The following is a 144,179-nucleotide window of genomic DNA, read 5'->3' on the forward strand; positions in this document are numbered from 1 at the left end:
TTCTTGTCACAATACTCCACAAAACGTGTTAGTAGTCTATGGGTGGCGTTTTCTGTTCGTGCCATCAATACTGCATCATCTGCGTATAGTAGTAGTATTGACACCCTCTTCCCAGCTACAGTTGGAATATCTTTGGTGTCTACCATCAAGTGGTCAGCTGCATCATTTAAAAAGAGGCTAAATAGCATGGGAGTCAATACTTCTTTTGACCTGGAAGGGTGCGGTGCACTACCCCCCGTACCGTACTTTGGCTGTGTTATCAATATGCAGAGCCTGTATCGCCATTATTAGCGGGGAGTCAGCACCCAATTTCTCCAATGATCTCCACAGCTTCTCTCTATCTACTAAATGAAAAACTGCTTTCAAGTCCACAAATATTAGGTACAGCGATGTCATCCTCACCATCGTAAACTTATAAGAGATCATATACAACCGGAGAGCTTAATCAATGGTTCCAATGCCAGGCCTAAACCCAGCTTGCACTTCAGTCAAGATGTTATGAGCATCGACCCACCGCTGAAGGCGGTTGAGCACAACTTACCCCAGAATTGTTCCTTCGCCATCTAGAACGGAGAACTGACGGTAGTTGGATGAACTAGATCAATCGCCTTTCTTATCGATCAGCACAAGAACTGCTGAGCGCCATGAAGGGGTAACAGCATTTCCAGCAAGTGTCGAATTAAACACTTTAGTAAGGATGTTACCCCATAAGTTCGGCTCTTCGCAATATATATCAGTGGGCACCATATCAGGGCCTGGGACTTTGTGTTTCTTTATATCAGTCAGGACTCTCACCAGCGCTGGTACTAAAATATCAATGACCAGAGCAGATGTTCACTTGGGCTGTCAGGGGTTTTATGGGGTTGACACTATATAAATTACTAAAGTGACCAGACTAGACAGATGGCCCAATAGGAGTTTCACTGGTGTGCACTGAGCCCCTCTCAGCCCATGATAGCAATTGCCAGAATGTTTTGCTGTTTTTTTCCTGTGCCGCCTCCGTTAATGCTACCCAGAGAGTTAGTTGATACTGCAATTTCTTAGTTCTCAGGAGCCGTATATAATCGGCCCTACATTCTCTGAATAGTAATTTGCTGTGTAGGCTATGGTGTTGTTGTACTAAGGCAGAATTGCTCAAGGCAATAGATAACATTTAATACCATCTCATAAAGATAAAAAGATGGTCTAATGTTCTCGTGATATAATAACACAAGACAATGTCATCACTACATTTTAAAGAATGCCAAGATAGCATTTTATGATTATATCATTTACCATGTTATGAAAGTCTGATTAATACTTACACATTTTCAATTAGTTTTAGTCAAGAAACCATGCGAGAAATTATCTCCAAATGTGGTAATGGTATATTTCAGTACACAATGTACATTCTCTTTTACTTTATTTTGTGTGTTATGTGTGAACAGTTCCCACTCGACCAAAGTATTCATTCCACTATTACTGTCAAAAAGAAAGTGTATCTTCCAAGAAAAACAAAATGAAGGATGTGATATTCTACACAGTGAATTATAACTAGTGTAAGGATGGAGAATTGTATGTATGACTCTAAAAGGCAGCCAATGCCATCAACCTCAAGCTCTTGCCAATATCCTACTTGAGTGAATGTAGCTTTAAGTGATTACTATCTACATCTAAAACTGCATCTGGCAGCAGACAATTAAACTTTCTGAAGCTCACTGAACTTTTAATACAATAAGGTACTGATTCCAACCTTTCTCCAAGGATGATACTTGGGACCACATCTCCTCTAAAATATAAAGCACTCAAATGGGGATAAGGTGCTGCACGAGTAAGGGCAATTGGTTAAAAGTCCTATTGTACTATACATCTTTAGTGAATGAATATCTTGATTAATGAACACCAAGAAACTATGTTTATTTTCTCTCAGTGTCAATGTCAAGCAACTACAGACCAGGTTCACAAAACTAGTTTGTAAATCTGCAGTTGCAGGGTGCACCTTTGCACGGGGTCGATGTAAGAGTTCAGGTAATTCACAAAGGTTTCTCAGTGTATATTTTGAAGTCAACCAAAGCTGCATTGAGAAGGGCCTAGTTAAAGCATCACGTAATCTATGTTCTCATGCGTTGTTGAGCAGTCATGCATTCTCTATCTCCAGTACATGGCAGTTGGGGAATTAAATAAAATGTGTGTTTGTAAAGTGCTCATCTACGTGGGGATTTCTTAGACGTATAGGAGACGTTTTTGTTACTCAACTCAGTGCCACTCATATTTGCTCTGCCCTAGGATGAAAGGTTGAGGAGGCCAGTGAGGATATTTGCCTATGAATGTGGTGCTAAGTAAAGACAGATCACTGAAGTAGATAAGTTAGTCTAAAACCTGTAAACACAATGTGAAGATTATTGCTTACTTTTTCTTACCTTTAAGTTAATCATTTTAATGTTATATAGCAATGCTTTCCAAACTTCTTAGAACCACGACCCATTTTTTAGAAGGCAAATATTTGCAACACACAAGCTTTAATGGACATGAGGTGGTGTATTTTATTATAATTTATGCATCATGTGGTAGCGCACAGTCATTTACATAGACCAAAGTTTCCTTTGAAGTGCCCACTAATTTACACATGCATACAGTTTTACTGATAAAACTATATCCCACACTAATGATAATGTGTGGTTGGGTTTCAGGGAATATTTATCATTTGTGCATCACCAAGAAAATAGGCTATTGATTTTTTTTATCCTATAAAAATATTTGTTTCCGTCGCACTTCAGAATTACAAAATATGTGCTTTATTTTTGCTTTCCTAACTGCTGAATGTGTACAGTTCATTCACAGATATTTACATTTTGTTGTGTATTACAAATAAATGACATACTACAGCCTTTTTTCAAACGCCCCATACCCCAGCAAGATTTACAAATAATTTTATTTTTCTTTCTATTATGGGAAATTGGGAAGAATTTGTCAACACCAATCCCCATGTAAACAAAATTAGCAACAATTTGTCAGAAAAAATAGCCAAATATTTGAATTCTGTCTTTTGATGGACATCAAATGTGACAAAATTAATACAGAATTATAAGACATTTTTATTGCTTATACTTTTATGACCCACCAAACATTGGCTGGTGACCCAAAAGTGGGTCATGAACCACAGTTTGAGAATCACCGTTCTATATTGAAAATAGTATCACTGAAGAACATGTGTACATATTTGAGTATAACAGAGGAAATTAAATTATCATAAAGCATTAAAGGCCAAAACAATAAATCAATTTTTCCTCTTTCTTCATAATCTTTTATTCAAGAAAAATTGTGATGACGTAGAAATGGACGATGACAGTGACGAGGTAAATAAAAAACATTGCTTGGATGGCTCATTTATTAACTTTACACCTAAAGGCTATCAGCCAAAGATTGTTTTTTCCAGGTGGTTTTGAATGAATATCACATTAAAATCAACAGCAACATTCTAGTTGTATAACTATTTGGAGATAGTGCACACAGTTGACAACATTTAATGCATTCTCATAATGACAAAAACAGGGTCTGATGTTCTAGTGGTTTAGTAACACAAGACAATATCATCACTACATTTCTAAAGAATGCTAAAATAGCATTTTAAGATTAAAGCATTTACCTTGTTATGAGAGTCTGATTAATACGCACAAAGGCTCTTGATTTTTTTTTACCCTGTTAAAAAATGTGTTTCCATTGCACTGCAAAATGAAATACAATGTGCTTTATTTTCGTTTTCCAAACTGCTGAATGTGTACAATTCATTTACAGGTATTTACATTTTGTTGTTTATTACAAATAACGACATACTATAGCCTTTTCTTTCACACTCCCTATACCGCAGCAGGATTGTCAAATAACTCATTTTATTTTACTTTCTCTGATGGGAAATTGACAGGAGTTTGTAAACACCAATCCCATGTTAAGAAGACATATGTGACCTCTGTCTTTGATGCACAGCTAACGTGACAAAAGGAATACAGAATTTAAAGACATTTTCATTGAATGTGCTTTCATGACCCACCAAACATTAACTGGTGACCCACCAGTGGGCCACGAACCACAGTTTGCGAAACACTGTTCTGTAGTGAAAATTGTGTACATATTTGAGTATAACGAAAGAAAATACATTGTCTTAATCTATTATAGGCCCAAACTATAAATCTGTGGTTTCTTTTTCTCCATTAGTTTTTATTCCAGAGGTCAGATAAAAAAAATGGACATTGACGAGGTAAAGTAAAACCATTGCTTTGTCCGCTCATTTATTAACTCTACTAATAAAAGCATATCAGCGAAAGAGTGATTTTTCCAGGTGGTTTTAAATGAATGTCACTATTGGACACAATCGATAACATTTATTCGATCTCATAAAGCTAAAAAGAGGATGTGATGTTCTAGTGATATAATAACACAAGACTATGTCATCACTACATTTAAAAGAATGCTAAGACAGCTTTTTAATATTATAGCATTTACCATGTTATGAAAGTCTGATTAATACTACAAATTCTCAATTAGTTTTAATCAAGAAACCATGTGAGAAATGATTTCCAAGTGTGGTTAATGGTATATATCAGTACTCAAAGTATATTCTCTTTTACAATATTTTGTGTCATATGTGTGAACTGTTTCCAATTGACCAAAGTATCCATTCCACTATTCATGTCAAAAAGAAAGTGTATCTTCCAAGAAAAACAAACTGAAGGATGTGATATTCTACACAGTGAATTATAACTAGTGTAAGGATGGAGAATTGTATGTATGACTCTAAAAGGCAGCCAATGCCATCAACCTCAAGCTCTTGCCAATATCCTACTTGAGTGAATGTAGCTTTAAGTGATTACTATCTACATCTAAAACTGCATCTGGCAGCAGACAATTAAACTTTCTGAAGCTCACTGAACTTTTAATACAATAAGGTACTGATTCTAACCTTTCTCCAAGGATGATACTTGGGACCACATCTCCTCTAAAATATAAGGCACTCAAATGGGGATAAGGTGCTGCACGAGTAAGGGCAATTGGTTAAAAGTCCTATTGTACTATACATCTTTAGTGAATGAATATCTTGATTAATGAACACCGAGAAACTATGTTTATTTTCTCTCAGTGTCAATGTCAAGCAACTACAGACCAGGTTCACAAAACTAGTTTGTAAATCTGCAGTTGCAGGGTGCACCTTTGGACGGGGTCGATGTAAGAGTTCAGGTAATTCACAAAGGTTTCTCAGTGTATATTTTGAAGTCAACCAAAGCTGCATTGAGAAGGGCCTAGTTAAAGCATCACGTAATCTATGTTCTCATGCGTTGTTGAGCAGTCATGCATTCTCTATCTCCAGTACATGGCAGTTGGGGAATTAAATAAAATGTGTGTTTGTAAAGTGCTCATCTACGTGGGGATTTCTTAGACGTATAGGAGACGTTTTTGTTACTCAACTCAGTGCCACTCATATTTGCTCTGCCCTAGGATGAAAGGTTGAGGAGGCCAGTGAGGATATTTGCCTATGAATGTGGTGCTAAGTAAAGACAGATCACTGAAGTAGATAAGTTAGTCTAAAACCTGTAAACACAATGTGAAGATTATTGCTTACTTTTTCTTACCTTTAAGTTAATCATTTTAATGTTATATAGCAATGCTTTCCAAACTTCTTAGAACCACGACCCATTTTTTAGAAGGCAAATATTTTCAACACACAAGCTTTAATGGACATGAGGTGGTGTATTTTATTATGATTTATGCATCATGTGGTAGCGCACAGTCATTTACATAGACAAAAGTTTCCTTTGAAGTGCCCACTAATTTACACATGCATTCAGTTTTACTGATAAAACTATATCCCACACTAATGATAATGTGTGGTTGGGTTTCAGGGAATATTTATCATTTGTGCATCACCAAGAAAATAGGCTATTGATTTTTTTTATCCTATAAAAATATTTGTTTCCGTCGCACTTCAGAATGACAAAATATGTGCTTTATTTTTGCTTTCCTAACTGCTGAATGTGTACAGTTCATTCACAGATATTTACATTTTGTTGTGTATTACAAATAAATGACATACTACAGCCTTTTTTCAAACGCCCCAAACCCCAGCAAGATTTACAAATAATTAATTTTATTTTTCTTTCTCTTATGGGAAATTGGGAGGAATTTGTCAACACCAATCCCCATGTAAACAAAATTAGCAACAATTTGTCAGAAAAAATAGCCAAATATTTGAATTCTGTCTTTTGATGGACATCAAACGTGACAAAATTAATACAGAATTATAAGACATTTTTATTGCTTATACTTTTATGACCCACCAAACATCGGCTGGCGACCCAAAAGTGGGTCATGAACCACAGTTTGAGAATCACCGTTCTATATTGAAAATAGTATCACTGAAGAACATGTGTACATATTTGAGTATAACAGAGGAAATTAAATTATCATAAAGCATTAAAGGCCAAAACAATAAATCAATTTTTCCTCTTTCTTCATAATTTTTTATTCAAGAAAAATTGTGATGACGTAGAAATGGACGATGACAGTGACGAGGTAAATAAAAAACATTGCTTGGATGGCTCATTTATTAACTTTACACCTAAAGGCTATCAGCCAAATATTGTTTTTTCCAGGTGGTTTTGAATGAATATCACATTAAAATCAACAGCAACATTCTAGTTGTATAACTATTTGGAGATAGTGCACACAGTTGACAACATTTAATGCATTCTCATAATGACAAAAACAGGGTCTGATGTTCTAGTGGTTTAGTAACACAAGACAATATCATCACTACATTTCTAAAGAATGCTAAGATAGCATTTTAAGATGAAAGCATTTACCTTGTTATGAGAGTCTGATTAATACGCACAAAGGCTCTTGATTTTTTTTTACCCTGTTAAAAAATGTGTTTCCATTGCACTGCAAAATGAAATACAATGTGCTTTATTTTTGTTTTCCAAACTGCTGAATGTGTACAATTCATTTACAGGTATTTACATTTTGTTGTTTATTACAAATAACGACATACTATAGCCTTTTCTTTCACACTCCCTATACCGCAGCAGGATTGTCAAATAACTCATTTTATTTTACTTTCTCTGATGGGAAATTGACAGGAGTTTGTAAACACCAATCCCATGTTAAGAAGACATATGTGACCTCTGTCTTTGATGCACAGCTAACGTGACAAAAGGAATACAGAATTTAAAGACATTTTCATTGAATGTGCTTTCATGACCCACCAAACATTAACTGGTGACCCACCAGTGGGCCACGAACCACAGTTTGCGAAACACTGTTCTGTAGTGAAAATTGTGTACATATTTGAGTATAACGAAAGAAAATACATTGTCTTAATCCATTATAGGCCCAAACTATAAATCTGTGGTTTCTTTTTCTCCATTAGTTTTTATTCCAGAGGTCAGATAAAAAAAATGGACATTGACGAGGTAAAGTAAAACCATTGCTTTGTCCGCTCATTTATTAACTCTACTAATAAAAGCATATCAGCGAAAGAGTGATTTTTCCAGGTGGTTTTAAATGAATGTCACTATTGGACACAATAGCTAACATTTATTCGATCTCATAAAGCTAAAAAGAGGATGTGATGTTCTAGTGATATAATAACACAAGACTATGTCATCGAGAGGAGCCTAGCGCGCAACCAAGATGGCCGCGTAGGTGCGAGGCTCCCGAGGACCTCCGCGACCTCCTGAATTAATCCTGGCGATATCCTATCCTTTTTGAGGGGACTGTGTCGGTGAACCCGAGCTGAGGCGCCACCCGTTTTTCGGGCTCAAATCGGACCCCGGACATAGGTGGGAGCACCGATCGAAGGTTGCGGCCTTCTCCGCGCCGGCCCCCCGGACTTGAGTAGTGGGGCGATCCGGGGACAAAGTGAACAACAGCGGCGGGCAGGGCTGGGCGACTTGCATACCCCGCGCTTTCACTTTCGCTTTTGCGCCCTCCTTGCCCTCAAGCGAGGTGGGGTTGCGGAGCGGAGTGCGGTGGTGTGGCCCTGTCCAAATGCCCGGCTGACCCGCCGGCTGTGGGTCGTCCTGCGGATCGGTGGTCGCCCTCCCCCCCCCGGAACCCGTGAACTGGTTTATCGGCCCGTTCGAGGAGATTGGCACGACGGTGGGAGAGCAAACATGTCCACCAAACAAGATGGCGACCGGGCGAAGGTGAAGACGACCCGCCGTGGCCCGGCACACCAATCCAACAGTATGGACCGCTACACTCTCCAGAAGGGATCTCCGGAGACATCGCGCACATCCCCGGCGGGCCCGACGGAGGCATCTGCTCAACCGGTGGATCTGACCCTCCGGGACGTCATGGGCGCCATCGCAGAGATGAAGGCCTCGGTGGATCAGCGCTTCGACACCCTAGCGCAAAAAATAGACTCGGTCCTCGTGGACGTGAGTCTTGTGAGGGCTGACTTGTCCAAAACGAACGACCGGGTCGATTCCCTGGCCCACACCACAACGAGCCTCACGACGGATGTGGTGGCCCTCCAAAAGGAGGTGCGCCGGCTTGGCCAGGCGAGCGCCCTGATGGACCGGCGACTGGAGGAATCCGAGGGTCGGGCCCGGAGGAACAATGTCCGTATTGTGGGGGTGCCGGAGGGACGAGAGGCGGAGGCGGCAGATCTTTTTGTGGAAGAATTGATCCTTACCCATCTCCAGCCCCGGGGGCTGAGTAAGCTTTTTGCGGTGGAGCGTGCTCACCGGGTCCCTGGGGGCAGACCTAAGGCCGGTGCCCCGCCGCGTCCTCTCATTGCCCGGATTTTTAACTTTCGGGACAGAGACGCTATCCTGCAGACCTCCAGGCAACAGGGACCGGTCAAGCTTGATAACATGGATGTGCATTTCTACCCAGACTTTACTCCGGCGGTCCAAAAGCAGCGATTGAGTTTTCTTGGTGTTAAACGTCGCCTACGGGACCTGAATCTTAAGTACTCAATGCTTTTTCCGGCTAAGCTGAGGGTGGAGGTGGATGGTCGCACGCACTTCTTTGACCGGCCCGAGGCGGCTGGGGACTGGTTGGACGCTCTGCCTGGAGATCGGGGCCGGGGGGGTGGGGGGGGTGCGGTTGGCGGGGAGGGCCCGCCGGATCAGAATTGAGGGGTGAATAATAGGCCTTGCTCTGGACAACATTCCTTTACCATTTATTGATCGTATATGTTCCCCTCCTATGGAGGTCGTTCGGGGTCTGTTGGGGGCTTCCCTCCTCCTCTGGGGGACTAGTTAGTTTTCATCTATGGGGCGACAGGCACACTGCACTTTGGGGGGGCTGTCCGGGCTCATGCAGGGGTGCAGGGAGGGGGGAGTTCTGTTGGGATGGGGGGGTGGGGGGGTGTGTTGTTTGTTTGCACCGCAAGGCAAACCTGCTACTGTATTGTTGCTCTCGAGATGCTCTGTGGGGGACGACTGCTTGTTTCTACGTACGATGGGGGGTAGGGATTTGACTGTGTTGTCATGGAATGTTAACGGCCTGGGGGATAGGATTAAGCGTGGTGTGGTCCTGCAGTACTTGAAACGTATTTAGCCAGATGTTGTCTTCCTGCAGGAGACACACCTTATAGGTAACTCCTTTCATGCTATGAATCGGCGGGGCTATCGTTTGGTGGCCCATTCGGGCTTCACTTCGGGCTCGCGGGGGGTGGGTATCATGATCAAGAACTCGCTCCCGTTGGAGATTGATGAGGTGCGCCATGATGAGAGGGGACGCTACACTGTCCTGGTGGGTAGAATGGAGGGTAGAGTGTTTATTTTTGCATCAGTGTACGTCCCGCCTGGGTTACAAGCTACTACATTTGCGGACCTGGGACACCTCCTCCTGGACCTTCCGGGTGGCCTGCTGGTGGTTGGAGGGGACTTTAATGCGGTGGCTTCTGGGTCCATGGATCGTCATCCCCCTAGGGACCTCCCCCGGGCACAGGCGTGGCTGTCCGGTCTTTTAGACACGCTGGGCCTGGTGGATTGCTGGCGACTAAAGCATCCCGCACAGCTGCAATACACCTTCCACTCGGGTGCCCATGGTAGCCTCTCGCGGCTTGATTACATCCTTGTCCCGGCGGCCCATGCTGGGAGGGTGGGGGAGGTGTGCCATCTGGCGCGGGGTATTTCAGATCACTCCCCATTGCTGTTACACTTTGGTGTCTTCCCGAGGGGGGAGGGCAGGGTGGCTCCAATCAATGCATGGTATTTGCGCGACCCCACCATTCGTGCCGACTTGATCAAATCCTTACAGAGATATTTCGACGAGAATGTGGGGTCTGTCCCTTCGGCCCTCTCCCTGTGGGAGGCTTTTAAGGTAGTTCTCAGAGGGGAGGCCCTCTCCTGTATCTCCCATGCCCGGCGGCGCGAGCGGGAGGAGGTGACCCGGGTGGAGGCCGAGATTGCGGAACTGGAGGGTGACCTGGGGAGTGGGGTAACGGATGCCAAGCTGCATGTTCTACACCTCAAGCAGGCGGCCTATGGAGCCCTCGTCACGGAGGCGGCCAGGGGCCTCAGTAGAGAGCAGCAGGGGCGATTGTATGATGTGGGTGATAAGGCTGGCAAATTGATTGCGTGGTTGGATAAGAGAGAGAGAGCGAGTCGTGTGGTTCCTTTGATAGAGAGTATGGATGGTGCGTGTGTCACCGAGCCGGAAGCCATTGTCTCCTGCTTTGCGGATTATTTCCGCGAGGTCTACTCCCCGGTTTCCCCCTGCTCGGAGGAGGATTCCCGTGCCCTGCTTCGGGACATTGCGCTGCCCTCCCTCACGGCGGAGGACAGGGATCTGCTGGACGCCCCTCCCACCTCGGACGAAATTGCCCTGGCTATTCGCTCGGTTGCATCCGGCAAGGCCATGGGCCCCAATGGTATCCCCATCGAGCTATACAAGCTACGCCCGGATGTACTAGCGCCCCACCTGCGCGCGATGTTCCTGGCGGCCCACTCGCGGGGTTCCCTCCCGCCGGACCAGCGTCTGGCCACAATCGTGGTGATCCACAAGGAGGGGAGACCCCGTGAGCGGGTCACATCCTATAGGCCGATCTCGCTCTTGAACGCGGAGCCCAAGATCCTCGCCAAGGTGTTGGCCAACCGGTTGGTCGGCGTGGTGGGCGATTTGGTCCACCAAGACCAATCTGGCTTTATACCACACCGCAACACGGCGCTTAATCTGCGACGCTTGCACGGGGTGCTCGCGCGTGTCCCGTTTGTGCGGGAGCCGGCCATCTTGGCGTCCTTGGACGCCACCATGGCGTTTGACACGCTTGAGTGGCCATACATCTGGGCGATGCTGGCGAAATTTGGATTTGGGCCGGGTTTCATTAGCTGGGTCAAATTGTTGTATTCGGGCCCATTGGCGCAGGTGGTGGTGAATGGGCGAGTCTCGGCCCCATTCGCGCTGGGGCGGGGCACGCGACAGGGTTGCCCCCTGTCGCCTCTCCTGTTTGCACTGGCCCTGGAGCCCCTGGCGGAGTGGCTGCGGTGGCACCCTTCCATCCGTGGTCTCCGTTGGACCCCCGAGCATGAGGACCGCGTGTCCCTCTACGCTGACGATATCCTTCTGTATCTCGCCTCCCCGCGTAAATCACTGATCGTCCTGGTTGATGTTTTGCGCTCATTCGGTCGCAACTCAGGCCTCGTCATCAACTGGGCGAAATCCTGTGTATATGTGCTTTCCGGGGAGGCTCCGGTCCTGCCACGGGACTGTCCGATCCAGATTGCCTCCCAGGGGTTTCGGTACCTGGGCATATATATTACTCTGGACCCGGAGGCCCGCTACGAGCGGAATTTGCTGCCACCCCTCCAGCGCTTGAAGGAGGACGTTGTGCGTTGGCGGCGTCTGCCGCTTTCGCCGCTCGGCCGAGCGGCCTTGTTTAAGATGATGTCCTTGCCGCGCTTTCTGTACGCCCTCCAGAACACTATGGACTTGGTTCTGGCACGCTACTTCCGTGAGGTGGAGGGCCTCCAGCGGCGCCTGTTCTGGGACGGGAGGCCGCGTATTGCTCTGGCTAAATTGACGCTCCCGTGGTACGATGGGGGGTCGCCCTCCCGGATATTAAACGGTATTACTGGGCCTCCCAACTAGCTGCAATTAACCATGGCCTTTACGGGCCCGCCTTGAACCCGGCATTTGAAATGGACAAGATGCTCCTGCCCGGTGGCGACTACAATCGAGCGCTCTACTCTGGCGCGCCCGACTCCCGTCTGACGGGACCGACGCGTGTCATGGTGCGTGTCTGGCACGCGGCTAATGCAGCTATGGGGTGGAAGGACCGTTTGACCCGGGCGTCACCGCTATATGCGTCCGAGCGGTTGGGCTCCCTGTGGACGTCGAAGGGCTTCGAGAAGTGGGACACGATCGGAATCAGCACGGTAGGAGATCTCTGGACGAGGGGGGGATTCAAAACTTTTGAGACGCTGCAGACGGAGTTTCAGCTGCAAGGCAGTGAGTACTTTCGGTACCTCCAAGTCCGCCACGCGCTGGGCTCCGTCTTCCCGGATGTCGCGTCCATTCCGGAGTCTTCCCCCCTGGAGGACAGAGTGCTGGATGGCTATGTCCCAGACAGCACGATTTCCCTTATATATAAAAAGCTGATTAACGACAGGTCGTGCCTGCTGACTAGTCTCCGCGAGGCCTGGGTTGCCGACGGGCTGGAGCTGGACGACGAGGATTGGATTTCCGCGGTGGCCTCTCCGAAGGAGGTGGCCATCCCGGCTCGCCTTCGCTTCGTCCAGCTTAAGATCCTTCACCGGGTTTACGTGACGGGGCCAAGGCTTCTACGTATGGGCTTTGCTGGTGACGGGTTGTGTAAGCGTGGCTGTGGTGCTTTGGCAACTTTTATGCATATACTGTGGGAGTGCCCTAAGGTGGAGCGATTCTGGCGTGGTGTGCATGAGGTCCTGCGTGTGGTTACGCGTGTCGCGTTGTTGCCGGAAGCGAGGAGATGCTTGCTGAATGTGTGGGAGCCAAATGACTACTCGGTCCCGCAGACGCGGTGGGTGACTCTGGGATACATGATAGCTAAGCGCGACATTGCCCAATTGTGGGGATCCCAGAGGCCCCCGGCGGTGTTGGCCTGGAAAGAACATATGGATTGGTGTATGTTTCGTGAAAAGGTGGTGTATGTGGCGAGGGGCAAGCCTGGGGCATGGGTGAAAATCTGGGGCCCCTGGAACGCCTACCGCGGGGGTATTTGTGAGCCGCCACTGCTACCGGCTGCCTCGCCTGCCCCGTCTCCCTAGCTGACCCCCCCCCCTCAGCCGTGGGCACGCGGTTCCCCAGTCCCTGATCTACTCCCATTCCCCTCTTCAGAGTTTTGCTGCTGGTTGGGATCCCCCACTTACAGAGCTCGTGCCGTCATTTTGGATTGCGGGTTGCCTTGCGGGTGTGGTTTGTGTTGTTTTGTTTTGATAAAAGGAAACCGTATTGTGGGCTTAGAGTTATGCGGCCTGCGCTATTGATGTCTCCTGCTTCCCCAATCTGCACCGCCAAGAGACTCTTACTGTATGTATGTGATATGCTTTTGTCACTCTAGCGGCCGGCCGGGTGGTTGTAGGCCCATACCTGTAACTTTTTCAAACTGCAATAAACGGTTTCCAAAAAAAAAAAAAAAAAAGACTATGTCATCACTACATTTAAAAGAATGCTAAGACAGCTTTTTAATATTATAGCATTTACCATGTTATGAAAGTCTGATTAATACTACAAATTCTCAATTAGTTTTAATCAAGAAACCATGTGAGAAATGATTTCCAAGTGTGGTTAATGGTATATATCAGTACTCAAAGTATATTCTCTTTTACAATATTTTGTGTCATATGTGTGAACTGTTTCCAATTGACCAAAGTATCCATTCCACTATTCATGTCAATAAGAAACAAGAAAAACACACTGAAGGATGTGATATTTTACACAGTGAATTATAACTAATGCAAGGATGGAGCACTGCATGTATGACTCTAAGAGGCAGCCATTGCCATGAACCTCAAGCTCTTGCTAATATCCTACTTGTGTGAATGTAGTTTTAAGGAATTACTACCTCAAATCTAACACTGGCAGCAGACAATGAGACTTACTGAAGCTCACTTAACCAATGATAATGTAAGGTCGGGATTCAGTGAATATTTAAAATGTTTGCATCACCAACAAAAGGCCCTTGATTTGGATTATCCTATAAATTTGTTTCCATCTCACTTCAGAATAAAAAAAATGTGCTTCATTTTTGCTTTCCCAACTGCTGAATGTGTACAGTTCATTAACAAGCGTTTACATTTTGTTGTGTAATACAAATAAATGACATACTACAGCCTTTTTTTCAAACTCCCTATACCCCGGCAAGATTTACAAATAATACATTTTATCTTTCTTTCTCTGATGGGAAATTGACAGGAGTTTGTAACAAAATAAGCAGCATTTTATCAGAAGACATAGCCAAATATTTGAACTCATTCTTTGAAGGACAGCAAATGTGACAAAATGAATACATAATTAAATGGCATTTTTATTGCCTGTACTTTTATGACCGACCAAACATCGCCTGGGGACCCACCAGTGCGTCAAGATCCACAGTTTGGGAAACACCGTTCTAAAGTGAAAATGGTACGACTGAAGAACCTCTGTACATTTTTAAGTATAACGGAGGAAACTACATTATCATAAAGCATTAAAGGTCAAAACAATAAATCAATTTTTCCTGTTTCTTCATAATTTTTTATTTTAGAAATATTGTGATGATGTGGAAATGGAAGATCACAGTGTAATGGTGAGGAAAAAATATTGCTTGGACGGCTCATTTATTAACTTTACTACTAAAAGCATATCAGCCAAAGAGTGTTTTTTCCAGGTGGTTTTGAATGAATGTCACATTAAAATCAACAGCAACATTCTAGTTGTATAACTATTTGGAGATAGTGCACACAGTAGACAACATTTAATGCCATCTCATAATGACAAAAAGATGGTCTGATGTTCTAGTGATATAGTAACACAAAACAACATCATCACTACATTTTTAAGGATGCTAAGATAGCATTTTAAGATTATAGCATTTACCTTGTTATGAAAGTCTGATTAATCAACACACATTCTTAATTACTTTTAGTCAAGAACCCATGTGAGATAAGATTTCCAAATGTTGTTAGTGATATATTCCAGTACTCAAAGTACATTCTCTTTTACTTTATTCTGTGTCATATGTGTGAACAATTTCCAGTTGACAAAGCACCCATTTCTGGATTGTTGTCAATAATCAATCAATCAATCAATCATAGTACTTATAGAGCGCACTACTTACCCGTGAGGGTCTCAAGGCGCTGTGGGGGTGGGGTGCTGCTACTGCTCGAAGAGCCAGGTCTTGAGCAGTCTTCTGAAGATGAGAAGGTCCTGGGTCAGTCGTAGGTGGGTGGGGAGGGTGTTCCAGGTCTTGGAGGCGAGGAAGGAGAAGGATCTGCCGCCGGAGGTTGTACGTTGGATGTGGGGGACAGCGGCGAGGGCGAGGCTGGTGGAGCGGAGCTGTCGGGTGGGGGTGTAGAAGCTGAGACGGCCATTGAGGTAGGCTGGTCCGGTGTTGTGGAGGGCTTTGTGTGCGTCGGTGAGTAGCTTGAAGGTGATCCTCTGTTTGACGGGGAGCCAGTGTAGGTTTTTCAGGTGGGGGGTGATGTGGCTGTGGCGAGGTACGTTGAGGATCAGTCGGGCGGATGCGTTTTGAATGCGTTGCAATCGTCGTAAGTGTTTGGCCAGGATACCTGCGTAGAGTGCATTGCCGTAGTCCAGCCTGCTGCTGACGAGGACCTGGGTTACCGTTTTTCTTGTTTCGGTGGGGATCCACTTGTAGATTCTGCGGAGCATGCGGAGGGTGTTGTAGAAGGAGGAGGAGACGGCGTTGACCTGCTTCTACATGGAGAGGGAGGAGTCGAGGATGATTCCCAGGTTGCGTGCGTGGTCGGTGGGTGTCGGTGCCGTTCCCAGTGCGGTTGGCCACCAGGAGTCTTCCCAGGCTGAGGGGGTGGATCCGAGGATGAGGACGTCCGTTTTGTCCGAGTTCAGCTTCAGTCGGCTGTTCTTCATCCATTCGGCGACGGCCTTCATTCCCTCGTGGAGGTTGGTTTTGGCGGTGTGCGGGTCTTTGGTGAGGGAGAGGATCAGCTGGGTGTCGTCGGCGTATGATATGATGTTGAGATGGTGCTGGCGGGCGACGTGGGCGAGGGGGGCCATGTAGACATTGAACAGTGTTTGGCTGAGGGATGAGCCCTGGGGAACATTGCAGATGATGTCCGTGGCTTTGGAGCTGAAGGGGGGGAAGGGGGACGCTCTGGGTTCCGTCGGAGAGGAAGGAGGTGGTCCAGTCCAGGGCCTTCTCTTGGATTCCGGCTTCTTGGAGGTGCGTCTTTAGTGTGCGGTGGCAGACCGTGTCGAAGGCGGCTGACAGGTCCAGGAGGATGAGGGCTGATGTTTCACCGTTGTCTAGTTGGATTCTGATGTCTCCGTGGTGGCGATGAGGGCTGTCTCGGTGCTGTGGTTTCTTCGGAATCCGGACTGGGATGAGTCAAGGATGTTGTTGTCCTCGAGGTAGCGGGTCAGTTGCGTGTTGACGACTTTCTCTATGACCTTCACCGGGAACGGGAGCAGGGAGATGGCCCGGACGTTCTTGAGGTCCTTGGGGTCCGCCTTGGGTTTCTTGAGAAGGGCGTTGATCTCGGCGTGCTTCCAGCTGTCCGGGAATGTGGCTGTCTCGAGGGAGACGTTGATTACTTTCCGTAGTTGGGGTGCGATGGCTGCATCTACTTTGTTGAGTATGTGGTGTGGGCAGGGGTCTGATGGAGATCCTGAGTGGATGGAGTTCACGATCTTGCGTGTTTCGTCGTCGTTGACGTTGGCCCAGGAGGTCAGGCGGTTGGTGCGGGAGGTGTTAGCAGGGTTGGAGGAGTCTGGTGTTGTTTCGGCGGTCGTGGTGTTGAAGCTGTCGTGGATGTCAGCGATGTTGATGTGGAAGAAGGTGGCCAGCGAGTCGCACAGTTCTTGTGAGGAAGGTATGTCGTTGGTGTTGGCACTGGGGTTGGATAGTTCATTCGCGATGGTGAATCGAAATCGAATAGAATAAGAAAGTTTATCTTCCAAGAAAAACACACTGAAGTAAGTCATATTCAACACAGTGAGCTATAACTTTAGTGTGAGACTGGAGCATTGTATGTCTCCAGAAGGCAGTCACTGCCATCAACCTCAAGCTGGCGCTGATATCCTACTTCACTGAAGTGTAGTTTTAAGGTATAACTACCTCAAATCTAAAACTGCTTCTGGCAGCCCACAATGAGACTTGCTGAAGCTCACTGTACTGTTAATACAACATTGTACTGATTTTGATATTTCTCTGAGGACAATACTTGGGACTACGACTCCTCTGAAGTATGAAGGGATAATGTGCTGCATAAATAAGGATAGTTAATTAAAAGTCCTATTTTAATAAATCTTATGTGAATGAATATCTTGATTAATGAACACCGAGAAATTATGTCTCTTTTCACTCAGTATCAATGTCAAACAGCTACAGACCCAGATTCACAAAACTAGTTTATAAATCTCCACTTGCAGGGCATACCTTTGCACGGGGTTTACGTAAGATTTTAGGTAATTCAGAAAGGTTTCTCAGTGTATATTTTGAAGTCAACAAAAGCTGCATGGAGAAGGGCCCAGTTAATGCATCAAGCATTCTATACTCTCATGTATTCTCTCTCTCCAGCACATGGTAGTTTGGGTGTTAAATAACATGCGTGTTTGTAAAGCGCACATTTACCTGTGAAGTTTTTTGGACTTATAGGAGATATTTTTTGTTGCTCAACTCAGTGGCACTCATTTTTACACTGCCTGTGGATGAAAGGTTGAGTGTATCAGTGAGCATATTTGTCTATGAATTAGGTGCTAAGTAAGGACAGATCAATGCAGTAGATAAGTTAGAACAATGCGAAGAGGATCACCTACTTCGTCTTTCCTTTAAGTTAGTAATTTTAATGTTATATAGCAGTGCTTTCCAAACTTTTTAGAACCACAACCCAATTTTCAGAGGGCAAATATTAACAACCCACCTAGCTTTAATGGACATGAGATGCTGTATATCAATATAATAGAAGCATTGTGTGGTTGCATACTGTCATTTACAGAAAGCACATTTTCCTTTGAAGTGGCCACTAATTTACTCATGCATACAGCTTTACTGATAAAACTATATCGCACACAATTAATAATGTGTGGGCGGGTTTTCAGTGCGTATTTATCATTCGTACATCACCAAGTAAAGGCTGGTGATTTGTTTTTATCCCATTAAAGTATTTGTTTCTGTCGCACTTCAGAATGACAAACAATTTGCTTTATTTTTGCTTTCCTAACTGCTCAATGCGTACAGTTCATTTACAGGTATTTACATTTTGTTGTGTACAAATATATGACATACAACAGCCTTTTCTTTCAAACTCCCTTCTATGCCAGCAAAACTGTCAAATAATTAATTTTACTTTTCTCTCTCTGGCGGGAAATATAGAGATGTCTGTAAACACCAATCCCCATGTTAACAAATGAGCAGCAATTTGTCAGAAGACATAGCCAAATATTTGACATCTGTCTGTGATGCACAGCAAATGTGACAAAATGAATGCAGAATTTAAAGGTATTTTTATAGCTTTTACTTTTATGACCCACCAAACACAAGGTGGCGAATCACCAGTGGGTCACGAACCACAGTTTGTGAAACACCTTTCTCCAGGGAAAATGGTGCTACTGCAGTACCTGAGTACATATTTGAGTGTAACAACGGAAATGAAATTATCATAATCCATTATAGGCCCAAACAATAAATCCGTGTTTTCTGTTTCTCCATTATTTTTTATTTCAGACTACTGAAGAGGACATGGACATCGACGAGGTAAAGCAAAACAATTGCTTAGATGGTTCGTTTATTAACTCTACTACTAAAAGCACATCAGCAAAAGAGTGATTTTTCCAGGTGGTTTTAAATGAATATCACACTAAAATCAACAGCAGCTTTATAGTTTTATATCTATTTGGGCATAGTGCACACAATACAATTCTTCTTCTTATTATTATTTTATAGATTGTTTTGGCTGACAGCCTTACAATATATTAAAAAAGAAAAACATGCCATATAGGGACAATTAAAACAAACATGCGCACATCAATCTATCAATGAATTCATAAAAAAATGTAAAATACAGAAGACAGAAAAGTGACTTTTCACTGAGGGCACACGTCCTGAGAAGAAGAGAATGGTTGAATTCTTCAACCACAGAAAAGTGCAAGTGCAATGGGAAAGGGTACATATTACCGTCAGAGGCTACCTACTAAATATAAAAATATACATCACTCTTGGCTAAAAACATAAAAAGTTAAGAATTGACTTTTCTTCCAGTTGTGAGCAGTTTTTTCCCCCACCTAAGAAGTAAAAGTGCAATGCAAAGAAATAGTGCAAAATCATTCGACTTATACATAAAATGATGGTATGTTCCCTGAGTTCTTCTGGCATAATAAGGTACAATTGCATTGGGGAAGGTAAATAGTACAGTCGACGGTCACCTGATAAATGTAAATGATATACAACACTGTTAGTTATGGAAACATAGGGAGTTAAGGATTGTCTTTTTCCAGTTGTAAACAGTTTGTCCATCCACCTAGGAAGTAAGAGTGTGGTACTTTAAAGTAGTACAAAGTTATTCTACTCATAGATACAATTATAATGTGTTCCATGATAGAAATAACCAAGTTCATAAAACTTACCTACTTAAGCATAATCCTAGAGTGAAGGGCAACTCTTTCAAGCATGGCCATGTAACCCATAAATATGACGCTAAAGAGGTAACCACATTCACATCATCTGATTTGATACATACAGCCTTTGCTGGTTTCACACATCTGACCCTATAGTGTTTGATAAGGGGAAGAAGCCATCTCCGCCAGGCGGCTACATATTTTGGCAAAGCAGCATAAAATGGGTTAGATTATCCAGACCACCAACACTCATAGCAATCAAATCGGCCATCAAACATATGTCTACCTATCAGGAAATCCCTAGTTGGGATGATACCTAGCCGGAATGTTAAATACAGTGTTCGATTTAATTCAGGTTATACCATGTCCAGGTACTCTGGGCATGAAAGACCATAAGTGTTATTGAAGTAAATACTCGTCAAAGATCCCGGCTTTAGCTCCCAGAATTTTTTATCTGCATATAATCATGGTACCGTTCTTTAATCATAGCTGCAGTATCCTGTCTAACACTTCCAGAAGCATCTAACAGAGATATCAACTGTAATTTCTTCAACATTTTTTGAACATGTGATGACCATGTATATCCTCGACAGGGCAACTGGCTGAGACTTCCTCAAGAGTTTCTAAAAAGACTGTGATCTTAGGGTTTCTTACCAATCTCACCCAGTAGAGAATTTGCCTAAGAGCAATAGTTTCTGATATCGGGATAAAATTAAGCTCTGCGTACAGTTCCGCTAGAGGGGTACCAGGCCCAAACCCCAGAAATTATGTAGGAAATTATTCTCAGCAACTTGGAGTGGGCAGACATTCCAGAATCCCCATAATGCTGCACCATACAGTGTGGCTACCACTGCCCTTTGCTTATATATTTGTAAAATAACACTTATACTTCTGGCACCAGCCTGGTCCCTAAACATTAAAACTGCTCCAGCCAATTGCCTCAGCACTAGCGTGGCCTTCTATATTTCGTTATCCCACCGCAAATTCTCTGTAAATCAAATACTCAAATAGCCAAACTGCTTGACAATATCCAATGGGATACCTTCGACCAAAGGCTTTTGCTTGAAGCAAGAGGAGGGCCTCAATACCATACAGTTTGTTTTACTACCATTTATGGTTAATGACTTCTTGTCACAATACTCCACAAAACGTGTTAGTAGTCTAGGGTGGCGTTTTCTGTTCGTGCCATCAATACTGCATCATCTGCGTATAGTAGTAGTATTGACACCCTCTTCCCAGCTACAGTTGGAATATCTTTGGTGTCTACCATCAAGTGGTCAGCTGCATCATTTAAAAAGAGGCTAAATAGCATGGGAGTCAATACTTCTTTTGACCTGGAAGGGTGCGGTGCACTACCCCCCGTACCGTACTTTGGCTGTGTTATCAATATGCAGAGCCTGTATCGCCATTATTAGCGGGGAGTCAGCACCCAATTTCTCCAATGATCTCCACAGCTTCTCTCTATCTACTAAATGAAAAACTGCTTTCAAGTCCACAAATATTAGGTACAGCGATGTCATCCTCACCATCGTAAACTTATAAGAGATCATATACAACCGGAGAGCTTAATCAATGGTTCCAATGCCAGGCCTAAACCCAGCTTGCACTTCAGTCAAGATGTTATGAGCATCGACCCACCGCTGAAGGCGGTTGAGCACAACTTACCCCAGAATTGTTCCTTCGCCATCTAGAACGGAGAACTGACGGTAGTTGGATGAACTAGATCAATCGCCTTTCTTATCGATCAGCACAAGAACTGCTGAGCTCCATGAAGGGGTAACAGCATTTCCAGCAAGTGTCGAATTAAACACTTTAGTAAGGATGTCACCCCATAAGTTCGGCTCTTCGCAATATATATCAGTGGGCACCATATCAGGGCCTGGGGCTTTGTGTTTATTTACATCAGTCAGGACTCTCACCAGCGCTGGTACTAAAATATCAATGACCAGAGCAGATGTTCACTTGGGCTGTCAGAGGTTTTATGGGGTTGACACTATATAAATTACTAAAGTGACCAGACTAGACAGATGGCCCAATAGGAGTTTCACTGGTGTGCACTGAGCCCCTCTCAGCCCATGATAGCAATTGCCAGAATGTTTTGCTGTTTTTTTCCTGTGCCGCCTCCGTTAATGCTACCCAGAGAGTTAGTTGATACTGCAATTTCTTAGTTCTCAGGAGCCGTATATAATCGGCCCTACATTCTCTGAATAGTAATTTGCTGTGTAGGCTATGGGGTTGTTGTACTAAGGCAGAATTGCTCAAGGCAATGGATAACATTTAATACCATCTCATAAAGATAAAAAGATGGTCTAATGTTCTTGTGATATAATAACACAAGACAATGTCATCACTACATTTTAAAGAATGCCAAGATAGCATTTTATGATTATAGCATTTACCATGTTATGAAAGTCTGATTAATACTTACACATTTTCAATTAGTTTTAGTCAAGAAACCATGTGAGAAATTATCTCCAAATGTGGTAATGGTATATTTCAGTACACAATGTACATTCTCTTTTACTTTAAGGGCAATTGGTTAAAAGTCCTATTGTACTATACATCTTTAGTGAATGAATATCTTGATTAATGATCACCGAGAAACTATGTTTATTTTCTCTCAGTGTCAATGTCAAGCAACTACAGACCAGGTTCACAAAACTAGTTTGTAAATCTGCAGTTGCAGGGCGCACCTTTGCACGGGGTCGATGTAAGAGTTCAGGTAATTCACAAAGGTTTCTCAGTGTATATTTTGAAGTCAACCAAAGCTGCATTGAGAAGGGCCTAGTTAAAGCATCAAGTAATCTATGTTCTCATGCGTTGTTGAGCAGTCATGCATTCTCTATCTCCAGTACATGGCAGTTTGGGAATTAAATAAAATGTGTGTTTGTAAAGTGCTCATCTACGTGGGGATTTCTTAGACGTATAGGAGACGTTTTTGTTACTCAACTCAGTGGCACTCATATTTGCTCTGCCCTAGGATGAAAGGTTGAGGAGGCCAGTGAGGATATTTGCCTATGAATGTGGTGCTAAGTAAAGACAGATCAATGAAGTAGATAAGTTAGTCTAAAACCTGTAAACACAATGTGAAGATTATTGCTTACTTTTTCTTACCTTTAAGTTAATCATTTTAATGTTATATAGCAATGCTTTCCAAACTTCTTAGAACCACGACTCATTTTTTAGAAGGCAAATATTTGCAACACACAAGCTTTAATAGACATGAGGTGGTGTATTTTATTATAATTTATGCATCATGTGGTAGCGCACAGTCATTTACATAGACCAAAGTTTCCTTTGAAGTGCCCACTAATTTACACATACATACAGTTTTACTGATAAAACTATATCTCACACTAATGATAATGTATGGTTGGGTTTCAGGGAATATTTATCATTTGTGCATCACTAAGAAAATAGGCTATTGATTTTTTTTATCCTATAAAAATATTTGTTTCCGTCGCACTTCACAATGTCAAAATATGTGCTTTATTTTTCCTTTCCTAACTGCTGAATGTGTACAGTTCATTCACAGATATTTACATTTTGTTGTGTATTACAAATAAACGACATACTACAGCCTTTTTTCAAACGCCCCCATACCCCAGCAAGATTTACAAATAATTCATTTTCTTTTTCTTTCTATTATGGGAAATTGGGAGGAATTTGTCAACACCAATCCCCATGTAAATAAAATTAGCAGCAATTTGTCAGAAAAAATAGCCAAATATTTGAATTCTGTCTTTTGATGGACATCAAATGTGACAAAATGAATACAGAATTATAAGACATTTTTATTGCTTATACTTTTATGACCCACCAAACATCGGCTAGCGACCCAAAAGTGGGTCATGAACCACAGTTTGAGAATCACCGTTCTATATTGAAAATAGTATCACTGAAGAACATGTGTACATATTTGAGTATAACAGAGGAAATTAAATTATCATAAAGCATTAAAGGCCAAAACAATAAATCAATTTTTCCTCTTTCTTCATAATTTTTTATTCAAGAAAAATTGTGATGACGTAGAAATGGACGATGACAGTGACGAGGTAAATAAAAAACATTGCTTGGATGGCTCATTTATTAACTTTACACCTAAAGGCTATCAGCCAAAGATTGTTTTTTCCAGGTGGTTTTGAATGAATATCAAATTAAAATCAACAGCAACATTCTAGTTGTATAACTATTTGGAGATAGTGCACACAGTTGACAACATTTAATGCATTCTCATAATGACAAAAACAGGGTCTGATGTTCTAGTGGTTTAGTAACACAAGACAATATCATCACTACATTTCTAAAGAATGCTAAGATAGCATTTTAAGATTAAAGCATTTACCTTGTTATGAGAGTCTGATTAATGCGCACAAAGGCTCTTTATTTTTTTTACCCTGTTAAAAAATGTGTTTACATTGCACTGCAAAATGAAATACAATGTGCTTTATTTTTGTTTTCCAAACTGCTGAATGTGTACAATTCATTTACAGGTATTTACATTTTGTTGTTTATTAAAATAATGACATACTATAGCCTTTTCTTTCACACTCCCTATACCGCAGCAGGATTGTCAAATAACTCATTTTATTTTACTTTCTCTGATGGGAAATTGACAGGAGTTTGTAAACACCAATCCCATGTTAAGAAGACATATGTGACCTCTGTCTTTGATGCACAGCTAACGTGACAAAAGGAATACAGAATTTAAAGACATTTTCATTGAATGTGCTTTCATGACCCACCAAACATTAGCTGGTGACCCACCAGTGGGCCACGAACCACAGTTTGCGAAACACTGTTCTGTAGTGAAAATTGTGTACATATTTGAGTATAACGAAAGAAAATACATTGTCTTAATCCATTATAGGCCAAAACTATAAATCTGTGGTTTCTTTTCCTCCATTAGTTTTTATTCCAGAGGTCAGACGAAAAAATGGACATTGACGAGGTAAAGTAAAACCATTGCTTTGTCCGCTCATTTATTAACTCTACTAATAAAAGCATATCAGCGAAAGAGTGATTTTTCCAGGTGGTTTTAAATGAATGTCACTATTGGACACAATAGATAACATTTATTCGATCTCATAAAGCTAAAAAGAGGATGTGATGTTCTAGTGATATAATAACACAAGACTATGTCATCACTACATTTAAAAGAATGCTAAGACAGGTTTTTAAAATTATAGCATTTACCATGTTATGAAAGTCTGATTAATACTACAAATTCTCAATTAGTTTTAATCAAGAAACCATGTGAGAAATGATTTCCAAGTGTGGTTAATGGTATATATCAGTTCTCAAAGTATATTCTCTTTTACAATATTTTGTGTCATATGTGTGAACTGTTTCCAATTGACCAAAGTATCCATTCCACTATTCATGTCAATAAGAAACTGCATCCTCCAAGAAAAACACACTGAAGGATGTGATATTTTACACAGTGAATTATAACTAATGCAAGGATGGAGCACTGCATGTATGACTCTAAGAGGCAGCCATTGCCATGAACCTCAAGCTCTTGCTAATATCCTACTTGTGTGAATGTAGTTTTAAGGAATTACTACCTCAAATCTAACACTGGCAGCAGACAATGAGACTTACTGAAGCTCACTGAACCAATGATAATGTAAGGTCGGGATTCAGTGAATATTTAAAATGTTTGCATCACCAACAAAAGGCCCTTGATTTGGTTTATCCTATAAATTTGTTTCCATCTCACTTCAGAATAAAAAAAAATGTGCTTTATTTTTGCTTTCCCAACTGCTGAATGTGTACAGTTCATTAACAAGCGTTTACATTTTGTTGTGTAATACAAATAAATGACATACTACAGCCTTTTTTTCAAACTCCCTATACCCCGGCAAAATTTACAAATAATGGATTTTATCTTTCTTTCTCTTATGGGAAATTGACAGGCGTTTGTAACAAAATAAGCAGCATTTTATCAGAAGACCTAGCCAAATATTTGAACTCATTCTTTGAAGGACAGCAAATGTGACAAAATGAATACATAATTAAATGGCATTTTTATTGCCTGTACTTTTATGACAGACCAAACATCGCCTGGGGACCCACCACTGCGTCAAGATCCACAGTTTGAGAAACACCGTTCTAAAGTGAAAATGGTACGACTGAAGAACCTCTGTACATTTTTTAGTATAACGGAGGAAACTACATTATCATAAAGCATTAAAGGTCAAAACAATAAATCAATTTTTCCTGTTTCTTCATATTTATTTATTTTAGAAATATTGTGATGATGTGGAAATGGAAGATCACAGTGTAATGGTGAGGAAAAAATATTGCTTGGACGGCTCATTTATTAACTTTACTACTAAAAGCATATCAGCCAAAGAGTGTTTTTTTCAGGTGGTTTTGAATGAATGTCACATTAAAATCAACAGCAACATTCTAGTTGTATAACTATTTGGAGATAGTGCACACAGTAGACAACATTTAATGCCATCTCATAATAACAAAAAGAGGGTCTGATGTTCTAGTGATATAGTAACACAAGACAACACCATCACTACATTTTGAAGGATGCTAAGATAGCATTTTAAGATTATAGCATTTACCTTGTTATGAAAGTCTGATTAATCAACACAAATTCTCAATTACTTTTAGTCAAGAACCCATGTGAGATAAGATTTCCAAATGTTGTTAGTGATATATTCCAGTACTCAAAGTACATTCTCTTTTACTTTATTCTGTGTCATGTGTGTGAACAATTTCCAGTTGACAAAGCACCCATTTCTGTATTGTTGCGAATAATCAATCAATCAATCAATGAATCATAGTACTTATAGAGCACACTACTTACCCGTGAGGATCTCAAGGTGCTGTGGGGGTGGGGTGCTGCTACTGCTCGAAGAGCCAGGTCTTGAGCAGTCTTCGGAAGATGAGCAGGTCCTGGGTCAGTCGTAGGTGGGTGGGGAGGGTGTTCCAGGTCTTGGAGGCGAGGAAGGAGAAGGATTTGCCGCCGGAGGTTGTACGTTGGATGTGGGGGACAGCGGCGAGGGCGAGGCTGGTGGAGCGGAGCTGTCGGGTGGGGGTGTAGAAGCTGAGACGGCTGTTGAGGTAGGCTGGTCAGGTGTTGTGGAGGGCTTTGTGTGGGTGGGTGAGTAGCTTGAAGGTGATCCTCTTTTCGACGGGGAGCCAGTGTAGGTTTTTCAGGTGGGGGTGATGTGGCTGTGGCGAGGTACGTTGAGGATCAGTCGGGCGGATGCGTTTTGAATGCGTTGCAATCGTCGTAAGTGTTTGGCCAGGATACCTGCGTAGAGTGCATTGCCGTAGTCCAGGCTGCTGCTGACGAGGACCTGGGTTTTCTTGTTTCGGTGGGTATCCACTTGTAGATTCTGCGGAGCATGCGGAGGGTGTTGTTGAAGGAGGAGGAGACGGCGTTGACCTGCTTCTACATGGAGAGGGAGGAGTCGAGGATGATTCCCAGGTTGCGTGCGTGGTTGGTGGGTGTCGGTGCTGTTCCCAGTGCGGTTGGCCACCAGGAGTCTTCCCAGGCTGAGGGGGTGGATCCGAGGATGAGGACCTCCGTTTTGTCCGAGTTCAGCTTCAGTCGGCTATTCTTCATCCATTCGGCGACAGCCTTCATTCCCTCGTGGAGGTTGGTTTTGGCGGTGTGCGGGTCTTTGGTTAGGGAGAGGATCAGCTGGGTGTTGTCGGCGTATGATATGATGTTGAGATGGTGCTGGCGGGCGACGTGGGCGTGGGGGGCCATGTAGACATTGAACAGTGTTTGGCTGAGGGATGAGCCCTGGGGAACATTGCAGATGATGTCCGTGGCTTTGGAGCTGAAGGCGGGGGAAGGGGGACGCTCTGGGTTCCGCCGGAGAGGAAGGAGGTGGTCCAGTCCAGGGCCTTTTCGTGGATTCCGGCTTCTTGGAGGTGCGTCTTTAGTGTGCGGTGGCAGACCGTGTCGAAGGCGGCTGACAGGTCCAGGAGGATGAGGGCTAATGTTTCACCGTTGTCTAGTTGGATTCTGATGTCGTCCGTGGCGGCGATGAGGGCTGTCTCGGTGCTGTGGTTTCTTCGGAATCCGGACTGGGATGAGTCAAGGATGTTGTTGTCCTCGAGGTAGCGGGTCAGTTGCGTGTTGACGACATTCTCTATGACCTTCACCGGGAACGGGAGCAGGGAGATGGGCCGGACGTTCTTGAGGTCCTTGGGGTCCGCCTTGGGTTTCTTGAGAAGGGCGTTGATCTCGGCGTGCTTCCAGCTGTCCGGGAATGTGGCTGTCTCGAGGGAGATGTTGATTACTTTCCGTAGTTAGGGTGCGATGGCTGCATCTCCTTTGTTGAGTATGTGGTGTGGGCAGGGGTCTGATGGAGATCCTGAGTGGATGGAGTTCATGATCTTGCGTGTTTCGTCATCGTTGACGTTGGCCCAGGAGGTCAGGCGGTTGGTGCGGGAGGTGTTCGCAGGGTTGGAGGAGTCTGGTGTTGTTGCGGCGGTCGTGGTGTTGAAGGTGTCGTGGATGTCAGCGATGTTGCGGTGGAAGAAGGTGGCTAGCGAGTCGCACAGTTCTTGTGAGGGAGGTATGTCGTTGGTGTTGGCACTGGGGTTGGAGAGTTCATTCACGCTGGTGAATCGAAATCGAATCGAATAAGAAAGTTTATCTTCCAAGAAAAACACACCGAAGGAAGTCATATTCAAAGCAGTGAGCTATAACTTTAGTGTGAGACTGAAGCATTGTATGTCTCCAGAAGGCAGTCACTGCCATCAACCTCAAGCTGGCGCTGATATCCTACTTCACTAAAGTGTAGTTTTAAGGTATAACTACCTCAAATCTAAAACTGCTTCTGGCAGCCCACAATGAGACTTGCTGAAGCTCACTGTACTGTTAATACAACATTGTACTGATTTTGATATTTCTCTGAGGACAATACTTGGGACTACGACTCCTCTGAAGTATGAAGCACTCAGATAGGGATAATGTGCTGCATAAATAAGGATAATTAATTAAAAGTCCTATTTTAATAAATCTTATGTGAATGAATATCTTGATTAATGAACACCGAAAAATTATGTCTCTTTTCACTCAGTATCAATGTCAAACAGCTACAGACCCAGATTCACAAAACTAGTTTGTAAATCTCCACTTGCAGAGCATACCTTTGCACGGGGTTTACGTAAGATTTTAGGTAATTCAGAAAGGTTTCTCAGTGTATATTTTGAAGTCAACAAAAGCTGCATGGAAAAGGGCCTAGTTAATGCATCAAGCATTCTATACTCTCATGTATTCTCTCTCTCCAGCACATAGTAGTTTGGGTGTTAAATAACATGCGTGTTTGTATACGCGCACATTTACCTGTGAAGTTTTTTGGACTTATAGGAGATATTTTTTGTTGCTCAACTCAGTGGCACTCATTTTTACACTGCCTGTGGATGAAAGGTTGAGTGTATCAGTGAGCATATTTGTCTATGAATTAGGTGCTAAGTAAGGACAGATCAATGCAGTAGATAAGTTAGAACAATGCGAAGAGGATCACCTACTTCGTCTTTCCTTTAAGTTAGTAATTTTAATGTTATATAGCAGTGCTTTCCAAACTTTTTAGAACCACAACCCAATTTTTAGAGGGCAAATATTGACAACCCACCTAGCTTTAATGGACATGAGATGCTGTATATCAATATAATAGAAGCATTGTGTGGTTGCATACTGTCATTTACAGATAGCACATTTTCCTTTGAAGTGGCCACTAATTTACACATGCATACAGCTTTACTGATAAAACTATATCGCACACAATTAATAATGTGTGGGCGGGTTTCAGTGCGTATTTATCATTCGTACATCACCAAGTAAAGGCTGGTGATTCTTTTTTATCCCATTAAAGTATTTGTTTCTGTCGCACTTCAGAATGACAAACAATTTGCTTTATTTTTGCTTTCCTAACTGCTCAATGCGTACAGTTCATTTACAGGTATTTACATTTTGTTGTGTACAAATATATGACATACAACAGCCTTTTCTTTCAAACTCCCTTCTACGCCAGCAAAACTGTCAAATAATTAATTTTACTTTTCTCTCTCTGGCGGGAAATATAGAGATGTCTGTAAACACCAATCCCCATGTTAACAAATGAGCAGCAATTTGTCAGAAGACATAGCCAAATATTTGACATCTGTCTGTGATGCACAGCAAGTGTGACAAAATGAATGCAGAATTTAAAGGTATTTTTATAGCTTTTACTTTTATGACCCACCAAACACAAGGTGGCGAATCACCAGTGGGTCACAAACCACAGTTTGTGAAACACCTTTCTCCAGGGAAAATGGCGCTACTGCAGTACCTGAGTACATATTTGAGTGTAACAACGGAAATGAAATTATCATAATCCATTATAGGCCCAAACAATAAATCTGTGTTTTCTGTTTCTCCATTATTTTTTATTTCAGACTACTGAAGAGGACATGGACATCGACGAGGTAAAGCAAAACAATTGCTTGGATGGTTCGTTTATTAACTCTACTACTAAAAGCACATCAGCAAAAGAGTGATTTTTCCAGGTGGTTTTAAATGAATATCACACTAAAATCAACAGCAGCTTTATAGTTTTATATCTATTTGGGCATAGTGCACACAATACAATTCTTCTTATTCTTCTTCTTATTATTTTATATATTGTTTTGGCTGACAGCCTTACAATATATTAAAAAAGAAAAACATGCCATATAGGGACAATTAAAACAAACATGCGCACATCAATCTATCAATGAATTCATAAAAAAATTTAAAATACAGAAGACAGAAAAGTGACTTTTCACTGAGGGCCCACATCCTGAGAAGAAGAGAATGGTTTAATTCTTCAACCACAGAAAAGTGCAAGTGCAATGGGAAAGGGTACATATTACCGTCAGAGGCTACCTCCTAAATATAAAAATATACATCACTCTTGGCTAAAAACATAAAAAGTTAAGAATTGACTTTTCTTCCAGTTGTGAGCAGTTTGTTCCCCCACCTAAGAAGTAAAAGTGCAATGCAAAGAAATAGTGCAAAATTATTCGACTTATACGTAAAATGATGGTATGTTCCCGGAGTTCTTCTGGCATAATAAGGTACAATTGCATTGTGGAAGGTAAATATTACATTCGACGGTCACCTCCTAAATATAAATGATATACAACACTGTTAGTTATGGAAACATAGGGAGTTAAGGATTGTCTTTTTCCAGTTGTAAACAGTTTGTCCATCCACCTAGGAAGTAAGAGTGTGGTACTTTAAAGTAGTACAAAGTTATTCTACTCATAGATACAATTATAATGTGTTCCATGGTAGAAATAACCAAGTTCATAAAACTTACCTACTTAAGCATAATCCTAGAGTGAAGGGCAACTCTTTCAAGCATGGCCATGTAACCCATAAATATGACGCTAAAGAGGTAACCACATTCACATCATCTGATTTGATACATACAGCCTTTGCTGGTTTCACACATCTGACCCTATAGTGTTTGATAAGGGGAAGAAGCCATCTCCGCCAGGCGGCTACATATTTTTTGCAAAGCAGCATAAAATGGGTTAGATTATCCAGACCACCAACACTCATAGCAATCAAATCGGCCATCAAACATATGTCTACCCATCAGGAAATCCCTAGTTGGGATGATACCTAGCCGGAATGTTAAATACAGTGTTCGATTTAATTCAGGTTATACCATGTCCAGGTATTCTGGGCATGAAAGACCATAAGTGTTATTGAAGTAAATACTCGTCAAAGATCCCGGATTTAGCTCCCAGAATTTTTTATCTGCATATAATCATGGTACCGTTCTTTAATCATAGCTGCAGTATCCTGTCTCACACTTCCAGAAGCATCCCACAGAGATATCAACTGTAATTTCTTCAGCCTTTTTTGAACATGTGATGACCATGTATATCCTCGACAGGGCAACTGGCTGAGAGTTCCTCAAGAGTTTCTAAAAAGACTGTGATCTTAGGGTTTCTTACCAATCTCACCCAGTAGAGAATTTGCCTAAGAGCAATAGTTTCTGATATCGGGATCAAATTAAGCTCTGCGTACAGTTCCCCTAGAGGGGTACCAGGCCCAAACCCCAGAAATTATGTAGGAAATTAATTATTCTCAGAAACTTGGAGTGGGCAGACATTCCAGAATCCCCATAATGCTGCACCATACAGTGCGGCTACCACTGCCCTTTGCTTATATATTTGTAAAATAACACTTATACTTCTGGCACCAGCCTGGTCTCTAAACTTTAAAACTGCTCCAGCCAATTGCCTCAACACTAGCGTGGCCTTCTATATTTCGCTATCCCACCGCAAATTCTCTGTAAATCAAAAACTCAAATAGCCAAACTGCTTGACAATATCCAATGGGATACCTTCGACCAAAGGCTTTCGCTTGAAGCAAGAGGAGGGCCTCAATACCATACAGTTTGTTTTACTACCATTTATGGTTAATGACTTCTTGTCACAATACTCCACAAAACGTGTTAGTAGTCTATGGGTGGCGTTTTCTGTTCGTGCCATCAATACTGCATCATCTGCGTATATTAGTAGTATTGACACCCTCTTCCCAGCTACAGTTGGAATATCTTTGGTGTCTACCATCAAGTGGTCAGCTGCATCATTTAAAAAGAGGCTAAATAGCATGGGAGTCAATACTTCTTTTGACCTGGAAGGGTGCGGTGCACTACCCCCCGTACCGTACTTTGGCTGTGTTATCAATATGCAGAGCCTGTATGGCCATTATCAGCGAGGAGTCAGCACCCAATTTCTCCAATGATCTCCACAGCTTCTCTATATCTACTAAATGAAAAGCTGCTTTCAAGTCCACAAATATTAGATACAGCGATGTCATCCTCACCATCGTAAACTTATAAGAGATCATATACAACCGGTGAGCTTAATCAATGGTTCCAATGCCAGGCCTAAACCCAGCTTGCACTTCAGTCAAGATGTTATGAGCATCGACCCACCCCTGAAGGCGGTTGAGCACAACTTACCCCAGAATTGTTCCTTCGCCATCTAGAACGGAGAACTGACGGTAGTTGGATGAACTAGATCAATCGCCTTTCTTATCGATCAGCACAAGAACTGCTGAGCGCCATGAAGGGGTAACAGCATTTCCAGCAAGTGTTGAATTAAACACTTTAGTAAGGATGTTACCCCATAAGTTCGGCTCTTCGCAATATATATCAGTGGGCACCATATCAGGGCCTGGGGCTTTGTGTTTCTTTACATCAGTCAGGACTCTCACCAGCGCTGGTACTAAAATATCAATGACCAGAGCAGATGTTCACTTGGGCTGTCAGAGGTTTTATGGGGTTGACACTATATAAATTACTAAAGTGACCAGACTAGACAGATGGCCCAATAGGAGTTTCACTGGTATGCACTGAGCCCCTCTCAGCCCATGATAGCAATTGCCAGAATGTTTTGCTGGTTTTTTCCTGTGCCGCCTCCGTTAATGCTACCCAGAGAGTTAGTTGATACTGCAATTTCTTAGTTCTCAGGAGCCGTATATAATCGGCCCTACATTCTCTGAATAGTAATTTGCTGTGTAGGCTATGGTGTTGTTGTACTAAGGCAGATAATAGAACTCCCTTCATTCTATAGCATTCCTCATCATGCCAAGTAACCCATGTGCCCCTTTTCCCACCAACCAAAAAGGCGTCTGCAGGCCCAATGGGCATTGACCAAAGGGCCTTCAGCTCCTCTGACATCTTTTTGTAGGTTACTAGTGTTACACCATTATCACCACATAGAAAATCCAGAATGACACAGCCATACTTAATCACTATACTCTCCAGCAATGGCAGTATTTGTAGATATTTCTCCCTGTACCATCGTATCTTTTTCTACAGTTCGATGCCACACTTCCAATAGGCTGTTTTTGTCAACTCCCTCCTGCACAATTCTAGTACCACAGGATCATGATCACTGTCCACTCTCGCGACAACTGTCATATCGCGCACGTATTCCAAGCACTCTATACTGATTGAGATATAGCATATTATAGAAGCGCTTCTCCCATTGTTAACGGTTACTCTAGCAGCACTATCTGAGGGGGTGCGACCATTAATAAAATGCAGGTTGCAGTTTATCCGAAGCTCATACAATACACCTCCCTTCTTAGTGGATTAAGAATTGCTCAAGGCAATAGATAACATTTAATACCATCTCATAAAGATAAAAAGATGGTCTAATGTTCTCGTGATATAATAACACAAGAAAATGTCATCACTACATTTTAAAGAATGCCAAGATAGCATTTTATGATTATAGCATTTACCATGTTATGAAAGTCTGATTAATACTTACACATTTTCAATTAGTTTTAGTCAAGAAACCATGTGAGAAATTATCTCCAAATGTGGTAATGGTATATTTCAGTACACAATGTACATTCTCTTTTACTTTATTTTGTGTGTTATGTGTGAACAGTTCCCACTCGACCAAAGTATTCATTCCACTATTACTGTCAAAAAGAAAGTGTATCTTCCAAGAAAAACAAACTGAAGGATGTGATATTCTACACAGTGAATTATAACTAGTGTAAGGATGGAGAATTGTATGTATGACTCTAAAAGGCAGCCAATGCCATTAACCTCAAGCTCTTGCCAATATCCTACTTGAGTGAATGTAGCTTTAAGTGATTACTATCTACATCTAAAACTGCATCTGGCAGCAGACAATTAAACTTTCTGAAGCTCACTGAACTTTTAATACAATAAGGTACTGATTCTAACCTTTCTCCAAGGATGATACTTGGGACCACATCTCCTCTAAAATATAAGGCACTCAAATGGGGATAAGGTGCTGCACGAGTAAGGGCAATTGGTTAAAAGTCCTATTGTACTATACATCTTTAGTGAATGATTATCTTGATTAATGAACACCGAGAAATTATGTTTATTTTCTCTCAGTGTCAATGTCAAGCAACTACAGACCAGGTTCACAAAACTAGTTTGTAAATCTGCAGTTGCAGGGCGCACCTTTGCACGGGGTCGATGTAAGAGTTCAGGTAATTCACAAAGGTTTCTCAGTGTATATTTTGAAGTCAACCAAAGCTGCATTGAGAAGGGCCTAGTTAAATCATCAAGTAATCTATGTTCTCATGCGTTGTTGAGCAGTCATGCATTCTCTATCTCCAGTACATGGCAGTTGGGGAATTAAATAAAATGTGTGTTTGTAAAGTGCTCATCTACGTGGGGATTTCTTAGACGTATAGGAGACATTTTTGTTATTCAACTCAGAGGCACTCATATTTGCTCTGCCCTAGGATGAAAGGTTGAGGAGGCCAGTGAGGATATTTGCCTATGAATGTGGTGCTAAGTAAAGACAGATCACTGAAGTAGATAAGTTAGTCTAAAACCTATAAACACAATGTGAAGATTATTGCTTACTTTTTCTTACCTTTAAGCTAATCATTTTAATGTTATATAGCAATGCTTTCCAAACTTCTTAGAACCACGACTCATTTTTTAGAAGGCAAATATTTGCAACACACAAGCTTTAATGGACATGAGGTGGTGTATTTTATTATAATTTATGCATCATGTGGTAGCGCACAGTCAATTACATAGACCAAAGTTTCCTTTGAAGTGCCCACTAATTTACACATGCATACAGTTTTACTGATAAAACTATATCCCACACTAATGATAATGTGTGGTTAGGTTTTAGGGAATATTTATCATTTGTGCATCACCAAGAAAATAGGCTATTGATTTTTTTTATCCTATAAAAATATTTGTTTCCGTCGCACTTCAGAATGACAAAATATGTGCTTTATTTTTGCTTTCCTAACTGCTGAATGTGTACAGTTCATTCACAGATATTTACGTTTTGTTGTGTATTACAAATAAATGACATACTACAGCCTTTTTTCAAACGCCCCGTACCCCAGCAAGATTTACAAATAATTCATTTTCTTTTTCTTTCTCTTATGGGAAATTGGGAGGAATTTGTCAACACCAATCCCCATGTAAACAAAATTAGCAACAATTTGTCAGAAAAAATAGCCAAATATTTGAATTCTGTCTTTTGATGGACATCAAATGTGACAAAATTAATACAGAATTATAAGACATTTTTATTGCTTATACTTTTATGACCCACCAAACATCGGCTGGCAAACCAAAAGTGGGTCATGAACCACAGTTTGAGAATCACCGTTCTATATTGAAAATAGTATCACTGAAGAACATGTGTACATATTTTAGTATAACAGAGGAACTTAAATTATCATAAAGCATTAAAGGCCAAAACAATAAATCAATTTTTCCTCTTTCTTCATAATTTTTTATTCAAGAAAAATTGTGATGACGTAGAAATGGACGATGACAGTGACGAGGTAAATAAAAAACATTGCTTGGATGGCTCATTTATTAACTTTACACCTAAAGGCTATCAGCCAAAGATTGTTTTTTCCAGGTGGTTTTGAATGAATATCACATTAAAATCAACAGCAACATTCTAGTTGTATAACTATTTGGAGATAGTGCACACAGTTGACAACATTTAATGCATTCTCATAATGACAAAAACAGGGTCTGATGTTCTAGTGGTTTAGTAACACAAGACAATATCATCACTACATTTCTAAAGAATGCTAAGATAGCATTTTAAGATTAAAGCATTTACCTTGTTATGAGAGTCTGATTAATACGCACAAAGGCTCTTGATTTTTTTTTACCCTGTTAAAAAATGTGTTTCCATTGCACTGCAAAATGAAATACAATGTGCTTCATTTTTGTTTTCCAAACTGCTGAATGTGTACAATTCATTTACAGGTATTTACATTTTGTTGTTTATTACAAATAACGACATACTATAGCCTTTTCTTTCACACTCCCTGTACCGCAGCAGGATTGTCAATTAACTCATTTTATTTTACTTTCTCTGATGGGAAATTGACAGGTGTTTGTAAACACCAATCCCATGTTAAGAAGACATATGTGACCTCTGTCTTTGATGCACAGCTAACGTGACAAAAGGAATATAGAATTTAAAGACATTTTCATTGAATGTGCTTTCATGACCCACCAAACATTAGCTGGTGACCCACCAGTGGGCCACGAACCACTGTTTGCGAAACACTGTTCTGTAGTGAAAATTGTGTACATATTTGAGTATAACGAAAGAAAATACATTGTCTTAATCCATTATAGGCCAAAACTATAAATCTGTGGTTTCGTTTCCTCCATTAGTTTTTATTCCAGAGGTCAGACGAAAAAATGGACATTGACGAGGTAAAGTAAAACCATTGCTTTGTCCGCTCATTTATTAACTCTACTAATAAAAGCATATCAGCGAAAGAGTGATTTTTCCAGGTGGTTTTAAATGAATGTCACTATTGGACACAATAGATAACATTTATACGATCTCATAAAGCTAAAAAGAGGATGTGATGTTCTAGTGATATAATAACACAAGACTATGTCATCACTACATTTAAAAGAATGCTAAGACAGCTTTTTAAAATTATAGCATTTACCATGTTATGAAAGTCTGATTAATACTACAAATTCTCAATTAGTTTTAATCAAGAAACCATGTGAGAAATGATTTCCAAGTGTGGTTAATGGTATATATCAGTACTCAAAGTATATTCTCTTTTACAAAATTTTGTGTCATATGTGAGAACTGTTTCCAATTGACCAAAGTATCCATTCCACTATTCATGTCAATAAGAAACTGCATCCTCCAAGAAAAACACACTGAAGGATGTGATATTTTACACAGTGAATTATAACTAATGCAAGGATGGAGCACTGCATGTATGACTCTAAGAGGCAGCCATTGCCATGAACCTAAAGCTCTTGCTAATATCCTACTTGTGTGAATGTAGTTTTAAGGAATTACTACCTCAAATCTAACACTGGCAGCAGACAATGAGACTTACTGAAGCTCACTGAACCAATGATAATGTAAGGTCGGGATTCAGTGAATATTTAAAATGTTTGCATCACCAACAAAAGGCCCTTGATTTGGTTTATCCTATAAATTTGTTTCCCTCTCACTTCAGAATAAAAAAAATGTGCTTTATTTTTGCTTTCCCAACTGTTGTATGTGTACAGTTCATTAACAAGCGTTTACATTTTGTTGTGTAATACAAATAAATGACATACTACAGCCTTTTTTTCAAACTCCCTATACCCCGGCAAGATTTACAAATAATACATTTTATCTTTCTTTCTCTTATGGGAAATTGACAGGAGTTTGTAACAAAATAAACAGCATTTTATCAGAAGACATAGCCAAATATTTGAACTCATTCTTTGAAGGACAGCAAATGTGACAAAATGAATACATAATTAAATGGCATTTTTATTGCCTGTACTTTTATGACAGACCAAACATCGCCTGGGGACCCACCAGTGGGTCAAGATCCACAGTTTGAGAAACACCGTTCTAAAGTGAAAATGGTACGACTGAAGAACCTCTGTACATTTTTTAGTATAACGGAGGAAACTACATTATCATAAAGCATTAAAGGTCAAAACAATAAATCAATTTTTCCTGTTTCTTCATAATTTTTTATTTTAGAAATATTGTGATGATGTGGAAATGGAAGATCACAGTGTAATGGGGAGGAAAAAATATTGCTTGGACGGCTCATTTATTAACTTTACTACTAAAAGCATATCAGCCAAAGAGTGTTTTTTTCAGGTGGTTTTGAATGAATGCCACATTAATATCAACATCAACATTCTAGTTGTATAACTATTTGGAGATAGTGCACACAGTAGACAACATTTAATGCCATCTCATAATAACAAAACGAGGGTCTGATGTTCTAGTGATATAGTAACACAAGACAACACCATCACTACATTTTGAAGGATGCTAAGATAGCATTTTAAGATTATAGCATTTACCTTGTTATGAAAGTCTGATTAATCAACACAAATTCTCAATTACTTTTAGTCAAGAACCCATGTGAGATAAGATTTCCAAATGTTGTTAGGGATATATTCCAGTACTCAAAGTACATTCTCTTTTACTTTATTCTGTGTCATATGTGTGAACAATTTCCAGTTGACAAAGCACCCATTTCTGTATTGTTGTCAATAATCAATCAATGAATCATAGTACTTATAGAGCACACTACTTACCCGTGAGGGTCTCAAGGCGCTGTGGGGGTGGGGTGCTGCTACTGCTCGAAGAGCCAGGTCTTGAGCAGTCTTCTGAAGATGAGCAGGTCCTGGGTCAGTCGTAGGTGGGTGGGGAGGGTGTTCCAGGTCTTGGAGGCGAGGAAGGAGAAGGATCTGCCGCCAGAGGTTGTACGTTGGATGTGGGGGACAGCGGCGAGGGCGAGGCTGGTGGAGCGGAGCTGTTGGGTGGGGGTGTAGAAGCTGAGATGGCCATTGAGGTAGGCTGGTCAGGTGTTGTGGGGGGCTTTGTGTGCGTGGGTGAGTAGCTTGAAGGTGATCCTCTTTTCGACGGGGAGCCAGTGTAGGTTTTTCAGGTGGGGGGTGATGTGGCTGTGGCGAGGGACGTTGAGGATCAGTCGGGAGGATGCGTTTTGAATGCGTTGCAATCGTCGTAAGTGTTTGGCCAGGATACCTGCATAGAGTGCATTGCCGTAGTCCAGCCTGCTGCTGACGAGGACCTGGGTTTTCTTGTTTCGGTGGGTATCCACTTGTAGATTCTGTGGAGCATGCGGAGGGTGTTGTTGAAGGAGGAGGAGACGGCGTTGACCTGCTTCTACATGGAGAGGGAGGAGTCGAGGATGATTCCCAGGTTGCGTGCGTGGTCGGTGGGTGTCGGTGCTGTTCCCAGTGCGGTTGGCCACCAGGAGTCTTCCCAGGCTGAGGGGGTGGATCCGAGGATGAGGACGTCTGTTTTGTCCGAGTTCAGCTTCAGTCGGCTGTTCTTCATCCATTCGGCGACGGCCTTCATTCCCTCGTGGAGGTTGGTTTTGGCGGTGTGCGGGTTTTGGTGAGGGAGAGGATCAGCTGGGTGTCGGCGGCGTATGATCTGATGTTGAGATGGTGCTGGCGGGCGACGTGGGTGAGGGGGGCCATGTAGACATTGAACAGTGTTTGGCTGAGGGATGAGCCCTGGGGAACATTGCAGATGATGTCCGTGGCTTTGGAGCTGAAGGGGGGGAAGGGGGACGCTCTGGGTTCCGCCGGAGAGGAAGGAGGTGGTCCAGTCCAGGGCCTTCTCTTGGATTCCGGCTTCTTGGAGGTGCGTCTTTAGTGTGCAGTGTCAGACCGTGTCAAAGGCGGCTGACAGGTCCAGGAGGATGAGGGCTGATGTTTCACCGTTGTCTAGTTGGATTCTGATGTCGTCCGTGGAGGCGATGAGGGCTGTCTTGGTGCTGTGGTTTCTTCGGAATCCGGACTGGGATGAGTCAAGGATGTTGTTGTCCTCGAGGTAGCGGGTCAGTTGCATGTTGACGACTTTCTCTATGACCTTCACCGGGAACGGGAGCAGGGAGATGGGCCGGACGTTCTTGAGGTCCTTGGGGTCCGCCTTGGGTTTCTTGAGAAGGGCGTTGATCTCGGCGTGCTTCCAGCTGTCCGGGAATGTGGCTGTCTCGAGGGAGATGTTGATTACTTTCCGTAGTTGGGGTGCGATGGCTGCATCTGCTTTGTTGAGTATGTGGTGTGGGCAGGGGTCTGATGGAGATCCTGAGTGGATGGAGTTCATGATCTTGCGTGTTTCGTCGTCGTTGACGTTGGCCCAGGAGGTCAGGCGGTTGGTGCCGGAGGTGTTCGCAGGGTTGGAGGAGTCTGGTGTTGTTGCGGCGGTCGTGGTGTTGAAGGTGTCGTGGATGTCAGCGATGTTGCGGTGGAAGAAGGTAGACAGCGAGTCGCACAGTTCTTGTGAGGGAGGTATGTCGTTGGTGTTGGCACTGGGGTTGGAGAGTTCATTCACGATGGTGAATCGAAATCGAATCGAATAAGAAAGTTTATCTTCCAAGAAAAACACACTGAAGGAAGTCATATTCAACGCAGTGAGCTATAACTTTAGTGTGAGACTGGAGCATTGTATGTCTCCAGAAGGCAGTCACTGCCATCAACCTTAAGCTGGCGCTGATATCCTACTTCACTGAAGTGTAGTTTTAAGGTATAACTACCTCAAATCTAAAACTGCTTCTGGCAGCCCACAATGAGACTTGCTGAAGCTCACAGTACGGTTAATACAACATTGTACTGATTTTGATATTTCTCTGAGGACAATACTTGGGACTACGACTCCTCTGAAGTATGAAGCACTCAGATAGGGATAATGTGCTGCATAAATAAGGATAATTAATTAAAAGTCCTATTTTAATAAATCTTATGTGAATGAATATCTTGATTAATGAACACTGAGAAATTATGTCTCTTTTCACTCAGTATCAATGTCAAACAGCTACAGACCCAGATTCACAAAACTAGTTTGCAAATCTCCACTTGCAGGGCATACCTTTGCACGGGGTTTACGTAAGATTTTAGGTAATTCAGAAAGGTTTCTCAGTGTATATTTTGAAGTCAACAAAAGCTGCATGGAGAAGGGCCTAGTTAATGCATCAAGCATTCTATACTCTCATGTATTCTCTCTCTCCAGCACATGGTAGTTTGGGTGTTAAATAACATGCATGTTTGTATACACGCACATTTACCTGTGAAGTTTTTTGGACTTATAGGAGATATTTTTTGTTGCTCAACTCAGTGGCACTCATTTTTACACTGCCTGTGGATGAAAGGTTGAGTGTATCAGTGAGCATATTTGTCTATGAATTAGGTGCTAAGTAAGGACAGATCAATGCAGTAGATAAGTTAGAACAATGCGAAGAGGATCACCTACTTCGTCTTTCCTTTAAGTTAGTAATTTTAATGTTATATAGCAGTGCTTTCCAAACTTTTTAGAACCACAACCCAATTTTTAGAGGGCAAATATTGACAACCCACCTAGCTTTAATGGACATGAGATGCTGTATATCAATATAATAGAAGCATTGTGTGGTTGCATACTGTCATTTACAGAAAGCACATTTTCCTTTGAAGTGGCCACTAATTTACACATGCATACAGCTTTACTGATAAAACTATATCGCACACAATTAATAATGTGTGGGCGGGTTTCAGTGCGTATTTATCATTTGTACATCACCAAGTAAAGGCTGGTGATTTGTTTTCATCCCATTAAAGTATTTGTTTCTGTCGCACTTCAGAATGACAAACACTTTGCTTTATTTTTGCTTTCCTAACTGCTCAATGCGTACAGTTCATTTACAGGTATTTACATGTTGTTGTGTACAAATATATGACATACAACAGCCTTTTCTTTCAAACTCCCTTCTAAGCCAGCAAAACTGTCAAATAATTAATTTTACTTTTCTCTCTCTGGCGGGAAATATAGAGATGTCTGTAAACACCAATCCCCATGTTAACAAATGAGCAGCAATTTGTCAGAAGACATAGCCAAATATTTGACATCTGTCTGTGATGCACAGCAAATGTGACAAAATGAATGCAGAATTTATAGGTATTTTTATAGCTTTTACTTTTATGACCCACCAAATACAAGGTGGCGAATCACCAGTGGGTCACGAACCACAGTTTGTGAAACACCTTTCTCCAGGGAAAATGGCGCTACTGCAGTACCTGAGTACATATTTGAGTGTAACAACGGAAATGAAATTATCATAATCCATTATAGGCCCAAACAATAAATCTGTGTTTTCTGTTTCTCCATTATTTTTTATTTCAGACTACTGAAGAGGACATGGACATCGACGAGGTAAAGCAAAACAATTGCTTGGATGGTTCGTTTATTAACTCTACTACTAAAAGCACATCAGCAAAAGAGTGATTTTTCCAGGTGGTTTTAAATGAATATCACACTAAAATCAACAGCAGCTTTATAGTTTTATATCTATTTGGACATAGTGCACACAATACAATTCTTCTTCTTATTCTTCTTATTATTTTATATATTGTTTTGGCTGACAGCCTTACAAATATATTAAAAAAGAAAAACATGCCATATAGGGACAATTAAAACAAACATGCGCACATCAATCTATCAATGAATTCATAAATAAATGTAAAATACAGAAGACAGAAAAGTGACTTTTCACTGAGGGCACACGTCCTGAGAAGAAGAGAATGGTTGAATACTTCAACCACAGAAAAGTGCAAGTGCAATGGGAAAGGGTACATATTACCGTCAGAGGCTACCTCCTAAATATAAAAATATACATCACTCTTGGCTAAAAACATAAAAAGTTAAGAATTGACTTTTCTTCCAGTTGTGAGCAGTTTTTTCCCCCACCTAAGAAGTAAAAGTGCAATGCAAAGAAATAGTGCAAAATTATTCGACTTATACGTAAAATGATGGTATGTTCCCTGAGTTCTTCTGGCATAATAAGGTACAATTGCATTGGGGAAGGTAAATATTACATTCGACGGTCACCTCCTAAATATAAATGATATACAACACTGTTAGTTATGGAAACATAGGGAGTTAAGGATTGTCTTTTTGCAGTTGTAAACAGTTTGTCCATCCACCTAGGAAGTAAGAGTGTGGTACTTTAAAGTAGTACAAAGTTATTCTACTCATAGATACAATTATAATGTGTTCCATGGTAGAAATAACCAAGTTCATAAAGCTTACCTACTTAAGCATAATCCTAGAGTTAAGGGCAACTCTTTCAAGCATGGCCATGTAACCCATAAATATGACGCTAAAGAGGAAACCACATTCACATCATCTGATTTGATACATACAGCCTTTGCTGGTTTCACACATCTGACCCTATAGTGTTTGATAAGGGGAAGAAGCCATCTCCGCCAGGCGGCTACATATTTTTTGCAAGGCAGCATAAAATGGGTTAGATTATCCAGACCACCAACACTCATAGCAATCAAATCGGCCATCAAACATATGTCTACCCATCAGGAAATCCCTAGTTGGAATGATACCTAGCCGGAATGTTAAATACAGTGTTCGATTTAATTCAGGTTATACTATGTCCAGGTATTCTGGGCATGAAAGACCATAAGTGTTATTGAAGTAAATACTCGTCAAAGATCCCGGCTTTAGCTCCCAGAATTTTTAATCTGCATATAATCATGGTACCGTACTTTAATCATAGCTGCAGTATCCTGTCTAACACTTCCAGAAGCATCCCACAGAGATATCAACTGTAATTTCTTCAACCTTTTTTGAACATGTGATGACCATGTATATCCTCGACAGGGCAACTGGCTGAGACTTCCTCAAGAGTTTCTAAAAAGACTGTGATCTTAGGGTTTCTTACCAATCTCACCCAGTAGAGAATTTGCCTAAGAGCAATAGTTTCTGATATCGGGATCAAATTAAGCTCTGCGTACAGTTCCGCTAAAGGGGTACCAGGCCCAAACCCCAGAAATTATGTAGGAAATTAATTATTCTCAGAAACTTGGAGTGGGCAGACATTCCAGAATCCCCATAATGCTGCACCATACAGTGCGGCTACCACTGCCCTTTGCTTATATATTTGTAAAATAACACTTATACTTCTGGCACCAGCCTGGTCTCTAAACTTTAAAACTGCTCCAGCCAATTGCCTCAACACTAGCGTGGCCTTCTATATTTCGCTATCCCACCGCAAATTCTCTGTAAATCAAATACTCAAATAGCCAAACTGCTTGACAATATCCAATGGGATACCTTCGACCAAAGGCTTTCGCTTGAAGCAAGAGGAGGGCCTCAATACCATACAGTTTGTTTTACTACCATTTATGGTTAATGACTTCTTGTCACAATACTCCACAAAACGTGTTAGTAGTCTATGGGTGGCGTTTTCTGTTCGTGCCATCAATACTGCATCATCTGCGTATAGTAGTAGTATTGACACCCTCTTCCCAGCTACAGTTGGAATATCTTTGGTGTCTACCATCAAGTGCTGCATCATTTAAAAAGAGGCTAAATAGCATGGGAGTCAATACTTCTTTTGACATGGAAGGGTGCGGTGCACTGCCCCCCGTACCGTACTTTGGCTGTGTTATCAATATGCAGAGCCTGTATGGCCATTATTAGCGAGGAGTCAGCACCCAATTGCTCCAATGATCTCCACAGCTTCTCTCTATCTACTAAATGAAAAGCTGCTTTCAAGTCCACAAATATTAGGTACAGCGATGTCATCCTCACCATCGTAAACTTATAAGAGATCATATACAACCGGAGAGCTTAATCAATGGTTCCAATGCCAGGCCTAAACCCAGCTTGCACTTCAGTCAAGATGTTATGAGCATCGACCCACCCCTGAAGGCGGTTGAGCACAACTTACCCCAGAATTGTTCCTTCGCAATCTAGAACGGAGAACTGATGGTAGTTGGATGAACTAGATCAATGGCCTTTCTTATCGATCAGCACAAGAACTGCTGAGCGCCATGAAGGGGTAACAGCATTTCCAGCAAGTGTCGAATTAAACACTTTAGTAAGGATGTTACCCCATAAGTTCGGCTCTTCGCAATATATATCAGTGGGCACCATATCAGGGCCTGGGGCTTTGTGTTTCTTTAAATCAGTCAGGACTCTCACCAGCGCTGGTACTAAAATATCAATGACCAGAGCAGATGTTCACTTGGGCTGTCAGAGGTTTTATGGGGTTGACACTATATAAATTACTAAAGTGACCAGACTAGACAGATGGCCCAATAGGAGTTTCACTGGTGTGCACTGAGCCCCTCTCAGCCCATGATAGCAATTGCCAGAATGTTTTGCTGTTTTTTTCCTGTGCCGCCTCCGTTAATACTACCCTGAGAGTTAGTTGATACTCCAATTTCTTAGTTCTCAGGAGCCGTATATAATCGGCCCTACATACTCTGAATAGTAATTTGCTGTGTAGGCTATGGTGTTGTTGTACTAAGGCAGATAATAGAACTCCCTTCATTCTATAGCATTCCTCATCATGCCAAGTAACCCATGTGCCCCTTTTCCCACCAACCAAAAAGGCGTCTGCATGCCCAATGGACATTGACCAAAGGGCCTTCAGCTCCTCTGACATCTTTTTGTAGGTTACTAGGGTTACACCATTATCACCACATAGAAAATCCAGAATTACACAGCCATACTTAATCACTATACTCTCCAGCAATGGCAGTATTTGTAGATATTTCTCCCTGCTCCATCGTATCTTTTTCTACAGTTCGATGCCACACTTCCAATAGGCTGTTTTTGTCAACTCCCTCCTGCACAATTCTATTACCACAGGATCATGATCACTGTCCACTCTCGCGACAACTGTCATATCGCGCACGTATTCCAAGCACTCTATACTGATTGAGATATAGTCCATTATAGAAGCGCTTCTCCCATTGTTAACGGTTACTCTAGCAGCACTATCTGAGGGGGTGCGACCATTAATAAAATGCAGGTTGCAGTTTATCAGAAGCGCATAGAATACACCTCCCTTCTTAGTGGATTAAGAATTGCTCAAGGCAATATATAACATTTAATACCATCTCATAAAGATAAAAAGATGGTCTAATGTTCTCGTGATATAATAACACAAGACAATGTCATCACTACATTTTAAAGAATGCCAAGATAGCATTTTATGTTTATAGCATTTACCATGTTATGAAAGTCTGATTAATACTTACACATTTTCAATTAGTTTTAGTCAAGAAACCATGTGAGAAATTATCTCCAAATGTGGTAATGGTATATTTCAGTACACAATGTACATTCTCTTTTACTTTATTTTGTGTGTTATGTGTGAACAGTTCCCACTCGACCAAAGTATTCATTCCACTATTACTGTCAAAAAGAAAGTGTATCTTCCAAGAAAAACAAACTGAAGGATGTGATATTCTACACAGTGAATTATAATTAGTGTAAGGATGGAGAATTGTATGTATGACTCTAAAAGGCAGCCAATGCCATCAACCTCAAGCTCTTGCCAATATCCTACTTGAGTGAATGTAGCTTTAAGTGATTACTATCTACATCTAAAACTGCATCTGGCAGCAGACAATTAAACTTTCTGAAGCTCACTGAACTTTTAATACAATAAGGTACTGATTCTAACCTTTCTCCAAGGATGATACTTGGGACCACATCTCCTCTAAAATATAAGGCACTCAAATGGGGATAAGGTGCTGCACGGGTAAGGGCAATTGTTTAAAAGTCCTATTGTACTATACATCTTTAGTGAATGAATATCTTGATTAATGAACACCGAGAAACTATGTTTATTTTCTCTCAGTGTCAATGTCAAGCAACTACAGACCAGGTTCACAAAACTAGTTTGTAAATCTGCAGTTGCAGGGCGCACCTTTGCATGGGGTCGATGTAAGAGTTCAGGTAATTCACAAAGGTTTCTCAGTGTATATTTTGAAGTCAACCAAAGCTGCATTGAGAAGGGCCTAGTTAAAGCATCAAGTAATCTATGTTCTCATGCGTTGTTGAGCAGTCATGCATTCTCTATCTCCAGTACATGGCAGTTGGGGAATTAAATAAAATGTGTGTTTGTAAAGTGCTCATCTACGTGGGGATTTCTTAGACGTATAGGAGACGTTTTTGTTACTCAACTCAGTGGCACTCATATTTGCTCTGCCCTAGGATGAAAGGTTGAGGAGGCCAGTGAGGATATTTGCCTATGAATGTGGTGCTAAGTAAAGACAGATCACTGAAGTAGATAAGTTAGTCTAAAACCTGTAAACACAATGTGAAGATTATTGCTTACTTTTTCTTACCTTTAAGTTAATCATTTTAATGTTATATAGCAATGCTTTCCAAACTTCTTAGAACCACGACCCATTTTTTAGAAGGCAAATATTTGCAACACACAAGCTTTAATGGACATGAGGTGGTGTATTTTATTATAATTTATGCATCATGTGGTAGCGCACAGTCATTTACATAGACCAAAGTTTCCTTTGAAGTGCCCACTAATTTACACATGCATACAGTTTTACTGATAAAACTATATCCCACACTAATGATAATGTGTGGTTGGGTTTCAGGGAATATTTATCATTTGTGCATCACCAAGAAAATAGGCTATTGATTTTTTTTATCCTATAAAAATATTTGTTTCCGTCGCACTTCAGAATTACAAAATATGTGCTTTATTTTTGCTTACCTAACTGCTGAATGTGTACAGTTCATTCACAGATATTTACATTTTGTTGTGTATTACAAATAAAGGACATACTACAGCCTTTTTTCAAACGCCCCATACCCCAGCAAGATTTACAAATAATTTTATTTTTCTTTCTATTATGGGAAATTGGGAAGAATTTGTCAACACCAATCCCCATGTAAACAAAATTAGCAACAATTTGTCAGAAAAAATAGCCAAATATTTGAATTCTGTCTTTTGATGGACATCAAATGTGACAAAATTAATACAGAATTATAAGACATTTTTATTGCTTATACTTTTATGACCCACCAAACATCGCCTGGCGACCCACAGTGGGTCATGAACCACAGTTTGAGAATCACCGTTCTATAATGAAAATAGTATCACTGAAGAACATGTGTACATATTTGAGTATAACAGAGGAAATTAAATTATCATAAAGCATTAAAGGCCAAAACAATAAATCAATTTTTCCTCTTTCTTCATAATTTTTTATTCAAGAAAAATTGTGATGACGTAGAAATGGACGATGACAGTGACGAGGTAAATAAAAAACATTGCTTGGATGGCTCATTTATTAACTTTACACCTAAAGGCTATCAGCCAAAGATTGTTTTTTCCAGGTGGTTTTGAATGAATATCACATTAAAATCAACAGCAACATTCTAGTTGTATAACTATTTGGAGATAGTGCACACAGTTGACAACATTTAATGCATTCTCATAATGACAAAAACAGGGTCTGATGTTCTAGTGGTTTAGTAACACAAGACAATATCATCTCTACATTTCTAAAGAATGCTAAGATAGCATTTTAAGATTAAAGCATTTACCTTGTTATGAGAGTCTGATTAATACGCACAAAGGCTCTTGATTTTTTTTTACCCTGTTAAAAAATGTGTTTCCATTGCACTGCAAAATGAAATACAATGTGCTTTATTTTTGTTTTCCAAACTGCTGAATGTGTACAATTCATTTACAGGTATTTACATTTTGTTGTTTATTACAAATAACGACATACTAAAGCCTTTTCTTTCACACTCCCTATACCGCAGCAGGATTGTCAAATAACTCATTTTATTTTACTTTCTCTGATGGGAAATTGACAGGAGTTTGTAAACACCAATCCCATGTTAAGAAGACATATGTGACCTCTGTCTTTGATGCACAGCTAACGTGACAAAAGGAATACAGAATTTAAAGACATTTTCATTGAATGTGCTTTCATGACCCACCAAACATTAGCTGGTGACCCACCAGTGGGCCACGAACCACAGTTTGCGAAACACTGTTCTGTAGTGAAAATTGTTTACATATTTGAGTATAACGAAAGAAAATACATTGTCTTAATCCATTATAGGCCAAAACTATAAATCTGTGGTTTCTTTTTCTCCATTAGTTTTTATTCCAGAGGTCAGACGAAAAAATGGACATTGACGAGGTAAAGTAAAACCATTGCTTTGTCCGCTCATTTATTAACTCTACTAATAAAAGCATATCAGCGAAAGAGTGATTTTTCCAGGTGGTTTTAAATGAATGTCACTATTGGACACAATAGATAACATTTATTCGATCTCATAAAGCTAAAAAGAGGATGTGATGTTCTAGTGATATAATAACACAAGACTATGTCATCACAACATTTAAAAGAATGCTAAGACAGCTTTTTAAAATTATAGCATTTACCATGTTATGACAGTCTGATTAATACTACAAATTCTCAATTAGTTTTAATCAAGAAACCATGTGAGAAATGATTTCCAAGTGTGGTTAATGGTATATATCAGTACTCAAAGTATAATCTCTTTTACAATATTTTGTGTCATATGTGTGAACTGTTTCCAATTGACCAAAGTATCCATTCCACTATTCATGTCAATAAGAAACTGCATCCTCCAAGAAAAACACACTGATGGATGTGATATTTTACACAGTGAATTATAACTAATGCAAGGATGGAGCACTGCATGAATGACTCTAAGAGGCAGCCATTGCCATGAACCTCAAGCTCTTGCTAATATCCTACTTGTGTGAATGTAGTTTTAAGGAATTACTACCTCAAATCTAACACTGGCAGCAGACAATGCGACTTACTGAGGCTCACTGAACCAATGATAATATAAGGTCGGGATTCAGTGAATATTTAAAATGTTTGCATCACCAACAAAAGGCCCTTGATTTGGTTTATCCTATACATTTGTTTCCATATCACTTCAGAATAAAAAAAATGTGCTTCAGTTTTGCCTTCCCAACTGCTGAATTTGTACAGTTCATTAACAAGCGTTTACATTTTGTTGTGTAATACAAATAAATGACATACTACAGCCTTTTTTTCAAACTCCCTATATCCCGGCAAGATTTACAAATAATACATTTTATCTTTCTTTCTCTTGTGGGAAATTGACAGGAGTTTGTAACAAAATAAGCAGCATTTTATCAGAAGACATAGCCAAATATTTGAACTCATTCTTTGAAGGACAGCAAATGTGACAAAATGAATACATAATTAAATGGCATTTTTATTGCCTGTACTTTTATGACCGACCAAACATCGCCTGGGGACCCACCAGTGCGTCAAGATCCACAGTTTGAGAAACACCGTTCTAAAGTGAAAATGGTACGACTGAAGAACCTCTGTACATTTTTTAGTATAACGGAGGAAACTACATTATCATAAAGCATTAAAGGTCAAAACAATAATCAATTTTTCCTGTTTCTTCATAATTTTTTATTTTAGAAATATTGTGATGATGTGGAAATGGAAGATCACAGTGTAATGGTGAGGAAAAAATATTGCTTGGACGGCTCATTTATTAAGTTTACTGCTAAAAGCATATCAGCCAAAGAGTGTTTTTTCCAGGTGGTTTTGAATGAATGTCACATTAAAATCAACATCAACATTCTAGTTGTATAACTATTTGGAGATAGTGCACACAGTAGACAACATTTAATGCCATCTCATAATGACAAAAAGAGGGTCTGATGTTCTAGTGATATAGTAACACAAGACAACATTATCACTACATTTTTAAGGATGCTAAGATAGCATTTTAAGATTATAGCATTTACCTTGTTATAAAGTCTGATTAATCAACACAAATTCTTAATTACTTTTAGTCAAGAACCCATGTGAGATAAGATTTCCAAATGTTGTTAGTGATATATTCCAGTACTCAAAGTATAATCTCTTTTACAATATTTTGTGTCATATGTGTGAACTGTTTCCAATTGACCAAAGTATCCATTCCACTATTCATGTCAATAAGAAACTGCATCCTCCAAGAAAAACACACTGATGGATGTGATATTTTACACAGTGAATTATAACTAATGCAAGGATGGAGCACTGCATGAATGACTCTAAGAGGCAGCCATTGCCATGAACCTCAAGCTCTTGCTAATATCCTACTTGTGTGAATGTAGTTTTAAGGAATTACTACCTCAAATCTAACACTGGCAGCAGACAATGCGACTTACTGAGGCTCACTGAACCAATGATAATATAAGGTCGGGATTCAGTGAATATTTAAAATGTTTGCATCACCAACAAAAGGCCCTTGATTTGGTTTATCCTATACATTTGTTTCCATATCACTTCAGAATAAAAAAAATGTGCTTCAGTTTTGCCTTCCCAACTGCTGAATTTGTACAGTTCATTAACAAGCGTTTACATTTTGTTGTGTAATACAAATAAATGACATACTACAGCCTTTTTTTCAAACTCCCTATATCCCGGCAAGATTTACAAATAATACATTTTATCTTTCTTTCTCTTGTGGGAAATTGACAGGAGTTTGTAACAAAATAAGCAGCATTTTATCAGAAGACATAGCCAAATATTTGAACTCATTCTTTGAAGGACAGCAAATGTGACAAAATGAATACATAATTAAATGGCATTTTTATTGCCTGTACTTTTATGACCGACCAAACATCGCCTGGGGACCCACCAGTGCGTCAAGATCCACAGTTTGAGAAACACCGTTCTAAAGTGAAAATGGTACGACTGAAGAACCTCTGTACATTTTTTAGTATAACGGAGGAAACTACATTATCATAAAGCATTAAAGGTCAAAACAATAATCAATTTTTCCTGTTTCTTCATAATTTTTTATTTTAGAAATATTGTGATGATGTGGAAATGGAAGATCACAGTGTAATGGTGAGGAAAAAATATTGCTTGGACGGCTCATTTATTAAGTTTACTGCTAAAAGCATATCAGCCAAAGAGTGTTTTTTCCAGGTGGTTTTGAATGAATGTCACATTAAAATCAACATCAACATTCTAGTTGTATAACTATTTGGAGATAGTGCACACAGTAGACAACATTTAATGCCATCTCATAATGACAAAAAGAGGGTCTGATGTTCTAGTGATATAGTAACACAAGACAACATTATCACTACATTTTTAAGGATGCTAAGATAGCATTTTAAGATTATAGCATTTACCTTGTTATAAAGTCTGATTAATCAACACAAATTCTTAATTACTTTTAGTCAAGAACCCATGTGAGATAAGATTTCCAAATGTTGTTAGTGATATATTCCAGTACTCAAAGTACATTCTCTTTTACTTTATTCTGTGTCATATGTGTGAACAATTTCCAGATGACAAAGCACCCATTTCTGTATTGTTGTCAATAATCAATCAATCAATCAATAAATCATAGTACTTATAGATCGCACTACTTACCCGTGAGGGTCTCAAGGCGCTGTGGGGGTGGGGTGCTGCTACTGCTCGAAGAGCCAGGTCTTGAGCAGTCTTCTGAAGATGAGCAGGTCCTGGGTCAGTCGTAGGTGGGTGGGGAGGGTGTTCCAGGTCTTGGAGGCGAGGAAGGAGAAGGATCTGCCGCCGGAGGTTGTACGTTGGATGTGGGGGACAGCGGCGAGGGCGAGGCTGGTGGAGCGGAGCTGTCGGGTGGGGGTTTAGAAGCTGAGACGGCCGTTGAGGTAGGCTGGTCCGGTGTTGTGGAGGGTGTGTGGATCCGAGGATGAGGACGTCCGTTTTGTCCGAGTTCAGCTTCAGTCGGCTGTTCTTCATCCATTCGGCGACGGCCTTCATTCCCTCGTGGAGGTTGGTTTTGGCGGTGTGCGGGTCTTTGGTGAGGGAGAGGATCAGCTGGGTGTCGTCGGCGTATGATATGATGTTGAGATGGTGCTGGCGGGCGACGTGGGCGAGGGGGGCCATGTAGACATTGAACAGTGTTTGGCTGAGGGATGAGCCCTGGGGAACATTGCAGATGATGTCCGTGGCTTTGGAGCTGAAGGGGGGGAAGGGGGACGCTCTGGGTTCCGCCGGAGAGGAAGGAGGTGGTCCAGTCCAGGGCCTTCGCTTGGATTCCGGCTTCTTGGAGGTGCGACTTTAGTGTGCGGTGGCAGACCGTGTCGAAGGCGGCTGACAGGTCCAGGAGGATGAGGGCTGATGTTTCACCGTTGTCTAGTTGGATTCTGATGTCGTCCGTGGTGGCCATGAGGGCTGTCTCGGTGCTGTGGTTTCTTCGGAATACGGACTGGGATGAGTCAAGGATGTTGTTGTCCTCGAGGTAGCGGGTCAGTTGCGTGTTGACGACTTTCTCTATGACCTTCACCGGGAACGGGAGCAGGGAGATGGGCCGGACGTTCTTGAGGTCCTTGGGGTCCGCCTTGGGTTTCTTGAGAAGGGCGTTGATCTCGGCGTGCTTCCAGCTGTCCGGGAATGTGGCTGTCTCGAGGGAGATGTTGATTACTTTCCGTAGTTGGGGTGCGATGGCTGCATCTGCTTTGTTGAGTATGTGGTGTGGGCAGGGGTCTGATGGAGATCCTGAGTGGATGGAGTCCATGATCTTGCGTGTTTCGTCGTCGTTGACGTTGGCCCAGGAGGTCAGGCGGTTGGTGCGGGAGGTGTTCGCAGGGTTGGAGGAGTCTGGTGTTGTTGCGGCGGTCGTGGTGTTGAAGCTGTCGTGGATGTCAGCGATGTTGCGGTGGAAGAAGTTGGCCAGCGAGTCGCACAGTTCTTGTGAGGGAGGTATGTCGTTGGTGTTGGCACTGGGGTTGGAGAGTTCATTCACGATGGTGAATCGAAATCGAATCGAATAAGAAAGTTTATCTTCCAAGAAAAACACACTGAAGGAAGTCATATTCAACGCAGTGAGCTATAACTTTAGTGTGAGACTGGAGCATTGTATGTCTCCAGAAGGCAGTCACTGCCATCAATCTCAAGCTGGCGCTGATTTCCTACTTCACTGAAGTGTAGTTTTAAGGTATAACTACCTCAAATCTAAAACTGCTTCTGGCAGCCCACAATGAAACTTGCTGAAGCTCACTGTACTGTTAATACATTTCATTTCATTAGTCTTTATTATCGATATATTTCATCAAGAAAGACAGTTACAGAATAAAAATGCAAACATACTAGGTAATACAATAAATCCAGTTTACACAATTAAAATAAATTCGTAAATAACACAAAGATCTAATGACTCCTGTTTCTAATAAACCATACCCAGGCCAGAAATTTAGCCACAGCAACTACAACACATTCACCAGTATCGAATCTCAGAATTTGTAGGGCTACAAACCCCTGTCTAGTTCCCAATGTGCGACATAAGGGTTTAAGCCACTTAGCCCGGGGAGCAGCATAGGCCGGGCAAACAAAAAATATGTGCCCAACTGAGTCGACACAATCAGTACACCAGCTACAAGAATCACAGGTTGCACCCTTCCATTTTTTTGTAAATGATTTAGTCGGTAAGGTGCCAACTCTAAATTGGTGGTATAGTTTCCTGTCTCTGGGCCTGGTAATAATGTCCCAGTAGGCTTCTAGCAGAGGGGTGTCTTTATGCTCTAGAAACCTACCTGACAAGGACTCAGCTGAAACTAAGGATAAATGTTTTTGTAGCACCATTGACCAATAAAGGCTTTTAAAATGTTTCTTGGGGGGAAAAGGGTTAGTAGCCAGGTTGGTCCATAAGATTCCCAGACCCATAGATTCCAAAAGTTGACTAACTTGCCTGAACCAAGTAATGTTACCAGCTCCCATAATGGACCGGACATCGAGAAATGCCTTAGCATAGGGGCCTAACTCCGGGACCGCCCATAGTCTCCTCCAATAGGCCAGTGGTTTAAACCTAGCAATGTCGTCAAAGGAATGACAGCCAAGGTCCAGCAGGAGTGGTTTCACTGGAGTGGAGCAGGGGAGGCCCGTAAGCATTCTGAAAAATTTACGTTGTGCCTTAACCAAGGGAGAAAGATCAGCAAAACCCCAAAGTTCAGTGCCGTATAGAATCGCTGAATTAACCCTTGCATTATAGATTTTAATAGGAGGGCCTATCATTTTCGACTGGGATTGCTTTTGTTCTTTAATCAGGCACCCAGAAAGCTGGACAAATTTAAGAGTTAAAACATCTATTTGCGGCCTCCAGTCCAACTTATTTGCAAAAACAACCCCAAATAAGTCATGACATTAGTTCGTTTGAGTAAATTGTTATTCATGGACACATGGCCTTTCACACGTCTCCCTTTATTAAAGACCATGTATTTGGTTTTTGAAACATTTACTGACAGGTCAAAGTCGGAGCAGAAGTTGACAAAAACATTCAAAGCCAGCTGTAACCCAGACAAAGTCTGGGATAGGAGTAGGGTGTCATCGGCAAACATGAGGAGTGGGATTTTAATACCTCCCAACATGGGGGCGTCCATAGGTGTAGATGAAAAGTACTGCACAGCTCTATTTATGAATAACAGAAATAGAGTAGGCGCAAGGACGCACCCTTGCCTGACACCCCTACTAACTTTGAATCTGTCTGTAACCTGCCCCTGTTTCCCCCATCGAACTTGCGCAAAGTTGTTTTCATGCAGCCTGATGACGATGTTCAAGAGATCTGTCGGCATCCTTAGCTCCTCTAATGCACCCCAAAGTTTAGTCCTATTGACTAAGTCAAATGCTGACCGCAGATCTACAAAGGCAGCATATAGTGTACCACCACATAAGTAAACCGTTTTCCAAACGATCAGTTGAAACTTGAACGCCTGGTCGATGGTACTTGTGCAAGATCTGAAACCGGCCTGCAGGGACGAGATGATGTCCTCCTGCTCGATCCAGAGCTGGATTCTTGCCAGGATCATTCTTGCAATAATTTTTTGAACAGAGTCAATTAGACTAATTGGGCGGTAGTTCCCCGGGCAGGAGCGGTCACCTTTTTTAAAGATGGGCAAAATCTCAGCACCCCTCCAAGAATCCGGAATGGCAGCCCCCTTAGCAACAGCATTTTCTACGAGTGTGATGTAAGGTACCCAGTTGCCAAGGTCGGATTTGAAGAGGTCCGCGGGAACACAATCTATGCCTGGTGCCTTACCACTAGGTACCCTACTTAAAGCTGACACAACCTCTTCACAATCAAATTTGAAAGTCGGGGAGGTGGACAAATCCCTGGATAATGGGGGGACGATCCCCTCAGCCAAGTTGGTATCCGAAAACTGAGATTCAAAGTGCGACACCCAGGTGTCCGGGAGTACATGATTTGTAGGGACCTGGGTGCTCAGGGAATTGCCCCACTTAACAATATGCCAAAACAGGGTTAAATTCCTATGTTTACTAGCAGCCAAAAGGTCATTCCAATGGTCATTGTCCCAGTCTTGTTTGGCCATGACTTTAGCCTTGCTGTAGTCTTTTCTGGCTAGTCTAATGGCAAGCTGATTTCTAGTAGTGATAGCAGATCTCAGTTTGCCATAAGACTCACGGCAAGCTTTATTATACCAAGAAGTTGGTTTTAAGGTAAGTGATTTCTTGGCCTTACAAGGTTTAGAGAAGAGAGACTTGAGGCCATAGAATAGATTTTCATGTATTTGGGTAGACTCACCGACAACATCCTCTGGGCTCCGAAGAGCCTTTAAGTCCATCAATGCACAAGAAACCTTAGAGCTGATCTCAGATAGTACAACACTGTCGATGGCGACCTTGTCCCAGCGCACTCTCCGTTGGTTGTTAGTAAGGAGTGCGTCGGCAGTCACTATCTCTGAGGGTTTATTTCTATGGGCTAGGGAAAATATGAAACTCAAAACTAATGGGTTATGGTCACTCTCTGGGCGGTCTAAAACCACCATGTCACAAAGTGTGGGCCAAAACTCCACTTTGATTAGGGCATAATCGATTCTGCTACTACAACGTCGACCATCGGAAAAAGTCGACTTGCCATTTTTATCGGACGGAGTCCGTCCGTTGGCAGCCCTATAGCCACGCTCCATACATAAGCTCATCCACTGGATAGCTGATTCGGTCCACCTCCTGATAGGGGGAGATCAAGAGGAGGAATGTTCAAGATTGCATCCACTTCCAATGTGAGTGAATCCCGAGCAGTATGCAGAGGCTCAAAACAGCAGTTTAGGTCACCCAGTATTACCACATTAGTACATATGTTGACGGTGTCCAAAAACCCATCCAATTGCAAGAAGGTGTTTGTACCACGCCCACCAGGGAGGCCCCTATTATATACATTTATAATCAAGATTTCTGGGTCATCATTGATTTGCAATGAGATAATCTGTATATCAGGGCTGTCAATGACCAGTTCACTAAGACTACACTTGAGGGTTTGCCTTACCCATATACAGAGACCGCCCGAAGGGCGGCCCCTTGTTCCACTGGAAGCCCCCTTATAAAAGTTTACATATCCTAAGAAATAAATAGGGTCCACGGCCCAGGTTTCCTGGAAGACAAGGATATCTTGGGTGATTACCCAGGCGGACCAGTCTTCGTTAGTTATTTTACTACGGAGACCAGCAATATTCCAAGAGGCCAAAGTGAGTAGGGGAGAGCTAGAAGAGTCAGTCAGCAGAGGAACAGGTAAAGAACCCAGAACGGCTGGATGGGTAACGGTAATGCCAGGGCCCTTATACTCAAGCACAGGGGCGCTGGGAACAGTGTAAGTAGTCAATGAGCTGTCACTGTTTGACGTACGAGTACGGAATACCGTCTCAATTCTCGGTTGATTTGGAATAACAGGACTGGTGGCCTTCATATCTAGACACTCCAGAACTGGTAATAAGGGATCGGAATTAGTAAGGGGGGCTATTTGAGGAACACGAGCATAATTGGGGAATATAATGCCCGTGTCCATATATACCCCCCTGAACCCGCCTCTGCTTACTAACCCGGAACTTTCAGGGCCAACAAGAGCCTCATAAACACAACCCATATTTTTTTTTATTAGATTTGAAGGCAGTCAATCTACCCCTTCTAGTGTGTTCAGTGGTGCAAAGAAATTAGACAGTGGGAGATGGAAATCGAATCTTGGCTGGCGACGGAAACTCCTATTGACCCTTTCCCAGCCAGTAGACATGTCAGTGGATATAGCACAGGGGTTGTGAGGATAAAAATATGACAAATCCAGAGTGGATATTCCAGTGTCGCTCAAAATATTGGGGTAGGAACATATATGTCTCACTACCCTTGGGTCTCGAAAATGTATTATCACACAATCTCCCTCCACTTTCTTAGCCCTGTTTCCCACCCAACTCACCCTACGAACAGTCAGAATCTCGGCACTTAATCTAGCCGGTAATGGCCTATTTCCATTTAACCAATGTATTACTTTATTCTTCAGCTCGCTATGAGACTCAGGCTTAGCCTGGGAGAGCCGTGGAACACCTGCCGTGATGATAGTGTATGGCTGCGACTCAGGAGGAAGGTTAATACATGGAGGTTTATAGAGATGACCATCACCCTCTGTTATAGGCTGGCAGATTATGGTATTACTCTTATCAGAAGTAGCATAACAAGCTGGATCCTTTGACATAACAGTACTAACATGAGGTTGAGAAACCTCCACAGCATGATCTTTGTGAACAAGGGATTTGGAGGATGCGCTGGCCAAAGCGGTATTACCATTAAGAACAATCCCCGTTTTAACGGCAACATCGGAGGTTGGTGGAATCTTTAGGCCAGTTGGGGTCACTAAAATCTTCTCCAATAGAGACGTATTGGTAAACACCATACTCTCAATTTTCCCTATGGAAGTAGAGAGTCTGTTGACTCTTTCATATAAGGGTAGGAAAAAGGATTTAAGTAATTGCTCTACAAGCTCAAAAAGGCCAGAGGGCATGGGATTGGCAGTAGGCAGAGTAGTGGGAGGATGAGAGGACCTGGGACTCCCATTAACGGGAATTGAACTATGGGGCGGATAAGTGTTAGGAGCGTCACATTGAGTTACAGATTTGGGCAATTTAGACACTTTAGACACTTTAGCGCGTCTGCCCTTAGAGAACACTCTCATGTGTTTTCTTTTCGCAGGAATGGGCTTGGACTTACTGCCCAGACTCAGAGTATCAATACAAGGCTGCACAGTAATGGGCTGTGAAGGGATCACACTAGTATTTAGGGGTAGACCGCTTGATTCAGAAATGTTTATAGTATCGGGTAAGTTATCCAGCGGACTCAGTGCTAATATGTCTGGCGACCCTTGCGAGTCATTAAGTGGTCTATCTAAAATTGGTTGAGGCTGCCTACCATCAGGAAAAATGGCTGCCAAAATATTGCCAAGAGACGATCTCTTAGCAGAAATTTCTAGGGACAGTCTTTTTTCAGTTAATATAATTTCTTGTTCAAGGACCCGGGTTGCTCTTGTAATAAAATTGTCAAGGGTCCCTGTTACACCACTCCCATTACTACTCTGAGCAATCTTCCTACCGGACCTTAGGGAAGTCATACTCAAAAATAAGGAGCAAGCAGTAGGGGGATAGCCAGACGAAGTAACAAAGGACCAAAGAATACAGGATAATACACCTAAGAACACATAAAGATTAAAACACTAAAATGCTGAAAAAGGGTAGCAGCTACAACATAAGGCTATCAACCCGATAGCGATAAAACTTAAACTCACAAATGCGCAAATGTTTGATTCACAGGTTCAGAGTCACACTTAGGGGGGTGGCCCGTCCCGTCCTCGGCCGTCCACGAACGGCCACAAACGGCCCGCTCTTTGCCCGGTCTTCGCCCCGGGCTACGACCCGCGTGCGTTCCGCTAGCGCGTTAGGGAAGAATAATTTCAATGGTAGCGAGGGCAAGAGGGGGCGGGGTCGGGAAGAGGAGCCAGGTGAGGCGATTTGATTTGGCGCTGAGCACCGTGGTCCTCGCAGTCCCGAGACTGGGCGATTCAGCAGCTTTCCCCCTGATGCAGCTTGGCATCCTTGAGGGTCCTTTCGCTTCGTAAGTCACTACAAAAGTGAAGTCCCAGCAGGTGATTTATACTGTCTGCGCCTGCGAGCGGTGGCCGCGAGGCGTTGGATCAAAGGTTGATGGAGGCGGGGTCGGGAAGAGGAGCCAGGTGAGGCGATTTGATTTGGCGCTGAGCACCGTGGTCCTCGCAGTCCCGAGACTGGGCGATTCAGCAGCTTTCCCCCTAATGCAGCTTGGCGTCCTTGAGGGTCCTTTCGCTTCGTAAGTCACAACAAAAGTGAAGTCCCAGCCGGTGATTTATACTGTCTGCGCCTGCGAACGGCTCCCGCGAAGCGGGGGCTGCGAGGCGTTGGATCAAAGGTTGATGGAGGCGGGGTCGGGAAGAGGAGCCAGGTGAGGCGATTTGATTTGGCGCTGAGCACCGTGGTCCTCGCAGTCCCGAGACTGGGCGATTCAGCAGCTTTCCCCCTGATGCAGCTTGGCGTCCTTGAGGGTCCTTTCGCTTCGTAAGTAATCTAAAACTGCGTCTGGCAGCCCACAATGAGACTTGCTGAAGCTCACTGTACTGTTAATACAACATTGTACTGATTTTGATATTTCTCTGAGGACAATACTTGGGACTACGACTCCTCTGAAGTATGAAGCACTCAGATAGGGATAATGTGCTGCCTAAATAAGGATAATTAATTAAAAGTCCTATTTTAATAAATCTTATGTGAATTAATATCTTGATTAATGAACAGCGAGAAATTATATCTCTTTTCACTCAGTATCAAAGTCAAACAGCTACAGACCCAGATTCACAAAACTAGTTTGTAAATCTCCACTTGCAGGGCATACCTTTGCACGGGGTTTACGTAAGATTTTAGGTAATTCAGAAAGGTTTCTCAGGGTATATTTTGAAGTCAACAAAAGCTGCATGGAGAAGGGCCTAGTTAATGCATCAAACATTCTATACTCTCATGTATTCTCTCTCTCCAGCACATGGTAGTTTGGGTGTTAAATAACATGCATGTTTGTAAAGCGCACATTTACCTGTGAAGTTTTTTGGACTTATAGGAGATATTTTTTGTTGCTCAACTCAGTGGCACTCACTTTTACACTGCCTGTGGATGAAAGGTTGAGTGTATCAGTGAGTATATTTGTCTATGAATTAGGTGCTAAGTAAGGACAGATCAATGCAGTAGATAAGTTAGAACAGTGCGAAGAGGATCACCTACTTCGTCTTTCCTTTAAGTTAGTAATTTTAATGTTATATAGCAGTGCTTTCCAAATTTTTTAGAACCACAACCCAATTTTTAGAGGGCAAATATTGACAACCCACCTAGCTTTAATGGACATGAGATGTTGTATATCAATATAATAGAAGCATTGGGTGGTTTCATACTGTCATTTACTGTCATTTACAGAAAGCACATGTTCCTTTGAAGTGGCCACTAATTTACACATGCATACAGCTTTACTGATAAAACTATATCGCACAAAATTAATGTGTGGGCGGGTTTCAGTGCGTATTTATCATTCATACATCACCAAGTAAAGGCTGGTGATTTGTTTTTATCCCATTAAAGTATTTGTTTCTGTCGCACTTCAGAATGACAAACAATTTGCTTTGTTTTTGCTTTCCTAACTGCTCAATGCGTACAGTTCATTTACAGGTATTTACATTTTGTTGTGTACAAATATATGACATACAACAGCCTTTTCTTTCAAACTCACTTCTACGCCAGCAAAACAGTCAAATAATTAATTTTACTTTTCTCTCTCTGGCGGGAAATCTAGAGATGTCTGTAAACACCAATCCCCATGTTAACAAATGAGCAGCAATATGTCAGAAGACATAGCCAAATATTTGACATCTGTCTGTGATGCACAGCAAATGTGACAATATGAATGCAGAATTTAAAGGTATTTTTGTAGCTTTTGCTTTTATGACCCACCAAACACAAGGTGGCGAATAACCAGTGGGTCACAAACCACAGTTTGTGAAACACCTTTCTCCAGGGAAAATGGTGCTACTGCAGTACCTGAGTACATATTTGAGTGTAACAACGGAAATGAAATTATCATAATCCATTATAGGCCCAAACAATAAATCTGTGTTTTCTGTTTCTCCATTATTTTTTATTTCAGACTACTGAAGAGGACATGGACATCGACGAGGTAAAGCAAAACAATTGCTTGGATGGTTCGTTTATTAACTCTACTACTAAAAGCACATCAGCAAAAGAGTGATTTTTCCAGGTGGTTTTAAATGAATATCACACTAAAATCAACGGCAGCTTTATAGTTTTATATCTATTTGGGCATAGTGCACACAATACAATTCTTCTTATTATTCTTCTTAGTATTTTATATATTGTTTTGGCTGACAGCCTTACAATATATTAAAAAAGAAAAACATGCCATATAGGGACAATTAAAACAAACATACGCACATCAATCTATCAATGAATTCATAAAAAAATTTAAAATACAGAAGACAGAAAAGTGACTTTTCACTGAGGGCACACGTCCTGAGAAGAAGAGAATGGTTGAATTCTTCAACCACAGAAAAGTGCAAGTGCAATGGGAAAGGGCACATATTACCGTCAGAGGCTACCTCCTAAATATAAAAATATACATCACTCTTGGCTAAAAACATAAAAAGTTAAGAATTGACTTTTCTTCCAGTTGTGAGCAGTTTTTGGCCCCACCTAAGAAGTAAAAGTGCAATGCAAAGAAATAGTGCAAAATTATTCGACTTATACGTAAAATGATGGTATGTTCCCTGAGTTCTTCTGGCATAATAAGGTACAATTGCATTGGGGAAGGTAAATATTACATTCGACGGTCACCTCCTAAATATAAATGATATACAACACTGTTAGTTATGGAAACATGGGGAGTTAAGGATTTTCTTTTTCCAGTTGTAAACAGTTTGTCCATCCACCTAGGAAGTAAGAGTGTGGTACTTTAAAGTAGTACACAGTTATTCTACTCATAGATACAATTATAATGTGTTCCATGGTAGAAATAACCAAGTTCATAAAGCTTACCTTCTTAAGCATAATCCTAGAGTGAAGGGCAACTCTTTCAAGCATGGCCATGTAACCCATAAATATGACGCTAAAGAGGTAACCACATTCACATCATCTGATTTGATACATACAGCCTTTGCTGGTTTCACACATCAGACCCTATAGTGTTTGATAAGGGGAAGAAGCCATCTCCGCCAGGCGGCTACATATTTTTTGCAAAGCAGCATAAAATGGGTTAGATTATCCAGACCACCAACACTCATAGCAATCAAATCGGCCATCAAACATATGTCTACCCATCAGGAAATCCCTAGTTGGGATGATACCTAGCCAGAATGTTAAATACAGTGTTCGATTTAATTCAGGTTATACCATGTCCAGGTATTCTGGGCATGAAAGACCATAAGTGTTATTGAAGTAAATACTCGTCAAAGATCCCGGCTTTAGCTCCCAGAATTTTTTATCTACATATAATCATGGAACCGTTCTTTAATCATAGCTGCAGTATCCTGTCTAACACTTCCAGAAGCATCCCACAGAGATATCAACTGTAATTTCTTCAGCCTTTTTTGAAAATGTGATGACCATGTATATCCTCGACAGGGCAACTGGCTGAGACTTCCTCAAGAGTTTCTAAAAAGACTGTGATCTTAGGGTTTCTTACCAATCTCACCCAGTAGAGAATTTGCCTAAGAGCAATAGTTTCTGATATCGGGATAAAATTAAGCTCAGCGTACAGTTCCGCTAGAGGGGTACCAGGCCCAAACCCCAGAAATTATGTAGGAAATTATTCTCAGCAACTTGGAGTGGGCAGACATTCCAGAATCCCCATAATGCTGCACCATACAGTGCGGCTACCACTGCCCTTTGCTTATATATTTGTAAAATAACACTTATACTTCTGGCACCAGCCTGGTCTCTAAACTTTAAAACTGCTCCAGCCAATTGCCTCAGCACTAGCGTGGCCTTCTATATTTCGCTATCCCACCGCAAATTCTCTGTAAATCAAATACTCAAATAGCCAAACTGCTTGACAATATCCAATGGGATACCTTCGACCAAAGGCTTTCGCTTGAAGCAAGAGGAGGGCCTCGATACCATACAGTTTGTTTTACTACCATTTATGGTTAATGACTTCTTGTCACAATACTCCACAAAACGTGTTAGTAGTCTATGGGTGGCGTTTTCATTTCGTGCCATCAATACTGCATCATCTGCGTATAGTAGTAGTATTGACACCCTCTTCCCAGCTACAGTTGGAATATCTTTGGTGTCTACCATCAAGTGGTCAGCTGCATCATTTAAAAAGAGGCTAAATAGCATGGGAGTCAATACTTCTGGAAGGGTGCGGTGCACTACCCCCCGTACCGTACTTTGGCTGTGTTATCAATATGCAGAGCCTGTATGGCCATTATTAGCGAGGAGTCAGCACCCAATTTCTCCAATGATCTCCACAGCTTCTCTCTATCTACTAAATGAAAAGCTGCTTTCAAGTCCACAAATATTAGGTACGGCGATGTCATCCTCACCATCGTAAACTTTTAAGAGATCATATACAACCGGAGAGCTTAATCAATGGTTCCAATGCCAGGCCTAAACCCAGCTTGCACTTCAGTCAAGATGTTATGAGCATCGACCCACCCCTGAAGGCGGTTGAGCACAACTTACCCCAGAATTGTTCCTTCGCCATCTAGAACGGAGAACTGACGGTAGCTGGATGAACTAGATCAATCGCCTTTCTAATCGATCAGCACAAGAACTGCTGAGCGCCATGAAGGGGTAACAGCATTTCCAGCAAGTGTCGAATTAAACACTTTAGTAAGGATGTTACCCCATAAGTTCGGCTCTTCGCAATATATATCAGTGGGCACCATATCAGGGCCTGGGGCTTTGTGTTTCTTTACATCAGTCAGGACTCTCACCAGCGCTGGTACTAAAATATCAATGACCAGAGCAGATGTTCACTTGGGCTGTCAGAGGTTTTATGGGGTTGACACTATATAAATTACTAAAGTGACCAGACTAGACAGATGGCCCAATAGGAGTTTCACTGGTGTGCACTGAGCCCCTCTCAGCCCATGACAGCAATTGCCAGAATGTTTTGCTGTTTTTTTCCTGTGCCGCCTCCGTTAATGCTACCCAGAGAGTTAGTTGATACTGCAATTTCTTAGTTCTCAGGAGCCGTATATAATCGGCCCTACATTCTCTGAATAATAATTTGCTGTGTAGGCTATGGTGTTGTTGTACTAAGGCAGATAATAGAACTCCCTTCATTCTATAGCATTCCTCATCATGCCAAGTAACCCATGTGCCCCTTTTCCCACCAACCAAAAAGGCGTCTGCAGGCCCAATGGGCATTGACCAAAGGGCCTTCAGCTCCTCTGACATCTTTTTGTAGGTTACTAGGGTTACACCATTATCACCACATAGAAAATCCAGAATTACACAGCCATACTTAATCACTATACTCTCCAGCAATGGCAGTATTTGTAGATATTTCTCCCTGCTCCATCGTATCTTTTTCTACAGTTCGATGCCACACTTCCAATAGGCTGTTTTTGTCAACTCCCTCCTGCACAATTCTAGTACCACAGGATCATGATCACTGTCCACTCTCGCGACAACTGTCATATCGCGCACGTATTCCAAGCACTCTATACTGATTGAGATATAGTCTATTATAGAAGCGCTTCTCCCATTGTTAACGGTTACTCTAGCAGCACTCTCTGAGGGGGTGCGACCATTAATAAAATGCAGGTTGCAGTTTATCAGAAGCTCATAGAATACACCTCCCTTCTTAGTGGATTAAGAATTGCTCAAGGCAATAGATAACATTTAATACCATCTCATAAAGATAAAAAGATGGTCTAATGTTCTCGTGATATAATAACACAAGACAATGTCATCACTACATTTTAAAGAATGCCAAGATAGCATTTTATGATTATAGCGTTTACCATGTTATGAAAGTCTGATTAATACTTACACATTTTCAATTATTTTTATTCAAGAAACCATGTGAGAAATTATCTCCAAATGTGGTAATGGTATATTTCAGTACACAATGTACATTCTCTTTTACTTTATTTTGTGTGTTATGTGTGAACAGTTCCCACTCGACCAAAGTATTAATTCCACTATTACTGTCAAAAAGAAAGTGTATCTTCCAAGAAAAACAAACTGAAGGATGTGATATTCTACACAGTGAAGTATAACTAGTGTAAGGATGGAGAATTGTATGTATGACTCTAAAAGGCAGCCAATGCCATCAACCTCAAGCTCTTGCCAATATCCTACTTGAGTGAATGTAGCTTTAAGTGATTACTATCTACATCTAAAACTGCATCTGGCAGCAGACAATTAAACTTTCTGAAGCTCACTGAACTTTTAATACAATAAGGTACTGATTCTAACCTTTCTCCAAGGATGATACTTGGGACCACATCTCCTCTAAAATATAAGGCACTCAAATGGGGATAATGTGCTGCACGGGTAAGGGCAATTGGTTAAAAGTCCTATTGTACTATACATCTTTAGTGAATGAATATCTTGATTAATGAACACCGAGAAACTATGTTTATTTTCTCTCATTGTCAATGTCAAGCAACTGCAGACCAGCTTCACAAAACTAGTTTGTAAATCTGCAGTTGCAGGGCGCACATTTGCACGGGGTCGATGTAAGAGTTCAGGTAATTCACAAAGGTTTCTCAGTGTATATTTTGAAGTCAACCAAAGCTGCATTGAGAAGGGCCTAGTTAAAGCATCAAGTAATCTATGTTCTCATGCGTTGTTGAGTAGTCATGCATTCTCTATCTCCAGTACATGGTAGTTGGGGAATTAAATAAAATGTGTGTTTGTAAAGTGCTCATCTACGTGGGGATTTCTTAGACGTATAGGAGACGTTTTTGTTACTCAACTCAGTGGCACTCATATTTGCTCTGCCCTAGGATGAAAGGTTGAGGAGGCCAGTGAGGATATTTGCCTATGAATGTGGTGCTAAGTAAAGACAGATCACTGAAGTAGATAAGTTAGTCTAAAACCTGTAAACACAATGTGAAGATTTTTGCTTACTTTTTCTTACCTTTAAGTTAATCATTTTAATGTTATATAGGAATGCTTTCCAAACTTCTTAGAACCACGACCCAGTTTTTAGAAGGCAAATATTTGCAACACACAAGCTTTAATGGACATGAGGTGGTGTATTTTATTATAATTTATGCATCATGTTGTAGCGCACAGTCATTTACATAGACCAAAGTTTCCGTTGAAGTGCCCACTAATTTACACATGCATACAGTTTTACTGATAAAACTATATCCCACACTAATGATAATGTGTGGTTGGGTTTCAGGGAATATTTATCATTTTTGCATCACCAAGAAAATAGGCTATTGATTTTTTTTATCCTATAAAAATATTTGTTTCCGTCGCACTTCAGAATTACAAAATATGTGCTTTATTTTTGCTTTCCTAACTGCTGAATGTGTACAGTTCATTCACATATATTTACATTTTGTTGTGTATTACAAATAAATGACATACTACAGCCTTTTTTCAAACGCCCCATACCCCAGCAAGATTTACAAATAATTTTATTTTTCTTTCTATTATGGGAAATTGGGAAGAATTTGTCAACACCAATCCCCATGTAAACAAAATTAGCAACAATTTGTCAGAAAAAATAGCCAAATATTTGAATTCTGTCTTTTGATGGACATCAAATGTGACAAAATTAATACAGAATTATAAGACATTTTTATTGCTTATACTTTTATGACCCACCAAACATCGGCTGGCGACCCACAGTGGGTCATGAACCACAGTTTGAGAATCACCGTTCTATATTGAAAATAGTATCACTGAAGAACATGTGTACATATTTGAGTATAACAGAGGAAATTAAATTATCATAAAGCATTAAAGGCCAAAACAATAAATCAATTTTTCCTCTTTCTTCATAATTTTTTATTCAAGAAAAATTGTGATGACGTAGAAATGGACGATGACAGTGACGAGGTAAATAAAAAACATTGCTTGGATGGCTCATTTATTAACTTTACACCTAAAGGCTATCAGCCAAAGATTGTTTTTTTCAGGTGGTTTTGAATGAATATCACATTAAAATCAACAGCAACATTCTAGTTGTATAACTATTTGGAGATAGTGCACACAGTTTACAACATTTAATGCATTCTCATAACGACAAAAACAGGGTCTGATGTTCTAGTGGTTTAGTAACACAAGACAATATCATCACTACATTTCTAAAGAATGCTAAAATAGCATTTTAAGATTAAAGCATTTACCTTGTTATGAGAGTCTGATTAACCCCTTCGACGCTCATGACGGAACGGTTCCGTCATGAGCGTCGGTTGAGCTGTGCTCATGACGGAACCGTTCCGTCATGACCACGCCCGCGCAAGCAACGGTCAGCACCGCGGGGGAATCCGCCCCGCGTGGAAGGGGTTAATACGCACAAAGGCTCTTGATTTTTTTTTACCCTGTTAAAAAATGTGTTTCCATTGCACTGCAAAATGAAATACAATGTGCTTTATTTTTGTTTTCCAAACTGCTGAATGTGTACAATTCATTTACAGGTATTTACATTTTGTTGTTTATTACAAATAACGACATACTAAAGCCTTTTCTTTCACACTCCCTATACCGCAGCAGGATTGTCAAATAACTCATTTTATTTTACTTTCTCTGATGGGAAATTGACAGGAGTTTGTAAACACCAATCCCATGTTAAGAAGACATATGTGACCTCTGTCTTTGATGCACAGCTAACGTGACAAAAGGAATACAGAATTTAAAGACATTTTCATTGAATGTGCTTTCATGACCCACCAAACATTAGCTGGTGACCCACCAGTGGGCCACGAACCACAGTTTGCGAAACACTGTTCTGTAGTGAAAATTGTGTACATATTTGAGTATAACGAAAGAAAATACATTGTCTTAATCCATTATAGGCCAAAACTATAAATCAGTGGTTTCTTTTTCTCCATTAGTTTTTATTCCAGAGGTCAGACGAAAAAATGGACATTGACGAGGTAAAGTAAAACCATTGCTTTGTCCGCTCATTTATTAACTCTACTAATAAAAGCATATCAGCGAAAGAGTGATTTTTCCAGGTGGTTTTAAATGAATGTCACTATTGGACACAATAGATAACATTTATTCGATCTCATAAAGCTAAAAAGAGGATGTGATGTTCTAGTGATATAATAACACAAGACTATGTCATCACAACATTTAAAAGAATGCTAAGACAGCTTTTTAAAATTATAGCATTTACCATGTTATCAAGAAACCATGTGAGAAATGATTTCCAAGTGTGGTTAATGGTATATATCAGTACTCAAAGTATAATCTCTTTTACAATATTTTGTGTCATATGTGTGAACTGTTTCCAATTGACCAAAGTATCCATTCCACTATTCATGTCAATAAGAAACTGCATCCTCCAAGAAAAACACACTGATGGATGTGATATTTTACACAGTGAATTATAACTAATGCAAGGATGGAGCACTGCATGAATGACTCTAAGAGGCAGCCATTGCCATGAACCTCAAGCTCTTGCTAATATCCTACTTGTGTGAATGTAGTTTTAAGGAATTACTACCTCAAATCTAACACTGGCAGCAGACAATGAGACTTACTGAAGCTCACTGAACCAATGATAATGTAAGGTCGGGATTCAAATGTTTGCATCACCAACAAAAGGCCCTTGATTTGGTTTATCCTATAAATTTGTTTCCATCTCACTTCAGAATAAAAAAAATGTGCTTCATTTTTGCCTTCCCAACTGCTGAATGTGTACAGTTCATTAACAAGCGTTTACATTTTGTTGTGTAATACAAATAAATGACATACTACAGCCTTTTTTTCAAACTCCCTATACCCCGGCAAGATTTACAAATAATACATTTTATCTTTCTTTCTCTTATGGGAAATTGACAGGAGTTTGAAACAAAATAAGCAGCATTTTATCAGAAGACATAGCCAAATATTTGAACTCATTCTTTGAAGGACAGCAAATGTGACAAGATGAATACATAATTAAATGGCATTTTTATTGCCTGTACTTTTATGACCGACCAAACATCGCCTGGGGACCCACCAGTGCGTCAAGATCCACAGTTTGAGAAACACCGTTCTAAAGTGAAAATGGTACGACTGAAGAACCTCTGTACATTTTTTAGTATACCGGAGGAAACTACATTATCATAAAGCATTAAAGGTCAAAACAATAAATCAATTTTTCCTGTTTCTTCATAATTTTTTATTTTAGAAATATTGTGATGATGTGGAAATGGAAGATCACAGTGTAATGGTGAGGAAAAACAATTGCTTGGACGGCTCATTTATTAACTTTACTACTAAAAGCATATCATCCAAAGAGTGTTTTTTCCAGGTGGTTTTGAATGAATGTCACATCAAAATCAACAGCAACATTCTAGTTCTATAACTATTTGGAGATAGTGCACACAGTAGACAACATTTATGCCATCTCATAATGACAAAAAGAGGGTCTGATGTTCTAGTGATGTAGTAACACAAGACAACATCATCACTACATTTTGAAGGATGCTAAGATAGCATTTTAAGATTATAGCATTTACCTTGTTATGAAAGTCTGATTAATCAACACAAATTCTCAATTACTTTTAGTCAAGAACCCATGTGAGATAAGATTTCCAAATGTTGTTAGTGATATATTCCAGTACTCAAAGTACATTCTCTTTTACTTTATTCTGTGTCATATGTGTGAACAATTTCCAGTTGACAAAGCACCCATTTCTGTATTGTTGTCAATAATCAATCAATCAATCAATCAATGAATCATAGTACTTATAGAGCGCACTACTTACCCGTGAGGGTCTCAAGGCGCTGTGGGGGTGGGGTGCTGCTACTGCTCGAATAGCCAGGTCTTGAGCAGTCTTCTGAAGATGAGCAGGTCCTGGGTCAGTCGTAGGTGGGTGGGGAGGGTGTTCCAGGTCTTGGAGGCGAGGAAGGAGAAGGATCTGCCGCCGGAGGTTGTACGTTGGATGTGGGGGACAGCGGCGAGGGCGAGGCTGGTGGAGCGGAGCTGTCGGGTGGGGGTGTAGAAGCTGAGACGGCCGTTGAGGTAGGCTGGTCCGGTGTTGTGGAGGGCTTTGTGTGCGTGGGTGAGTAGCTTGAAGGTAATCCTCTTTTCGACGGGGAGCCAGTGTAGGTTTTTCAGGTGGGGGTGATGTGGCTGTGGCGAGGGACGTTGAGGATCAGTCGGGCGGATGCGTTTTGAATGCGTTGCAATCGTCGTAAGTGTTTGGCCAGGATACCTGCGTAGAGTGCATTGCCGTAGTCCAGCCTGCTGCTGACGAGGACCTGGGTTACCGTTTTTCTTGTTTCGGTGGGGATCCACTTGTAGATTCTGCGGAGCATGCGGAGGATGTTGTAGAAGGAGGAGGAGACGGCGTTGACCTGCTTCTACACGGAGAGGGAGGAGTTGAGGATGATTCCCAGGTTGCGTGAGTGGTCGGTGGGTGTCGGTGCTGTTCCCAGTGCGGTTGGCCACCAGGAGTCTTCCCAGGCTGAGGGGGTGGATCCGAGGATGAGGACGTCCGTTTTGTCCGAGTTCAGCTTCAGTCGGCTGTTCTTCATCCATTGGGCGACGGCCTTCATTCCCTCGTGGAGGTTGGTTTTGGCGGTGAGCGGGTCTTTGGTGAGGGAGAGGATCAGCTGGGTGTCGTCGGCGTATAATATGATGTTGAGATGGTGCTGGCGGGCGACGTGGGCGAGGGGGGCCATGTAGACATTGAACAGTGTTTGACTGAGGGATGAGCCCTGGGGAACATTGCAGATGATGTCCGTGGCTTTGGAGCTGAAGGGGGGGAAGGGGACGCTCTGGGTTCCGCCGGAGAGGAAGGAGGTGGTCCAGTCCAGGGCCTTCTCTTGGATTCCGGCTTCTTGGAGGTGCGTCTTTAGTGTGCGGTGGCAGACCGTGTCGAAGGCGGCTGACAGGTCCAGGAGGATGAGGGCTCATGTTTCACCGTTGTCTAGTTGGATTCTGATGTCGTCCGTGGCGGCGATGAGGGCTGTCTCGGTGCTGTGGTTTCTTCGGAATCCGGACTGGGATGAGTCAAGCATGTTGTTGTCCTCGAGGTAGCGGGTCAGTTGCGTGTTTGCGACTTTTTCTATGACCTTCACCGGGAACGGGAGCAGGGAGATGGGCCGGACGTTCTTGAGGTCCTTGGGGTCCGCCTTGGGTTTCTTGAGAAGGGCGTTGATCTCGGCGTGCTTCCAGCTGTCCGGGAATGTGGCTGTCTCGAGGGAGATGTTGATTAATTTCCGTAGTTGGGGTGCGATGGCTGCATCTGCTTTGTTGAGTATGTGGTGTGGGCAGCGGTCGGATGGAGTTCATGATCTTGCGTGTTTCGTCGTCATTGACGTTGGCCCAGGAGGTCAGGCGGTTGGTGCGGGAGGTGTTCGCAGGGTTGGAGGAGTCTGGTGTTGTTGCGGCAGTCGTGGTGTTGAAGGTGTCGTGGATGTCAGTGATGTTGCGGTGGAAGAAGGTGGTCAGTGAGTCGCACAGTTCTTGTGAAGGAGGTATGTCGTTGGTGTTGGCACTGGGGTTGGAGAGTTCATTCACGATGGTGAATCGAAATAGAATCGAATAAGAAAGTTTATCTTCCAAGAAAAACACACTGAAGGAAGTCATATTCAACGCAGTGAGCTATAACTTTAGTGTGAGACTGGAGCATTGTATGTCTCCAGAAGGCAGTCACTGCCATCAACCTCAAGCTGGCGCTGATATCCTACTTCACTGAAGTGTAGTTTTAAGGTATAACTACCTCAAATCGAAAACTGCTTCTGGCAGCCCACAATGAGACTTGCTGAAGCTCACTGTACTGTTAATACAACATTGTAGTGATTTTGATATTTCTCTGAGGACAATACTTGGGACTACGGCTCCTCTGAAGTATGAAGCACTCAGATAGGGATAATGTGCTGTATAAATAAGGATAATTAATTAAAAGTCCTATTTTAATAAATCTTATGTGAATGAATATCTTGATTAATGAACAGCGAGAAATTATGTCTCTTTTCACTCAGTATCAATGTCAAACAGCTAAAGACCCAGATTCACAAAACTAGTTTGTAAATCTCCACTTGCAGGGCATACCTTTGCATGGGGTTTATGTAAGATTTTAGGTAATTCAGAAAGGTTTCTCAGTGTATATTTTGAAGTCAAAAAAAGCTGCATGGAGAAGGGCCTAGTTAATGCATCAAGCATTCTATACTCTCATGTATTCTCTCTCTCCAGCACATGGTAGTTTGGGTGTTAAATAACATGTGTGTTTGTAAAGTGCACATTTACCTGTGAAGTTTTTTGGACTTATAGGAGATATTTTTTGTTGCTCAACTCAGTGGCACTCATTTTTACACTGCCTGTGGATGAAAGGTTGAGTGTATCAGTGAGCATATTTGCCTATGAATTAGGTGCTAAGTAAGGACAGCTCAATGCAGTAGATAAGTTAGAACAATGCGAAGAGGATCACCTACTTCGTCTTTCCTTTAAGTTATTAATTTTAATGTTATATAGCAGTGCTTTCCAAACTTTTTAGAACCACAACCCAATTTTTAGAGGGCAAATATTGACAACCCACCTAGCTTTAATGGACATGAGATGCTGTATATCAATATAATAGAAGCATTGTGTGGTTGCATACTGTCATTTACAGAAAGCACATTTTCCATTGAAGTGGCCACTAATTTACACATGCATACAGCTTTACTGATAAAACTATATCGCACACAATTAATAATGTGTGGGCGGGTTTCAGTGCGTATTTATCATTCGTACATCACCAAGTAAAGGCTGGTGATTTGTTTTAATCCCATTAAAGTATTTGTTTCTGTCGCACTTCAGAATGACAAACAATTTGCTTTATTTTTGCTTTCCTAACTGCTCAATGCGTACAGTTCATTTACAGGTATTTACATTTTGTTGTGTACAAATATATGACATACAACAGCCTTTTCTTTCAAACTCCCTTCTACGCCAGCAAAACTGTCAAATAATTAATTTTACTTTTCTCTCTCTGGCGGGAAATATAGAGATGTCTGTAAACACCAATCCCAATGTTAACAAATGAGCAGCAATTTGTCAGAAGACATAGCCAAATATTTGACATCTGTCTGTGATGCACAGCAAATGTGACAACATGAATGCAGAATTTTAAGGTATTTTTATAGCTTTTACTTTTATGACCCACCAAACACAAGGTGGTGAATCACCAGTGGGTCACGAACCACAGTTTGTGAAACACCTTTCTCCAGGGAAAATGGTGCTACTGCAGTACCTGTGTACATATTTGAGTGTAACAACGGAAATGAAATTATCATAATCCATTATAGGCCCAAACAATAGGTCCGTGTTTTCTGTTTCTCCATTATTTTTTATTTCAGACTACTGAAGAGGACATGGACATCGACGAGATAAAGCAAAACAATTGCTTGGATGGTTCGTTTATTAACTCTACTACTAAAAGCACATCAGCATAAGAGTGATTTTTCCAGGTGGTTTTAAATGAATATCACACTAAAATCAACAGCAGCTTTATAGTTTTATATCTATTTGGGCATAGTGCACACAATACCATTCTTCTTCTTATTCTTCTTCTTATTTTATATATTGTTTTGGCTGACAGCCTTACAATATATTAAAAAAGAAAAACATGCCATATAGGGACAATTAAAACAAACATGCGCACATCAATCTATCAATGAATTCATAAAAAAATGTAAAATACAGAAGACAGAAAAGTGACTTTTCACTGAGGGCACACGTCCTGAGAAGAAGAGAATGGTTGAATTCTTCAACCACAGAAAAGTGCAAGTGCAATGGGAAAGGGTACATACTACCGTCAGAGGCTACCTACTAAATATAAAAATATACATCACTCTTGGCTAAAAACATAAAAAGTTAAGAATTGACTTTTCTTCCAGTTGTGAGCAATTTTTTCCCCCCACCTAAGAAGTAAAAGTGCAATGCAAAGAAATAGTGCAAAATTATTCGACTTATACGTAAAATGATGGTATGTTCCCTGAGTTCTTCTGGCATAATAAGGTACAATTGCATTGGGGAAGGTAAATATTACATTCGACGGTCACCTCCTAAATATAAATGATATACAACACTGTTAGTTATGGAAACATAGGGAGTTAAGGATTGTCTTTTTGCAGTTGTAAACAGTTTGTCCATCCACCTAGGAAGTAAGAGTGTGGTACTTTAAAGTAGTACAAAGTTATTCTACTCATAGATACAATTATAATGTGTTCCATGATAGAAATAACCAAGTTCATAAAGCTTACCTACTTAAGCATAATCCTAGAGTGAATGGCAACTCTTTCAAGCATGGCCATGTAACCCATAAATATGACGCTAAAGAGGTAACCACATTCACATCATCTGATTTGATACATACAGCCTTTGCTGGTTTTACACATCTGACCCTATAGTGTTTGATAAGGGGAAGAAGCCATCTCCGCCAGGCGGCTACATATTTTTTGCAAAGCAGCATAAAATGGGTTAGATTATCCAGACCACCAACACTCATAGCAATCAAATCGGCCATCAAACATATGTCAGGAAATCCCTAGTTGGGATGATACCTAGCCGGAATGTTAAATACAGTGTTCGATTTAATTCAGGTTATACCATGTCCAGGTATTCTGGGCATGAAACACCATAAGTGTTATTGAAGTAAACACTCGTCAAAGATCCCTGCTTTAGCTCCCAGAATTTTATATCTGCATATAATCATGGTACCGTTCTTTAATCATAGCTGCAGTATCCTGTCTAACACTTCCAAAAGCATCCCACAGAGATATCAACTGTAATTTCTTCAGCCTTTTTTGAACATGTGATGACCATGTATATCCTCGACAGGGCAACTGGCTGAGACTTCCTCAAGAGTTTCTAAAAAGACTGTGATCTTAGGGTTTCTTACCAATCTCACCCTGTAGAGAATTTGCCTAAGAGCAATAGTTTCTGATCTCGGGATAAAATTAAGCTCTGCGTACAGTTCCGCTAGAGGGGTACCAGGCCCAAACCCCAGAAATTATGTAGGAAATTATTCTCAGCAACTTGGAGTGGGCAGACATTCCAGAATCCCCATAATGCTGCACCATACAGTGCGGCTACCACTGCCCTTTGCTTATATATTTGTAAAATAACACTTATACTTCTGGCACCAGCCTGGTCTCTAAACTTTAAAACTGCTCCAGCCAATTGCCTCAGCACTAGCGTGGCCTTCTATATTTCGCTATCCCACCGCAAATCTCTGTAAATCAAATACTCAAATAGCCAAACTGCTTGACAATATCAAATGGGATACCTTCGACCAAAGGCTTTCGCTTGAAGCAAGAGGAGGGCCTCAATACCATACAGTTTGTTTTACTACCATTTATGGTTAATGACTTCTTGTCACAATACTCCACAAAACGTGTTAGTAGTCTATGGGTGGCGTTTTATGTTCGTGCCATCAATACTGCATCATCTGCGTATGGTAGTAGTATTGACACCCTCTTCCCAGCTACAGTTAGAATATCTTTGGTGTCTACCATCAATTGGTCAGCTGCATCATGGGAGTCAATACTTCTTTTGACCTGGAAGGGTGCGGTGCACTACCCCCCGTACAGTACTTTGGCTGTGTTATCAATATGCAGAGCCTGTATGGCCATTATCAGCGAGGAGTCAGCACCCAATTTCTCCAAATGATCTCCACAGCTTCTCTCTATCTACTAAATGAAAAGCTGCTTTCAAGTCCACAAATATTAGGTACAGCAATGTCATCCTCACCCTCGTAAACTTATAAGAGATCATATACAACCGGAGAGCTTAATCAATGGTTCCAATTCCAGGCCTAAACCCAGCTTGCACTTCGGTCAAAATGTTATGAGCATCGACCCACCCCTGAAGGCGGTTGAGCACAACTTACCCCAGAATTGTTCCTTCGCCATCTAGAATGGAGAACTGACGGTAGTTAGATGAACTAGATCAATCGCCTTTCTTATCGATCAGCACAAGAACTGCTGAGTGCCATGAAGCGGTAACAGCATTTCCAGCAAGTGTCGAATTAAACACTTTAGTAAGGATGTTACCCCATAAGTTCGGCTCTTCGCAATATATATCAGTGGCCACCATATCAGGGCCTGGGGCTTTGTGTTTCTTTACCTCAGTCAGGACTCTCACCAGCGCTGGTACTAAAATATCAATGACCAGAGCAGATGTTCACTTGGGCTGTCAGAGGTTTTATGGGGTTGACACTATATAAATTACTAAAGTGACCAGACTAGACAGATGGCCCAATAGGAGTTTCACTGGTGTGCACTGAGCCCCTCTCAGCCCATGATAGCAATTGCCAGAATGTTTTGCTGTTTTTTTCTTGTGCCGCCTCCGTTAATGCTACCCAGAGAGTTAGTTGATACTGCAATTTCTTAGTTCTCAGGAGCCGTATATAATCGGCCCTACATTCTCTGAATAGTAATTTGCTGTGTAGGCTATGGTGTTGTTGTACTAAGGCAGATAATAGAACTCCCTTCATTCTATAGCATTCCTCATCATGCCAAGTAACCCATGTGCCCCTTTTCCCACCAACCAAAAAGGCGTCTTCAGGCCCAATGGGCATTGACCAAAGGGCCTTCAGCTCCTCTGACATCTTTTTGTAGGTTACTAGGGTTACACCATTATCACCACATAGAAAATCCAGAATTACACAGCCATACTTAATCACTATACTCTCCAGCAATGGCAGTATTTGTAGATATTTCTCCCTGGTCCATCGTATCTTTTTCTACAGTTCGATGCCACACTTCCAATAGACTGTTTTTGTCAACTCCCTCCTGCACAATTCTAGTACCACAGGATCATGATCACTGTCCACTCTCGCGACAACTGTCATATCGCGCACGTATTCCAAGCACTCTATACTGATTGAGATATAGTCTATTATAGAAGCGCTTCTCCCATTGTTAACGGTTACTCTAGCAGCACTATCTGAGGGGGTGCGACCATTAATAAAATGCAGGTTGCAGTTTATCAGAAGCTCATAGAATACACCTCCCTTCTTAGTGGATTAAGAATTGCTCAAGGCAATAGATAACATTTAATACCATCGCATAAAGATAAAAAGATGGTCTAATGTTCTCGTGATATAATAACACAAGACAATGTCATCACTACATTTTAAAGAATGCCAAGATAGCATTTTATGATTATAGCATTTACCATGTTATGAAAGTCTGATTAATACTTACACATTTTCAATTAGTTTTAGTCAAGAAACCATGTGAGAAATTATCTCCAAATGTGGTAATGGTATATTTCAGTACACAATGTACATTCTCTTTTACTTTATTTTGTGTGTTATGTGTGAACAGTTCCCACTCGACCAAAGTATTCATTCCACTATTACTGTCAAAAAGAAAGTGTATCTTCCAAGAAAAACAAATTGAAGGATGTGATATTCTACACAGTGAATTATAACTAGTGTAAGGATGGAGAATTGTATGTATGACTCTAAAAGGCATCCAATGCCATCAACCTCAAGCTCTTGCCAATATCCTACTTGAGTGAATGTAGCTTTAAGTGATTACTATCTACATCTAAAACTGCATCTGGCAGCAGACAATTAAACTTTCTGAAGCTCACTGAACTTTTAATACAATAAGGTACTGATTCTAACCTTTCTCCAAGGATGATACTTGGGACCACATCTCCTCTAAAATATAAGGCACTCAAATGGGGATAAGGTGCTGCACGAGTAAGGGCAATTGGTTAAAAGTCCTATTGTACTATACATCTTTAGTGAATGAATATCTTGATTAATGAACACCGAGAAACTATGTTTATTTTCTCTCAGTGTCAATGTCAAGCAACTACAGACCAGGTTCACAAAACTAGTTTGTAAATCTGCAGTTGCAGGGCGCACCTTTGCACGGGGTCGATGTAAGAGTTCAGGTAATTCACAAAGGTTTCTCAGTGTAAATTTTGAAGTCAATCAAAGCTGCATTGAGAAGGGCCTAGTTAAAGCATCAAGTAATCTATGTTCTCATGCGTTGTTGAGCAGTCATGCATTCTCTATCTCCAGTACATGGCAGTTGGGGAATTAAATAAAATGTGTATTTGTAAAGTGCTCATCTACGTGGGGATTTCTTAGACGTATAGGAGACGTTTTTGTTACTCAACTCAGTGGCACTCATATTTGCTCTGCCCTAGGATGAAAGGTTGAGGAGGCCAGTGAGGATATTTGCCTATGAATGTGGTGCTAAGTAAAGACAGATAACTGAAGTAGATAAGTTAGTCTAAAACCTGTAAACACAATGTAAAGATTATTGCTTACTTTTTCTTACCTTTAAGTTAATCATTTTAATGTTATATAGCAATGCTTTCCAAACTTCTTAGAACCACGACCCATTTTTTAGAAGGCAAATATTTGCAACACACAAGCTTTAATGGACATGAGGTGGTGTATTTTATTATAATTTATGCATCATGTGGTAGCGCACGGTCATTTACATAGACCAAAGTTTCCTTTGAAGTGCCCACTAATTTACACATGCATACAGTTTTACTGATAAAACTATATCCCACACTAATGATAATGTGTGGTTGGGTTTCAGGGAATATTTATCATTTGTGCATCACCAAGAAAATAGGCTATTGATTTTTTTTATCCTATAAAAATATTTGTTTCCGTCGCACTTCAGAATGACAAAATATGTGCTTTATTTTTGCTTTCCTAACTGCTGAATGTGTACAGTTCATTCACAGATATTTACGTTTTGTTGTGTATTACAAATAAATGACATACTACAGCCTTTTTTCAAACGCCCCATACCCCAGCAAGATTTACAAATAATTCATATTTTTTTTCTTTCTCTTATGGGAAATTGGGAGGAATTTGTCAACACCAATCCCCATGTAAACAAAATTAGCAGCAATTTGTCAGAAAAAATAGCCAAATATTTGAATTCTGTCTTTTGATGGACATCAAATGTGACAAAATTAATACAGAATTAAAAGACATTTTTATTGCTTATACTTTTATGACCCACCAAACATCGGCTGGCGACCCAAAAGTGGGTCATGAACCACAGTTTGAGAATCACCGTTCTATATTGAAAATAGTATCACTGAAGAACATGTGTACATATTTGAGCATAACAGAGGAAATTAAATTATCATAAAGCATTAAAGGCCAAAGTAATAAATCAATTTTTCCTCTTTCTTCATAATTTTTTATTCAAGAAAAATTGTGATGACGTAGAAATGGACGATGACAGTGACGAGGTAAATAAAAAACATTGCTTGGATGGCTCATTTATTAACTTTACACCTAAAGGCTATCAGCCAAAGATTGTTTTTTCCAGGTGGTTTTGAATGAATATCACATTAAAATCAACAGCAACATTCTAGTTGTATAACTGTTTGGAGATAGTGCACACAGTTGACAACATTTAATGCATTCTCATAATGACAAAAACAGGGTCTGATGTTCTAGTGGTTTAGTAACACAAGACAATATCATCACTACATTTCTAAAGAATGCTAAGATAGCATTTTAAGATTAAAGCATTTACCTTGTTATGAGAGTCTGATTAATACGCACAAAGGCTCATGATTTTTTTTTACCCTGTTAAAAAATGTGTTTCCATTGCACTGCAAAATGAAATACAATGTGCTTTATTTTTGTTTTCCAAACTGCTGAATGTGTACAATTCATTTACAGGTATTTACATTTTGTTGTTTATTACAAATAACGACATACTATAGCCTTTTCTTTCACACTCCCTATACCGCAGCAGGATTGTCAAATAACTCATTTTATTTTACTTTCTCTGATGGGAAATTGACAGGAGTTTGTAAACACCAATCCCATGTTAAGAAGACATATGTGACCTCTGTCTTTGATGCACAGCTAACGTGACAAAAGGAATACAGAATTTAAAGACATTTTCATTGAATGTGCTTTCATGACACACCAAACATTAGCTGGTGACCCACCAGTGGGCCACGAACCACAGTTTGCGAAACACTGTTCTGTAGTGAAAATTGTGTACATATTTGAGTATAACGAAAGAAAATACATTGTCTTAATCCATTATAGGCCAAAACTATAAATCTGTGGTTTCTTTTTCTCCATTAGTTTTTATTCCAGAGGTCAGACGAAAAAATGGACATTGACGAGGTAAAGTAAAACCATTGCTTTGTCCGCTCATTTATTAACTCTACTAATAAAAGCATATCAGCGAAACAGTGATTTTTCCAGGTGGTTTTAAATGAATGTCACTATTGGACACAATAGATAACATTTATTCGATCTCATTAAGCTAAAAAGAGGATGTGATGTTCTAGTAATATAATAACACAAGACTATGTCATCACTACATTTAAACGAATGCTAAGACAGCTTTTTAAAATTATAGCATTTACCATGTTATGAAAGTCTGATTAATACTACAAATTCTCAATTAGTTTTAATCAAGAAACCATGTGAGAAATGATTTCCAAGTGTGGTTAATGGTATATATCAGTACTCAAAGTATCTTCTCTTTTACAATATTTTGTGTCATATGTGTGAACTGTTTCCAATTGACCAAAGTATCCATTCCACTATTCATGTCAATAAGAAACTGCATCCTCCAAGAAAAACACACTGAAGGATGTGATATTTTACACAGTGAATTATAACTAATGCAAGGATGGAGCACTGCATGTATGACTCTAAGAGGCAGCCATTGCCATGAACCTCAAGCTCTTGCTAATATCCTACTTGTGTGAATGTAGTTTTAAGGAATTACTACCTCAAATCTAACACTGGCAGCAGACAATGAGACTTACTGAAGCTCACTGAACCAATGATAATGTAAGGTCGGGATTCAGTGAATATTTAAAATGTTTGCATTACCAACAAAAGGCCCTTGATTTGGTTTATCCTATAAATTTGTTTCCATCTCACTTCAGAATAAAAAAAATGTGCTTCATTTTTGCTTTCCCAACTGCTGAATGTGTACAGTTCATTAACAAGCGTTTACATTTTGTTGTGTAATACAAATAAATGACATACTACAGCCTTTTTTTCAAACTCCCTATACCCCGGCAAGATTTACAAATAATACATTTTATCTTTCTTTCTCTTATGGGAAATTGACAGGAGTTTGTAACAAAATAAGCAGCATTTTATCAGAAGACATAGCCAAATATTTGAACTCATTCTTTCAAGGACAGCAAATGTGACAAAATGAATACATAATTGAATGGCATTTATTGCCTGTACTTTTATGACCGACCAAACATCGCCTGGGGACCCACCAGTGCGTCAAGATCCACAGTTTGAGAAACACCGTTCTAAAGTGAAAATGGTACGCCTGAAGAACCTCTGTACATTTTTTAGTATAACGGAGGAAACTACATTATCATAAAGCATTAAAGGTCAAAACAATAAATCAATTTTTCCTGTTTCTTCATAATTTTTTATTTTAGAAATATTGTGATGATGTGGAAATGGAAGATCACAGTGTAATGGTGAGGAAAAAATATTGCTTGGACGGCTCATTTATTAACTTTACTACTAAAAGCATATCATCCAAAGAGTGTTTTTTCCAGGTGGTTTTGAATGAATGTCACATTAAAATCAACAGCAACATTCTAGTTGTATAACTATTTGGAGATAGTGCACACAGTAGACAACATTTAATGCCATCTCATAATGACAAAAAGAGGGTCTGATGTTCTAGTGATATAGTAACACAAGACAACATCATCACTACATTTTGAAGGATGCTAAGATAGCATTTTAAGATTATAGCATTTACCTTGTTATGAAAGTCTGATTAATCAACACAAATTCTCAATTACTTTTAGTCAAGAACCCATGTGAGATAAGATTTCCAAATGTTGTTAGTGATATATTCCAGTACTCAAAGTACATTCTCTTTTACTTTATTCTGTGTCATATGTGTGAACAATTTCCAGTTGACAAAGCACCCATTTCTGTATTGTTGTCAATAATCAATCAATCAATCAATGAATCATAGTACTTATAGAGCGCACTACTTACCCGTGAGGGTCTCAAGGCGCTGTGGGGGTGGGGTGCTGCTACTGCTCGAAGAGCCAGGTCTTGAGCAGTCTTCTGAAGATGAGCAGGTCCTGGGTCAGTCGTAGGTGGGTGGGGAGGGTGTTCCAGGTCTTGGAGGCGAGGAAGGAGAAGGATCTGCTGCCGGAGGTTGTACGTTGGATGTGGGGGACAGCGGCGAGGGCGAGGCTGGTGGAGCGGAGCTGTCGGGTGGGGGTGTAGAAGCTGAGACGGCCGTTGAGGTAGGCTGGTCCGGTGTTGTGGAGGGCTTTGTGTGCGTGGGTGAGTAGCTTGAAGGTGATCCTCTTTTCGACGGGGAGCCAGTGTAGGTTTTTCAGGTGGGGGTGATGTGGCTGTGGCGAGGGACGTTGAGGATCAGTCGGGCGGATGCGTTTTGAATGCGTTGCAATCGTCGTAAGTGTTTGGCCAGGATACCTGCGTAGAGTGCATTGCCGTAGTCCAGCCTGCTGCTGACGAGGACCTGGGTTACCGTTTTTCTTGTTTCGGTGGGGATCCACTTGTAGATTCTGCGGAGCATGCAGAGGGTGTTGTAGAAGGAGGAGGAGACGGCGTTGACCTGCTTCTACATGGAGAGGGAGGAGTTGAGGATGATTCCCAGGTTGCGTGCGTGGTCGGTGGGTGTCGGTGCTGTTCCCAGTGCGGTTGGCCACCAGGAGTCTTCCCAGGCTGAGGGGGTGGATCCGAGGATGAGGACGTCCGTTTTGTCCGAGTTCAGCTTCAGTCGGCTGTTCTTCATCCATTCGGCGACGGCCTTCATTCCCTCGTGGAGGTTGGTTTTGGCGGTGTGCGGGTCTTTGGTGAGGGAGAGGATCAGCTGGGTGTCGTCGGCGTATAATATGATGTTGAGATGGTGCTGGCGGACGACGTGGGTGAGGGCGGCCATGTAGACATTGAACAGTGTTAGACTGAGGGATGAGCCCTGGGGAACATTGCAGATGATGTCCGTGGCTTTGGAGCTGAAGGTGGGGAAGGGGGACGCTCTGGGTTCCGCCGGAGAGGAAGGAGGTGGTCCAGTCCAGGACCTTCTCTTGGATTCCGGCTTCTTGGAGGTGCGTCTTTAGTGTGCGGTGGCAGACCGTGTCGAAGGCGGCTGACAGGTCCAGGAGGATGAGGGCTCATGTTTCACCGTTGTCTAGTTGGATTCTGATGTCGTCTGTGGCGGCGATGAGGGCTGTCTCGGTGCTGTGGTTTCTTCGGAATCCGGACTGGGATGAGTCAAGGATGTTGTTGTCCTCGAGGTAGCGGGTCAGTTGCGTGTTGCCGACTTTTTCTATGACCTTCACCGGGAACGGGAGCAGGGAGATGGGCCGGACGTTCTTGAGGTCCTTGGGGTCCGCCTTGGGTTTCTTGAGAAGGGCGTTGATCTCGGCGTGCTTCCAGCTGTCCGGGAATGTGGCTGTCTCGAGGGAGATTTTGATTAATTTCCGTAGTTGGGGTGCGATGGCTGCATCTGCTTTGTTGAGTATGTGGTGTGAGCAGGGGTCGGATGGAGTTCATGATCTTGCGTGTTTCGTCGTCGTTGACGTTGGCCCAGGAGGTCAGGCGGTTGGTGCGGGAGGTGTTCGCAGGGTTGGAGGAGTCTGGTGTTGTTGCGGCGGTCGTGGTGTTGAAGGTGTCGTGGATGTCAGTGATGTTGCGGTGGAAGAAGGTGGTCAGCGAGTCGCACAGTTCTTGTGAGGGAGGTATGTCATTGGTGTTGGCACTGGGGTTGGAGAGTTCATTCACGATGGTGAATCGAAATAGAATCGAATAAGAAAGTTTATCTTCCAAGAAAAACACACTGAAGGAAGTCATATTCAACGCAGTGAGCTATAACTTTAGTGTGAGACTGGAGCATTGTATGTCTCCAGAAGGCAGTCACTGCCATCAACCTCAAGCTGGCGCTGATATCCTACTTCACTGAAGTGTAGTTTTAAGGTATAACTACCTCAAATCGAAAACTGCTTCTGGCAGCCCACAATGAGACTTGCTGAAGCTCACTGTACTGTTAATACAACATTGTAGTGATTTTGATATTTCTCTGAGGACAATACTTGGGACTACGGCTCCTCTGAAGTATGAAGCACTCAGATAGGGATAATGTGCTGTATAAATAAGGATAATTAATTAAAAGTCCTATTTTAATAAATCTTATGTGAATGAATATCTTGATTAATGAACACCGAGAAATTATGTCTCTTTTCACTCAGTATCAATGTCAAACAGCTACAGACCCAGATTCACAAAACTAGTTTGTAAATCTCCACTTGCAGGGCATACCTTTGCACGGGGTTTATGTAAGATTTTAGGTAATTCAGAAAGGTTTCTCAGTGTATATTTTGAAGTCAAAAAAAGCTGCATGGAGAAGGGCCTAGTTAATGCATCAAGCATTCTATACTCTCATGTATTCTCTCTCTCCAGCACATGGTAGTTTGGGTGTTTTGTGTTTGTAAAGCGCACATTTACCTGTGAAGTTTTTTGGACTTATAGGAGATATTTTTTGTTGCTCAACTCAGTGGCACTCATTTTTACACTGCCTGTGGATGAAAGGTTGAGTGTATCAGTGAGCATATTTGCCTATGAAATAGGTGCTAAGTAAGGACAGCTCAATGCAGTAGATAAGTTAGAACAATGCGAAGAGGATCACCTACTTCGTCTTTCCTTTAAGTTATTAATTTTAATGTTATATAGCAGTGCTTTCCAAACTTTTTAGAACCACAACCCAATTTTTAGAGGGCAAATATTGACAACCCACCTAGCTTTAATGGACATGAGATGCTGTATATCAATATAATAGAAGCATTGTGTGGTTGCATACTGTCATTTACAGAAAGCACATTTTCCTTTGAAGTGGCCACTAATTTACACATGCATACAGCTTTACTGATAAAACTATATCGCACACAATTAATAATGTGTGGGCGGGTTTCAGTGCGTATTTATCATTCGTACATCACCAAGTAAAGGCTGGTGATTTGTTTTAATCCCATTAAAGTATTTGTTTCTGTCGCACTTCAGAATGACAAACAATTTGCTTTATTTTTGCTTTCCTAACTGCTCAATGCGTACAGTTCATTTACAGGTATTTACATTTTGTTGTGTACAAATATATGACATACAACAGCCTTTTCTTTCAAACTCCCTTCTACGCCAGCAAAACTGCCAAATAATTAATTTTACTTTTCTCTCTCTGGCGGGAAATATAGAGATGTCTGTAAACACCAATCCCCATGTTAACAAATGAGCAGCAATTTGTCAGAAGACATAGCCAAATATTTGACATCTGTCTGTGATGCACAGCAAATGTGACAAAATGAATGCAGAATTTAAAGGTATTTTTATAGCTTTTACTTTTATGACCCACCAAACACAAGGTGGCGAATCACCAGTGGGTCACGAACCACAGTTTGTGAAACACCTTTCTCCAGGGAAAATGGTGCTACTGCAGTACCTGAGTACATATTTGAGTGTAACAATGGAAATGAAATTATCATAATCCATTATAGGCCCAAACAATAAGTCCGTGTTTTCTGTTTCTCCATTATTTTTTATTTCAGACTACTGAAGAGGACATGGACATCGACGAGATAAAGCAAAACAATTGCTTGGATGGTTCGTTTATTAACACTACTACTAAAAGCACATCAGCAAAAGAGTGATTTTTCCAGGTGGTTTTAAATGAATATCACACTAAAATCAACAGCAGCTTTATAGTTTTATATCTATTTGGGCATAGTGCACACAATACCATTCTTCTTCTTCTTCTTCTTCTTATTTTATATATTGTTTTGGCTGACAGCCTTACAATATATTAAAAAATAAAAACATGCCATATAGGGACAATTAAAACAAACATGCGCACATCAATCTATCAATGAATTCATAAAAAAATGTAAAATACAGAAGACAGAAAAGTGACTTTTCACTGAGGGCACACGTCCTGAGAAGAAGAGAATGGTTGAATTCTTCAACCACAGAAAAGTGCAAGTGCAATGGGAAAGGGTACATACTACCGTCAGAGGCTACCTACTAAATATAAAAATATACATCACTCTTGGCTAAAAACATAAAAAGTTAAGAATTGACTTTTCTTCCAGTTGGGAGCAGTTTTTTCCCCCACCTAAGAAGTAAAAGTGCAATGCAAAGAAATAGTGCAAAATTATTCGACTTATACGTAAAATGATGGTATGTTCCCTGAGTTCTTCTGGAATAATAAGGTACAATTGCATTGGGGAAGGTAAATATTACAGTCGACGGTCACCTCCTAAATATAAATGATATACAACACTGTTAGTTATGGAAACATAGGGAGTTAAGGATTGTCTTTTTGCAGTTGTAAACAGTTTGTCCATCCACCTAGGAAGTAAGAGTGTGGTACTTTAAAGTAGTACAAAGTTATTCTACTCATAGATACAATTATAATGTGTTCCATGGTAGAAATAACCAAGTTCATAAAGCTTACCTACTTAAGCATAATCCTAGAGTGAAGGGCAACTCTTTCAAGCATGGCCATGTAACCCATAAATATGACGCTAAAGAGGTAACCACATTCACATCATCTGATTTGATACATACAGCCTTTGCTGGTTTCACACATCTGACACTATAGTGTTTGATAAGGGGAAGAAGCCATCTCCGCCAGGCGGCTACATATTTTTTGCAAAGCAGCATAAAATGGGTTAGATTATCCAGACCACCAACACTCATAGCAATCAAATCGGCCATCAAACAGATGTCAGGAAATCCCTAGTTGGGATGATACCTAGCCGGAATGTTAAATACAGTGTTCGATTTAATTCAGGTTATACCATGTCCAGGTATTCTGGGCATGAAAGACCATAAGTGTTATTGAAGTAAATACTCGTCAAAGATCCCGGCTTTAGCTCCCAGAATTTTTTATCTGCATATAATCATGGAACCATTCTTTAATCATAGCTGCAGTATCCTGTCTAACACTTCCAGAAGCATCCCACAGAGATATCAACTGTAATTTCTTCAGCCTTTTTTGACCATGTGATGACCATGTATATCCTCGACAGGGCACCTGGCTGAGACTTCCTCAAGAGTTTCTAAAAAGACTGTGATCTTAGGGTTTCTTACCAATCTCAACCAGTAGAGAATTTGCCTAAGAGCAATAGTTTCTGATATCGGGATAAAATTAAGCTCTGCGTACAGTTCCGCTAGAGGGGTACCAGGCCCAAACTCCAGAAATTATGTAGGAAATTATTCTCAGCAACTTGGAGTGGGCAGACATTCCAGAATCCCCATAATGCTGCACCATACAGTGCGGCTACCACTGCCCTTTGCTTATATATTTGTAAAATAACACTTATACTTCTGGCACCAGCCTGGTCTCTAAACTTTAAAACTGCTCCAGCCAATTGCCTCAGCACTAGCGTGGCCTTCTATATTTCGCTATCCCACCGCAAATTCTCTGTAAATCAAATACTCAAATAGCCAAACTGCTTGACAATATCCAATGGGATACCTTCGACCAAAGGCTTTCGCTTGAAGCAAGAGGAGGGCCTCAATACCATACAGTTTGTTTTACTACCATTTATGGTTAATGACTTCTTGTCACAATACTCCACAAAACGTGTTAGTAGTCTATGGGTGGCGTTTTCATTTCGTGCCATCAATACTGCATCATCTGCGTATAGTAGTAGTATTGACACCCTCTTCCCAGCTACAGTTGGAATATCTTTGGTGTCTACCATCAAGTGGTCAGCTGCATCATTTAAAAAGAGGCTAAATAGCATGGGAGTCAATACTTCTTTTGACCTGGAAGGGTGCGGTGCACTACCCCCCGTACCGTACTTTGGCTGTGTTATCACGATGCAGAGCCTGTATGGCCATTATTAGCGAGGAGTCAGCACCCAATTTCTCCAATGATCTCCACAGCTTCTCTCTATCTACTAAATGAAAAGCTGCTTTCAAGTCCACAAATATTAGGTACAGCGATGTCATCCTCACCATCGTAAACTTATAAGAGATCATATACAACCGGAGAGCTTAATCAATGGTTTCCAATGCCAGGCCTAAACCCAGCTTGCACTTCGGTCAAAATGTTATGAGCATCGACCCACCCCTGAAGGCGGTTGAGCACAACTTACCCCAGAATTGTTCCTTCGCCATCTAGAATGGAGAAATGACGGTAGTTAGATGAACTAGATCAATCGCCTTTCTTATCGATCAGCACAAGAACTGCTGAGTGCCATGAAGGGGTAACAGCATTTCCAGCAAGTGTCGAATTAAACACTTTAGTAAGGATGTTACCCCATAAGTTCGGCTCTTCGCAATATATATCAGTGGGCACCATATCAGGGCCTGGGGCTTTGTGTTTCTTTACATCAGTCAGGACTCTCACCAGCGCTGGTACTAAAATATCAATGACCAGAGCAGATGTTCACTTGGGCTGTCAGAGGTTTTATGGGGTTGACACTATATAAATTACTAAAGTGACCAGACTAGACAGATGGACCAATAGGAGTTTCACTGGTGTGCACTGAGCCCCTCTCAGCCCATGATAGCAATTGCCAGAATGTTTTGCTGTTTTTTTCTTGTGCCGCCTCCGTTAATGCTACCCAGAGAGTTAGTTGATACTGCAATTTCTTAGTTCTCAGGAGCCGTATATAATCGGCCCTACATTCTCTGAATAGTAATTTGCTGTGTAGGCTATGGTGTTGTTGTACTAAGGCAGATAATAGAACTCCCTTCATTCTATAGCATTCCTCATCATGCCAAGTAACCCATGTGCCCCTTTTCCCACCAACCAAAAAAGCGTCTGCAGGCCCAATGGGCATTGACCAAAGGGCCTTCAGCTCCTCTGACATCTTTTTGTAGGTTACTAGGGTTACACCATTATCACCACATAGAAAATCCAGAATTACACAGCCATACTTAATCACTATACTCTCCAGCAATGGCAGTATTTGTAGATATTTCTCCCTGCTCCCTCGTATCTTTTTCTACAGTTCGATGCCACACTTCCAACAGGCTGTTTTTGTCAACTCCCTCCTGCACAATTCTAGTACCACAGGATCATGATCACTGTCCACTCTCGCGACAACTGTCATATCGCGCACGTATTCCAAGCACTCTATACTGATTGAGATATAGTCTATTATAGAAGCGCTTCTCCCATTGTTAACGGTTACTCTAGCAGCACTATCTGAGGGGGTGCGACCATTAATAAAATGCATGTTGCAGTTTATCAGAAGCTCATAGAATACACCTCCCTTCTTAGTGGATTAAGAATTGCTCAAGGCAATAGATAACATTTAATAGCATCTCATAAAGATAAAAAGATGGTCTAATGTTCTCGTGATATAATAACACAAGACAATGTCATCACTACATTTTAAAGAATGCCAAGATAGCATTTTATGATTATAGCATTTACCATGTTATGAAAGTCTGATTAATACTTACACATTTTCAATTAGTTTTAGTCAAGAAACCATGTGAGAAATTATCTCCAAATGTGGTAATGTTATATTTCAGTACACAATGTACATTCTCTTTTACTTTATTTTGTGTGTTATGTGTGAACAGTTCCCACTCGACCAAAGTATTCATTCCACTATTACTGTCAAAAAGAAAGTGTATCTTCCAAGAAAAACAAACTGAAGGATGTGATATTCTACACAGTGAATTATAACTAGTGTAAGGATGGAGAATTGTATGTATGACTCTAAAAGGCATCCAATGCCATCAACCTCAAGCTCTTGCCAATATCCTACTTGAGTGAATGTAGCTTTAAGTGATTACTATCTACATCTAAAACTGCATCTGGCAGCAGACAATTAAACTTTCTGAAGCTCACTGAACTTTTAATACAATAAGGTACTGATTCTAACCTTTCTCCAAGGATGATACTTGGGACCACATCTCCTCTAAAATATAAGGCATTCAAATGGGGATAAGGTGCTGCACGAGTAAGGGCAATTGGTTAAAAGTCCTATTGTACTATACATCTTTAGTGAATGAATATCTTGATTAATGAACACCGAGAAACTATGTTTATTTTCTCTCAGTGTCAATGTCAAGCAACTACAGACCAGGTTCACAAAACTAGTTTGTAAATCTGCAGTTGCAGGGCGCACCTTTGCATGGGGTCGATGTAAGAGTTCAGGTAATTCACAAAGGTTTCTCAGTGTATATTTTGAAGTCAACCAAAGCTGCATTGAGAAGGGCCTAGTTAAAGCATCAAGTAATCTATGTTCTCATGCGTTGTTGAACACTCATGCATTCTCTATCTCCAGTACATGGCAGTTGGGGAATTAAATAAAATGTGTATTTGTAAAGTGCTCATCTACGTGGGGATTTCTTAGACGTATAGGAGACATTTTTGTTACTCAACTCAGTGGCACTCATATTTGCTCTGCCCTAGGATGAAAGGTTGAGGAGGCCAGTGAGGATATTTGCCTATGAATGTGGTGCTAAGTAAAGACAGATCACTGAAGTAGATAAGTTAGTCTAAAACCTGTAAACACAATGTGAAGATTATTGCTTACTTTTTCTTACCTTTAAGTTAATCATTTTAATGTTATATAGCAATGCTTTCCAAACTTCTTAGAACCACGACCCATTTTTTAGAAGGCAAATATTTGCAACACACAAGCTTTAATGGACATGAGGTGGTGTATTTTATTATAATTTATGCATCATGTGGTAGCGCACGGTCATTTACATAGACCAAAGTTTCCTTTGAAGTGCCCACTAATTTACACATGCATACAGTTTTACTGATAAAACTATATCCCACACTAATGATAATGTGTGGTTGGGTTTCAGGGAATATTTATCATTTGTGCATCACCAAGAAAATAGGCTATTGATTTTTTTTATCCTATAAAAATATTTGTTTCCGTCGCACTTCAGAATGACAAAATATGTGCTTTATTTTTGCTTTCCTAACTGCTGAATGTGTACAGTTCATTCACAGATATTTACGTTTTGTTGTGTATTACAAATAAATGACATACTACAGCCTTTTTTCAAACGCCCCATACCCTAGCAAGATTTACAAATAATTCATTTTATTTTTCTTTCTCCTATGGGAAATTGGGAGGAATTTGTCAACACCAATCCCCATGTAAACAAAATTAGCAGCAATTTGTCAGAAAAAATAGCCAAATATTTGAACTCTGTCTTTTGATGGACATCAAATGTGACAAAATTAATACAGAATTAAAAGACATTTTTATTGCTTATACTTTTATGACCCACCAAACATCGGCTGGCGACCCAAAAGTGGGTCATGAACCACAGTTTGAGAATCACCGTTCTATATTGAAAATAGTATCACTGAAGAACATGTGTACATATTTGAGTATAACAGAGGAAATTAAATTATCATAAAGCATTAAAGGCCAAAGTAATAAATCAATTTAAACTCTTTCTTCATAATTTTTTATTCAAGAAAAATTGTGATGACGTAGAAATGGACGATGACAGTGACGAGGTAAATAAAAAACATTGCTTGGATGGCTCATTTATTAGCTTTACACCTAAAGGCTATCAGCCAAAGATTGTTTTTTCCAGGTGGTTTTGAATGAATATCACATTAAAATCAACAGCAACATTCTAGTTGTATAACTGTTTGGAGATAGTGCACACAGTTGACAACATTTAATGCATTCTCATAATGACAAAAACAGGGTCTGATGTTCTAGTGGTTTAGTAACACAAGACAATATCATCACTACATTTCTAAAGAATGCTAAGATAGCATTTTAAGATTAAAGCATTTACCTTGTTATGAGAGTCTGATTAATACGCACAAAGGCTCTTGATTTTTTTTTACCCTGTTAAAAAATGTGTTTCCATTGCACTGCAAAATGAAATACAATGTGCTTTATTTTTGTTTTCCAAACTGCTGAATGTGTACAATTCATTTACAGGTATTTACATTTTGTTGTTTATTACAAATAACGACATACTATAGCCTTTTCTTTCACACTCCCTATACCGCAGCAGGATTGTCAAATAACTCATTTTATTTTACTTTCTCTGATGGGAAATTGACAGGAGTTTGTAAACACCAATCCCATGTTAAGAAGACATATGTGACCTCTGTCTTTGATGCACAGCTAACGTGACAAAAGGAATACAGAATTTAAAGACATTTTCATTGAATGTGCTTTCATGACACACCAAACATTAGCTGGTGACCCACCAGTGGGCCACGAACCACAGTTTGCGAAACACTGTTCTGTAGTGAAAATTGTGTACATATTTGAGTATAACGAAAGAAAATACATTGTCTTAATCCATTATAGGCCAAAACTATAAATCTGGGGTTTCTTTTTCTCCATTAGTTTTTATTCCAGAGGTCAGACGAAAAAATGGACATTGACGAGGTAAAGTAAAACCATTGCTTTGTCCGCTCATTTATTAACTCTACTAATAAAAGCATATCAGCGAAAGAGTGATTTTTCCAGGTGGTTTTAAATGAATGTCACTATTGGACACAATAGATAACATTTATTCGATCTCATAAAGCTAAAAAGAGGATGTGATGTTCTAGTAATATAATAACACAAGACTATGTCATCACTACATTTAAAAGAATGCTAAGACAGCTTTTTAAAATTATAGCATTTACCATGTTATGAAAGTCTGATTAATACTACAAATTCTCAATTAGTTTTAATCAAGAAACCATGTGAGAAATGATTTCCAAGTGTGGTTAATGGTATATATCAGTACTCAAAGTACATTCTCTTTTGCAATATTTTGTGTCATATGTGTGAACTGTTTCCAATTGACCAAAGTATCCATTCCACTATTCATGTCAATAAGAACCTGCATCCTCCAAGAAAAACACACTGAAGGATGTGATATTTTACACAGTGAATTATAACTAATGCAAGGATGGAGCACTGCATGTATGACTCTAAGAGGCAGCCATTGCCATGAACCTCAAGCTCTTGCTAATATCCTACTTGTGTGAATGTAGTTTTAAGGAATTACTACCTCAAATCTAACACTGGCAGCAGACAATGAGACTTACTGAAGCTTACTGAACCAATGATAATGTAAGGTCGGGATTCAGTGAATATTTAAAATGTTTGCATCATCAACAAAAGGCCCTTGATTTGGTTTATCCTATAAATTTGTTTCCATCTCACTTCAGAATAAAAAAAATGTGCTTCATTTTTGCTTTCCCAACTGCTGAATGTGTACAGTTCATTAACAAGCGTTTACATTTTGTTGTGTAATACAAATAAATTACATACTACAGCCTTTTTTTCAAACTCCCTATACCCCGGCAAGATTTACAAATAATACATTTTATCTTTCTTTCTCTTATGGGAAATTGACAGGAGTTTGTAACAAAATAAGCAGCATTTTATCAGAAGACATAGCCAAATATTTGAACTCATTCTTTGAAGGACAGCAAATGTGACAAAATGAATACATAATTAAATGGCATTTTTATTGCCTGTACTTTTATGACCGACCAAACATCGCCTGGGGACCCACCAGTGCGTCAAGATCCACAGTTTGAGAAACACCGTTCTAAAGTGAAAATGGTACGACTGAAGAACCTCTGTACATTTTTTAGTATAACGGAGGAAACTACATTATCATAAAGCATTAAAGGTCAAAACAATGAATCAATTTTTCCTGTTTCTTCATAATTTTTTATTTTAGAAATATTGTGATGATGTGGAAATGGAAGATCACAGTGTAATGGTGAGGAAAAAATATTGCTTGGACGGCTCATTTATTAACTTTACTACTAAAAGCATATCAGCCAAAGAGTGTTTTTTCCAGGTGGTTTTGAATGAATGTCACATTAAAATCAACAGCAACATTCTAGTTGTATAACTATTTGGAGATAGTGCACACAGTAGACAACATTTAATGCCATCTCATAATGACAAAAAGAGGGTCTGATGTTCTAGTGATATAGTAACACAAGACAACATCATCACTACATTTTGAAGGATGCTAAGATAGCATTTTAAGATTATAGCATTTACCTTGTTATGAAAGTCTGATTAATCAACACAAATTCTCAATTACTTATAGTCAAGAACCCATGTGAGTTAAGATTTCCAAATGTTGTTATTGATATATTCCAGTACTCAAAGTACATTCTCTTTTACTTTATTCTGTGTCATATGTGTGAACAATTTCCAGTTGACAAAGCACTCATTTCTGTATTGTTGTCAATAATCAATCAATGAATCATAGTACTTATAGAGCGCACTACTTACCCGTGAGGGTCTCAAGGCGCTGTGGGGGTGGGGTGCTGCTACTGCTCGAAGAGCCAGGTCTTGAGCAGTCTTCTGAAGATGAGCAGGTCCTGGGTCAGTCATAGGTGGGTGGGGAGGGTGTTCCAGGTCTTGGAGGCGAGGAAGGAGAAGGATCTGCCGCCGGAGGTTGTACGTTGGATGTGGGGGACAGCGGCGAGGGCGAGGCTGGTGGAGCGGAGCTGTCGGGTAGGGATGTAGAAGCTGAGACGGCCGTTGAGGTAGGCTGGTCCGGTGTTGTGGAGGGCTTTGTGTGCGTGGGTGAGTAGCTTGAAGGTGATCCTCTTTACGACGGGGAGCCTGTGTAGGTGTTTCAGGTGAGGATGATGTGGCTGTGGCGAGGGACGTTGAGGATCAGTCGGGCGGATGCATTTTGAATGCGTTGCAATCGTCGTAAGTGTTTGGCCAGGATACCTGCGTAGAGTGCATTGCCGTAGTCCAGCCTGCTGCTGACGAGGACCTGGGTTACCGTTTTTTTCTTGTTTCGGTGGGGATCCACTTGTAGATTCTGCGGAGCATGTGGAGGGTGTTGTAGAAGGAGGAGGAGACGGCGTTGACCTGCTTCTACATGGAGAGGGAGGAGTCGAGGATGATTCCCAGGTTGCGTGCGTGGTCGGTGGGTGTCTGTGCTGTTCCCAGTGCGGTTGGCCACCAGGAGTCTTCCCAGGCTGAGGGGGTGGATCCGAGGATGAGGACGTCCGTTTTGTCCGAGTTCAGCTTCAGTCGGCTGTTCTTCATCCATTCGGCGACGGCCTTCATTCCCTCATGGAGGTTGGTTTTGGCGGTGTGCGGGTCTTTGGTGAGGGAGAGGATCAGCTGGGTGTCGTCGGCGTATGATATGATGTTGAGATGGTGCTGGCGTGCGACGTGGGCGAGGGCGGCCATGTAGACATTGAACAGTGTTTGACTGAGGGATGAGCCCTGGGGAACATTGCAGATGATGTCCGTGGCTTTGGAGCTGAAGGTGGGGAAGGGGGACGCTCTGGGTTCCGCCGGAGAGGAAGGAGGTGGTCCAGTCCAGGACCTTCTCTTGGATTCCGGCTTCTTGGAGGTGCGTCTTTAGTGTGCGGTGGCAGACCGTGTCGAAGGCGGCTGACAGGTCCAGGAGGATGAGGGCTCATGTTTCACCGTTGTCTAGTTGGATTCTGATGTCGTCCGTGGCGGCGATGAGGGCTGTCTCGGTGCTGTGGTTTCTTCAGAATACGGACAGGGATGAGTCAAGGATGTTGTTGTCCTCGAGGTAGCGGGTCAGTTGCGTGTTGGCGACTTTTTCTATGACCTTCACCGGGAACGGGAGCAGGGAGATGGGCCGGACGTTCTTGAGGTCCTTGGGGTCCGCCTTGGGTTTCTTGAGAAGGGCGTTGATCTCGGCATGCTTCCAGCTGTCCGGGAATGTGGCTGTCTCGAGGGAGATTTTGATTAATTTCCGTAGTTGGGGTGCGATGGCTGCATCTGCTTTGTTGAGTATGTGGTGTGGGCAGGGGTCGGATGGAGTTCATGATCTTGCGTGTTTCGTCGTCGTTGACGTTGGCCCAGGAGGTCAGGCGGTTGGTGCGGGAGGTGTTCGCAGGGTTGGAGGAGTCTGGTGTTGTTGCGGCGGTCGTGGTGTTGAAGGTGTCGTGGATGTCAGTGATGTTGCGGTGGAAGAAGGTGGTCAGCGAGTCGCACAGTTCTTGTGAGGGAGGTATGTCGTTGGTGTTGGCACTGGGGTTGGAGAGTTCATTCACGATGGTGAATCGAAATAGAATCGAATAAGAAAGTTTATCTTCCAAGAAAAACACACTGAAGGAAGTCATATTCAACGCAGTGAGCTATAACTTTAGTGTGAGACTGGAGCATTGTATGTCTCCAGAAGGCAGTCAATGCCATCAACCTCAAGCTGGCGCTGATATCCTACTTCACTGAAGTGTAGTTTTAAGGTATAACTACCTCAAATCGAAAACTGCTTCTGGCAGCCCACAATGAGACTTGCTGAAGCTCACTGTACTGTTAATACAACATTGTAGTGATTTTGATATTTCTCTGAGGACAATACTTGGGACTACGGCTCCTCTGAAGTATGAAGCACTCAGATAGGGATAATGTGCTGTATAAATAAGGATAATTAATTAAAAGTCCTATTTTAATAAATCTTATGTGAATGAATATCTTGATTAATGAACACCGAGAAATTATGTCTCTTTTCACTCAGTATCAATGTCAAACAGCTACAGACCCAGATTCACAAAACTAGTTTGTAAATCTCCACTTGCAGGGCATACCTTTGCACGGGGTTTATGTAAGATTTTAGGTAATTCAGAAAGGTTTCTCAGTGTATATTTTGAAGTCAAAAAAAGCTGCATGGAGAAGGGCCTAGTTAATGCATCAAGCATTCTATACTCTCATGTATTCTCTCTCTACAGCACATGGTAGTTTGGGTGTTTTGTGTTTGTAAAGCGCACATTTACCTGTGAAGTTTTTTGGACTTATAGGAGATATTTTTTGTTGCTCAACTCAGTGGCACTCATTTTTACACTGCCTGTGGATGAAAGGTTGAGTGTATCAGTGAGCATATTTGCCTATGAAATAGGTGCTAAGTAAGGACAGCTCAATGCAGTAGATAAGTTAGAACAATGCGAAGAGGATCACCTACTTCGTCTTTCCTTTAAGTTATTAATTTTAATGTTATATAGCAGTGCTTTCCAAACTTTTTAGAACCACAACCCAATTTTTAGAGGGCAAATATTGACAACCCACCTAGCTTTAATGGACATGAGATGCTGTATATCAATATAATAGAAGCATTGTGTGGTTGCATACTGTCATTTACAGAAAGCACATTTTCCTTTGAAGTGGCCACTAATTTACACATGCATACAGCTTTACTGATAAAAGTATATCGCACACAATTAATAATGTGTGGGCGGGTTTCAGTGCGTATTTATCATTCGTACATCACCAAGTAAAGGCTGGTGATTTGTTTTTTATCCCATTAAAGTATTTGTTTCTGTCGCACTTCAGAATGACAAACAATTTGCTTTATTTTTGCTTTCCTAACTGCTCAATGCGTACAGTTCATTTACAGGTATTTACATTTTGTTGTGTACAAATATATGACATACAACAGCCTTTTCTTTCAAACTCCCTTCTACGCCAGCAAAACTGTCAAATAATTAATTTTACTTTTCTCTCTCTGGCGGGAAATATAGAGATGTCTGTAAACACCAATCCCCATGTTAACAAATGAGCAGCAATTTTTCAGAAGACATAGCCAAATATTTGACATCTGTCTGTGATGCACAGCAAATGTGACAAAATGAATGCAGAATTTAAAGGTATTTTTAAAGCTTTTACTTTTATGACCCACCAAACACAAGGTGGCGAATCACCAGTGGGTCACGAACCACAGTTTGTGAAACACCTTTCTCCAGGGAAAATGGTGCTACTGCAGTACCTGAGTACATATTTGAGTGTAACAACGGAAATGAAATTATCATAATCCATTATAGGCCCAAACAATAAGTCCGTGTTTTCTGTTTCTCCATTATTTTTTATTTCAGACTACTGAAGAGGACATGGACATCGACGAGATAAAGCAAAACAATTGCTTGGATGGTTCGTTTATTAACTCTACTACTAAAAGCACATCAGCAAAAGAGTGATTTTTCCAGGTGGTTTTAAATGAATATCACACTAAAATCAACAGCAGCTTTATAGTTTTATATCTATTTGGGCATAGTGCACACAATACCATTCTTCTTCTTATTCTTCTTCTTATTTTATATATTGTTTTGGCTGACAGCCTTACAATATATTAAAAAAGAAAAACATGCCATATAGGGACAATTAAAACAAACATGCGCACATCAATCTATCAATGAATTCATAAAAAAAATGTAGAATACAGAAGACAGAAAAGTGACTTTTCACTGAGGGCACACGTCCTGAGAAGAAGAGAATGGTTGAATTCTTCAACCACAGAAAAGTGCAAGTGCAATGGGAAAGGGAAAGGGTACATATTACCGTCAGAGGCTACCTCCTAAATATAAAAATATACATCACTCTTGGCTAAAAACATAAAAAGTTAAGAATTGACTTTTCTTCCAGTTGTGAGCAGTTTTTTGCCCCACCTAAGAAGTAAAAGTGCAATGCAAAGAAATAGTGCAAAATTATTCGACTTATACATAAAATGATGGTATGTTCCCTGAGTTCTTCTGGCATAATAAGGTACAATTGCATTGGGAAAGTAAATATTACAGTCGACGGTCACCTCCTAAATATAAATGATATACAACACTGTTAGTTATGGAAACATAGGGAGTTAAGGATTGTCTTTTTGCAGTTGTAAACAGTTTGTCCATCCACCTAGGAAGTAAGAGTGTGGTACTTTAAAGTAGTACAAAGTTATTCTACTCATAGATACAATTATAATGTGTTCCATGGTAGAAATAACCAAGTTCATAAAGCTTACCTACTTAAGCATAATCCTAGAGTGAAGGGCAACTCTTTCAAGCATGGCCATGTAACCCATAAATATGACGCTAAAGAGGTAACCACATTCACATCATCTGATTTGTATACATACAGCCTTTGCTGGTTTCACACATCTGACCCTATAGTGTTTGATAAGGAGAAGAAGCCATCTCCGCCAGGCGGCTACATATTTTTTGCAAAGCAGCATAAAATGGGTTAGATTATCCAGACCACCAACACTCATAGCAATCAAATCGGCCATCAAACATATGTCTACCTATCAGGAAATCCCTAGTTGGGATGATACTTAGCCGGAATGTTAAATACAGTGTTCGATTTAATTCAGGTTATACCATGTCCAGGTATTCTGGGCATGAAAGACCATAAGTGTTATTGAAGTAAACACTCGTCAAAGATCCCGGCTTTAGCTCCCAGAATTTTTTTTTTGCATATAATCATGGTACCGTTCTTTAATCATAGCTGCAGTATCCTGTCTAACACTTCCAAAAGCATCCCACAGAGATATCAACTGTAATTTCTTCAACCTTTTTTGAACATGTGATGACCATGTATATCCTCGACAGGGCAACTGGCTGAGACTTCCTCAAGAGTTTCTAAAAAGACTGCGATCTTAGGGTTTCTTACCAATCTCACCCAGTAGAGAATTTGCCTAATAGCAATAGTTTCTGATATCGGGATAAAATTAAGCTCTGCGTACAGTTCCGCTAGAGGGGTACCAGGCCCAAACCCCAGAAATTATGTAGGAAATTATTCTCAGAAACTTGGAGTGGGCAGACATTCCAGAATCCCCATAATGCTGCACCATACAGTGCGGCTACCACTGCCCTTTGCTTATATATTTGTAAAATAACACTTATACTTCTGGCACCAGCCTGGTCTCTAAACTTTAAAACTGCTCCAGCCAATTGCCTCAGCACTAGCGTGGCCTTCTATATTTCGCTATCCCACCGCAAATTCTCTGTAAATCAAATACTCAAATAGCCAAACTGCTTGACAATATCCAATGGGATACTTCGACCAAAGGCTTTCGCTTGAAGCAAGAGGAGGGCCTCAATACCGTACAGTTTGTTTTACTACCATTTATGGTTAATGACTTCTTGTCACAATACTCCACAAAACGTGTTAGTAGTCTATGGGTGGCGTTTTCTGTTCGTGCCATCAATACTGCATCATCTGCGTATAGTAGTAGTATTGACACCCTCTTCCCAGCTACAGTTGGAATATCTTTAGTGTCTACCATCAAGTGGTCAGCTGCATCATTTAAAAAGAGGCTAAATAGCATGGGAGTTAATACTTCTTTTGACCTGGAAGGGTGCGGTGCACTACCCCCCGTACCGTACTTTGGCTGTGTTATCAATATACAGAGCCTGTATGGCCATTATTAGCGAGGAGTCAGCACCCAATTTCTCCAATGATCTCCACAGCCTCTCTCTATCTACTAAATGAAAAGCTGCTTTCAAGTCCACAAATATTAGGTACAGCGATGTCATCCTCACCATCGTAAACTTATAAGAGATCATATACAACCGGAGAGATTAATCAATGGTTCCAATGCCAGGCCTAACCCAGCTTGCACTTCAGTCAAGATGTTATGAGCATCGACCCACCCCTGAAGGCGGTTGAGCACAACTTACCCCAGAATTGTTCCTTCGCCATCTAGAATGGAGAACTGACGGTAGTTGGATGAACTAGATCAATCGCCTTTCCTATCGATCAGCACAAGAACTGCTGAGTGCCATGAAGGGGTAACAGCATTTCCAGCAAGTGTCGAATTAAACACTTTAGTAAGGATGTTACCCCATAAGTTCGGCTCTTCGCAATATATATCAGTGGGCACCATATCAGGGCCTGGGGCTTTGTGTTTCTTTACATCAGTCAGGACTCTCACCAGCGCTGGTACTAAAATATCAATGACCAGAGCAGATGTTCACTTGGGCTGTCAGAGGTTTTATGGGGTTGACACTATATAAATTACTAAAGTGACCAGACTAGACAGATGGCCCAATAGGAGTTTCACTGGTGTGCACTGAGCCCCTCTCAGCCCATGATAGCAATTGCCAGAATGTTTTGCTGTTTTTTTCCTGTGCCGCCTCCGTTAATGCTACCCAGAGAGTTAGTTGATACTGCAATTTCTTAGTTCTCAGGAGCAGTATATAATCGGCCCTACATTCTCTGAATAGTAATTTGCTGTGTAGGCTATGGTGTTGTTGTACTAAGGCAGATAATAGAACTCCCTTCATTCTATAGCATTCCTCATCATGCCAAGTAACCCATGTGCCCCTTTTCCCACCAATCAAAAAGGCATCTGCAGGCCCAATGGGCATTGACCAAAGGGCCTTCAGCTCCTCTGACATCTTTTTGTAGGTTACTAGGGTTACACCATTATCACCACATAGAAAATCCAGAATTACACAGCCATACTTAATCACTATACTCTCCAGCAATGGCAGTATTTGTAGATATTTCTCCCTGCTCCATCGTATCTTTTTCTACAGTTCGATGCCACACTTCCAATAGGCTGTTTTTGTCAACTCCCTCCTGCACAATTCTAGTACCACAGGATCATGATCACTGTCCACTCTCGCGACAACTGTCATATTGCGCACGTATTCCAAGCACTCTATACTGATTGAGATATAGTCTATTATAGAAGCGCTTCTCCCATTGTTAACGGTTACTCTAGCAGCACTATCTGAGGGGGTGCGACCATTAATAAAATGCAGGTTGCAGTTTATCAGAAGCTCATAGAATACACCTCCCTTCTTAGTGGATTAAGAATTGCTCAAGGCAATAGATAACATTTAATACCATCTCATAAAGATAAAAAGATGGTCTAATGTTCTCGTGATATAATAACACAAGACAATGTCATCACTACATTTTAAAGAATGCCAAGATAGCATTTTATGATTATAGCATTTACCATGTTATGAAAGTCTGATTAATACTTACACATTTTCAATTAGTTTTAGTCAAGAAACCATGTGAGAAATTATCTCCAAACGTGGTAATGGTATATTTCAGTACACAATGTACATTCTCTTTTACTTTATTTTGTGTGTTATGTGTGAACAGTTCCCACTCGACCAAAGTATTCATTCCACTATTACTGTCAAAAAGAAAGTGTATCTTCCAAGAAAAACAAATTGAAGGATGTGATATTCTACACAGTGAATTATAACTAGTGTAAGGATGGAGAATTGTATGTATGACTCTAAAAGGCATCCAATGCCATCAACCTCAATCTCTTGCCAATATCCTACTTGAGTGAATGTAGCTTTAAGTGATTACTATCTACATCTAAAACTGCATCTGGCAGCAGACAATTAAACTTTCTGAAGCTCACTGAACTTTTAATACAATAAGGTACTGATTCTAACCTTTCTCCAAGGATGAAACTTGGGACCACATCTCCTCTAAAATATAAGGCACTCAAATGGGGATAAGGTGCTGCACGAGTAAGGGCAATTGGTTAAAAGTCCTATTGTACTATACATCTTTAGTGAATGAATATCTTGATTAATGAACACCGAGAAACTATGTTTATTTTCTCTCAGTGTCAATGTCAAGCAACTACAGACCAGGTTCACAAAACTAGTTTGTAAATCTGCAGTTGCAGGGCGCACCTTTGCACGGGGTCGATGTAAGAGTTCAGGTAATTCACAAAGGTTTCTCAGTGTATATTTTGAAGTCAACCAAAGCTGCATTGAGAAGGGCCTAGTTAAAGCATCAAGTAATCTATGTTCTCATGCGTTGTTGAGCAGTCATGCATTCTCTATCTCCAGTACATGGCAGTTGGGGAATTAAATAAAATGTGTATTTGTAAAGTGCTCATCTACGTGGGGATTTCTTAGACGTATAGGAGACGTTTTTGTTACTCAACTCAGTGGCACTCATATTTGCTCTGCCCTAGGATGAAAGGTTGAGGAGGTCAGTGAGGATATTTGCCTATGAATGTGGTGCTAAGTAAAGACAGATCACTGAAGTAGATAAGTTAGTCTAAAACCTGTAAACACAATGTGAAGATTATTGCTTACTTTTTCTTACCTTTAAGTTAATCATTTTAATGTTATATAGCAATGCTTTCCAAACTTCTTAGAACCACGACCCATTTTTTAGAAGGCAAATATTTGCAACACACAAGCTTTAATGGACATGAGGTGGTGTATTTTATTATAATTTATGCATCATGTGGTAGCGCACGGTCATTTACATAGACCAAAGTTTCCTTTGAAGTGCCCACTAATTTACACATGCATACAGTTTTACTGATAAAACTATATCCCACACTAATGATAATGTGTGGTTGGGTTTCAGGGAATATTTATCATTTGTGCATCACCAAGAAAATAGGCTATTGATTTTTTGTATCCTATAAAAATATTTGTTTCCGTCGCACTTCAGAATGACAAAATATGTGCTTTATTTTTGCTTTCCTAACTGCTGAATGTGTACAGTTCATTCACAGATATTTACGTTTTGTTGTGTATTACAAATAAATGACATACTACAGCCTTTTTTCAAACGCCCATACCCCAGCAAGATTTACAAATAATTCATTTTATTTTTCTTTCTCTTATGGGAAATTGGGAGGAATTTGTCAACACCAATCCCCATGTAAACAAAATTAGCAGCAATTTGTCAGAAAAAATAGCCAAATATTTGAATTCTGTCTTTTGATGGACATCAAATGTGACAAAATTAATACAGAATTAAAAGACATTTTTATTGCTTATACTTTTATGACCCACCAAACATCGGCTGGCGACCCAAAAGTGGGTCATGAACCACAGTTTGAGAATCACCGTTCTATATTGAAAATAGTATCACTGAAGAACATGTGTACATATTTGAGTATAACAGAGGAAATTAAATTATCATAAAGCATTAAAGGCCAAAGCAATAAATCAATTTTTCCTCTTTCTTCATAGTTTTTTATTCAAGAAAAATTGTGATGACGTAGAAATGGACGATGACAGTGACGAGGTAAATAAAAAACATTGCTTGGATGGCTCATTTATTAACTTTACACCTAAAGGCTATCAGCCAAAGATTGTTTTTTCCAGGTGGTTTTGAATGAATATCACATTAAAATCAACAGCAACATTCTAGTTGTATAACTATTTGGAGATAGTGCACACAGTTGACAACATTTAATGCATTCTCATAATGACAAAAACAGGGTCTGATGTTCTAGTGGTTTAGTAACACAAGACAATATCATCACTACATTTCTAAAGAATGCTAAGATAGCATTTTAAGATTAAAGCATTTACCTTGTTATGAGAGTCTGATTAATACGCACAAAGGCTCTTGATTTTTTTTTACCCTGTTAAAAAATGTGTTTCCATTGCACTGCAAAATGAAATACAATGTGCTTTATTTTTGTTTTCCAAACTGCTGAATGTGTACAATTCATTTACAGGTATTTACATTTTGTTGTTTATTACAAATAACGACATACTATAGCCTTTTCTTTCACACTCCCTATACCGCAGCAGGATTGTCAAATAACTCATTTTATTTTACTTTCTCTGATGGGAAATTGACAGGAGTTTGTAAACACCAATCCCATGTTAAGAAGACATATGTGACCTCTGTCTTTGATGCACAGCTAACGTGACAAAAGGAATACAGAATTTAAAGACATTTTCATTGAATGTGCTTTCATGACCCACCAAACATTAGCTGGTGACCCACCAGTGGGCCACGAACCACAGTTTGCGAAACACTGTTCTGTAGTGAAAATTGTGTACATATTTGAGTATAACGAAAGAAAATACATTGTCTTAATCCATTATAGGCCAAAACTATAAATCTGTGGTTTCTTTTTCTCCATTAGTTTTTATTCCAGAGGTCAGACGAAAAAATGGACATTGACGAGGTAAAGTAAAACCATTGCTTTGTCCGCTCATTTATTAACTCTACTAATAAAAGCATATCAGTGAAAGAGTGATTTTTCCAGGTGGTTTTAAATGAATGTCACTATTGGACACAATAGATAACATTTATTCGATCTCATAAAGCTAAAAAGAGGATGTGATGTTCTAGTGATATAATAACACAAGACTATGTCATCACTACATTTAAAAGAATGCTAAGACAGCTTTTTAAAATTATAGCATTTACCATGTTATGAAAGTCTGATTAATACTACAAATTCTCAATTAGTTTTAATCAAGAAACCATGTGAGAAATGATTTCCAAGTGTGGTTAATGGTATATATCAGTACTCAAAGTATATTCTCTTTTGCAATATTTTGTGTCATATCTGTGAACTGTTTCCAATTTCAGGTCAATAAGAACCTGCATCCTCCAAGAAAAACACACTGAAGGATGTGATATTTTACACAGTGAATTATAACTAATGCAAGGATGGAGCACTGCATGTATGACTCTAAGAGGCAGCCATTGCCATGAACCTCAAGCTCTTGCTAATATCCTACTTGTGTGAATGTAGTTTTAAGGAATTACTACCTCAAATCTAACACTGGCAGCAGACAATGAGACTTACTGAAGCTTACTGAACCAATGATAATGTAAGGTCGGGATTCAGTGAATATTTAAAATGTTTGCATCAACAACAAAAGGCCCTTGATTTGGTTTATCCTATAAATTTGTTTCCATCTCACTTCAGAATAAAAAAAATGTGTTTCATTTTTGCTTTCCCAACTGCTGAATGTGTACAGTTCATTAACAAGCGTTTACATTTTGTTGTGTAATACAAATAAATTACATACTACAGCCTTTTTTTCAAACTCCCTATACCCCGGCAAGATTTACAAATAATACATTTTTTTTTTTTTCTCTTATGGGAAATTGACAGGAGTTTGCAACAAAATAAGCAGCATTTTATCAGAAGACATAGCCAAATATTTGAACTCATTCTTTGAAGGACAGCAAATGTGACAAAATGAATACATAATTAAATGGCATTTTTATTGCCTGTACTTTTATGACCGACCAAACATCGCCTGGGGACTCACCAGTGCGTCAAGATCCACAGTTTGAGAAACACCGTTCTAAAGTGAAAATGGTACGACTGAAGAACCTCTGTACATTTTTTAGTATAACGGAGGAAACTACATTATCATAAAGCATTAAAGGTCAAAACAATAAATCAATTTTTCCTGTTTCTTCATAATTTTTTATTTTAGAAATATTGTGATGATGTGGAAATGGAAGATCACAGTGTAATGGTGAGGAAAAAATATTGCTTGGACGGCTCATTTATTAACTTTACTACTAAAAGCATATCAGCCAAAGAGTGTTTTTTCCAGGTGGTTTTGAATGAATGTCACATTAAAATCAACAGCAACATTCTAGTTGTATAACTATTTGGAGATAGTGCACACAGTAGACAACATTTAATGCCATCTCATAATGACAAAAAGAGGGTCTGATGTTCTAGTGATATAGTAACACAAGACAACATCATCACTACATTTTGAAGGATGCTAAGATAGCATTTTAAGATTATAGCATTTACCTTGTTATGAAAGTCTGATTAATCAACACAAATTCTCAATTACTTATAGTCAAGAACCCATGTGAGATAAGATTTCCAAATGTTGTTATTGATATATTCCAGTACTCAAAGTACATTCTCTTTTACTTTATTCTGTGTCATATGTGTGAACAATTTCCAGTTGACAAAGCACCCATTTCTGTATTGTTGTCAATAATCAATCAATGAATCAATGAATCATAGTACTTATAGAGCGCACTACTTACCCGTGAGGGTCTCAAGGCGCTGTGGGGGTGGGGTGCTGCTACTGCTTGAAGAGCCAGGTCTTGAGCAGTCTTCTGAAGATGAGCAGGTCCTGGGTCAGTCATAGGTGGGTGGGGAGGGTGTTCCAGGTCTTGGAGGCGAGGAAGGAGAAGGATCTGCCGCCGCAGGTTGTACGTTGGATGTGGGGGACAGCGGCGAGGGCGAGGCTGGTGGAGCGAAGCTGTCGGGTGGGGGTGTAGAAGCTGAGACGGCCGTTGAGGTAGGCTGGTCCGGTGTTGTGGAGGGCTTTGTGGGCATGGGTGAGTAGCTTGAAGGTGATCCTCTTTTCGACGGGGAGCCAGTGTAGGTTTTTCAGGTGGGGATGATGTGGCTGTGGCGAGGGACGTTGAGGATCAGTCGGGCGGATCCGTTTTGAATGCGTTGCAATCATCGTAAGTGTTTGGCCAGGATACCTGCATAGAGTGCATTGCCGTAGTCCAGCCTGCTGCTGACGAGGACCTGGGTTACCATTTTTTTCTTGTTTCGGTGGGGATCCACTTGTAGATTCTGCGGAGCATGCGGAGGGTGTTGTAGAAGGAGGAGGAGACGGCGTTGACCTGCTTCTACATGGAGAGGGAGGAGTCGAGGATGATTCCCAGGTTGCGTGCGTGGTCGGTGGGTGTCGGTGCTGTTCCCAGTGCGGTTGGCCACCAGGAGTCTTCCCAGGCTGAGGGGGTGGATCCGAGGATGAGGACGTCCGTTTTGTCCGAGTTCAGCTTCAGTCGGCTGTTCTTCATCCATTCGGCGACGGCCTTTATTCCCTCGTGGAGGTTGGTTTTGGCGGTGTGCGGGTCTTTGGTGAGGGAGAGGATCAGCTGGGTGTCGTCGGCGTATGATATGATGTTGAGATGGTGCTGGCGGGCGACGTGGGCGAGGGGGGCCATGTAGACATTGAACAGTGTTTGACTGAGGGATGAGCCCTGGGGAACATTGCAGATGATGTCCGTGGCTTTGGAGCTGAAGGTGGGGAAGGGGGACGCTCTGGGTTCCGCCGGAGAGGAAGGAGGTGGTCCAGTCCAGGGCCTTCTCTTGGATTCCGGCTTCTTGGAGGTGTGTCTTTAGTGTGCGGTAGCAGACCGTGTCGAAGGCGGCTGACAGGTCCAGGAGGATGAGGGCTCATGTTTCACCATTGTCTAGTTGGATTCTGATGTCGTCCGTGGCGGCGATGAGGGCTGTCTCGGTGCTGTGGTTTCTTCGGAATCCGGACTGGGATGAGTCAAGGATGTTGTTGTCCTCGAGGTAGCGGGTCAGTTGCATGTTGGCGACTTTTTCTATGACCTTCACGGGGAACGGGAGCAGGGAGATGGGCCGTACGTTCTTGAGGTCCTTGGGGTCCGCCTTGGGTTTCTTGAGAAGGGCGTTGATCTCGGCGTGCTTCCAGCTGTCCGGGAATGTGGCTGTCTCGAGGGAGATTTTGATTAATTTCCGTAGATGGGGTGCGATGGCTGCATCTGCTTTGTTGAGTATGTGGTGTGGGCAGGGGTCGGATGGAGTTCATGATCTTGCGTGTTTCGTCGTCGTTGACGTTGGCCCAGGAGGTCAGGCGGTTGGTGCGGGAGGTGTTCGCAGGGTTGGAGGAGTCTGGTGTTGTTGCGGCAGTCGTGGTGTTGAAGGTGTCGTGGATGTCAGTGATGTTGCGGTGGAAGAAGGTGGTCAGCGAGTCGCACAGTTCTTGTGAGGGAGGTATGTCGTTGGTGTTGGCACTGGGGTTGGAGAGTTCATTCACGATGGTGAATCGAAATAGAATCGAATAAGAAAGTTTATCTTCCAAGAAAAACACACTGAAGGAAGTCATATTCAACGCAGTGAGCTATAAGTTTAGTGTGAGACTGGAGCATTGTATGTCTCCAGAAGGCAGTCACTGCCATCAACCTCAAGCTGGCGCTGATATCTTACTTCACTGAAGTGTAGTTTTAAGGTATAACTACCTCAAATCGAAAACTGCTTCTGGCAGCCCACAATGAGACTTGCTGAAGCTCACTGTACTGTTAATACAACATTGTAGTGATTTTGATATTTCTCTGAGGACAATACTTGGGACTACGGCTCCTCTGAAGTATGAAGCACTCAGATAGGGATAATGTGCTGTATAAATAAGGATAATTAATTAAAAGTCCTATTTTAATAAATCTTATGTGAATGAATATCTTGATTAATGAACACCGAGAAATTATGTCTCTTTTCACTCAGTATCAATGTCAAACAGCTACAGACCCAGATTAACAAAACTAGTTTGTAAATCTCCACTTGCAGGGCATACCTTTGCACGGGGTTTATGTAAGATTTTAGGTAATTCAGAAAGGTTTCTCAGTGTATATTTTGAAGTCAAAAAAAGCTGCATGGAGAAGGGCCTAGTTAATGCATCAAGCATTCTATACTCTCATGTATTCTCTCTCTCCAGCACATGGTAGTTTGGGTGTTTTGTGTTTGTAAAGCGCACATTTACCTGTGAAGTTTTTTGGACTTATAGGAGATATTTTTTGTTGCTCAACTCAGTGGCACTCATTTTTACACTGCCTGTGGATGAAAGGTTGAGTGTATCAGTGAGCATATTTGCCTATGAAATAGGTGCTAAGTAAGGACAGCTCAATGCAGTAGATAAGTTAGAACAATGCGAAGAGGATCACCTACTTCGTCTTTCCTTTAAGTTATTAATTTTAATGTTATATAGCAGTGCTTTCCAAACTTTTTAGAACCACAACCCAATTTTTAGAGGGCAAATATTGACAACCCACCTAGCTTTAATGGACATGAGATGCTGTATATCAATATAATAGAAGCATTGTGTGGTTGCATACTGTCATTTACAGAAAGCACATTTTCCTTTGAAGTGGCCACTAATTTAAACATGCATACAGCTTTACTGATAAAACTATATCGCACACAATTAATAATGTGTGGGCGGGTTTCAGTGCGTATTTATCATTCGTACATCACCAAGTAAAGGCTGGTGATTTGTTTTAATCCCATTAAAGTATTTGTTTCTGTCGCACTTCAGAATGACAAACAATTTGCTTTATTTTTGCTTTCCTAACTGCTCAATGCGTACAGTTCATTTAGAGGTATTTACATTTTGTTGTGTACAAATATATGACATACAACAGCCTTTTCTTTCAAACTCCCTTCTACGCCAGCAAAACTGTCAAATAATTAATTTTACTTTTCTCTCTCTGGCGGGAAATATAGAGATGTCTGTAAACACCAATCCCCATGTTAACAAATGAGCAGCAATTTGTCAGAAGACATAGCCAAATATTTGACATCTGTCTGTGATGCACAGCAAATGTGACAAAATCAATGCAGAATTTAAAGGTATTTTTATAGCTTTTACTTTTATGACCCACCAAACACAAGGTGGCGAATCACCAGTGGGTCACGAACCACAGTTTGTGAAACACCTTTCTCCAGGGAAAATGGTGCCACTGCAGTACCTGAGTACATATTTGAGTGTAACAACGGAAATGAAATTATCATAATCCATTATAGGCCCAAACAATAAGTCCGTGTTTTCTGTTTCTCCATTATTTTTTATTTCAGACTACTGAAGAGGACATGGACATCGACGAGATAAAGCAAAACAATTGCTTGGATGGTTCGTTTATTAACTCTACTACTAAAAGCACATCAGCAAAAGAGTGATTTTTCCAGGTGGTTTTAAATGAATATCACACTAAAATCAACAGCAGCTTTATAGTTTTATATCTATTTGGGCATAGTGCACACAATACCATTCTTCTTCTTATTCTTCTTCTTATTTTATATATTGTTTTGGCTGACAGCCTTACAATATATTAAAAAAGAAAAACATGCCATATAGGGACAATTAAAACAAACATGCGCACATCAATCTATCAATGAATTCATAAAAAAATGTAAAATACAGAAGACAGTAAAGTGACTTTTCACTGAGGGCACACGTCCTGAGAAGAAGAGAATGGTTGAATTCTTACACCACAGAAAAGTGCAAGTGCAATGGGAAAGGGTACATACTACCGTCAGAGGCTACCTACTAAATATAAAAATATACATCACTCTTGGCTAAAAACATAAAAAGTTAAGAATTGACTTTTCTTCCAGTTGTGAGCAGTTTTTCCCCCCACCTAAGAAGTAAAAGTGCAATGCAAAGAAATAGTGCAAAATTATTCGACTTATACGTAAAATGATGGTATGTTCCCTGAGTTCTTCTGGCATAATAAGGTACAATTGCATTGGGGAAGGTAAATATTACAGTCGACGGTCACCTCCTAAATATAAATGATATACAACACTGTTAGTTATGGAAACATAGGGAGTTAAGGATTGTCTTTTTGCAGTTGTAAACAGTTTGTCCATCCACCTAGGAAGTAAGAGTGTGGTACTTTAAAGTAGTACAAAGTTATTCTACTCATAGATACAATTATAATGTGTTCCATGGTAGAAATAACCAAGTTCATAAAGCTTACCTACTTAAGCATAATCCTAGAGTGAAGGGCAACTCTTTCAAGCATGGCCATGTAACCCATAAATATGACGCTAAAGAGGTAACCACATTCACATCATCTGATTTGATACATACAGCCTTTGCTGGTTTCACACATCTGACACTATAGTGTTTGATAAGGGGAAGAAGCCATCTCCGCCAGGTGGCTACATATTTTTTGCAAAGCAGCATAAAATGGGTTAGATTATCCAGAACACCAACACTCATAGCAATCAAATCGGCCATCAAACAGATGTCAGGAAATCCCTAGTTGGGATGATACCTAGCCGGAATGTTAAATACAGTGTTCAATTTAATTCAGGTTATACCATGTCCAGGTATTCTGGGCATGAAAGACCATAAGTGTTATTGAAGTAAATACTCGTCAAAGATCCCGGCTTTAGCTCCCAGAATTTTTTATCTGCATATAATCATGGAACCGTTCTTTAATCATAGCTGCAGTATCCTGTCTAACACTTCCAGAAGCATCCCACAGAGATATCAACTGTAATTTCTTCAGCCTTTTTTGAACATGTGATGACCATGTATATCCTCGACAGGGCAACTGGCTGAGACTTCCTCAAGAGTTTCTAAAAAGACTGTGATCTTAGGGTTTCTTACCAATCTCACCCAGTAGAGAATTTGCCTAAGAGCAATAGTTTCTGATATCGGGATAAAATTAAGCTCTGCGTACAGTTCCGCTAGAGGGGTACCAGGCCCAAACCCCAGAAATTATGTAGGAAATTATTCTCAGCAACTTGGAGTGGGCAGACATTCCAGAATCCCCATAATGCTGCACCATACAGTGCGGCTACCACTGCCCTTTGCTTATATATTTGTAAAATAACACTTATACTTCTGGCACCAGCCTGGTCTCTAAACTTTAAAACTGCTCCAGCCAATTGCCTCAGCACTAGCGTGGCCTTCTATATTTCGCTATCCCACCGCAAATTCTCTGTAAATCAAATACTCAAATAGCCAAACTGCTTGACAATATCCAATGGGATACCTTCGACCAAAGGTTTTCGCTTGAAGCAAGAGGAGGGCCTCAACACCATACAGTTTGTTTTACTACCATTTATGGTTAATGACTTCTTGTCACAATACTCCACAAAACGTGTTAGTAGTCTATGGGTGGCGTTTTCTGTTCGTGCCATCAATACTGCATCATCTGCGTATAGTAGAAGTATTGACACCCTCTTCCCAGCTACAGTTGGAATATCTTTGGTGTCTACCATCAAGTGGTCAGCTGCATCATTTAAAAAGAGGCTAAATAGCATGGGAGTCAATACTTCTTTTGACCTGGAAGGGTGCGGTGCACTACCCCCCGTACCGTACTTTGGCTGTGTTATCAATATGCAGAGCCTGTATGGCCATTATTAGCGAGGAGTCAGCACCCAATTTCTCCAATGATCTCCACAGCTTCTCTCTATCTACTAAATGAAAAGCTGCTTTCAAGTCCACAAATATTAGGTACAGCGATGTCATCCTCACCATCGTAAACTTATAAGAGATCATATACAACCGGAGAGCTTAATCAATGGTTCCAATGCCAGGCCTAAACCCAGCTTGCACTTCGGTCAAAATGTTATGAGCATCGACCCACCCCTGAAGGCGGTTGAGCACAACTTACCCCAGAATTGTTCCTTCGCCATCTAGAATGGAGAAATGACGGTAGTTAGATGAACTAGATCAATCGCCTTTCTTATCGATCATCACAAGAACTGCTGAGTGCCATGAAGGGGTAACAGCATTTCCAGCAAGTGTCGAATTAAACACTTTAGTAAGGATGTTACCCCATAAGTTCGGCTCTTCGCAATATATATCAGTGGGCACCATATCAGGGCCTGGGGCTTTGTGTTTCTTTACATCAGTCAGGACTCTCACCAGCGCTGGTACTAAAATATCAATGACCAGAGCAGATGTTCACTTGGGCTGTCAGAGGTTTTATGGGGTTGACACTATATAAATTACCAAAGTGACCAGACTAGACAGATGGCCGAATAGGAGTTTCACTGGTGTGCACTGAGCCCCTCTCAGCCCATGATAGCAATTGCCAGAATGTTTTGCTGTTTTTTTCTTGTGCCGCCTCCGTTAATGCTACCCAGAGAGTTAGTTGATACTGCAATTTCTTAGTTCTCAGGAGCCGTATATAATCGGCCCTACATTCTCTGAATAGTAATTTGCTGTGTAGGCTATGGTGTTGTTGTACTAAGGCAGATAATAGAACTCCCTTCATTCTATAGCATTCCTCATCATGCCAAGTAACCCATGTGCCCCTTTTCCCACCAACCAAAAAAGCGTCTGCAGGCCCAATGGGCATTGACCAAAGGGCCTTCAGCTCCTCTGACATCTTTTTGTAGGTTACTAGGGTTACACCATTATCACCACATAGAAAATCCAGAATTACACAGCCATACTTAATCACTATACTCTCCAGCAATGGCAGTATTTGTAGATATTTCTCCCTGCTCCATCGTATCTTTTTCTACAGTTCGATGCCACACTTCCAATAGGCTGTTTTTGTCAACTCCCTCCTGCACAATTCTAGTACCACAGGATCATGATCACTGTCCACTCTCGCGACAACTGTCATATCGCGCACGTATTCCAAGCACTCTATACTGATTGAGATATAGTCTATTATAGAAGCGCTTCTCCCATTGTTAACGGTTACTCTAGCAGCACTCTCTGAGGGGGTGCGACCATTAATAAAATGCAGGTTGCAGTTTATCAGAAGCTCATAGAATACACCTCCCTTCTTAGTGGATTAAGAATTGCTCAAGGCAATAGATAACATTTAATACCATCTCATAAAGATAAAAAGATGGTCTAATGTTCTCGTGATATAATAACACAAGACAATGTCATCACTACATTTTAAAGAATGCCAAGATAGCATTTTATGATTATAGCGTTTACCATGTTATGAAAGTCTGATTAATACTTACACATTTTCAATTATTTTTATTCAAGAAACCATGTGAGAAATTATCTCCAAATGTGGTAATGGTATATTTCAGTACACAATGTACATTCTCTTTTACTTTATTTTGTGTGTTATGTGTGAACAGTTCCCACTCGACCAAAGTATTCATTCCACTATTACTGTCAAAAAGAAAGTGTATCTTCCAAGAAAAACAAACTGAAGGATGTGATATTCTACACAGTGAATTATAGCTAGTGTAAGGATGGAGAATTGTATGTATGACTCTAAAAGGCATCCAATGCCAATATCCTACTTGAGTGAATGTAGCTTTAAGTGATTACTATCTACATCTAAAACTGCATCTGCCAGCAGACAATTAAACTTTCTGAAGCTCACTGAACTTTTAAGACAATAAGGTACTGATTCTAACCTTTCTCCAAGGATGATACTTGGGACCACATCTCCTCTAAAATATAAGGCACTCAAATGGGGATAAGGTGCTGCACGAGTAAGGGCAATTGGTTAAAAGTCCTATTGTACTATACATCTTTAGTGAATGAATATCTTGATTAATGAACACCGAGAAACTATGTTTATTTTCTCTCAGTGTCAATGTCAAGCAACTACAGACCAGGTTCACAAAACTAGTTTGTAAATCTGCAGTTGCAGGGCGCACCTTTGCACGGGGTCGATGTAAGAGTTCAGGTAATTCACAAAGGTTTCTCAGTGTATATTTTGAAGTCAACCAAAGCTGCATTGAGAAGGGCCTAGTTAAAGCATCAAGTAATCTATGTTCTCATGCGTTGTTGAGCCGTCATGCATTCTCTATCTCCAGTACATGGCAGTTGGGGAATTAAATAAAATGTGTATTTGTAAAGTGCTCATCTATGTGGGGATTTCTTAGACGTATAGGAGACGTTTTTGTTACTCAACTCAGTGGCACTCATATTTGCTCTGCCCTAGGATGAAAGGTTGAGGAGGCCAGTGAGGATATTTGCCTATGAATGTGCTAAGTAAAGACAGATCAATGAAGTAGATAAGTTAGTCTAAAACCTGTAAACACAATGTGAAGATTATTGCTTACTTTTTCTTACCTTTAAGTTAATCATTTTAATGTTATATAGCAATGCTTTCCAAACTTCTTAGAACCACGACCCATTTTTTAGAAGGCAAATATTTGCAACACACAAGCTTTAATGGACATGAGGTGATGTATTTTATTATAATTTATGCATCATGTGGTAGCGCACAGTCATTTACATAGACCAAAGTTTCCTTTGAAGTGCCCACTAATTTACACATGCATACAGTTTTACTGATCAAACTATATCCCACACTAATGATAATGTGTGGTTGGGTTTCAGGGAATATTTATCATTTGTGCATCACCAAGAAAATAGGCTATTGATTTTTTTTATCCTATAAAAATATTTGTTTCCATTGCACTTCAGAATGACAAAATATGTGCTTTATTTTTGCTTTCCTAACTGCTGAATGTGTACAGTTCATTCACAGATATTTACGTTTTGTTGTGTATTACAAATAAATGACATACTACAGCCTTTTTTCAAACGCCCCATACCCCAGCAAGATTTACAAATAATTCATTTTATTTTTCTTTCTCTTATGCGAAATTGGGAGAAATTTGTCAACACCAATCCCCATGTAAACAAAATTAGCAGCAATTTGTCAGAAAAAATAGCCAAATATTTGAATTCTGTCTTTTGATGGACATCAAATGTGACAAAATTAATACAGAATTAAAAGACATTTTTATTGCTTATACTTTATGACCCACCAAACATCGGCTGGCGACCCAAAAGTGGGTCATGAACCACAGTTTGAGAATCACCGTTCTATATTGAAAATAGTATCACTGAAGAACATGTGTACATATTTGAGTATAACAGAGGAAATTAAATTATCATAAAGCATTAAAGGCCAAAGCAATAAATCAATTTTTCCTCTTTCTTCATAATTTTTTATTCAAGAAAAATTGTGATGACGTAGAAATGGACGATGACAGTGACGAGGTAAATAAAAAACATTGCTTGGATGGCTCATTTATTAACTTTACACCTAAAGGCTATCAGCCAAAGATTGTTTTTTCCAGGTGGTTTTGAATGAATATCACATTAAAATCAACAGCAACATTCTAGTTGTATAACTGTTTGGAGATAGTGCACACAGTTGACAACATTTAATGCATTCTCATAATGACAAAAACAGGGTCTGATGTTCTAGTGGTTTAGTAACACAAGACAATATCATCACTACATTTCTAAAGAATGCTAAGATAGCATTTTAAGATTAAAGCATTTACCTTGTTATGAGAGTCTGATTAATACGCACAAAGGCTCTTGATTTTTTTTTACCCTGTTAAAAAATGTGTTTCCATTGCACTGCAAAATGAAATACAATGTGCTTTATTTTTGTTTTCCAAACTGCTGAATGTGTACAATTCATTTACAGGTATTTACATTTTGTTGTTTATTACAAATAACGACATACTATAGCCTTTTCTTTCACACTCCCTATACCGCAGCAGGATTGTCAAATAACTCATTTTATTTTACTTTCTCTGATGGGAAATTGACAGGAGTTTGTAAACACCAATCCCATGTTAAGAAGACATATGTGACCTCTGTCTTTGATGCACAGCTAACGTGACAAAAGGAATACAGAATTTAAAGACATTTTCATTGAATGTGCTTTCATGACCCACCAAACATTAGCTGGTGACCCACCAGTGCGCCACGAACCACAGTTTGCGAAACACTGTTCTGTAGTGAAAATTGTGTACATATTTGAGTATAACGAAAGAAAATACATTGTCTTAATCCATTATAGGCCAAAACTATAAATCTGTGGTTTCTTTTTCTCCATTAGTTTTTATTCCAGAGGTCAGACGAAAAAATGGACATTGACGAGGTAAAGTAAAACCATTGCTTTGTCCGCTCATTTATTAACTCTACTAATAAAAGCATATCAGTGAAAGAGTGATTTTTCCAGGTGGTTTTAAATGAATGTCACTATTGGACACAATAGATAACATTTATTCGATCTCATAAAGCTAAAAAGAGGATGTGATGTTCTAGTGATATAATAACACAAGACTATGTCATCACTACATTTAAAAGAATGCTAAGACAGCTTTTTAAAATTATAGCATTTACCATGTTATGAAAGGCTGATTAATACTACAAATTCTCAATTAGTTTTAATCAAGAAACCATGTGAGAAATGATTTCCAAGTGTGGTTAATGGTATATATCAGTACTCAAAGTATATTCTCTTTTGCAATATTTTGTGTCATATGTGTGAACTGTTTCCAATTGACCAAAGTATCCATTCCACTATTCATGTCAATAAGAACCTGCATCCTCCGAGAAAAACACACTGAAGGATGTGATATTTTACACAGTGAATTATAACTAATGCAAGGATGGAGCACTGCATGTATGACTCTAAAAGGCAGCCATTGCCATGAACCTCAAGCTCTTGCTAATATCCTACTTGTGTGAATGTAGTTTTAAGGAATTACTACCTCAAATCTAACACTGGCAGCAGACAATGAGACTTACTAAAGCTTACTGAACCAATGATAATGTAAGGTCGGGATTCAGTGAATATTTAAAATGTTTGCATCACCAACAAAAGGCCCTTGATTTGGTTTATCCTATAAATTTGTTTCCATCTCACTTCAGAATAAAAAAAATGTGCTTCATTTTTGCTTTCCCAACTGCTGAATGTGTACAGTTCATTAACAAGCGTTTACTTTTTGTTGTGTAATACAAATAAATTACATACTACAGCCTTTTTTTCAAACTCCCTATACCCCGGCAAGATTTACAAATAATACATTTTATCTTTCTTTCTCTTATGGGAAATTGACAGGAGTTTGTAACAAAATAAGCAGCATTTTATCAGAAGACATAGCCAAATATTTGAACTCATTCTTTGAAGGACAGCAAATGTGACAAAAGGAATACATAATTAAATGGCATTTTTATTGCCTGTACTTTTATGACCGACCAAACATCGCCTGGGGACCCACCAGTGCATCAAGATCCACAGTTTGAGAAACACCGTTCTAAAGTGAAAATGGTACGACTGAAGAACCTCTGTACATTTTTTAGTATAACGGAGGAAACTACATTATCATAAAGCATTAAAGGTCAAAACAATAAATCAATTTTTCCTGTTTCTTCATAATTTTTTATTTTAGAAATATTGTGATGATGTGGAAATGGAAGATCACAGTGTAATGGTGAGGAAAAAATATTGCTTGGACGGCTCATTTATTAACTTTACTACTAAAAGCATATCAGCCAAAGAGTGTTTTTTCCAGGTGGTTTTGAATGAATGTCACATTAAAATCAACAGCAACATTCTAGTTGTATAACTATTTGGAGATAGTGCACACAGTAGACAACATTTAATGCCATCTCATAATGACAAAAAGAGGGTCTGATGTTCTAGTGATATAGTAACACAAGACAACATCATCACTACATTTTGAAGGATGCTAAGATAGCATTTTAAGATTATAGCATTTACCTTGTTATGAAAGTCTGATTAATCAACACAAATTCTCAATTACTTATAGTCAAGAACCCATGTGAGATAAGATTTCCAAATGTTGTTAGTGATATATTCCAGTACTCAAAGTACATTCTCTTTTACTTTATTCTGTGTCATATGTGTGAACAATTTCCAGTTGACATAGCACCCATTTCTGTATTGTTGTCAATAATCAATCAATGAATCAATGAATCATAGTACTTATAGAGCGCACTACTTACCCGTGAGGGTCTCAAGGCGCTGTGGGGGTGGGGTGCTGCTACTGCTCGAAGAGCCAGGTCTTGAGCAGTCTTCTGAAGATGAGCAGGTCCTGGGTCAGTCGTAGGTGGGTGGGGAGGGTGTTCCAGGTCTTGGAGGCGAGGAAGGAGAAGGATCTGCCGCCGGAGGTTGTACGTTGGATGTGGGGGACAGCGGCGAGGGCGAGGCTGGTGGAGCGGAGCTCTCGGGTGGGGGTGTAGAAGCTGAGACGGCCGTTGAGGTAGGCTGGTCCGGTGTTGTGGAGGGCTTTGTGTGCGTGGGTGAGTAGCTTGAAGGTGATCCTCTTTTCGACGGGGAGCCAGTGTAGGTTTTTCAGGTGGGGATGATGTGGCTGTGGCGAGGGACGTTGAGGATCAGTCGGGCGGATGCGTTTTGAATGCGTTGCAATCGTCGTAAGTGTTTGGCCAGGATACCTGCGTAGAGTGCATTGCCGTAGTCCAGCCTGCTGCTGACGAGGACCTGGGTTACCGTTTTTTTCTTGTTTCGGTGGGGATCCACTTGTAGATTCTGCGGAGCATGCGGAGGGTGTTGTAGAAGGAGGAGGAGACGGCGTTGACCTGCTTCTACATGGAGAGGGAGGAGTCTAGGATGATTCCCAGGTTGCGTGCGTGGTCGGTGGGTGTCGGTGCTGTTCCCAGTGCGGTTGGCCACCAGGAGTCTTCCCAGGCTGAGGGGGTGGATCCGAGGATGAGGACGTCCGTTTTGTCCGAGTTCAGCTTCAGTCGGCTGTTCTTCATCCATTCGGCGACGGCCTTCATTCCCTCGTGGAGGTTGGTTTTGGCGGTGTGCGGGTCTTTGGTGAGGGAGAGGATCAGCTGGGTGTCGTCGGCGTATGATATGATGTTGAGATGGTGCTGGCGGGCGACGTGGGCGAGGGGGGCCATGTAGACATTGAACAGTGTTTGACTGAGGGATGAGCCCTGGGGAACATTGCAGATGATGTCCGTGGCTTTGGAGCTGAAGGTGGGGAAGGGGGACGCTCTGGGTTCCGCCGGAGAGGAAGGAGGTGGTCCAGTCCAGGGCCTTCTCTTGGATTCCGGCTTCTTGGAGGTGCGTCTTTAGTGTGCGGTGGCAGACCGTGTCGAAGGCGGCTGACAGGTCCAGGAGGATGAGGGCTCATGTTTCACCGTTGTCTAGTTGGATTCTGATGTCGTCCGTGGCGGCGATGAGGGCTGTCTCGGTGCTGTGGTTTCTTCGGAATCCGGACTGGGATGAGTCAAGGATGTTGTTGTCCTCGAGGTAGCGGGTCAGTTGCGTGGTGGCGACTTTTTCTATGACCTTCACCGGGAACGGGAGCAGGGAGATGGGCCGGACGTTCTTGAGGTCCTTGGGGTCCGCCTTGGGTTTCTTGAGAAGGGCGTTGATCTCGGCGTGCTTCCAGCTGTCCGGGAATGTGGCTGTCTCGAGGGAGATTTTGATTAATTTCCGTAGTTGGGGTGCGATGGCTGCATCTGCTTTGTTGAGTATGTGGTGTGGGCAGGGGTCGGATGGAGTTCATGATCTTGCGTGTTTCGTCGTCGTTGACGTTGGCCCAGGAGGTCAGGCGGTTGGTGCGGGAGGTGTTCGCAGGGTTGGAGGAGTCTGGTGTTGTTGCGGCGGTCGTGGTGTTGAAGGTGTCGTGGATGTCAGTGATGTTGCGGTGGAAGAAGGTGGCCAGCGAGTCGCACAGTTCTTGTGAGGGAGGTATGTCGTTGGTGTTGGCACTGGGGTTGGAGAGTTCATTCACGATGGTGAATCGAAATAGAATCAAATAAGAAAGTTTATCTTCCAAGAAAAACACACTGAAGGAAGTCATATTCAACGCAGTGAGCTATAACTTTAGTGTGAGACTGGAGCATTGTATGTCTCCAGAAGGCAGTCACTGCCATCAACCTCAATCTGGCGCTGATATCCTACTTCACTGAAGTGTAGTTTTAAGGTATAACTACCTCAAATCGAAAACTGCTTCTGGCAGCCCACAATGAGACTTGCTGAAGCTCACTGTACTGTTAATACAACATTGTACTGATTTTGATATTTCTCTGAGGACAATACTTGGGACTACGACTCCTCTGAAGTATGAAGCACTCAGATAGGGATAATGTGCTGCATAAATAAGGATAATTAATTAAAAGTCCTATTTTAATAAATCTTATGTGAATGAATATCTTGATTAATGAACACCGAGAAATTATGTCTCTTTTCACTCAGTATCAATGTCAAACAGCTACAGACCCAGATTCACAAAACTAGTTTGTAAATCTCCACTTGCAGGGCATACCTTTGCTTGGGGTTTACGTAAGATTTTAGGTAATTCAGAAAGGTTTCTCAGTGTATATTTTGAAGTCAACAAAAGCTGCATGGAGAAGGGCCTAGTTAATGCATCAAGCATTCTATACTCTCATGTATTCTCTCTCTCCAGCACATGGTAGTTTGGGTGTTAAATAACATGCGTGTTTGTAAAGCGCACATTTACCTGTGAAGTTTTTTGTACTTATAGGAGATATTTTTTGTTGCTCAACTCAGTGGCACTCATTTTTACACTGCCTGTGGATGAAAGGTTGAGTCTATCAGTGAGCATATTTGTCTATGAATTAGGTGCTAAGTAAGGACAGATCAATGCAGTAGATAAGTTAGAACAATACTTCGTCTTTCCTTTAAGTTATTAATTTTAATGTTATATAGCAGTGCTTTCCAAACTTTTTAGAACCACAACCCAATTTTTAGAGGGCAAATATTGACAACCCACCTAGCTTTAATGGACATGAGATGCTGTATATCAATATAATAGAAGCATTGTGTGGTTGCATACTGTCATTTACAGAAAGCACATTTTCCTTTAAAGTGGCCACTAATTTACACATGCATACAGCTTTACTGATAAAACTATATCGCACACAATTAATAATGTGTGGGCGGGTTTCAGTGCGTATTTATCATTCGTACATCACCAAGTAAAGGCTGGTGATTTGTTTTTATCTCATTAAAGTATTTGTTTCTGTTGCACTTCAGAATGACAAACAATTTGCTTTATTTTTGCTTTCCTAACTGCTCAATGCGTACAGTTCATTTACAGGTATTTACATTTTGTTGTGTACAAATATATGACATACAACAGCCTTTTCTTTCAAACTCCCTTCTACGCCAGCAAAACTGTCTGGCGGGAAATATAGAGATGTCTGTAAACACCAATCCCCATGTTAACAAATGATTAGCAATTTGTCAGAAGACACAGCCAAATATTTGACATCTGTCTGTGATGCACAGCAAATGTGACAAAATTAATGCAGAATTTAAAGGTATTTTTATAGCTTTTACTTTTATGACCCACCAAACACAAGGTGGCGAATCACCAGTGGGTCACGAACCACAGTTTGTGAAACACCTTTCTCCAGGGAATATGGTGCTACTGCAGTACCTGAGTACATATTTGAGTGTAATAACGGAAATGAAATTATCATAATCCATTATAGGCCCAAACAATAAATCCGTGTTTTCTGTTTCTCCATTATTTTTTATTTCAGACTACTGAAGAGGACATGGACATCGACGAGGTAAAGCAAAACTATTGCTTGGATGGTTCGTTTATTAACTCTACTACTAAAAGCACATCAGCAAAAGAGTGATTTTTCCAGGTGGTTTTAAATGAATATCACACTAAAATCAACAGCAGCTTTATAGTTTTATATCTATTTGGGCATAGTGCACACAATACAATTCTTCTTCTTATTCTTCTTATTATTTTATATATTGTTTTGGCTGACAGCCTTACAATATATTAAAAAAGAAAAACATGTCATATAGGGACAATTAAAACAAACATGCGCACATCAATCTATCAATGAATTCATAAAAAAATGTAAAATACAGAAGACAGAAAAGTGACTTTTCACTGAGGGCACACATCCTGAGAAGAAGAGAATGGTTGAATTCTTCAACCACAGAAAAGTGCAAGTGCAATGGGAAAGGGTACATATTACCATCAGAGGCTACCTCCTAAATATAAAAATATACATCACTCTTGGCTAAAAACATAAAAAGTTAAGAATTGACTTTTCTTCCAGTTGTGAGCAGTTTTTTCCCCCACCTAAGAAGTAAAAGTGCAATGCAAAGAAATAGTGCAAAATTATTCGACTTATACGTAAAATGATGGTATGTTCCCTGAGTTCTTCTGGCATAATAAGGTACAATTGCATTGGGGAAGGTAAATATTACAGTCGACGGTCACCTCCTAAATATAAATGATATACAACACTGTTAGTTATGGAAACATAGGGAGTTAAGGATTGTCTTTTTGCAGTTGTAAACAGTTTGTCCATCCACCTAGGAAGTAAGAGTGTGGTACTTTAAAGTAGTACAAAGTTATTCTACTCATAGATACAATTAAAATGTGTTCCATGGTAGAAATAACCAAGTTCATAAAGCTTACCTACTTAAGCATAATCCTAGAGTGAAGGGCAACTCTTTCAAGCATGGCCATGTAACCCATAAATATGACGCTAAAGAGGTAACCACATTCACATCATCTGATTTGATACATACAGCCTTTGCTGGTTTCACACATCTGACACTATAGTGTTTGATAAGGGGAAGAAGCCATCTCCGCCAGGTGGCTACATATTTTTTGCAAAGCAGCATAAAATGGGTTAGATTATCCAGAACACCAACACTCATAGCAATCAAATCGGCCATCAAACAGATGTCAGGAAATCCCTAGTTGGGATGATACCTAGCCGGAATGTTAAATACAGTGTTCAATTTAATTCAGGTTATACCATGTCCAGGTATTCTGGGCATGAAAGACCATAAGTGTTATTGAAGTAAATACTCGTCAAAGATCCCGGCTTTAGCTCCCAGAATTTTTTATCTGCATATAATCATGGAACCGTTCTTTAATCATAGCTGCAGTATCCTGTCTAACACTTCCAGAAGCATCCCACAGAGATATCAACTGTAATTTCTTCAGCCTTTTTTGAACATGTGATGACCATGTATATCCTCGACAGGGCAACTGGCTGAGACTTCCTCAAGAGTTTCTAAAAAGACTGTGATCTTAGGGTTTCTTACCAATCTCACCCAGTAGAGAATTTGCCTAAGAGCAATAGTTTCTGATATCGGGATAAAATTAAGCTCTGCGTACAGTTCCGCTAGAGGGGTACCAGGCCCAAACCCCAGAAATTATGTAGGAAATTATTCTCAGCAACTTGGAGTGGGCAGACATTCCAGAATCCCCATAATGCTGCACCATACAGTGCGGCTACCACTGCCCTTTGCTTATATATTTGTAAAATAACACTTATACTTCTGGCACCAGCCTGGTCTCTAAACTTTAAAACTGCTCCAGCCAATTGCCTCAGCACTAGCGTGGCCTTCTATATTTCGCTATCCCACCGCAAATTCTCTGTAAATCAAATACTCAAATAGCCAAACTGCTTGACAATATCCAATGGGATACCTTCGACCAAAGGCTTTCGCTTGAAGCAAGAGGAGGGCCTCAACACCATACAGTTTGTTTTACTACCATTTATGGTTAATGACTTCTTGTCACAATACTCCACAAAACGTGTTAGTAGTCTATGGGTGGCGTTTTCTGTTCGTGCCATCAATACTGCATCATCTGCGTATAGTAGTAGTATTGACACCCTCTTCCCAGCTACAGTTGGAATATCTTTGGTGTCTACCATCAAGTGGTCAGCTGCATCATTTAAAAAGAGGCTAAATAGCATGGGAGTCAATACTTCTTTTGACCTGGAAGGGTGCGGTGCACTACCCCCCGTACCGTACTTTGGCTGTGTTATCAATATGCAGAGCCTGTATGGCCATTATTAGCGAGGAGTCAGCACCCAATTTCTCCAATGATCTCCACAGCTTCTCTCTATCTACTAAATGAAAAGCTGCTTTCAAGTCCACAAATATTAGGTACAGCGATGTCATCCTCACCATCGTAAACTTATAAGAGATCATATACAACCAGAGAGCTTAATCAATGGTTCCAATGCCAGGCCTAAACCCAGCTTGCACTTCGGTCAAAATGTTATGAACATCGACCCACCCCTGAAGGCGGTTGAGCACAACTTACCCCAGAATTGTTCCTTCGCCATCTAGAATGGAGAAATGACGGTAGTTAGATGAACTAGATCAATCGCCTTTCTTATCGATCAGCACAAGAACTGCTGAGTGCCATGAAGGAGTAACAGCATTTCCAGCAAGTGTCGAATTAAACACTTTAGTAAGGATGTTACCCCATAAGTTCGGCTCTTCGCAATATATATCAGTGGGCACCATATCAGGGCCTGGGGCTTTGTGTTTCTTTACATCAGTCAGGACTCTCACCAGCGCTGGTACTAAAATATCAATGACCAGAGCAGATGTTCACTTGGGCTGTCAGAGGTTTTATGGGGTTGACACTATATAAATTACTAAAGTGACCAGACTAGACAGATGGCCGAATAGGAGTTTCACTGGTGTGCACTGAGCCCCTCTCAGCCCATGATAGCAATTGCCAGAATGTTTTGCTGTTTTTTTCTTGTGCCGCCTCCGTTAATGCTACCCAGAGAGTCAGTTGATACTGCAATTTCTTAGTTCTCAGGAGCCGTATATAATCGGCCCTACATTCTCTGAATAGTAATTTGCTGTGTAGGCTATGGTGTTGTTGTACTAAGGCAGATAATAGAACTCCCTTCATTCTATAGCATTCCTCATCATGCCAAGTAACCCATGTGCCCCTTTTCCCACCAACCAAAAAAGCGTCTGCAGGCCCAATGGGCATTGACCAAAGGGCCTTCAGCTCCTCTGACATCTTTTTGTAGGTTACTAGGGTTACACCATTATCACCACATAGAAAATCCAGATTTACACAGCCATACTTAATCACTATACTCTCCAGCAATGGCAGTATTTGTAGATATTTCTCCCTGCTCCATCGTATCTTTTTCTACAGTTCGATGCCACACTTCCAATAGGCTGTTTTTGTCAACTCCCTCCTGCACAATTCTAGTACCACAGGATCATGATCACTGTCCACTCTCGCGACAACTGTCATATCGCGCACGTATTCCAAGCACTCTATACTGATTGAGATATAGTCTATTATAGAAGCGCTTCTCCCATTGTTAACGGTTACTCTAGCAGCACTCTCTGAGGGGGTGCGACCATTAATAAAATGCAGGTTGCAGTTTATCAGAAGCTCATAGAATACACCTCCCTTCTTAGTGGATTAAGAATTGCTCAAGGCAATAGATAACATTTAATACCATCTCATAAAGATAAAAAGATGGTCTAATGTTCTCGTGATATAATAACACAAGACAATGTCATCACTACATTTTAAAGAATGCCAAGATAGCATTTTATGATTATAGCGTTTACCATGTTATGAAAGTCTGATTAATACTTACACATTTTCAATTATTTTTATTCAAGAAACCATGTGAGAAATTATCTCCAAATGTGGTAATGGTATATTTCAGTACACAATGTACATTCTCTTTTACTTTATTTTGTGTGTTATGTGTGAACAGTTCCCACTCGACCAAAGTATTCATTCCACTATTACTGTCAAAAAGAAAGTGTATCTTCCAAGAAAAACAAACTGAAGGATGTGATATTCTACACAGTGAATTATAGCTAGTGTAAGGATGGAGAATTGTATGTATGACTCTAAAAGGCATCCAATGCCAATATCCTACTTGAGTGAATGTAGCTTTAAGTGATTACTATCTACATCTAAAACTGCATCTGGCAGCAGACAATTAAACTTTCTGAAGCTCACTGAACTTTTAATACAATAAGGTACTGATTCTAACCTTTCTCCAAGGATGATACTTGGGACCACATCTCCTCTAAAATATAAGGCACTCAAATGGGGATAAGGTGCTGCACGAGTAAGGGCAATTGGTTAAAAGTCCTATTGTACTATACATCTTTAGTGAATGAATATCTTGATTAATGAACACCGAGAAACTATGTTTATTTTCTCTCAGTGTCAATGTCAAGCAACTACAGACCAGGTTCACAAAACTAGTTTGTAAATCTGCAGTTGCAGGGCGCACCTTTGCACGGGGTCGATGTAAGAGTTCAGGTAATTCACAAAGGTTTCTCAGTGTATATTTTGAAGTCAACCAAAGCTGCATTGAGAAGGGCCTAGTTAAAGCATCAAGTAATCTATGTTCTCATGCGTTGTTGAGCCGTCATGCATTCTCTATCTCCAGTACATGGCAGTTGGGGAATTAAATAAAATGTGTATTTGTAAAGTGCTCATCTATGTGGGGATTTCTTAGACGTATAGGAGACGTTTTTGTTACTCAACTCAGTGGCACTCATATTTGCTCTGCCCTAGGATGAAAGGTTGAGGAGGCCAGTGAGGATATTTGCCTATGAATGTGCTAAGTAAAGACAGATCAATGAAGTAGATAAGTTAGTCTAAAACCTGTAAACACAATGTGAAGATTATTGCTTACTTTTTCTTACCTTTAAGTTAATCATTTTAATGTTATATAGCAATGCTTTCCAAACTTCTTAGAACCACGACCCATTTTTTAGAAGGCAAATATTTGCAACACACAAGCTTTAATGGACATGAGGTGATGTATTTTATTATAATTTATGCATCATGTGGTAGCGCACAGTCATTTACATAGACCAAAGTTTCCTTTGAAGTGCCCACTAATTTACACATGCATACAGTTTTACTGATCAAACTATATCCCACACTAATGATAATGTGTGGTTGGGTTTCAGGGAATATTTATCATTTGTGCATCACCAAGAAAATAGGCTATTGATTTTTTTTATCCTATAAAAATATTTGTTTCCATCGCACTTCAGAATGACAAAATATGTGCTTTATTTTTGCTTTCCTAACTGCTGAATGTGTACAGTTCATTCACAGATATTTACGTTTTGTTGTGTATTACAAATAAATGACATACTACAGCCTTTTTTCAAACGCCCCATACCCCAGCAAGATTTACAAATAATTCATTTTATTTTTCTTTCTCTTATGGGAAATTGGGAGAAATTTGTCAACACCAATCCCCATGTAAACAAAATTAGCAGCAATTTGTCAGAAAAAATAGCCAAATATTTGAATTCTGTCTTTTGATGGACATCAAATGTGACAAAATTAATACAGAATTAGAAGACATTTTTATTGCTTATACTTTATGACCCACCAAACATCGGCTGGCGACCCAAAAGTGGGTCATGAACCACAGTTTGAGAATCACCGTTCTATATTGAAAATAGTATCACTGAAGAACATGTGTACATATTTGAGTATAACAGAGGAAATTAAATTATCATAAAGCATTAAAGGCCAAAGCAATAAATCAATTTTTCCTCTTTCTTCATAATTTTTTATTCAAGAAAAATTGTGATGACGTAGAAATGGACGATGACAGTGACGAGGTAAATAAAAAACATTGCTTGGATGGCTCATTTATTAACTTTACACCTAAAGGCTATCAGCCAAAGATTGTTTTTTCCAGGTGGTTTTGAATGAATATCACATTAAAATCAACAGCAACATTCTAGTTGTATAACTGTTTGGAGATAGTGCACACAGTTGACAACATTTAATGCATTCTCATAATGACAAAAACAGGGTCTGATGTTCTAGTGGTTTAGTAACACAAGACAATATCATCACTACATTTCTAAAGAATGCTAAGATAGCATTTTAAGATTAAAGCATTTACCTTGTTATGAGAGTCTGATTAATACGCACAAAGGCTCTTGATTTTTTTTTACCCTGTTAAAAAATGTGTTTCCATTGCACTGCAAAATGAAATACAATGTGCTTTATTTTTGTTTTCCAAACTGCTGAATGTGTACAATTCATTTACAGGTATTTACATTTTGTTGTTTATTACAAATAACGACATACTATAGCCTTTTCTTTCACACTCCCTATACCGCAGCAGGATTGTCAAATAACTCATTTTATTTTACTTTCTCTGATGGGAAATTGACAGGAGTTTGTAAACACCAATCCCATGTTAAGAAGACATATGTGACCTCTGTCTTTGATGCACAGCTAACGTGACAAAAGGAATACAGAATTTAAAGACATTTTCATTGAATGTGCTTTCATGACCCACCAAACATTAGCTGGTGACCCACCAGTGCGCCACGAACCACAGTTTGCGAAACACTGTTCTGTAGTGAAAATTGTGTACATATTTGAGTATAACGAAAGAAAATACATTGTCTTAATCCATTATAGGCCAAAACTATAAATCTGTGGTTTCTTTTTCTCCATTAGTTTTTATTCCAGAGGTCAGACGAAAAAATGGACATTGACGAGGTAAAGTAAAACCATTGCTTTGCCCGCTCATTTATTAACTCTACTAATAAAAGCATATCAGTGAAAGAGTGATTTTTCCAGGTGGTTTTAAATGAATGTCACTATTGGACACAATAGATAACATTTATTCGATCTCATAAAGCTAAAAAGAGGATGTGATGTTCTAGTGATATAATAACACAAGACTATGTCATCACTACATTTAAAAGAATGCTAAGACAGCTTTTTAAAATTATAGCATTTACCATGTTATGAAAGGCTGATTAATACTACAAATTCTCAATTAGTTTTAATCAAGAAACCATGTGAGAAATGATTTCCAAGTGTGGTTAATGGTATATATCAGTACTCAAAGTATATTCTCTTTTGCAATATTTTGTGTCATATGTGTGAACTGTTTCCAATTGACCAAAGTATCCATTCCACTATTCATGTCAATAAGAACCTGCATCCTCCGAGAAAAACACACTGAAGGATGTGATATTTTACACAGTGAATTATAACTAATGCAAGGATGGAGCACTGCATGTATGACTCTAAGAGGCAGCCATTGCCATGAACCTCAAGCTCTTGCTAATATCCTACTTGTGTGAATGTAGTTTTAAGGAATTACTACCTCAAATCTAACACTGGCAGCAGACAATGAGACTTACTAAAGCTTACTGAACCAATGATAATGTAAGGTCGGGATTCAGTGAATATTTAAAATGTTTGCATCACCAACAAAAGGCCCTTGATTTGGTTTATCCTATAAATTTGTTTCCATCTCACTTCAGAATAAAAAAAATGTACTTCATTTTTGCTTTCCCAACTGCTGAATGTGTACAGTTCATTAACAAGCGTTTACATTTTGTTGTGTAATACAAATAAATTACATACTACAGCCTTTTTTTCAAACTCCCTATACCCCGGCAAGATTTACAAATAATACATTTTATCTTTCTTTCTCTTATGGGAAATTGACAGGAGTTTGTAACAAAATAAGCAGCATTTTATCAGAAGACATAGCCAAATATTTGAACTCATTCTTTGAAGGACAGCAAATGTGACAAAAGGAATACATAATTAAATGGCATTTTTATTGCCTGTACTTTTATGACCGACCAAACATCACCTGGGGACCCACCAGTGCATCAAGATCCACAGTTTGAGAAACACCGTTCTAAAGTGAAAATGGTACGACTGAAGAACCTCTGTACATTTTTTAGTATAACGGAGGAAACTACATTATCATAAAGCATTAAAGGTCAAAACAATAAATCAATTTTTCCTGTTTCTTCATAATTTTTATTTTAGAAATATTGTGATGATGTGGAAATGGAAGATCACAGTGTAATGGTGAGGAAAAAATATTGCTTGGACGGCTCATTTATTAACTTTACTACTAAAAGCATATCAGCCAAAGAGTGTTTTTTCCAGGTGGTTTTGAATGAATGTCACATTAAAATCAACAGCAACATTCTAGTTGTATAACTATTTGGAGATAGTGCACACAGTAGACAACATTTAATGCCATCTCATAATGACAAAAAGAGGGTCTGATGTTCTAGTGATATAGTAACACAAGACAACATCATCACTACATTTTGAAGGATGCTAAGATAGCATTTTAAGATTATAGCATTTACCTTGTTATGAAAGTCTGATTAATCAACACAAATTCTCAATTACTTATAGTCAAGAACCCATGTGAGATAAGATTTCCAAATGTTGTTAGTGATATATTCCAGTACTCAAAGTACATTCTCTTTTACTTTATTCTGTGTCATATGTGTGAACAATTTCCAGTTGACATAGCACCCATTTCTGTATTGTTGTCAATAATCAATCAATGAATCAATGAATCATAGTACTTATAGAGCGCACTACTTACCCGTGAGGGTCTCAAGGCGCTGTGGGGGTGGGGTGCTGCTACTGCTCGAAGAGCCAGGTCTTGAGCAGTCTTCTGAAGATGAGCAGGTCCTGGGTCAGTCGTAGGTGGGTGGGGAGGGTGTTCCAGGTCTTGGAGGCGAGGAAGGAGAAGGATCTGCCGCCGGAGGTTGTACGTTGGATGTGGGGGACAGCGGCGAGGGCGAGGCTGGTGGAGCGGAGCTCTCGGGTGGGGGTGTAGAAGCTGAGACGGCCGTTGAGGTAGGCTGGTCCGGTGTTGTGGAGGGCTTTGTGTGCGTGGGTGAGTAGCTTGAAGGTGATCCTCTTTTCGACGGGGAGCCAGTGTAGGTTTTTCAGGTGGGGATGATGTGGCTGTGGCGAGGGACGTTGAGGATCAGTCGGGCGGATGCGTTTTGAATGCGTTGCAATCGTCGTAAGTGTTTGGCCAGGATACCTGCGTAGAGTGCATTGCCGTAGTCCAGCCTGCTGCTGACGAGGACCTGGGTTACCGTTTTTTTCTTGTTTCGGTGGGGATCCACTTGTAGATTCTGCGGAGCATGCGGAGGGTGTTGTAGAAGGAGGAGGAGACGGCGTTGACCTGCTTCTACATGGAGAGGGAGGAGTCTAGGATGATTCCCAGGTTGCGTGCGTGGTCGGTGGGTGTCGGTGCTGTTCCCAGTGCGGTTGGCCACCAGGAGTCTTCCCAGGCTGAGGGGGTGGATCCGAGGATGAGGACGTCCGTTTTGTCCGAGTTCAGCTTCAGTCGGCTGTTCTTCATCCATTTGGCGACGGCCTTCATTCCCTCGTGGAGGTTGGTTTTGGCGGTGTGCGGGTCTTTGGTGAGGGAGAGGATCAGCTGGGTGTCGTCGGCGTATGATATGATGTTGAGATGGTGCTGGCGGGCGACGTGGGCGAGGGGGGCCATGTAGACATTGAACAGTGTTTGACTGAGGGATGAGCCCTGGGGAACATTGCAGATGATGTCCGTGGCTTTGGAGCTGAAGGTGGGGAAGGGGGACGCTCTGGGTTCCGCCGGAGAGGAAGGAGGTGGTCCAGTCCAGGGCCTTCTCTTGGATTCCGGCTTCTTGGAGGTGCGTCTTTAGTGTGCGGTGGCAGACCGTGTCGAAGGCGGCTGACAGGTCCAGGAGGATGAGGGCTCATGTTTCACCGTTGTCTAGTTGGATTCTGATGTCGTCCGTGGCGGCGATGAGGGCTGTCTCGGTGCTGTGGTTTCTTCGGAATCCGGACTGGGATGAGTCAAGGATGTTGTTGTCCTCGAGGTAGCGGGTCAGTTGCGTGGTGGCGACTTTTTCTATGACCTTCACCGGGAACGGGAGCAGGGAGATGGGCCGGACGTTCTTGAGGTCCTTGGGGTCCGCCTTGGGTTTCTTGAGAAGGGCGTTGATCTCGGCGTGCTTCCAGCTGTCCGGGAATGTGGCTGTCTCGAGGGAGATTTTGATTAATTTCCGTAGTTGGGGTGCGATGGCTGCATCTGCTTTGTTGAGTATGTGGTGTGGGCAGGGGTCGGATGGAGTTCATGATCTTGCGTGTTTCGTCGTCGTTGACGTTGGCCCAGGAGGTCAGGCGGTTGGTGCGGGAGGTGTTCGCAGGGTTGGAGGAGTCTGGTGTTGTTGCGGCGGTCGTGGTGTTGAAGGTGTCGTGGATGTCAGTGATGTTGCGGTGGAAGAAGGTGGCCAGCGAGTCGCACAGTTCTTGTGAGGGAGGTATGTCGTTGGTGTTGGCACTGGGGTTGGAGAGTTCATTCACGATGGTGAATCGAAATAGAATCGAATAAGAAAGTTTATCTTCCAAGAAAAACACACTGAAGGAAGTCATATTCAACGCAGTGAGCTATAACTTTAGTGTGAGACTGGAGCATTGTATGTCTCCAGAAGGCAGTCACTGCCATCAACCTCAATCTGGCGCTGATATCCTACTTCACTGAAGTGTAGTTTTAAGGTATAACTACCTCAAATCGAAAACTGCTTCTGGCAGCCCACAATGAGACTTGCTGAAGCTCACTGTACTGTTAATACAACATTGTACTGATTTTGATATTTCTCTGAGGACAATACTTGGGACTACGACTCCTCTGAAGTATGAAGCACTCAGATAGGGATAATGTGCTGCATAAATAAGGATAATTAATTAAAAGTCCTATTTTAATAAATCTTATGTGAATGAATATCTTGATTAATGAACACCGAGAAATTATGTCTCTTTTCACTCAGTATCAATGTCAAACAGCTACAGACCCAGATTCACAAAACTAGTTTGTAAATCTCCACTTGCAGGGCATACCTTTGCTTGGGGTTTACGTAAGATTTTAGGTAATTCAGAAAGGTTTCTCAGTGTATATTTTGAAGTCAACAAAAGCTGCATGGAGAAGGGCCTAGTTAATGCATCAAGCATTCTATACTCTCATGTATTCTCTCTCTCCAGCACATGGTAGTTTGGGTGTTAAATAACATGCGTGTTTGTAAAGCGCACATTTACCTGTGAAGTTTTTTGTACTTATAGGAGATATTTTTTGTTGCTCAACTCAGTGGCACTCATTTTTACACTGCCTGTGGATGAAAGGTTGAGTGTATCAGTGAGCATATTTGTCTATGAATTAGGTGCTAAGTAAGGACAGATCAATGCAGTAGATAAGTTAGAACAATACTTCGTCTTTCCTTTAAGTTATTAATTTTAATGTTATATAGCAGTGCTTTCCAAACTTTTTAGAACCACAACCCAATTTTTAGAGGGCAAATATTGACAACCCACCTAGCTTTAATGGACATGAGATGCTGTATATCAATATAATAGAAGCATTGTGTGGTTGCATACTGTCATTTACAGAAAGCACATTTTCCTTTAAAGTGGCCACTAATTTACACATGCATACAGCTTTACTGATAAAACTATATCGCACACAATTAATAATGTGTGGGCGGGTTTCAGTGCGTATTTATCATTCGTACATCACCAAGTAAAGGCTGGTGATTTGTTTTTATCCCATTAAAGTATTTGTTTCTGTTGCACTTCAGAATGACAAACAATTTGCTTTATTTTTGCTTTCCTAACTGCTCAATGCGTACAGTTCATTTACAGGTATTTACATTTTGTTGTGTACAAATATATGACATACAACAGCCTTTTCTTTCAAACTCCCTTCTACGCCAGCAAAACTGTCTGGCGGGAAATATAGAGATGTCTGTAAACACCAATCCCCATGTTAACAAATGATTAGCAATTTGTCAGAAGACATAGCCAAATATTTGACATCTGTCTGTGATGCACAGCAAATGTGACAAAATTAATGCAGAATTTAAAGGTATTTTTATAGCTTTTACTTTTATGACCCACCAAACACAAGGTGGCGAATCACCAGTGGGTCACGAACCACAGTTTGTGAAACACCTTTCTCCAGGGAATATGGTGCTACTGCAGTACCTGAGTACATATTTGAGTGTAATAACGGAAATGAAATTATCATAATCCATTATAGGCCCAAACAATAAATCCGTGTTTTCTGTTTCTCCATTATTTTTTATTTCAGACTACTGAAGAGGACATGGACATCGACGAGGTAAAGCAAAACTATTGCTTGGATGGTTCGTTTATTAACTCTACTACTAAAAGCACATCAGCAAAAGAGTGATTTTTCCAGGTGGTTTTAAATGAATATCACACTAAAATCAACAGCAGCTTTATAGTTTTATATCTATTTGGGCATAGTGCACACAATACAATTCTTCTTCTTATTCTTCTTATTATTTTATATATTGTTTTGGCTGACAGCCTTACAATATATTAAAAAAGAAAAACATGTCATATAGGGACAATTAAAACAAACATGCGCACATCAATCTATCAATGAATTCATAAAAAAATGTAAAATACAGAAGACAGAAAAGTGACTTTTCACTGAGGGCACACGTCCTGAGAAGAAGAGAATGGTTGAATTCTTCAACCACAGAAAAGTGCAAGTGCAATGGGAAAGGGTACATATTACCATCAGAGGCTACCTCCTAAATATAAAAATATACATCACTCTTGGCTAAAAACATAAAAAGTTAAGAATTGACTTTTCTTCCAGTTGTGAGCAGTTTTTTCCCCCACCTAAGAAGTAAAAGTGCAATGCAAAGAAATAGTGCAAAATTATTCGACTTATACGTAAAATGATGGTATGTTCCCTGAGTTCTTCTGGCATAATAAGGTACAATTGCATTGGGGAAGGTAAATATTACAGTCGACGGTCACCTCCTAAATATAAATGATATACAACACTGTTAGTTATGGAAACATAGGGAGTTAAGGATTGTCTTTTTGCAGTTGTAAACAGTTTGTCCATCCACCTAGGAAGTAAGAGTGTGGTACTTTAAAGTAGTACAAAGTTATTCTACTCATAGATACAATTATAATGTGTTCCATGGTAGAAATAACCAAGTTCATAAAGCTTACCTACTTAAGCATAATCCTAGAGTGAAGGGCAACTCTTTCAAGCATGGCCATGTAACCCATAAATATGACGCTAAAGAGGTAACCACATTCACATCATCTGATTTGATACATACAGCCTTTGCTGGTTTCACACATCTGACACTATAGTGTTTGATAAGGGGAAGAAGCCATCTCCGCCAGGTGGCTACATATTTTTTGCAAAGCAGCATAAAATGGGTTAGATTATCCAGAACACCAACACTCATAGCAATCAAATCGGCCATCAAACAGATGTCAGGAAATCCCTAGTTGGGATGATACCTAGCCGGAATGTTAAATACAGTGTTCAATTTAATTCAGGTTATACCATGTCCAGGTATTCTGGGCATGAAAGACCATAAGTGTTATTGAAGTAAATACTCGTCAAAGATCCCGGCTTTAGCTCCCAGAATTTTTTATCTGCATATAATCATGGAACCGTTCTTTAATCATAGCTGCAGTATCCTGTCTAACACTTCCAGAAGCATCCCACAGAGATATCAACTGTAATTTCTTCAGCCTTTTTTGAACATGTGATGACCATGTATATCCTCGACAGGGCAACTGGCTGAGACTTCCTCAAGAGTTTCTAAAAAGACTGTGATCTTAGGGTTTCTTACCAATCTCACCCAGTAGAGAATTTGCCTAAGAGCAATAGTTTCTGATATCGGGATAAAATTAAGCTCTGCGTACAGTTCCGCTAGAGGGGTACCAGGCCCAAACCCCAGAAATTATGTAGGAAATTATTCTCAGCAACTTGGAGTGGGCAGACATTCCAGAATCCCCATAATGCTGCACCATACAGTGCGGCTACCACTGCCCTTTGCTTATATATTTGTAAAATAACACTTATACTTCTGGCACCAGCCTGGTCTCTAAACTTTAAAACTGCTCCAGCCAATTGCCTCAGCACTAGCGTGGCCTTCTATATTTCGCTATCCCACCGCAAATTCTCTGTAAATCAAATACTCAAATAGCCAAACTGCTTGACAATATCCAATGGGATACCTTCGACCAAAGGCTTTCGCTTGAAGCAAGAGGAGGGCCTCAACACCATACAGTTTGTTTTACTACCATTTATGGTTAATGACTTCTTGTCACAATACTCCACAAAACGTGTTAGTAGTCTATGGGTGGCGTTTTCTGTTCGTGCCATCAATACTGCATCATCTGCGTATAGTAGTAGTATTGACACCCTCTTCCCAGCTACAGTTGGAATATCTTTGGTGTCTACCATCAAGTGGTCAGCTGCATCATTTAAAAAGAGGCTAAATAGCATGGGAGTCAATACTTCTTTTGACCTGGAAGGGTGCGGTGCACTACCCCCCGTACCGTACTTTGGCTACGTTATCAATATGCAGAGCCTGTATGGCCATTATTAGCGAGGAGTCAGCACCCAATTTCTCCAATGATCTCCACAGCTTCTCTCTATCTACTAAATGAAAAGCTGCTTTCAAGTCCACAAATATTAGGTACAGCGATGTCATCCTCACCATCGTAAACTTATAAGAGATCATATACAACCGGAGAGCTTAATCAATGGTTCCAATGCCAGGCCTAAACCCAGCTTGCACTTCGGTCAAAATGTTATGAGCATCGACCCACCCCTGAAGGCGGTTGAGCACAACTTACCCCAGAATTGTTCCTTCGCCATCTAGAATGGAGAAATGACGGTAGTTAGATGAACTAGATCAATCGCCTTTCTTATCGATCAGCACAAGAACTGCTGAGTGCCATGAAGGAGTAACAGCATTTCCAGCAAGTGTCGAATTAAACACTTTAGTAAGGATGTTACCCCATAAGTTCGGCTCTTCGCAATATATATCAGTGGGCACCATATCAGGGCCTGGGGCTTTGTGTTTCTTTACATCAGTCAGGACTCTCACCAGCGCTGGTACTAAAATATCAATGACCAGAGCAGATGTTCACTTGGGCTGTCAGAGGTTTTATGGGGTTGACACTATATAAATTACTAAAGTGACCAGACTAGACAGATGGCCAAATAGGAGTTTCACTGGTGTGCACTGAGCCCCTCTCAGCCCATGATAGCAATTGCCAGAATGTTTTGCTGTTTTTTTCTTGTGCCGCCTCCGTTAATGCTACCCAGAGAGTCAGTTGATACTGCAATTTCTTAGTTCTCAGGAGCCGTATATAATCGGCCCTACATTCTCTGAATAGTAATTTGCTGTGTAGGCTATGGTGTTGTTGTACTAAGGCAGATAATAGAACTCCCTTCATTCTATAGCATTCCTCATCATGCCAAGTAACCCATGTGCCCCTTTTCCCACCAACCAAAAAAGCGTCTGCAGGCCCAATGGGCATTGACCAAAGGGCCTTCAGCTCCTCTGACATCTTTTTGTAGGTTACTAGGGTTACACCATTATCACCACATAGAAAATCCAGATTTACACAGCCATACTTAATCACTATACTCTCCAGCAATGGCAGTATTTGTAGATATTTCTCCCTGCTCCATCGTATCTTTTTCTACAGTTCGATGCCACACTTCCAATAGGCTGTTTTTGTCAACTCCCTCCTGCACAATTCTAGTACCACAGGATCATGATCACTGTCCACTCTCGCGACAACTGTCATATCGCGCACGTATTCCAAGCACTCTATACTGATTGAGATATAGTCTATTATAGAAGCGCTTCTCCCATTGTTAACGGTTACTCTAGCAGCACTCTCTGAGGGGGTGCGACCATTAATAAAATGCAGGTTGCAGTTTATCAGAAGCTCATAGAATACACCTCCCTTCTTAGTGGATTAAGAATTGCTCAAGGCAATAGATAACATTTAATACCATCTCATAAAGATAAAAAGATGGTCTAATGTTCTCGTGATATAATAACACAAGACAATGTCATCACTACATTTTAAAGAATGCCAAGATAGCATTTTATGATTATAGCGTTTACCATGTTATGAAAGTCTGATTAATACTTACACATTTTCAATTATTTTTATTCAAGAAACCATGTGAGAAATTATCTCCAAATGTGGTAATGGTATATTTCAGTACACAATGTACATTCTCTTTTACTTTATTTTGTGTGTTATGTGTGAACAGTTCCCACTCGACCAAAGTATTCATTCCACTATTACTGTCAAAAAGAAAGTGTATCTTCCAAGAAAAACAAACTGAAGGATGTGATATTCTACACAGTGAATTATAGCTAGTGTAAGGATGGAGAATTGTATGTATGACTCTAAAAGGCATCCAATGCCAATATCCTACTTGAGTGAATGTAGCTTTAAGTGATTACTATCTACATCTAAAACTGCATCTGGCAGCAGACAATTAAACTTTCTGAAGCTCACTGAACTTTTAATACAATAAGGTACTGATTCTAACCTTTCTCCAAGGATGATACTTGGGACCACATCTCCTCTAAAATATAAGGCACTCAAATGGGGATAAGGTGCTGCACGAGTAAGGGCAATTGGTTAAAAGTCCTATTGTACTATACATCTTTAGTGAATGAATATCTTGATTAATGAACACCGAGAAACTATGTTTATTTTCTCTCAGTGTCAATGTCAAGCAACTACAGACCAGGTTCACAAAACTAGTTTGTAAATCTGCAGTTGCAGGGCGCACCTTTGCACGGGGTCGATGTAAGAGTTCAGGTAATTCACAAAGGTTTCTCAGTGTATATTTTGAAGTCAACCAAAGCTGCATTGAGAAGGGCCTAGTTAAAGCATCAAGTAATCTATGTTCTCATGCGTTGTTGAGCCGTCATGCATTCTCTATCTCCAGTACATGGCAGTTGGGGAATTAAATAAAATGTGTATTTGTAAAGTGCTCATCTATGTGGGGATTTCTTAGACGTATAGGAGACGTTTTTGTTACTCAACTCAGTGGCACTCATATTTGCTCTGCCCTAGGATGAAAGGTTGAGGAGGCCAGTGAGGATATTTGCCTATGAATGTGCTAAGTAAAGACAGATCAATGAAGTAGATAAGTTAGTCTAAAACCTGTAAACACAATGTGAAGATTATTGCTTACTTTTTCTTACCTTTAAGTTAATCATTTTAATGTTATATAGCAATGCTTTCCAAACTTCTTAGAACCACGACCCATTTTTTAGAAGGCAAATATTTGCAACACACAAGCTTTAATGGACATGAGGTGATGTATTTTATTATAATTTATGCATCATGTGGTAGCGCACAGTCATTTACATAGACCAAAGTTTCCTTTGAAGTGCCCACTAATTTACACATGCATACAGTTTTACTGATCAAACTATATCCCACACTAATGATAATGTGTGGTTGGGTTTCAGGGAATATTTATCATTTGTGCATCACCAAGAAAATAGGCTATTGATTTTTTTTATCCTATAAAAATATTTGTTTCCATCGCACTTCAGAATGACAAAATATGTGCTTTATTTTTGCTTTCCTAACTGCTGAATGTGTACAGTTCATTCACAGATATTTACGTTTTGTTGTGTATTACAAATAAATGACATACTACAGCCTTTTTTCAAACGCCCCATACCCCAGCAAGATTTACAAATAATTCATTTTATTTTTATTTCTCTTATGGGAAATTGGGAGAAATTTGTCAACACCAATCCCCATGTAAACAAAATTAGCAGCAATTTGTCAGAAAAAATAGCCAAATATTTGAATTCTGTCTTTTGATGGACATCAAATGTGACAAAATTAATACAGAATTAAAAGACATTTTTATTGCTTATACTTTATGACCCACCAAACATCGGCTGGCGACCCAAAAGTGGGTCATGAACCACAGTTTGAGAATCACCGTTCTATATTGAAAATAGTATCACTGAAGAACATGTGTACATATTTGAGTATAACAGAGGAAATTAAATTATCATAAAGCATTAAAGGCCAAAGCAATAAATCAATTTTTCCTCTTTCTTCATAATTTTTTATTCAAGAAAAATTGTGATGACGTAGAAATGGACGATGACAGTGACGAGGTAAATAAAAAACATTGCTTGGATGGCTCATTTATTAACTTTACACCTAAAGGCTATCAGCCAAAGATTGTTTTTTCCAGGTGGTTTTGAATGAATATCACATTAAAATCAACAGCAACATTCTAGTTGTATAACTGTTTGGAGATAGTGCACACAGTTGACAACATTTAATGCATTCTCATAATGACAAAAACAGGGTCTGATGTTCTAGTGGTTTAGTAACACAAGACAATATCATCACTACATTTCTAAAGAATGCTAAGATAGCATTTTAAGATTAAAGCATTTACCTTGTTATGAGAGTCTGATTAATACGCACAAAGGCTCTTGATTTTTTTTTACCCTGTTAAAAAATGTGTTTCCACTGCACTGCAAAATGAAATACAATGTGCTTTATTTTTGTTTTCCAAACTGCTGAATGTGTACAATTCATTTACAGGTATTTACATTTTGTTGTTTATTACAAATAACGACATACTATAGCCTTTTCTTTCACACTCCCTATACCGCAGCAGGATTGTCAAATAACTCATTTTATTTTACTTTCTCTGATGGGAAATTGACAGGAGTTTGTAAACACCAATCCCATGTTAAGAAGACATATGTGACCTCTGTCTTTGATGCACAGCTAACGTGACAAAAGGAATACAGAATTTAAAGACATTTTCATTGAATGTGCTTTCATGACCCACCAAACATTAGCTGGTGACCCACCAGTGCGCCACGAACCACAGTTTGCGAAACACTGTTCTGTAGTGACAATTGTGTACATATTTGAGTATAACGAAAGAAAATACATTGTCTTAATCCATTATAGGCCAAAACTATAAATCTGTGGTTTCTTTTTCTCCATTAGTTTTTATTCCAGAGGTCAGACGAAAAAATGGACATTGACGAGGTAAAGTAAAACCATTGCTTTGTCCGCTCATTTATTAACTCTACTAATAAAAGCATATCAGTGAAAGAGTGATTTTTCCAGGTGGTTTTAAATGAATGTCACTATTGGACACAATAGATAACATTTATTCGATCTCATAAAGCTAAAAAGAGGATGTGATGTTCTAGTGATATAATAACACAAGACTATGTCATCACTACATTTAAAAGAATGCTAAGACAGCTTTTTAAAATTATAGCATTTACCATGTTATGAAAGTCTGATTAATACTACAAATTCTCAATTAGTTTTAATCAAGAAACCATGTGAGAAATGATTTCCAAGTGTGGTTAATGGTATATATCAGTACTCAAAGTATATTCTCTTTTGCAATATTTTGTGTCATATGTGTGAACTGTTTCCAATTGACCAAAGTATCCATTCCACTATTCATGTCAATAAGAACCTGCATCCTCCGAGAAAAACACACTGAAGGATGTGATATTTTACACAGTGAATTATAACTAATGCAAGGATGGAGCACTGCATGTATGACTCTAAGAGGCAGCCATTGCCATGAACCTCAAGCTCTTGCTAATATCCTACTTGTGTGAATGTAGTTTTAAGGAATTACTACCTCAAATCTAACACTGGCAGCAGACAATGAGACTTACTAAAGCTTACTGAACCAATGATAATGTAAGGTCGGGATTCAGTGAATATTTAAAATGTTTGCATCACCAACAAAAGTCCCTTGATTTGGTTTATCCTATAAATTTGTTTCCATCTCACTTCAGAATAAAAAAAATGTGCTTCATTTTTGCTTTCCCAACTGCTGAATGTGTACAGTTCATTAACAAGCGTTTACATTTTGTTGTGTAATACAAATAAATTACATACTACAGCCTTTTTTTCAAACTCCCTATACCCCGGCAAGATTTACAAATAATACATTTTATCTTTCTTTCTCTTATGGGAAATTGACAGGAGTTTGTAACAAAATAAGCAGCATTTTATCAGAAGACATAGCCAAATATTTGAACTCATTCTTTGAAGGACAGCAAATGTGACAAAAGGAATACATAATTAAATGGCATTTTTATTGCCTGTACTTTTATGACCGACCAAACATCGCCTGGGGACCCACCAGTGCATCAAGATCCACAGTTTGAGAAACACCGTTCTAAAGTGAAAATGGTACGACTGAAGAACCTCTGTACATTTTTTAGTATAACGGAGGAAACTACATTATCATAAAGCATTAAAGGTCAAAACAATAAATCAATTTTTCCTGTTTCTTCATAATTTTTTATTTTAGAAATATTGTGATGATGTGGAAATGGAAGATCACAGTGTAATGGTGAGGAAAAAATATTGCTTGGACGGCTCATTTATTAACTTTACTACTAAAAGCATATCAGCCAAAGAGTGTTTTTTCCAGGTGGTTTTGAATGAATGTCACATTAAAATCAACAGCAACATTCTAGTTGTATAACTATTTGGAGATAGTGCACACAGTAGACAACATTTAATGCCATCTCATAATGACAAAAAGAGGGTCTGATGTTCTAGTGATATAGTAACACAAGACAACATCATCACTACATTTTGAAGGATGCTAAGATAGCATTTTAAGATTATAGCATTTACCTTGTTATGAAAGTCTGATTAATCAACACAAATTCTCAATTACTTATAGTCAAGAACCCATGTGAGATAAGATTTCCAAATGTTGTTAGTGATATATTCCAGTACTCAAAGTACATTCTCTTTTACTTTATTCTGTGTCATATGTGTGAACAATTTCCAGTTGACATAGCACCCATTTCTGTATTGTTGTCAATAATCAA

Source organism: Triturus cristatus, chromosome 10, assembly GCF_964204655.1.
Source record: "Triturus cristatus chromosome 10, aTriCri1.1, whole genome shotgun sequence".
NCBI classification, from domain to species: Eukaryota; Metazoa; Chordata; class Amphibia; order Caudata; family Salamandridae; genus Triturus; species Triturus cristatus.